The sequence below is a fragment of the Girardinichthys multiradiatus genome, chromosome 10, assembly GCF_021462225.1.
Source record: "Girardinichthys multiradiatus isolate DD_20200921_A chromosome 10, DD_fGirMul_XY1, whole genome shotgun sequence".
In the NCBI taxonomy this organism is placed as follows: Eukaryota; Metazoa; Chordata; class Actinopteri; order Cyprinodontiformes; family Goodeidae; genus Girardinichthys; species Girardinichthys multiradiatus.
Window position 1 is genome coordinate 35,746,654 of NC_061803.1, and position 114,198 is coordinate 35,860,851.

At 42.8% G+C, this 114,198-nt stretch overlaps 2 protein-coding genes across 5 annotated transcripts; both read right to left on the reverse strand.

Annotated features, from left to right (window-relative positions):
- Positions 1–24,595: 24,595 nt before the first annotated feature.
- Positions 24,596–77,293, reverse strand: llgl2 (LLGL scribble cell polarity complex component 2). 4 transcript variants are annotated; one of them, XM_047377842.1, is made up of 27 exons: positions 77,161–77,293; positions 66,602–66,722; positions 65,973–66,070; positions 64,565–64,646; positions 64,373–64,488; positions 63,999–64,157; positions 63,455–63,617; positions 63,246–63,378; positions 63,106–63,160; positions 62,818–62,972; positions 61,581–61,792; positions 61,242–61,309; positions 60,996–61,149; positions 60,626–60,730; positions 49,394–49,489; positions 48,758–48,954; positions 46,714–46,861; positions 46,481–46,628; positions 44,712–44,828; positions 44,461–44,627; positions 32,848–33,112; positions 27,947–28,097; positions 27,832–27,857; positions 27,551–27,598; positions 27,263–27,305; positions 25,872–25,933; positions 24,596–25,786 (listed from the first exon to the last, which is right to left on the reverse strand). In XM_047377842.1, exons 2-26 carry the CDS (start codon positions 66,674–66,676, stop codon positions 25,894–25,896), a joined length of 3,021 nt encoding a protein of 1,006 aa, XP_047233798.1. In that variant the 5' UTR covers positions 66,677–66,722; positions 77,161–77,293; the 3' UTR covers positions 24,596–25,786; positions 25,872–25,893. The 4 variants fall into 4 exon arrangements, with proteins under 4 accessions (XP_047233798.1, XP_047233796.1, XP_047233797.1 ...); XM_047377840.1 differs by having other exon boundaries at positions 77,039–77,239; XM_047377841.1 differs by lacking the exon at positions 77,161–77,293 and adding an exon at positions 76,254–76,397.
- A 2,240-nt stretch (positions 77,294–79,533) lies between these two features.
- On the reverse strand, positions 79,534–102,915 carry galk1 (galactokinase 1). Its single transcript, XM_047376499.1, has 8 exons — positions 102,639–102,915; positions 102,224–102,413; positions 98,915–99,034; positions 97,986–98,121; positions 97,693–97,874; positions 96,709–96,859; positions 94,871–95,033; positions 79,534–79,942 (listed from the first exon to the last, which is right to left on the reverse strand). The coding sequence occupies exons 1-8, from the start codon at positions 102,801–102,803 to the stop codon at positions 79,868–79,870; spliced, it is 1,182 nt and encodes a 393-aa protein (XP_047232455.1). The 5' UTR covers positions 102,804–102,915; the 3' UTR covers positions 79,534–79,867.
- Positions 102,916–114,198: the final 11,283 nt, after the last annotated feature.

Consider the following 114,198-nt stretch of genomic DNA (forward strand, 5'->3'; position numbering starts at 1 on the left):
CTCTTTTTGCCTCCTCTCCAGGTTTTCACACCATTCCCTAAGGCCCTCTACTGCACTCTTATCACTCTTTCTCTTCCTTTTAGGAGGGGGACTTGCTGAACTTTCTGGTGAGCTGATCTCTGAGTTCACTGATCCTACTGCTGACAGAGTGGCTGTGTGCTCCTCCTCCTTATCATCTTTTGTCTTGCTGGGGTTGACCACTACACTGCTTGGCCCTGAAGAGTATAGGCTGACTGGATTTACTGATGGCTTCTGGCCTATAGCTTCATGCATGGCTGCATAAAATATCCATGTTGCTGCAGTTACTTCTCCCTCGTCTGTCCCTGACCCAGTTTTTGGAAGTGACAAGTCCTTAACATAGTAATACACTCATACTACACAATCACAGAGGCACTTTAAATTATCAAGCAACATACCTTGTACTTTTTAAGATTTTCCCAATTTGTTTTGCATTGTTGTGGTGTCACTTTTCCCTCCAATCCCATTGTTTTTATTATTTCATTGCAAGAGACATATATATACTTAACACTTATTGCTTTATACTTACGTATTATGTTTCTATTGTTTACATCTATAAACTTATAGCCTTGGGTGGAGGCATTTCTGTGCCCAGTAAAGAGATGGTTATTTTCAGATCTAAATTGGATAAAATTAAAAGTCATTTCATCCGTCCCTGTAAAAGAAAAAAAAAAGTACAATTATTATAAGTAAAAATAAGTACCGTATGCATTTTAATGTGGCAGTACACTTTTAAATGCAGATCTTTCACACTCAAAACTAATTGCACGACACATTCGGCTGTTAAAATATGTAGTTTCATGACTTGTTGAATACAGAACAAAATTCAGTTGTATTCACACACATAAAGTTTAGTAAAACATAAATTATTTTGATACTTACATTTTAAAATAAATTTTTTCGACACAGGCGCAGGAGCTGAATTACTTGACGTAGCCATATTCCAACTCTTTGCACAAAACGTCACATGCAGCAATAAATTGTGGGTAATATACTTCGACGAAGTCCGCTTAGATGCAGGCTTCGCCGAAGGGCGGATGTGGGGCACAAATGGGGCGACTCTGGAGAATAGGGACACTGCCTTGTGGAGTTTTCGGCCCTGTCCCAATACCCACACTACACCCTACGCCCCTCTATGAAGTGTTTACTTTGTACAAGTGCATGTAAGGGTTGAAGTGCGCAGGTTACAAGCGTGCAAAATTGGAGAATTGGGACAGTAGGGGTTACGTCATCGACTTGCACCTCTGCACCGTAATTGCAACATCAAAAAGGGCGGGAACCAGCGCTGTTTTCACAGTCTTGCTGCTAAAAAAACTATTTAAAACTGCAACAAGGAATTGTTTTGAGGAGAAGAAAGTGCAGGAAGTGAAGCAGGCCTTTACACCGGACTCTCACCGCGCCAGTGTTTGTTTGAAAGGTAACTTTAGTGTTATGGCCTACTGACTGCCCAGACTCACTCTGAACCCAGTGGTTTCTTACTATGTTGAGCCTGTGTAGTAAAAAAATATATTGCCTTCTAAAGTTTACGCAGTTGTTATTATTCTGATTTGATGGCTGGTTACGTTGACGGTTGTGATTGGTTTTTGCTCAGAACGTCACCTGCAGCAGTGAATTGTGGGTAATATACTTCGGCGAAGGGCGGATGTGGGGCACAAAGGGGGCGGGGCTAAGGACCACTCTGGAGAATTGGGACACACTGCGCACTCGAACCCATCAACGGGAACGCCCAATTCAGGGACACAAGGGTGGAAGTGCGGGTATTGGGACAGGGCCCCAATCCTTCCAAGTCCGTACTTGTGGGCCGATTACGTCACAGCGCCGGGCGTAATGTCTGTCAAATGCTGCCGACAAATGTGTCCTTCTTTTGCCCGATTTGAAGGATGAGTTGTGTGTATCCTTCGCGGTCCATCTTTTCCCATGATTCAGTCGAAGCTGTTTGGTCAAACAGCGGCAGCCATGGCGGACCACTGTGGCAAAAGCTGTGAGTAAACTGTGAAAAATTACACTTTCTGTGACAGAAATGAACTTTTACAATGTTTTTAGTGGGGTAATATAACTGTGTAGACGTGAAAAATCTGCTTGATTCATCAAGACATTGCTTAGTTTCAAACGTGCTCCGACGTGTTCGGAGTTTTCCAATCTCACCGTAGTAACTGCTGGCTTGCTTCGCCAACCCTACCGGCGGTGGGGCGAGCTAGACCCGATAGAGATCTGATCGGACTATCGGCACTGAGCTCCTGCTGCCAGTTATCACAGTGAACGTTTAACACAAGTGATTTCCAACAGGTTATGTTAGTATTATTTTAATGTATTGTGTCATTTGTTCATGTAAGTCGATTTGACATTACAGGTGATATTAAAGTTAACCTGAATAAATGGAAAATTTTATGTAATACCGTATCGCTGGAGAGTGTGATTGAGAATAAATAAGCTTTTAAATATTCATTTTTGATGAAGAAATGTGCTATATGTGTTTTTAAAAGTGTCTTTATAATTCAGCTAGCATTATAATTCGTGATTCCAGGAACAGCTGAAGAGAAATAGGAAGGAGGAGGAAGGAGGAAGCTCAGGGGTGAGAATGACCACCTTTTTACTGGAGCTAAAAACTCAGCCACCGTGGCTTGGAGGTACAATAACAACATTCTTTGCAGTCAGTTTCTGTCCAGTTTCAAAAACTCCTATCTTTCTAACTTTCATAAATATCCATCCAGTGATTAACAAACTTCTTTTGGTTTTCCCTCTTTCCTTTTGCTTGTTTAGGACAATCCTGGAGAAGATGGGCCAACAGGTGTCTTTATGCAGCTAACGACCTCAAACAGGTGCTTCTAATTTAGAGTAATAAGTGGAGTGGAGGTGGACTTTTTAGAGGTGGACTAACAGGTCTTTGAGGGCCAGAACTTTTGCTGATTGGCAGGTGTTCAAATACTTATTTGCAGCAGTAAAACATGAATAAATTATAAAAAAATCATTGTTTTTTTTTTAGATTATGTCTCTCACAGTGGACATGCATCAAAGATGAAAGTTTCAGACCCCTCCATGATTTCTAATATATACACACATATACACATATAGATATATATATATACATATACACATATAGATATACATATACACATATAGATATATATATATATACATATACACATAGATATATATATATATATATACATAGATATATATATATATATATATATACACATACATACAGTGGTTGGACAATGAAACTGAAACACCTGGTTTTAGACCACAATAATTTATTAGTATGGTGTAGGGCCTCCTTTTGCAGCCAATACAGCATCAATTCGTCTTGGGAATGACATATACAAGTCCTGCACAGTGGTCAGAGGGATTTTAAGCCATTCTTCTTGCAGGATAGTGGCCAGGTCACTACATGATACTGGTGGAGGAAAACGTTTCCTGACTTGCTCCTCCAAAACACCCTAAAGTGGCTCAATAATATTTAGATCTGGTGACTGTGCAGGCCATGGGAGATGTTCAACTTCACTTTCATGTTCATCAAACCAATCTTTCACCAGTCTTGCTGTGTGTATTGGTGCATTGTCATCCTGATACACGGCACCACCTTCAGGATACAATGTTTGAACCATTGGATGCACATGGTCCTCAAGAATGGTTCGGTAGTCCTTGGCAGTGATGCGCCCATCTAGCACAAGTATTGGGCCAAGGGAATGCCATGATATGGCAGCCCAAACCATCACTGATCCACCCCCATGCTTCACTCTGGGCATGCAACAGTCTGGGTGGTACGCTTCTTTGGGGATTCTCCACACCGTAACTCTCCTGGATGTGAGGAAAACAGTAAAGGTGGACTCATCAGAGAACAATACATGTTTCACATTGTCCACAGCCCAAGATTTGCGTTCCTTGCACCATTGAAACCGACGTTTGGCATTGGCATGAGTGACCAAAGGTTTGGCTATAGCAGCCCGGCCGTGTACAGGTCCTTCTCAAAATATTAGCATATTGTGATAAAGTTAATTATTTTCCATAATGTCATGATGAAAATTTAACATTCATATATTTTAGATTCATTGCACACTAACTGAAATATTTCAGGTCTTTTAGTGTCTTAATACGGATGATTTTGGCATACAGCTCATGAAAACCCAAAATTCCTATCTCACAAAATTAGCATATCATTAAAAGGGTCTCTAAACGAGCTATGAACCTAATCATCTGAATCAACGAGTTAACTCTAAACACCTGCAAAAGATTCCTGAGGCCTTTAAAACTCCCAGCCTGGTTCATCACTCAAAACCCCAATCATGGGTAAGACTGCCGACCTGACTGCTGTCCAGAAGGCCACTATTGACACCCTCAAGCAAGAGGGTAAGACACAGAAAGACATTTCTGAACGAATAGGCTGTTCCCAGAGTGCTGTATCAAGGCACCTCAGTGGGAAGTCTGTGGGAAGGAAAAAGTGTGGCAGAAAACGCTGCACAACGAGAAGAGGTGACCGGACCCTGAGGAAGATTGTGGAGAAGGGCCGATTCCAGACCTTGGGGGACCTGTGGAAGCAGTGGACTGAGTCTGGAGTAGAAACATCCAGAGCCACCGTGCACAGGCGTGTGCAGGAAATGGGCTACAGGTGCCGCATTCCCCAGGTCAAGCCACTTTTGAACCAGAAACAGCGGCAGAAGCGCCTGACCTGGGCTACAGAGAAGCAGCACTGGACTGTTGCTCAGTGGTCCAAAGTACTTTTTTCAGATGAAAGCAAATTCTGCATGTCATTCGGAAATCAAGGTGCCAGAGTCTGGAGGAAGACTGGGGAGAAGGAAATGCCAAAATGCCAGAAGTCCAGTGTCAAGTACCCACAGTCAGTGATGGTCTGGGGTGCCGTGTCAGCTGCTGGTGTTGGTCCACTGTGTTTTATCAAGGGCAGGGTCAATGCAGCTAGCTATCAGGAGATTTTGGAGAACTTCATGCTTCCATCTGCTGAAAAGCTTTATGGAGATGAAGATTTCATTTTTCAGCACGACCTGGCACCTGCTCACAGTGCCAAAACCACTGGTAAATGGTTTACTGACCATGGTATCACTGTGCTCAATTGGCCTGCCAACTCTCCTGACCTGAACCGCATAGAGAATCTGTGGGATATTGTGAAGAGAACGTTGAGAGACTCAAGACCCAACACTCTGGATGAGCTAAAGGCCGCTATCGAAGCATCCTGGGCCTCCATAAGACCTCAGCAGTGCCACAGGCTGATTGCCTCCATGCCACGCCGCATTGAAGCAGTCATTTCTGCAAAAGGATTCCCGACCAAGTATTGAGTGCATAACTGTACATGATTATTTGAAGGTTGACGTTTTTTGTATTAAAAACACTTTTCTTTTATTGGTCGGATGAAATATGCTAATTTTGTGAGATAGGAATTTTGGGTTTTCATGAGCTGTATGCCAAAATCATCCGTATTAAGACAATAAAAGACCTGAAATATTTCAGTTAGTGTGCAATGAATCTAAAATATATGAATGTTAAATTTTCATCATGACATTATGGAAAATAATGAACTTTATCACAATATGCTAATATTTTGAGAAGGACCTGTATATTGACCCTGTGGAGCTCCCGATGGAGTTCTGGTGGAAACAGGAGAGTTGAGGTGCACATTTAATTCTGCCGTGATTTGGGCAGCCGTGGTTTTATGTTTTTTGGATACAATCCGGGTTAGCACCCGAACATCCCTTTCAGACAGCTTCCTCTTGCGTCCACAGTTAATCCTGTTGGATGTGGTTCGTCCTTCTTGGTGGTATGCTGACATTACCCTGGATACCGTGGCTCTTGATACATCACAAAGACTTGCTGTCTTGGTCACAGATGCGCCAGCAAGATGTGCACCAACAATTTGTCCTCTTTTGAACTCTGGTATGTCACCCATAATGTTGTGTGCATTTCAATATTTTGAGCAAAACTGTGCTCTTACCCTGCTAATTGAACCTTCACACTCTGCTCTTACTGGTGCAATGTGCAATCAATGAAGACTGGCTACCAGGCTGGTCCAATTTAGCCATGAAACCTCCCACACTAAAATGACAGGTGTTTCAGTTTCATTGTCCAACCTCTGTATGTGTATATATATATATATATATATACACACCACCAGAACATGACTACTGTATGCAGGCAGGTATAATATCATAGATGTAATTAATGTTTGAGGTGTATAACTAATTGTCATATTTTGTGAGCACTATCTTCTAATTCTGCATATTTCTGATTACATCTTAGTGATGCAGGCCCTTTAAACTTGATGGATGAAAGAGGAATCACAAACATCTGCAGACCACCTGTGTGATGCTTCGCTCACCATCCAGAAAGACTAACCAAAGGTCTCAGTTGCAGCATCCCATCCAAGTCTCTGACCTTGTGAGAGATTTAGCCACACTGCCAGAGACTTTCTGTTCAGAAAGACATCTGCCTCTTTGTTCTGTTGAAGAGTTGTTCCAGGAACCGGTCACTCAAGTTGATCCTGCTGTCGCTATTGTAAATACTTGTACATAGTTTTATTTTATGTCTTTTGTGTCTTGTAATCTTGATCTGTTTGAATGTTCTTTTTTTCCACATTCTGTTTAAAATGCTATTTGTAATTTTCAAAATAAACTGTGTTTAGAAATTTAAATGAAGTTGATGTATTGTTAGGTCAAATGGAAATAAAATACATTGGTGACAAAAACAATTTAGAAATGTATTAGAACAGCTTAAAACTTTAAGAAACTATCTGAACAAAACATATTTATTTATTTCTTATATAGCACCTTATTTCAGTACCATTCTTTCTACGAAGGAAAACAGTCTGTCCATTCTCTGTGTCCTCATGTCCTCCCTGATCAACTCCATCATATCTGTCTCTCTTTCTTTTCTGACCCCTTCCTGCTGGCTCACTGTCTTCCTTCTCCATCTGGTTGCCCACCGCTCCACTTGGCCCTGGAGTGTCCTCAGGGATGGAGGAAATTAGGACAGGAGGTGTTGTGGAAGACCTCTGTCCCAACACCTCATCCATAAAGACAAACCAGGGCCAAGTAGCAGCAGTGGGCTTTTCACTGACTCCCTCTCCTGACCCTGGATACTTACAATCCTAAAGTTAGAAGGAAGAAAAAAAGAGTTGATTAAACAGAGAAACCAATAAGACTTTTAGAAATATTTGTTTTATTTGTGTGTGACATGAGAACTTCTGAACATACTTTATATTTCTTTTTCATATTGTCCCACTTTTTTTGGGCCTGCAAGGGGGTGACCTTCCCCTGTTGGCCCATCTTCTCCAGGATTGTCCTAAACTAGCAAAAGGAAAGAGGGAAAACCAAAAGAAGTTTGTTAATCACTGGATGGATATTTATGAAAGTTAGAAAGATAGGAGTTTTTGAAACTGGACAGAAACTGAGTGCAAAGAATGTTGTTATTGTACCTCCAAGCCACGGTGGCTGAGTTTTTAGCTCCAGTAAAAAGGTGGTCATTCTCACCCCAAATTTGTTTTCTGAAATGTAAATTTGTTTTCTGAAATGTAAATGTGTTTTCTGAAATGTAAATTTGTTTTCTGAAATGTAAATGTGTTTTCTGAAATGTAAATTTGTTTCGCATCTTGTTAAATAGTTTTCTGAAATGTAAATTTGTTTTCTGAAATGTAAATTTGTTTTCTGAAATGTAAATTTGTTTTCTGAAATGTAAATTTGTTTTCTGAAATGTAAGTGTGTTTCGCATCTTGTTAAATTGTTTTCTGAAATGTAAATTTGTTTTCTGAAATGTAAATTTGTTTTCTGAAATGTAAATTTGTTTTCTGAAATGTAAATTTGTTTTCTGAAATGTAAGTGTGTTTCACATCTTGTTAAATTGTTTTCTGAAATGTAAATTTGTTTTCTGAAATGTAAATTTGTTTTCTGAAATGTAAATTTGTTTTCTGAAATGCAAATTTGTTTTCTGAAATGTAAATTTGTTTTCTAAAATGTAAATTTGTTTTCTGAAATGTAAATTTGTTTTCTGAAATGTAAATTTGTTTTCTGAAATGCAAATTTGTTTTCTGAAATGTAAATTTGTTTTCTAAAATGTAAATTTGTTTTCTGAAATGTAAATTTGTTTTCTGAAATGTAAATTTGTTTTCTGAAATGTACATTTGTTTTCTGAAATGTAAATTTGTTTTCTGAAATGTAAATTTGTTTTCTAAAATGTAAATTTGTTTTCTGAAATGTAAATTTGTTTTCTAAAATGTAAATTTGTTTTCTGAAATGTAAATTTGTTTTCTAAAATGTAAATTTGTTTTCTGAAATGTAAATTTGTTTTCTGAAATGCAAATTTGTTTTCTGAAATGTAAATTTGTTTTCTAAAATGTAAATTTGTTTTCTGAAATGTACATTTGTTTTCTGAAATGTAAATTTGTTTTCTGAAATGTAAATTTGTTTTCTGAAATGTAAATTTGTTTTCTGAAATGTAAATTTGTTTCGCATCTTGTTAAATTGTTTTCTGAAATGTACATTTGTTTTCTGAAATGTAAAAGTGTTTTCTGAAATGTAAAAGTGTTTTCTGAAATGTAAATTTGTTTTCTAAAATGTAAATTTGTTTTCTGAAATGTAAATTTGTTTTCTGAGATGTAAATTTGTTTTCTAAAATGTAAATTTGTTTTCTGAAATGTAAGTGTTTTCTGAAATGTAAAAGTGTTTTCTGAAATGTAAATTTGTTTTCTGAAATGTAAATTTGTTTCGCATCTTGTTAAATTGTTTTCTGAAATGTACATTTGTTTTCTGAAATGTAAAAGTGTTTTCTGAAATGTAAAAGTGTTTTCTGAAATGTAAATTTTTTTCGCATCTTGTTAAATTGTTTTCTGAAATGTACATTTGTTTTCTGAAATGTAAAAGTGTTTTCTGAAATGTAAAAGTGTTTTCTGAAATGTAAATTTGTTTTCCGAAATGTAAATTTGTTTCGGTACTTGTAAAAGTGTTTTGCACCCCACGGCCACCGTAGATAGTCCGATCAGATCTCTACCGGGTCTAGCTCGCCCCACCGCCGGTAGGGTTGGCGAAGCAAGCCAGCAGTTACTACGGTGGGATTGGAAAACTCCGAACACGTCGGAGCACGTTTGAAACTAAGCAATGTCTTGATGAATCAAGCAGATTTTTCACGTCTACACAGTTATATTACCCCACTAAAAACATTGTAAAAGTTCATTTCTGTCACAGAAAGTGTCATTTTTCAGTTTACTCACAGCTTTTGCCACTGTGGTCCGCCATGGCTGCCGCTGTTTGACCAAACAGCTTCGACTGAATCATGGGAAAAGATGGACCGCGAAGGATACACACAACTCATCCTTCAAATCGGGCAAAAGAAGGACACATTTGTCGGCAGCATTTGACAGACATTCCGCCCGGCGCTGTGACGTAATCGGCCCACAAGTATGGACTTGGAAGGATTGGGGCCCTGAATTGGGACACACCCTCGGCCTGCACATGGATCCTCCTCCTTCCTGTTTATTGACCAATAGTAGAGGAGCTGGAGAGAAGAAGGCAGCCCTCCTCATTTGCATAATGAAGCAGAAATGCATACGGTAAAAGAAAAAGAGAGACGAGGAAATGTAAAAAGAACAAAGGCATGTTTAAGAAAAAGGAAATATTTACATTTCTTGATGAAAATGCATGTCTAAGGAAAAGGAGGCATCCTGGTGACATTCCCAAAGAATCTAAAAATTACTCCTCTTGATGCGTAGGACTAAAGGAGCAGCTAGGACTGAGTCAGGACACTTCCTGCTCCATGTTACCATCACTCGTAAAGAAAAAAGATAGGCAGAGACTGACCCCAACACAGAGGAAGAAGTCCACAATTTTATGGTTGGCCAAGCGCCTGCTGGAGGTCATGACCTGCAAATTCCAAGAGAACAACATCATCCCAAAAAAGCAAAGATTGACCATGAGTTTTCCCAAAACCAGACAACCTTGCCTTGAGATCCTGTCCATAAACACCACAAACAGGATTGAGGACAAGGGGAAACAAGCTTGACTTTGTGCTGAGAATGCAGACCCAGGTGTTGCTCTGTTCTACAAGAACCAGACAAGCCCATACACCTGTGGCACACCCCCACTGATACTGAGGGCAACAGTATCGTAAGGCTTCTTCAGATGTACTGTTAAGCCCAGCCTTAATCATGCTCATGCTGGTTTCAGTGGTAAGTAATCTTTTAATTTTACCAACATGTTTCTTCTGACTAGAAGTAATATTCTGGAAAGCCTGGCCAGGGTTCCAACTTTTACATCATTTATTATCTTTTGAGATTCCTCTCTTATCTCCTATCAGCAACAAACCTTTTGCTTTAATGAAAATAATTATATATCTAAATCTGACAGGGGTATGAATCATTTTGGACTCAGCTGTACAAAGCACACGTAGACCTGACAACTAAACAACCCACAACCCTCTAAGGAATTTCACAAGGGTGAAGACCTGGTCCACGGCCATAATGCTTAGGGGTAAATACCTTTCACATTTGAACCGATACCCGGTAACTGGGAATAGGTACCGGTACTTAACTGTACAAGTTTTCGGTACTTTTTGTGTGTGTTTATGTAACGTAGTAATAAATGTTACTTCATTTAATAAATGAAATCCCTAAAACTTTCTATTTAACATATTTATTTCTCAAAATAAAAACTTGAATGAATGTAAACAACATCCAACCGTTTGTATTGTAACATCTGAGTTGTTTCAGACATTTCTTCAACATAATAACCCTAAACTGACTTTGCAGTGTTTTTTCTTTATAATACACGGATTAAAACCCAGCCATGTTTCTGGCAGCAGACGACGAGTCGCTAACAGATGGAGCCGTTCTAACGGTGCTCAATGCAGGAGTGGTGGCCGTAGATCTAAGGCTAACGAGAAAAATCTTGTTCTTAGCCGAGTGCTGCTGGCCTTGCACCTCATGTCACAAATATTGCAGCGAGCGTAATCTGCATCACATTTTGAAAAGTGGAGCCATACTTTCGAGCACTTTCTATCAGACTGTATTCTTGCTTTGTTGACGGTACCAGCGGCCACTGACGTCATTACGTTCTTGTGCGTGCAATGCAGTGTTCAATTCAATTCAATTCAAAAATACTTTATTAATCCCAAAGGGAAATTAAATGTTGTTATAGCTCATATTATGAAGGTTTCTTCAAAGAGCCGTTGTAGATGCTGATGGCTGTGGGCAGGAAGGATCTCCTTTAGCGTCCGTCTTACAGCAGATCTGGAGAAGCCTCTGACTGAAGATACTCTGTTGTTGTAGGACAGTCTCATGAAGAGGATGCTCAGGGTTCTCCATAATGTTCTCCATTTTATGAAGAATCCTTCTTTGCACAATGATCTCCAGAAGTTCCAGAGGAGTCCCCAGAACAGAGCCAGCCTTCTTTATCAGCTTGTTGAGCTTTTTTAAGTCCCTGGTTCTGATGCTGCTTCCCCAGCAGATGATGGCAAAAGAGATCACACTTTCCACAACAGACTTATAGAAGATATGCAGCATCTTGCTGCAAACACCAAAGAACCTAAGCTTCCTCAAGAAGTACAGTCTGCTCTGTCCCTTCTTGTAGATGGCTTCACAGTTGCATCTCCACTCTAGTCTGTTGTCCAGGTGAACACCGAGGTATTTATACTCCTCCATCACCTCCACTTCTTCTCCCATGATGGAAATAGTTTTTGACTTATTCCTGTTTCTCTTAAAACCTACAATCATCTCCTTTGTTTTAGTCACGTTCAAAATGAGATGATTGTTTCCACAGCATGCCACAAAGCGGTCCACCACCTTCCTGTACTCAGCTTCTTGTCCATCTCTGATCCACCCCACGACTGCAGAATCATCCGAGTATTTCTGCAGATGACAGGAGTCTGTCTTGTACTGGAAGTCTGAGGTATACAGAGTGAAAAGGAATGGTGAGAGTACAGTCCCCTGTGGTGCTCCTGTGCTGCTGACTACCTGGTTAGACTCACAACCCTTCAGTCTCTCAAACTGTGGTCTGTTTGTCAGGTAGTCTTTGATCCAGGAGATTGTTGAGGCCTCCACCTGAGTCTTCTGGAGTTTCTGACAAAGCAAATCAGGTTGAATTGTGTTAAATGTTCTGGAGAAATCAAAGAACATGATCCTCACAGTGCTACTGGCTTTGTCCAGATGACGGTGGGTTTGTTGAAGCAGGTGTATGATGGCATCTTCAACTCCAACTCCACAGTGATAAGCAAACTGAAGGAGGTCCTGATGGTTTACTGTTTGCTTACTCAGGTGGGCCAACAGGAGTCTCTCTAGGACCTTCATGATGTGAGATGTCAGGGCAATGGGTCTATAGTCATTGAGGACTGATGGGTGAGTTTTCTTTGGTACCGGAACAAGACAGGAGGTCTTCCACAACACTGGAACCTTCTTCTGGGTCAGGCTAAGGTTGAAGAGGTGCTGCAGAATCCCACAGAGATGCTCTGCACAGGCCTTCAGGACTCTAGGGCTGACATGATCTGGACCTGCAGCCTTATTCCGATTCAGTCTCTCCAGTTGCATCTTCTCTTGACTTCTTGAGACACACAGGTGGAAGGGGGAAGCAAAGGAAGTATCAGCATCTTCTGATATGGTTGAAGGCAAACATGTAGAAGGGTCTAGGGCTGAGGTGGAAGATAAAAAATGTGAGGTGTTACTGGACAGCTGTGGGTCAAAGGAAGGTGGAATGTCTGTTTGGCTGTGAGCAGGAGAAGAGGATGCGAAGCTTGTTTCTGAACTGAACCTATTGAAGAATGTGTTCAGTTCATTGGCTCTGTCCAGACCTCCATCGGTCTGATCATCCTTCTGCTTGAAGCCTGTGATCTTCTTCATCCCTGTCCACACATCTCTGATATTGTTTTGCTGGAGCTTGCTCTCCAGCTTCTTCTTGTACACCTCCTTGCTGTCTCTTATCTTGACTTTAAGTTGCTTCTGTATACTCCTCAATAATTCTCTGTCTCCCTCTCTGAAGGCTCTTTTTTTCTTGTTAAGCAGGTCCTTCAGGTCACTGGTGATCCAAGGTTTGTTATTGGGGAAGCATCTCACGGTTCTGGTGGGGATGATGTTATCCACACAGAAGTTTATATAGTCGGTTACACACTCAGTCATGGCATTGATGTCCTCTCCATGTGGCTGGCACAGTGCGTCCCAGTCTGTAGCCTCAAAGCAACCTTGCAGAGCTTCTTCAGCTTCCTGTGACCATTTTCTCACAGTTCTCTTTATTACAGGTTGCCTCTGAACAAGGGGCTTATATAGCAGAGAAAAACAAGATTGTGATCTGATTTGCCTAGAGGAGGTCTTGCTGTAGAGATGTATGAGTCCTTGACATTTGCATAAAACAAATCCAACATTTTGTTTTCTCTGGTAGAGCAGCTAATAAACTGTTGAAATGTTGGAAGTGTAGCAGAGAGTGAAGCATGGTTAAAATCACCAGAAATTGCCACAAAAGCATTGAGGTTTTGTGTCTGTAGCTTAGCAACAACTGTGCTGATGGCATCACATGCAGTGTCGGCAACAGCGGAAGGTGGAACATAAACTGTTGCCAAAATAACACTGGTGAACTCTCTGGGTAAATAATATGGACGAAAACTTACTGCCAACAGTTCAATATCTGGACTGCAGAGATGACACTTCACAGTAACATGTCCTGGATTACACCATCTGTTGTTCACAAGTACTGCTGGAGTCGGGGATATGATCCTGTAGCCATGTCTCAATAAAACACATGATACTGCATGCCCGGCACTCTGGCTGGGTCCTCTATACGGCTTGGAGTTCATCCAACTTGTTTCCCAACGATCTCACATTGCTCATCAAAATCGACGGAAGAGATGGTTTGAACTTCCTCCTTCTCTCTCTTCTCTTAGCTCCTGCTCTGAATCCACGGCGTCTCCTTTTCAACTCATCAGGGATTTGGGGTTGTAGCTGAAGTATTATTTGAGCTTTTGAGATATTAATCAGCTGCTCCCGGTTGTAAGAAATAACCCCGTTGCCATGGCAATGCATCATAACAAATGTCCAAAAATAGAAAGTATTAGGAAAAATCCTCCAAGCTGCACAGCATCCGACACTGGAGTGGACAGTCATCCAAAAAAAATCAACTGTATCCACCACAAGAGGAATAGTTCCCAAAAAAGAATAAATCAGAATCAAAAGCAACAGATCTACTCCAACCTGCTGCCACTTTGAGCGGCGCAATTCTAGAATCAATATCTCACCTACCCTAGAGGATAGGTGAGATATATCCGGGAGACGATTGGGTGAATCCAGGTGATCCATGTGTGAAAACGTTTTCAGAGTATCTTAACTCTGTAACTTTTTCAGAGTTAAAGTCCGGCGTGGAAAATCGCCCACTCTCCCACTCGCAATGATGCGTTTAAGTACCAAAACATAGTACTTTTTGATTTTACGTTTAATTGTACCTGGTAGTACCGACGGAATTTGTTCGGTACCTGTAAAAGTACCGAATTTGGTACCCATCCCTAATACTGCTCCTCTTGGGGCCAAGGGTCGCAGATTGTTTGTTGGCCCTCCTTCCTACACCACAGGCTTTCCCAGGGAGGCTGAGATGTGTGATCTTTTTACAGTTGGAAGACACCCTCTGGTCCTCTTCCTTAAACAGGAAGGGGACCAGTTCTTGAGAAGCTTTTACAGCGTAAACCACATGTGTCCAAATCCAGTCCTCAGGGGCCAGTGGTCCGCATGTTTTAGATGTGTTTCTGGTTCAACAAAGCCCATTCAAATTAGTTTCTCAGGAGTACATCAAGTTCTGCAGGAACATGCTGAAGACTCATTCATTCATTTGATTCAGGTATGATGAACCAGGCAAAACCATGTAGGATGTCAGCCCTAGAGGATAGGTGAGATATATCCGGGAGACAATTGGGTGAATCCAGGTGATCCATGTGTGAAAACCTTTTCAGAGTATCTTAGTCAGCCAGAGAATTTAAAGCTGGTTTTTACTGTTTTACAAATTGGACCAGTTCACTAGTTTTGTGTCATTTAAAATCTTTATTTTGATGTGAAAACCAGAAGGACAAAAAAGCATCACTACAAACATTCAGCAGGGGAATGTCAAGTTTAAAGAATACATTGAGCTTTAAGAATAAAATGTTGAAAATAGAAACAACCATAAAATATTTTATAATTACAGCATTCTGGCCAAAACGGAGTCAATAGTGTCATTCTACAGGAGGAATGTGTACTACACAAGTATTGAGACCTTGACTGCAGAGCAGGAGATTCCAGGGGGGCATCACTGGAAGTTCAATTGGGACAATCCTACATTTCTTCCACTCTCTAACAGTGTGTCCCAAATCCAGAAGCAGAGGAAGCCATCCATATTCTTTGTGATTTCTATGAGGAACATAAGGATCAGCTGAAGACACAGCTAAAGGAACTCCATTCCAGCTTGTCCTCAAAGAACCTGCAAGAAATCATTGACTTTGTGGTGGAACATACAGGCCAGCTCATCCCTCCAACATCTGTGAAGATGGTAAGAATTTATGCAACACTGACAATGATAGCTTTCAAAACTAAAGCTCACAAAGATCAGGCTCAGGACTCTCTGACTAGATCTCAAATTCAGTGTTCTTATGGCCCCATCTGGTGGACAACAATGACAACACCTCGTATAAAACAATATGAATTAAAGCTGCAGCAGCATTGAAGGACCTCACTGCCAAGCACTGCTCGACCTGTGTAGCGACCGCAGGAGCCTGGCACTGCCTCCTCCGCGGCACCGAGGAGCCCGCCGCTCGATTCCACACGTTCCCACTAGGTGGCGCTACGAGTCACCTTTCATACATACTTTGGTCATGTTAAGTTCTGCTCTGACAAGAAATATTCCAAATTTGGCCAAAATACAACCTTCCCGATTGAAGCTGCACTCACTTGTTAGTTAGTGGGTGGGGCTAAAATAATGTCGTCAATTGATTGTGTCAACATGTCCAGCATTGATCCATGATGATGTACACTAAATTTCAAATGGTTCTGATGATGTATGAAGAAGATAGAGCACTTGTAATGTCCTAGGCGGCGCTGTTGGTCCAAACTCCAATGTAGTCCAACAGAGCTGTTTAGGGGCTGACAAAGATCAACCATATTCAGTTTGGAGTAAATCGGACAATGCATGTGTAATTTAGAGCCAAACGTTTGGCAGTGGCGTGACATCAGAATTTGCCATGCCATCATAGCCACACCCTCCAGCCAAACCAGTCAGTACTAGACACTAACTTAGACGATCATGTTATCTGTCACTTGAGACAGTTTCATGTTGATTAGGTGGAGGGGATCAAACATGGACCACACTAAGTGAAACATTAGACTTCCTGTTCTCAGGGGGCGGGGCTTTGATGATGTCAGCATCTAATCAGTGAATATTGTTCAGGCCTAGAGGCAGATCAATCCCAGAAGGTTTCATGTGTCTGTGACTTTCCTTGTAGGAGCTATATCAATTTTGTCTTTTATGGCGAGAAGTCATATTTTGAGGCGTGGTCACGCCCACACGCTTTTATATATCAAAAAGCTTTTGATAACTTTTGATCCCCAGTGCCATAAGAGTATACTGAGTGATATTCATGTCTCTAAATCAAAAGCTGTAGGAGGAGTTGGCTCAGATATGCGGGCTAGAAACGGTCAAAACAGGGTCAAAATGGCAAATTCAATCCAAAATAGCCGACTTCCTGTTGGGTTTGGATCAATGCTCCAAAAGACTTTTTTGTAGGGCCTGACAAGTTACATACGTGTACCAAATTTCAGATTCCTCGGTCAAAGCATGGCTTGGGGCTGATATTTTCAAATTTTCTAGGGGGCAGTGAGGACGAATTAGGCCACACCCACCAAATGTGTCATCAGATCTCTGTTGCGGACTCGACTAGGATCCATCATATTGAATTTGGTGCAGATTAGATGATGCGGAAATTAAAGCCAAATGTATGGCCATGGCGTGACGTCTCACTTTGCCTCGCCACCACGGCCACGCCCTTTTATGAAAAGTCACTGTGCTTCAAACGAAGTTAGACCCTGTAGTTATCAGTCACTTGACACAGTTTGAAGCAGATTGAGTGTAGACACGCAGATAGCGACCTTTCCAAGTAAAAAAGTGACTTCCTGTTCCCAGGGGCTGTGGCTTTGATGATGTCTGCATATGACCCCATAGGATCGTCGGGAACCCAAAGGTACTCCTTCATGCCAACGTTGGTGTGATTTGGCGCTTCTTTGGGAAAGTTATTGTATTTAGTCAGTTTAGGCGCGAATGCCAAGTTCGTGCCACGCCCCCTAAACATGGCTGAAAACTCACAATTTTGGTAACTTTTAATTCCCCATGCCTTAAACTGCATATTGACCAAATATGAAGCCGATAGCTCAAAATCCCTAGGAGGAGTTCGTTAAAGTTCGAGGTGAGTAAAAGTGAAAAACGGCCAAAAATTGGCCTTTGACCCAAAATGGCCAACTTACTGTGCGTTTTACGGCATACACCAAGATACTTTTTTTCTTGGTTTGAGGAGCCCTACCTGTGTGCCAATTTGATCTCTAAGACTTGCGGTTCGGCCTATCTCAGTGGGCGTGGCTACGTGGTTTGGCCACGCCCACTGACAACAACATTAAGGAACTAGAATTTCCTGCGCGGGACAATTTTGGGTAAAATCTTGTGAGTTTGGCAAAGTCCCCAAACTGCCCTGCCAAAAGTCCCCGGAATAATAATAAGAAATCCTACAATTATACGATTACAATAGGCCCTTGCAGTTTTCCTGCTCGGGCCTAATTAAATGGACAGATAACCGCACCTAGTACATGATTAAAGTAATGCAATTATAATCAGAGTAATTGGTATCTTTCAATATATATTGATAACAATGTAACATCGTAATAACAACAAATGACAAATATAAACATATATAAAAACAAATAATCAAAAACATGGAGCAGATAAGAGTGAGAATATTAAAAGTAAGATTTTATTTCTATAGCACCTTTCAGACAAATTATATCACAAAGTGCTTCACAAGGGCAACAATATTAAACACAAAAGATATTAAGCAAAGGGATTTCTGAATAAAAAATATTTATTAGGTTCTTAAAAGAGTCTGTGGAGTCTGTGCACCGTAGGGACAGCGTTGGTGCCACCAACTAAAAAGCGGGTTTTAAGATGGGTTTGTGGTACCACCACCAACATCTAAAAGATCCAGAGAGTGTCTTTTTGGCCTGGCCATGGATTTCCCTCAAGCTTGAAACCAAAATGAATCTTGAAGTGAACAGGGAGGCCAGAACAGGAATTATGTGTGCTCTTCTGTTAGTTTTTGTAAACAGTCTTGCTGCAACGTTCTGCACAGACTGAAGGTGAGCCAAGCAGGTTTTATTCAAACAAGTAAAAGACTATTACAGTAGTCTAAACGGGAGAAAATAAAAGCATGATCAACCAATTTTAGTTCAGTCTGTGACACAAATGGTCTTAGCTTAGAAATGTTCCTTCAATGGAAAAAGCATTTACAAACTAAGATTTTACAATGATTGTCAAAAGACAAATAATTGTCAAAGATGACATGCAGATTTCTGAGACAACTTTCAAAAGTAGCTTCACCTCACAGTTGGAGCTAAGGAAGTAAGCTGCTGCCTGATTAAAGGAATTTTATCATCAGGGGAAATTATAAGAGTTTTGCTTGCATTTAACTGCAGTTAATTGCTATACAGCCATGATTTGATTTTTGACAGTTACTGAGTTCAGACCATTTGTACATCTTGGATGCTCAAAAAGAGCAATACAGTTTTAAATCATCAGGATACAGATGGTGTAACACATTATATAGCGTTTTAGGATGTCCCCCAAAGGATATGGATACAATAAAGAGGACCAGGCCCCAAAACTGAACGTTGAGGTACCCCACGGTAAATGCTGCTATGAGGGTTCCTGCAGCCACTGAGTGAAACCACCATAGTAGCCCCAAGTTAACTGTGAAGCGCAGCTAAGCTTTCAGAAACTGCTGGGATTTTACAAACAAGTCGTTGCTTAACTAAAGCAATTAAAAGTGCATCCAATGATGACACGTTCAATGTTGTAGAGTTAAATAAGTCAAATATCTCCAGTTTGCATTAGGTGATATCTAAGGTCATTTCAAAACATTTAACAGGATTTAATGAACATCTATATTTGTTATTTTATTTGTTTATTTGATCTGTATTTCTTCCATGTTTTATTTCTACATTTTATTTTATTTTTATCATTTCTTCCTGGGAAGTGACAGATATTGCTTTTAATGGATTTATTTTGTTATTTTGATTTTTTTTTTGTTACTTTATTGATTTATTTAGTTATTTTATTTTGATTTGTGGGTCCATTTCTATGTGTTATGTATTTTGGGTTGGTTTAGTTATTTTGGTCTCTGGAAAGCAGTAGTCTGAAGCAGTGGGCAGCAGATAGCTGGAGGTGAAAACTAAGTCACTGATCAGTTGAAGTACGCCATTGCAAACCTGATGTCAAGAAGGGCTTTTGGAGTGAACCCCAAAATGCAGACAGGCAGGTAGAAGCTGCAGCTCAGTGAGTAAAAAAAATTGATTTTGACAAAGGAGAAAACTTACAGCTTGGCATGAGGCAATATGCAGGCGTGGACATGGGTAGGCTTGGCATGAACAAACAGTATAAACCATTGAGGAGCAAACAGAACAGAAAAGTAGATATAGTGCATGGTGCTTGTGGACTGAATGGGAGTGGAAACTAAAACATGACGAGCTGAAGATACAAGACAATTATCGAACAAAAGGAAAATCTTACAGATGTAACAGAACAAAAATGCACCATGAATAGAAATACAAGAATAAGTAAGAATCTAAAGGAATGAATTATAACGCACCACCTGGATAGCATAACCAACATCATAACAGTATAGCATCTGCAAATCATGACACTAGATGCCATCAGGAAGAACTAGTATAATGTACTTGTGAAATTATAGAGGTTTAAAAGAATTGCAACTAGACCAGAGGAAATAAAGGAGGATTAAAGAATTACAATTGCACCAGAATCATTGCTATCTCTAAATATATAATAATAATAATATAATAATTGATACTTTATTGATCCCCAAGGGGAAATTAGACCCTCTGCATTTAAGCCATCCCTTATAGGGAGCAGTGGGCTGCCATTGTGCGGGAGCATTCTGGGGCTAAGGGTCTTGCTCAGGGACACAGAGTGGCAATCTGTTGGATACAAACCTGGCCCCTTGTGTCCCTTCCGTAACGCAAACCTCCTGCTCTAACCACTAGGCCACCACTCCCACAAATATATAGAACTATACTAAAATACTATTAAAATATCAATGAAAATGATTTATTGTATTTACTGTATAATGTATTTTACATTTTAAAATCTCAAAATGCTACAGAAAAGAAAAACAAACTGCAAGATTAAATGAATATGTAAATGCTGTAGCATAAAAAAGGAAAGGTCTTCAGTTCTTTCTTAAAGATAGAAAAATATCTTATTTGAGTTAATTCATTAACCAAATATTTACAAGTAAATAACCATAACTCTTTTTAATACATAACAGACTGCATCCTGCTGTTCTACAGGTCCTGACAACCACTATGGAGGGAATAAAATAATTATAGTAATAATAATCATTATAATAGGGGTGCCAATGATAGAGCTGACATTAAAAGTCACTTGATCCTGGAATTAATTTTTCCTTCCAACATTGGAGATCTAAAAGCATAGATACTCCAGCAATTAAAGGCCGAAGTCTACAGTGGTTCCAAGGGTTTAGGTAAAAAACAAATCCTGAAGATGTGGCAGAAATGGGAAAACTAAGGGTTCCTCTCTGAAAACCCTCAAGGCTCCCTGCCGGACCCTCAAATTGTACAAGGGATTGTCTCAGTTATTCAGGGAGCCTTCACGGAGGCCAGGAATGGGACGCAGGGGCAGCAAACTCAATAGAGACACCCAGACACCTTCGGAGGGAGCCCAAGGCATTCCCAGGCCAGCCGGGAGACATAGTCCCTCCAGCGTGTCCTGGGCCTCCTTCCGTGGGGCGTGCCTGGAACACCCCCCGAGGAAGGCGTCCAGGAGGCATCCGGTATAGATGCCCGAGCCACCTTAACTGGTTCCTCTCAATGTGGAGGAGCAGTGGCTCTACTCCAAGCTCCTCCCGGATGGCCAAGCTCCTCAACCTATCTCTAAGGAAGTGCCCGGTGGAAGGCAGCTCATTTCAGCTGCTGGTATCCGGGATCTTGTTCTTTCGATTATGACCCAAAGTTCATGGCCATAGGTGAGGGTAGGAACGTAGACAATAAATCGAGAGCTTCGCTTTTTGGCTCAGCTCCCTCTTCACCACAACGGACCGGCACAGCGTCCCCATTACTGCAGGAGCCACACCGATCTGTCTGTCGATCTCCCGCTCCATTCTCCCCTCACTTGTGAACAAGATCCCAAGATACTCCAACTCCTCCACCTGCGGCAGGAACTCCCCTCCAACCTGAAGAGGACAAGCCACCCTTTTCCGGTTGAGAACCATGCCCTCGGACTTGGAGGAGCTGATCTTTATCCCAGCTGCTTCACACTCGGCTGCAAACCGCCCCAGCGCATGCTGTAATTTTTGGCTAGAGGGGGCCAACAGGACCACGTCATCTGCACAAAGAAGAGACAAAATCCCCTGGTCCCCAAACCAGACCCCATCCGGCCCTTGGCTGCGCCTAGAAATCCTGTGGACTGGTTGGGCAAACTCCCATGAAGCCACGAGTACCCTGTAGAGAGTGTAGAGCTGGTCCAGTGTTACATAGCGGGGATGAAAACCACACTGCTCCTCCTGAAGCCCTAGGTTCGACTATCGGCCTGACTCTCCTCTCCAATACCCTTACCAGGAAGGCTGAGGAGTGTGATCCCCCTATAGTTGGAACACACCCTCCGGTCACCCTTCTTTGAAGGGGGACCACCACCCCAGCCTGCTGGTCCATAGGCACTGTCCCCGACCGCCACACAATGTTGAAGAGACATGTCAACCATGACAGCCCCACAACATCAAGAGACTTGATGTACTCAGGGTGGGTCTCATCCAAACCCTGCCACCGTGGAGCTTTTTAACCACCTCGGTGACTCCGGCCTGGGTGATGAAAGAGTCCAACCTTGAGTCCAGCCTCTGATTCCACCAGGAAATACATGATGGCAGGATTGAGGAGATCCTTGAAGCACTTCTTCCACAACCCGATAATGTCCCCAGTTGAGGTCAGCAGCTCCCCACACCCACTGTAAAGTGTTGGCTGCTTCCCCCTCCTGAGGCACCGGACAGTTCGCCAGTCACCAACCTGTAGTCTTTCTCCATGGCCTAACCAAACAGGCCTCTGCCACAGCCCGCGCAGCGGGACGCTTGGCCTCACGGTACACGTCAGCCGCCTCAGGAGTCCCACAAGCCAACCACAGCCGATAGGACTCCTTCTTCAGCTTAACAGCATCCCTTACTGCCGGTGTCCACCACCGGGTTCTGGGATTGCCGCCACGACAAGCACTGCAGACCTTAAGCCAGAGCTACGGGCAGCAGCATCGACAATAGATGTGGAGAACATGGTCCACTCGGCCTCTATGTCTCCAACATCCCCCGGAATCTGGTCAAAGCTCTCCTGGAGGTGGGAGTTGAATACATCCCTGGCCAAGGGCTCAGCCAGACGTTCCCAGCAGACCCTCACTATGCGCTTGGGCCTGCCAAGTCTGTCCGGCTTTCTCTTCCTCCAGCGGACCCAACTCACCACCAGGTGGTGATCAGTGGACAGTTCAGCCCCGCTCTTCATCAGAGTGTCCAAAACATGCAGTTGAAGGTCTGATGACATGACAACAAAGTCGATCATGGACCTCCTGCCTATGGTGTCCTGGTGCCAAGTGCACTGATGAACACCCTTATGCTTGAACATGGTGTTCATTATGGACAATCCGTGACTAGCACAGAAGTCAAATAACGAAACACCACTCAGATTCAGGTTGGGGAGGCCATTCCTCCCGATCACGTCTCTCCAAATGTCAGTCGTTTCCCATGTGGGCGTTGAAGTCCCCCAGCAGAATAATGGAGTCCCCGGGAGGGGCACTATGCAGCACCCCTGACAGGGACACCAAGAAGGCCGGGTACTCCGCACTACCGCTCAGCCCCTAGACCGTAGTCAGAGACCTGTCCCCAACCCGAAGGCGCAGGGATGCGATCCTCTCATCCACTGGGGTAAACCCCAACACAACACAGAGGAGCAGGGGGACCTAGAACCTGTTTGCCATGGGAGACCATGCCATGGGCATTTAACCCCCAGACAACATAGCCTCTAGGATCATTTGAAACCAGACCATGAAAAGAAAATTAATACAAACAGTTGCCGTGATAACCAGAAATTGAAATGGCTCATTGCTTGCCAATTGAAGCCCCTGGTGGATCCCTAAAGCAGACCAGAGGATCTGAGAGGCCCACAGGACGAATAAACCAAACCAACACTATGGTGGGGGAAAAAAAAAAACACTGAGATACCAAGAAACAACCCTCAACCCACTGCAGGTAAAATAGCTGAAGACACTGTACAAAGTGTGTATGTACTGTATGCGTCTGTGTGTATCTAACCAGCTTAGCTGTAGTTCATAGCAGGACAGAGAGGCAGCTGCTGAGCATATATACTACATTTTTGGCTTTTTATGATTTTTCTTGTTCCATCTAAAATAACAAAAGAAAAACTGATCTAAAGATATTCTTTACTGTTGATTTTATTTTCTCATCAAACTTTGATCTATCAACATTTGGAGATGCATGCTGCACTTTCATTTCCATCAACGAAGCTCCAGATGGAACGATCAGGGAGAACTTCAGGGCCTCAGGATGCTCTCAGAACAGCTCTCTTTCCATGACCTCAACAGAACTCTGACAGATGACGAGATATGTGGAGAGTTGCCTCTTCTGAGCATTGGGACTGGGGAAAATTGATCTTTCCAAATGAATTATAGGTGAACAACAATCAGTACATAAACTAATGGTTGGAAGCCCTGGAAGGTTTTTCCGTTTCCACACACCAAGTCTCAGACGTCTGGAAGGACAATGATTTATGATAAAAATACTGCATTTAATCAGGTTATCTTGGTCACTTTTATATGAACCTCACTGTCAAAATGTAAGGTACCTACTGAGTATGAGAAATCTGAAGATGTACAACAATTATATTGATAGCTTGCATGCTGAACTTAAACGTTGCTCTATTGATTATACATTTTCACTGTGCTGGCTAGCAAGCTTAACTCAAGCTTAAGATAGTCAGACTGAATGGAAAGATATCAGCCGTTCTTAATTTGTCTAGAGTGGAAAAACTGAGTTTATGGAGAGACAGATTTGTAACCCACCTTTCTAAAAGGTGTCCATGCTGGCAGTGCTTGTGGAGACATTTCTATCCAGCTAGTCCCTTATTGGCTAGAACATTTGGATCTTGTCCAACAAGGCAAAGACCTTAAAACTGAAAGGTGCGACCTCAACCCGCCTAGGCTAAAATGAGTCCGAATACCGCACTTACTCACAGGTTTCAGCTGTAAGTTGGTTTACTTCGTCCAGGATGAACCACAGAAATAAAACCAGACAAATGTTCTTAAGAAAAACATGTACTTGCTTACAGGAAAACTACAGTGTAAAATTTCATACAACTGAAAAATTATTAGGTTTTATGATCAGTTTGCTACAAAAATATATTCCAAGCTGATGCTAAAATACCAAGGATTCAAACACATAGTACCAAAACATTTCCTTGTGTGATCTAAATAGCAGCCAATCCCAGTTAAAGAAGGCACAACAATCATATACATAATACAGTATATAACAATTAGCTATCATTGCTTACAATTACATTCCAAAAATCACATCAATCATTTCTAGTTTATGAAACAATAGTAAAATTCATAAAAATAAACCCTAAACAAAGCTTCCCCCCAGAAAAAAGAACAGTGTGCTGAGCTGTAGTGCACAAGTACCTCTGGGTCAGGTTACCTTGCAGTTAAAAAGGTAGGGCTGGGACTGTGCATGTAGTGTGAATCTATATTAATTTAACAATATATTTTTCTTTTAAAAAAAGTAACAGTTTAAAAAAAAAAAAACAGCATTTAATTCCCCATCTCTCTTATGATTACAGAAAAGGGTTTATTCCAATAACGGGGAAAGCATAAGACAAAAAAGCCACTTAGATCAAAATTTTAAAAAGCATAATTAAAATTATGACCTGAGTAAAACTGACAACAGTGAATTAAAAACTGCTTTAGTTTCATTAGTTGTACACTGGAAAAGGTCTCCGTATAAAATTAGTGTTACGTTAAAAACGGGTGAAAGTATAAAGAATTTGGGGAAAAAACTTTATATATCTATAACCCATTCATAATATATCTGTACTGATGTGCATGCAGACAAATACTGGCAAAAAAACCCAACTATTTAAAATAACTCAAAATGTAGTTTTTTTCCCCAAACTCTTTACCAACATCCAGGTATCTATAAGACATCTATTAGAACTGATTGACTCAGTGTGGGTTGTATATATGTAGCTTTCAGCTGCTAATGAGTCACCAGCCAAGGAGACTGTAAGGCAGAGTCTTCTGGTTTACCATCCATCTGCTGAGCTCTTCTGCATCCTTGTGGAGCTCCAGCTGCTGCAGTAGGAGCCTTTAGGGGTCTTTTTGATGCGGGTTTTAGGGGGAGCAGGGGTCAGTAGTGGTTGTGTTTGCAAAGCGGGAGGTTAGAGAAGCTGCAGGACTGCAGTACACTTCATACATTTTAATGTGTTCATTCTCTAAGAAGACAAAAAAAATACATTAAAAACAGGAAATGACCTAAAAAAGGCAAAAACAAAACCAATGTGTTTTTCCCAGTCCTACCTGAGCAGTTGAGAACCAGATCTCAGGCAACAGCACTCTTCACATTATTCTCTGGGAAGGACCTTCAAACAAACCAGGAAGAGTTTCAACCTTCACACCAAAAGGCTCAGACAATTCAGTATTTTGGTAAAGTTCACATAATAATGTAGTTAAATAACTTTTCTAATCTATAAAACATTATTAATATAATTAGAGCAACAATTATCCACCTGGTAGATGACATGTAACAAGGTTAGTTATGACTTGTGCTTCATTATATTCTGATCTTTTTTTTGGAAAGATTTTGGTACCCTTTGTTTAGTTGTCTGTGTGCACCTGTCCTGCAACATTGAGGTGGATCCTTGTTCAAATACACCTGAATGCCATTAATGGGTCAATACCAGGGTTAAATCAGCAAAGCCACAAGAGAAGGGTGCCAACAAAACCCTGGGTTCCATTAAAATGTAAAGCTGTAACCAGGGTGGAGTCCATCTGAGACAGGGTTGGTTTCCCCAAGAACTTCAGTGTTTTCACCCGCTTTAATAACATTAAAGAAAGCAGTTGGAGACAGACTGTTGACTGTATGCATTATGTGACCTGCTCTGTTGGGTTTCAGGCCTCCACTAAATAGACAGACACTTTTAAAGCATCCAGCTAAAACAATCGCAGTCTATAATATTTAATGCAAAGGACCCATTTTATGAAGGAGGAAAACAACCGTTCCCCAAAGGAAGAAATTAGTTTACTGAAAGCTTTGTACCCATATGTGAGGAATTACAACATAACACTCCACCTGGACATGATGGTAGTTTCTGTCTAACCAGCGAAACCGCATGTTTGAGTTAGCCTGGGGAAAAAGGTTTAGTTGAAAGACTCCAATGACCTGAAGACCACCACTGACAAGCTAGCATAGTAGACAGCCATAATACTAATGAAGCTCATGTAATATGTATAAAATATGTTTTACTCTATATTTCAAGGAGCTATACAATCATGGAAAACACTCACAGTGCTAGATTTTATAAAAAGTGTGGCATTTTATGTGTGTATATAACTTCCAAGTAGATCATCGATGACTAAAGACACACTTGATGTTGTATTAAACCAGTTTTGCTGTGATTCTATTCAGATTCTATAAAACTCATGTAATTTTGGATATTTATCAGCTAATTTGTAGAACTGCTATTCATCAACCATGAAACAAAAGGCACCAAATAAAACCCTCAGTGTTGGATTTTTCAGATAATTCACGGAATCTATCCTGAACTTCATTTGCCACATTGGACCATCAGCTGGTACCACCAGCTGATGTGATGCTTATATCCCCTAGCACTACACAGGTTTATAGAAGAAAATTAAATTGATTATCTGATTCTGAAAAAAGGTCAAATGGATGCAGGGCAGATACTTACATCTGGTCGCCCTCTAGAGACTTCTGGATCTCCTGTAGGACTTCTGCAAGAAGCCATTAGAAAAGTTAAATACTTTGCATCAGACCTACAACAGCAGCTTAGTCAGAACAGAGGGAACCTGCTCACAATAATTGAGGTAAATGACAGCATTCATGGGGAAATGTCTAATCTTGGTCTGAATACGACAGAACTATTAATACCTAAAGAAAAGCTAGAGAGAAAACTGATTCTGCTTTAAGGAATTGGAAGTTCCATGTTTTAACAGGTTCTTTGCTTTCAGGTACTCACTTTCATCATTCAGCAAAGCGTGCTCCATAACACATCTAGCTGCACTTTCTGGAAACACAGCAGACAAGCAGACAGAGGATCCTTCACATCAGTACAGGCAGTCACAAGCATGGTGTGTGTATGAGTATAAACCAAACAAATACATTATTCAACAGCAAAATTTGACAACACTACACCAAGACACACAGCCATTATATAGGATATGAAGCCAAATGCATATACAGATTAAGATAAGATGCTGCTACTGCTTTCTTCCCTCCAAGGTGTGTGAAATTATTTACCTGCATCCTTGGTGTCTAGTGAACTTCTAGATGAGCAGAGAAGACAAATATAAATGAGGTATTCCCTGAATCGTTGATCCAGAATCAAATGAGAAAATAAGGAGAGGGCCTGTACCTGTAGGCTGATGAGTCTCCTTTGGGTTTAGTTTGATGCTGGTTGGAGGAGCCTGGATGAAGAGGAGCTTCAACCAGACAACGAGGCTCCACCAGACAGCGAGTAGACAAAGAGAAGCGTTCAAACTCAGATGGAGAGATCAAGTAGAAGCCTGCGAAAGGACAGATTCATAGTGATTGGTAGGCACCAACTGCAGCTTTCATGGCTGTTTCAGATACCACACCTTTGTGTACGTTTGTCATGTGTACATTTTTGGCCAATACCAATTTTCCCCCAAGAACTCTAATTACAGAAAACTCGAGAATTTCATTGATTATAATTACGTGTGTAAATGTCACAGTTCTACTAAAGAACCACTAGGTGTAAGAGCTCGTCATTGGATCTACATTGTTATCCTAATTAGGGGGATAGGATCTGACAGAACTGGTTTTCTGTTGTGTATCTACTAGCCTAAAGCAAAAATTCAACTCAAATCAATTAAGTTTTTTTATATAGCACCAATTCACAACACATGTCATTTCAAGGCATTTTATAAAGTCAATTCAATCCAGTCATACAGATTTCAAGTCAGGTTTATACATTCCAATTAATCCTAACTATCAAACAATGCAATCAGATTCAGTTTGTTCAAATTAGTTAAAAAGTTTTTCTATTTGAGGAAACCCAGCAGATTGTAGCATTAGACAGTTGACAGTCACTGGCGTTGACTTTGCAGCAATCCCTCATACTGAGCATGCATGTAGCGACAGTGGAGAGGAAAAACTCCCTTTTAACAGGAAGAAACCTCCAGCAGAACCAGAACCAGGCTCAGTATGAGCAGCCATCTGCCACGACCGACTGGGGGTTAGAGAGAACAGAGCAGAGACACAAAGAGAACAAAGAAGCACTGATCCAGGAGTACTTTCTATGGGAAGGAAAAGTAAATGTTAATGGATGTAGCTCCTTTAGTCGTTTCATCTAGGAAGAAAAAACAGATTAAACTTGAAAACTGGCTCAGAGTTTGAGTATGAGAGAAAGCTCAGTCAGTAGCTATGTCTAGGAGAGACAGAGTTAAACACTGAAAGGGCCAAGTGTATCATCTGTATAAAGTGAGCATTAAGTTGTTGGCAGCAGAAGCTTGGACGATGCCCCCCTCCAGGACTGTGTCACAGCTAAACACAGAGCCAGATCAGATGTAGCTTCTAGGAAGAGAAAAAACAGAGAGAACATAAAAAAGCTGAAATAACAGCAAATAATGCAAAATTGGAGAGTAGTTTGAGAATGTAGCAGAGAGAGTGAAAGTGGTCATTATGTCCTCCAGCAGCCTAAGCCTATAGCAGCATAACTACAGAGATAGTTCAGGATAAACTAAGCCACTCTAACTATAAGCTTTATCAAAAAGGAAAGTGTTAAGCCTAGCCTTAAAAGTAGACAGGGTGTCTGCCTCACGGACTAAAACTGGGAGCTGGTTCCACAGGAGAGGAGCCTGATGACTAAAGGATCCTGCCTCCCATTCTACTTCTAGAGACTCTAGGAACCACTAGTAAACCTGCAGTCTGAGAACAAAATGCTCTGTTAGGAACATATGGAACAATCAGATCTCTGATGTATGATGGAACTAAATCACTAAGGGCTTTATATATGAGGAGGAGAATTTTAAATTCTATTCTAAATTTAACAGGGAGCCAATGAAGGGAAGCTAAAATGGAAGAAATATGATCTCTCTTTTTAATTTTCATCAGAACTCTTGCTGCAGCATTTTGAATCAGCTGAAGGCTTTTAACTGCATTTTGTGGACATCCTGATAGTAAAGAATTACAATAGTCCAGCCTTGAAGTAACAAATGCATGGACTAGTTTTTCAGCGTCACTCCTAGATAGGATATTTCTAATTTTGGCAATGTTCCAGAGGTGAAAGAAGGAAACCCTAGAAACCTGTTTAATATAGGATTTAAATGACATGTCATGGTCAAAAATAACACCAAGGTTTTTTACTTTATTACCGGAGGTCAATTTAATGCCATCCAGGTTAAGTGATTGACTAAGTAGTTTATTTTTTAAAGACTCCGGTCCAAAGACAACAACTTCTGTCTTGTCTGAATTTAGAAGCAGAAAATTTAAAGTCATCCAAGTTTTTATATCTTCAAGACATGCTTGTAGTCCATCTAACTGGTTGGGGTAATCAGGATTCATGGATAAGTAAAGCTGAGTATCATCAGCATAACAGTGAAAATGTATCCTATGCTGCCTGATAATTTGACCTATTGGAAGCATATATATAGTAAAGAGAATTGGCCCAAGTACTGAACCCTGTGGTACTCCACAATTAATCCTGGAGTTTAAAGATGATTTATCATTTACATGAACAAACTGGAATCTGTCACAGATAAGATTTAAACCAGCCTAGCGCTGTTTCCCTGATCCCTACAGCATATTCCAGCCTTTTTAAGAGAATATTATGGTCGACTGTATCAAATGCAGCACTGAGATCTAACAGAACCAGTACAGACACAAGTCCATTATCTGAGGCCATAAGAATATCATTAGTGACTTTCAGCAGAGCTGTTTCAGTGCTATGATGAGCTCTGAAGCCTGACTGAAACTCTTCAAACAGGTAATTGCTGTATAAATGTTCACACATTTGATTAGCAACTATTTTCTCAAGAATTTTAGATAAAAATGGAAGATTGGATATAGGTCTGTAATTTATTAAGTCATCTCGATCAAGCGAAGGTTTCTTAAGTAAAGGTTTAATTACAGCTACCTTAAAAGCTTGTGGTACATATCCATTTATTAAAGATAGATTAATCATATCTAAAATGTGGCTGGTAATCAGAGGGAACACTTCCTTAAATAATTTGGTTGAGATTGGGTCTAACATACAAGTTGAAGGTTTAGATGAAGCTAATATTTTTGATAACTCAGGAAGCTTCACCAGATCAGGTTCTACAGTTATTTCCAATGTTGTCTCACTTGCTGAGGATGAAGTAATCATCTTCGGGAGTATGTCAAAGATTTTCTTTTTAATAGAATCAATTTTATTTAAGAAGAATCCCATAAAGTCGTGACTGCTGAGAGCTAAGGGAATGGATGACTCAACAGAGCTATGACTCTGTAAGTTTAGCAACTGTACTAAAGAGAAACATAGGATTATTCTTGTTCTCTTCTATTAATGATGAGAAATAAGCTGTTCTAGCTTGGTGAAATGTCTTTTTATACAACAGTAGGCTATTTTTCCAGATTAAGTAGGAATCCTCTAGGTGTGTAGAGCGCCATTTTGTCTCCAATTTTCTAACATTGTGGTTTAAAGTATGCAGCTCTGAATTAAACCAAGGAGCTAGCCTCCTATATAATGACCTTCTTTTTCAAGGGGGCTGCATTGTCTAATGCACCACAGAATGATGAAGAAACACTATGAACAAGAGAATCAATTTGTGAAGGGGCAGAAAGAAAATTATTGCCCTCCACTGTGTTTTTCTGTGGTAATGAGGAAATTAAAAGTGGAACAGATTCTTTGAAGGTTGTTACAGCATTGTCTGATAATAATCTACAATAATGAAATTTTCTTTCAGGTGTGGAGTACTTGGTTAAATTAAACTCAAAGGTTAATAAAAAAAAAAGACAGCATACTCCTGGATCTTCAAATGAAAGAACAATACAGCAAAGCATTATAAGTCCAAAATGTGCAATATGTAAGTATGCATTTCCTAACAGCAGTTTAGTAGTTTAACAGCCTGTGCAAGAAAGCTTGAATTCCTTGATGCATTTATCTGGTTACAGGGGTAGTTCTATATTTTTTCAGCATAGGTGCATTGTCTCTCCACTCTGCAGGCCTTGCAGAGTGGGCAGCAGTTGTAGCTTATGCAGCTCTGCATTCTCAGGTTTTTAGTTACTGTATGCAGTAGAGATCCTGACTGCAATTCAATCTTCTGTGCACCTTTCAATTTGGCCCTTTGCTGCTTCAACATCATCATTAAAGTTGGTGTGATCTCCCTGGTAGCTGCTGTCTCAAGGCCATGTGTTTATTTTTTGGTTTTGGCATGTGACCTTGATGCAGCGCAGGATTGTGGGTTGTCATTGACGCATGTCAGCTTTTTTTCCCCCATACGGATGAGCTCTACTCTGGATAACATGGATCTCATCAGCTGCTGCTGAAACTCCAAGTTGTCATGCCATCTCCAGCAATGATAAGGAATCTTTAAAAAAAAAACAAGTCCTGCCGGATCCAGATGGTGCTGCAGCAAAATCCAGTCATCTGTTACTTGTCCTCATTCACCTTGTCTATAAGCTTTTCCAAATCCGTTCATAACTTTTTGACGCATTTTGCAAACAGACAAATGGTGACAAAAACATAACCTCCTTGGTAGAGGTAATAACTGTAAATATTGGCTATCAGCCATAACAACAATATTGATATCGGAGATCGATTACTGCCCACACTTCCATATTGATGCATCCCTAGTTAGATTGTCAACTTGTTCATGTTCTGGTAACTAAACACAGAGAAAATGACTAAGTTAGAATCATAGCATTAAGCTCAACAGATTACTAAATCAGCTTAGTCAGTCAGTACTGAAATAAATCAAAAGTCAAGAGAAAATCTAAGTGCATCAAACCCAGATGTTTGAAAAAATCTAAAACATAAACAATGGTGATCACATAAGTTACAGACTAGTTACAGAAAGCGCATCTTTCTATGAGGTGGATAAAAAGGCTGGGAGGCCTGTCCATGCCACTGCACACACTGATATGAATCTACAATAACGCAGTAGTAATAAGCTCTCCTGCATCCAACATTTTTCAGGAGAACGTGACACGTTTTTACACAAAGAAAATATTGGGTATATATGTAAATTAAGAAAAGAAACAGCATCTCAGCAGAATTTCTGATCAGACAATAAGTAGAGAGTGAAGAGTGCTTACCCTGCCCTTGTTTGGTGAAAACACAGGAGGCGATGCCACTGACATCCTCCCTTCGGATGCAAGGGTACCGAACCTGCATTTTAACATGCGGCAGTGACAATACATGCACATCGCCCTGATTGGTCAGAAAGACCAATCCGCTCTCGCCATAGTCCTCTGTTCTGCTGCTGCCAAACCAGGCCACCCCCACCCTCCGCACTCTGGATCCATCCACCGCAGTCACCTTCAGCTTCATCTTACTGCTCACCTTTGGCAGCGTGAAAACCTGAACACACAAACAGACTGATCACACTTTAAGGCAACAATGTTCCAAACAGATTAAGTTAAATATCCTTTTAGAGTGGCAAGCACATTTATTATATAATTGTTTGGTGCATAATGCAAAATGTAGTTTTATTTAGGGTACAGTGATGAGTTTTGAGTACTTGCGACATTTATTGATTTCTATTTAAGATCATTTAGAGCAGAAAGAGAGACAGAAAATATGCACTTGATGAATGTTTAACTAAATCAGAGTTGCAAAGTTAGTTTACCACTGTGGTGTAAGCACACGTACCATGGAGAAGGAACAATTGTTCCTCATGAGGAACAAACTTTTTCAATGTTCTGCTCTCAAAAGAGTGCTAATGAAGGCTTAGATAAATGAACTGTCTCATTCATGCATGCAGGTCTGGCGCCCTGAGGAGGTTGGCGAGGAATGTTGCTCATGATGCACAGAATAGAATAGAAATATCCTATATTGTCCCACAGTGGGAATCGCAGCTGTGCCACAGCAAAGCAAAACGCAAACAGATGCAAACATCGCTATAAAACTTAAATTCTAAATTAAAAACAGGAATCACAATAAGAAAAGACTCCAGTAAAGAAAATAAAAACACATCACAAGAGAAATACTGTAAAGTTACCAAAGTGGCTTACTCAGATTAGGTCAATTAAATGAAATGTGCAACATAGTCGGGCGACCGGAAACCCACTGAATACATTTTATTTTACCGTGTCCTGTCCGGCAGAGTAGCGCTCAGAATTGTTGTCTGAGTGCCAAGAAGAAGCCCAACAGATTTACTTTCACAAGCAGAGCATCACAGCTAACGCTTTAAAGCTCTGCTAAATATTTATAAAAGAAACTTCATTAAAAACTGCTCGGGGATTATTTCAATTGTTGTGGAAACAAAATGGAACAAAAGAAGCAAGAAAGAGAGAGGTGGGGCAAAAAGGAAAAAGGGAGAGAAGAAAAAAAAGAATAGAGGAGAGAAAGAAGGATGAAGAGAATAGAAGATAACACCATAGAAGACTGCTTCTACACCTGCGGAAACATACAGGTCCTTCTCAAAATATTAGCATATTGTGATAAAGTTCATTATTTTCCATAATGTCATGATGAAAATTTAACATTCATATATTTTAGAGTCATTGCACACTAACTGAAATATTTCAGGTTTTTTATTGTCTTAATACGGATGATTTTGGCATACAGCTCATGAAAACCCAAAATTCCTATCTCACAAAATTAGCATATTTCATCCGACCAATAAAAAAAAAAAGTGATTTTAATACAAAAAACGTCAACCTTCAAATAATCATGTACAGTTATGCACTCAATACTTGGTCAGGAATCCTTTTGCAGAAATGACTGCTTCAATGCGGCGTGGCATGGAGGCAATCAGCCTGTGGCACTGCTGAGGTCTTATGGAGGCCCAGGATGCTTCGATAGCGGCCTTTAGTTCATCCAGAGTGTTGGTTCTTGAGTCTCTCAACGTTCTCTTCACAATATCCCACAAATTCTCTATGGGGTTCAGGTCAGGAGAGTTTGCAGGCCAATTGAGCACAGTGATACCATGGTCAGTAAACCATTTACCAGTGGTTTTGGCACTGTGAGCAGGTGCCAGGTCGTGCTGAAAAATGAAATCTTCATCTCCATAAAGCTTTTCAACAGATAGAAGCATGAAGTGCTCCAAAATCTCCTGATAGCTAGCTGCATTGACCCTGCCCTTGATAAAACACAGTGGACCAACACCAGCAGCTGACACGGCACCCCAGACCATCACTGACTGTGGGTACTTGACACTGGACTTCTGGCATTTTGGCATTTCCTTCTCCCCAGTCTTCCTCCAGACTCTGGCACCTTGATTTCCGAATGACATGCAGAATTTGTTTTCATCTGCAAAAAGTACTTTGGACCACTGAGCAACAGTCCAGTGCTGCTTCTCTGTAGCCCAGGTCAGGCGCTTCTGCCGCTGTTTCTGGTTCAAAAGTGGCTTGACCTGGGGAATGCGGCACCTGTAGCCCATTTCCTGCACACGCCTGTGCACGGTGGCTCTGGATGTTTCTACTCCAGACTCAGTCCACTGCTTCCGCAGGTCCCCCAAGGTCTGGAATCGGCCCTTCTCCACAATCTTCCTCAGGGTCCGGTCACCTCTTCTCGTTGTGCAGCGTTTTCTGCCACACTTTTTCCTTCCCACAGACTTCCCACTGAGGTGCCTTGATACAGCACTCTGGGAACAGCCTATTTCGTTCAGAAATGTCTTTCTGTGTCTTACCCTCTTGCTTGAGGGTGTCAATAGTGGCCTTCTGGACAGCAGTCAGGTCAGCAGTCTTACCCATGATTGGGGTTTTGAGTGATGAACCAGGCTGGGAGTTTTAAAGGCCCCAGGAATCTTTTGCAGGTGTTTAGAGTTAACTCGTTGATTCAGATGATTAGGTTCATAGCTCGTTTAGAGACCCTTTTAATGATATGCTAATTTTGTGAGATAGGAATTTTGGGTTTTCATGAGCTGTATGCCAAAATCATCCGTATTAAGACAATAAAAGACCTGAAATATTTCAGTTAGTGTGCCATGAATCTAAAATATATGAATGTTAAATTTTCATCATGACATTAAGGAAAATAATGAACTTTATCACAATATGCTAATATTTTGAGAAGGACCTGTATATAACAACAACATTGTTACCAAACAGTGCATGGTACTGATGAATGCAAGATGTATTTAGTGATAAATGTGGATCAATATATACCATCTGTGTATCTGTTAACACTTAAATCTAAACACTTGTGGGTTTGAGTGTGAGCATGCTTGTGTATACAAAGTTTCTCTATATAAATATGCAATATTGAGTGTGAGAAGCCACAGACCTGCCCCCCTGGACCTGAGACAGACACAGAGGAGATCTGAGCCACAGATATCCAAAGGCTGTCCCAGAGTGAATAGAAAATATAGTTTTTCTAGTTTATTGTTAATGTACTCAAACAGATTGGAGTCAACCTTAAACGTAGAGCATATTATAGTTTTCCAGCAGCATTTGCTCTCATACAGATGACACCGATTTCAGGTAAGGCCTTTCAATTTTTAATAAACAACTGCAATAGTTAGAGCAGCAGTTTGTGCAGACCTTTCACCAACTCCTGGAAGAAACTACAAGTGAGCTGCAACCAAGCCTTATTTCACCAGGTGCAATGCAAAGCACCAGATGCAGTGAGGTGTAAAGCACGCCACCACTGGACTCAGACATTATTGATTCAATTGCTCCAAGTAAAGTGAAGGTCGTTTCTGGGAAGAAAATGTCTCCGTGGAGAAGTGCTCCACCAGTCAGAAGTGAAAAAAACACAGGTGGTGAAAGACTGGACTCCAGGTTCACTATAACATTTATAAAGAGAGTCTCCACGATGTAATTTACAACTGAAAAATGCGAGAGAATCTTTCTTCTCTGATCATCAGCAAAAACATGAATAATGCTCGTACATTATTTGCCACGGTCAACAGGTTAACAAACCCTCCTGTAACTGTAGCATCTGAACTCCACTCTACCAGGGCCTGCAATGAATTTCCTAATTTCTTCACTGGAAAAACCCAAAAGATTAGAGAGGCAGTCACACATCTATATCAAGTCCAGTACCAAATATGTCTCGAACTAGAACTGATTTTGACAAAATTTCCCAATTTCACCAAATAACCTAGAAGAAATCGTACAGCAACTAAGCTCTTCTTCCTGCTGTCTCGATCTTTTACCCACAGCTTTCCTTAAGAAAGCTTTGCCTGTAATAACATCTGATTTAACACAAATAATAAACACTTCCCTTTTGTCAGATGTTTTCCCCCAGACCCTGAAAACAGCAATTATCAAACCTCTATTGAAAAAGAGCAACTTGGACAAGCTGCTACTACAGAACTACAGGCCTATATCAAACCTCCCCTTCATCAGTAAGATTATTGAAAAAGCTGTGTTTCAGCAGTTAAACAACTTCCTAACAACGACCAACCGCTTCGATGTCTTCCAGTCAGGCTTCCTGCTCACCACAGTACAGAGACTGTTCTTGTCAAGGTGTTCAATGACATCCGTATAAATGCAGACTGTGGAAGAACCAAAGTGCTGGTATTATTGGACCTTAGTGCAGCATTCAACACTGTTGATCACTCCATTTTATTAGAGTGCCTGGAAAACTGGGTCGGCCTTTCTGGTACAGCACTCAACTGGTTTAAATCCTACTTGAAGGACCGGGACTTTTTTGTGTCAGTAGGTAACTTTACATCATAGAGCACAAAAACCACATGTGGCGTTCCCCAATGGTCCATCTTAGGACCCCTCCTATTCAGTATCTACATGCTCCCCCTAACTCAGATTTTAATAAGCAACAATGTAAGTTATCATAACTATGCAGACGACACACAGCTTTACGTTACGATGTCACCAGGTGATCATGAACCCATTCAAGCGCTGGGTAAATGCTTAGAAGAAATCAATGGATGGATGGGCCTAAATTTTCTTCAGTTGAATCAAAACAAAACTGAAGTAATAATCTTTGGTCCAAAGGAAGAGTGTTTAAAAGTTAGCACACAGCTTCAGTTAATACAGCTAGAAACCACCAGTCAGGCTCAAAACCTGGGTGTAATGATGGACTCAGACCTGAACCTTCAGAGGAACATAAAGACAGTAACAAGGTCGGCCTTCTATCACCTAAAGAACATCTCCAGGATTATAGGACTAATGTCTCAGTAGGACCTTGAAAAACTAATTCATGTGTTCATTTGAAATCAGCTCAAATCTACTCTGCATACCCAGAACCAAAACCAAACACGGAGAAGCAGCTTTTAGTTCTTATGCTCTGCTAATCTGGAATAAAATCCCAGAAAACTGTAAAAGCACTGAAACCCTAAATTGCTTTAAATTTAGATTAAAAACTTATTTGTTTAGAGTCTTTTGACTGTACCATCTAAACATTAAGTTTTCAGTCCAACTTTCTTTTAATTTTCTTATTGATCAATTTATAAATTTTTCATTTATCTTTTTATTATCATCTTATTTTATTTATTAATTTTTATTCTCTTTAATTATTTGTGTTCATTAATTATTTAATAACCTTTATGCCACTGTAATGTACTTTTCCTACTCTACGCTTTGAATTGTCCTGCTACTGAAATGTGCTTGCCTTGCCTACAGCACTGGGATGTGTTCTTTGGTGAAACTAATCGTGCCTCTGCCTGAACATCCAATGAATGACTCTTGGTTCGGCCGCTTCCAGAAGATCAGCATTTACCGGACAGCATTGTGTCAAACTTTACGTTTGGTAGAGGGGATACATTTATCCGCTGGTTTATTGTAGCAGCAGATAAACAGAAAAGCATCTTCTCAAAAAATTTTATGATAGGCCCAGATAATCCAGCTAGTACTCAAGGTCAGAACATCTTGATGATGCTTTTACCTGATGCTGCATTGAAGTGACGAGCTGTTAAACTCTCTGTCCCAAATACTGAATGTTAAAATGACAGTTCCCTTTCAGTCGATTCACTCAGTACAACACATGAGTATGGGATATCACGCCCTGCGTGTCCTGGCTGAAGCCACCTCTAATCACGCCTCCTAGGCAAATGATGTGATGACGACAGGTGACAGGCCCCGCCTGCACTATATACCTGTCCGTCCACATCGTCATTACTCAGTTCTTACGCTCTTCACCTCGCTAAGAACACCTCTTTGAGTCAGGCTAGCTAGCTGCTGCTGGTTAGCTCTGTGTCTCTTTTCAAAAGGCTACTTGGAATTAGTTCAACTGCTTTTGTTGGAGTTAGTCACTGCTGCCTGCTGGTGAGCGTGTCTGCCCGCGAAGCGTTGATTTCAAGCAGTTCGGTCTGGCTTTGTGGTTCGGGATGAGCACAAAGCCAACACAAGCGAAGCAGAAGTCATCTATTCGTCCCTGTCCTCAGGGGTGCGGCTTCTCGCTTCATGAGAAGGACCAGCATGAGGCTTGTCCCGTCTGTCTCGGGATCGTTCACGCTCGCAGAGCGTTGGCGGAGCCCGAAGCATGTGCGTTCTGTAGCCAGCTTCGTCGCTCGACCCTGGAGAGGCGGGTTAAATTCCTCGAAAAGGTGCTGGGAGAGGCTGCTGTCTCACGGCGAGACTCACTGCTCTCCGAGGCGGGAAACCCAGTTTCGTCCGATTCTGACGAGGACGACTTTTCGGTCGAAGTCCCCGCTTCCAGCTGGGCAGACCATATGGAGTATATTGATGGGTTAGCCGATAATGCAGGTGCTCGGTCTCAGCTTCAGCTAGAACCCCTTCAGGGAGAAGAGGACGTACTGGACATCGGTTTGGATGTTCATGGTCTGTCCGATGATGAGGATGAGTCTCTGCCGAGTCAGGCTGCCGCTGCTGTGCCAGCAGACCCGGGCGACACGTCTTTCTTCTCTCTTTGCCGCCGTGCAGCTGACATCCTGGACGTGGAATGGCCATCCCCACCTCCTGCGGAGAAGCCATCGCGATTCGCGGGGTTTTATCTCCCCTCGGAGCCGGCCGCAGTCAAGCATCATCTACCCATATTCCCAAACTTTATCTCTGAGTTGACGTCTTCATGGAACAAACCACTGTCCACCCGCGTCACGGTACCGGGTTATGGACAGTATCTGGACCTGGAAGGCGCCGAAAAAGCCGGACTGGTGAATCTTCCGCCTATGGAACCGTCTTTGGCAGCATATCTGGCCCCATCCCAAAATCACGGTGTGGGTGGTCCAACATCGCTTCCGTCTAAGCACTGTAGGTTCTCCGCTGCTCAATTGGAGAAAATCTACAAGGCTCAAGCGACCACCGCTCGTGCCTTGAGCTCCATTACCATGCTGCAAACATACCAAGCTATGCGCTTGGTGGAGCTTGGAGCCACAACACCGCCGGAGAGCCCTGTGATGCCACTCTTGAATGAGGTGAGAATCACCGCTGACTACATCCTCCGTGTATCCCGCTGTGCAGCGCTATCACTGGGCAGAGGGATGGCATCGACGGTGGTTGCCCAAAGGCACCTGTGACTGACACTCTCTGACATCCCGGATAGGGATAGAGCCGTCTACCTGGATGAACCGCTGGTAGCCGACGGGCTGTTTGGACAATCTCTCGACGCCATACAGGCGAAATTCGAACAGAGGAAAAAGCAGACCGAAGCACGGCGCAGTATCATCCCCAGGCGAGATGTGAGACCCAAATCCAGCTCGGGCACTCGCAAACCAGCTGTACCGCCACCCCCAGCGAAGAGGATGACGCAACCCGTGAGCTTGAACCCTCAGACGGCACAGCCACAAAACCACGGCCAAGCTCCCCGAAAGACGGCCTGGAGCAGGGGTCCTCCTCCGGGGCTCCAGAGGGACTCGACGTCCCGAAAGAAGAAAACACAGTCCTCCTAGCTGTGGGACTCGGGAGTTTCGGGAGCAGGGAGACATGTTTGCCAGTTGTCGGCGGGTGCCGTCCAAAATTGGTTTTGCTGGTGTTGTTCGGGATCCCAGTCCCAAGAGGTGCTGCGTTTCCCCCACACAGTCTCCCAAGCACAATTTCCCAACAAATATATTTGCACTAAAAGCCCCCAGTTTGGGTGCGTTGAATGTGTTTCTGAGCACTGCAGTTGTTCCAAATGTTTGTATGGATGCTCCAAATGTTTCAATAAAGACAGTTTTTTCTATGAAAAAAAGTCAAAATCAAAGAGCTGCAGGCAACAGCCAAATGAGGCTGCACCTCTCTCGCATGTCGGGAAAGGGCAGCACCGTTCCACCAACAGTACCGCAGGCCAGTCGCCTGGCTGCACGTCTCCATATGTGGCGCGCATGCGCACTCCATCCTTGGGTGGAGAGGACCGTTGCTATGGGTTACCGTTTACAGTTTCGCCGGAGACCACCCCACTTTGTTGGCGTGGTAAACACGGCAGTAATGGCCCAAGCAGCAGAGGTTCTGAGAGAGGAGATAAATACACTGTTGGCAAAAGGAGCTATCCGTGCGGTTCCCGAGTCGGACATGAACAGAGGTTGGTACAGCCGTTATTTTGTTGTTCCGAAAAAAGGGGGCGGGCTTCGTCCAATCCTGGACTTGAGAGTTCTGAACAAATACCTCTGAACATACAAGTTCAAGATGTTAACACTCAAGCAGCTTCTGAGTGCTATCAGCCCGGGCGATTGGTTCGCCACGATCGACCTGACAGACGCTTACTTTCACGTAGCGATACACCCGGACCACAGACAGTTTCTGAGATTCGCCTTCGAGGGCAAGGCGTACGAGTACCTCGTACTGCCTTTCGGTCTGTCTCTAGCGCCTCGCACATTTACAAAATGTGTAGAGGCAGCGCTAGCACCTCTCAGAGAGACAGGGGTCCGCATTTTAACTTATCTGGACGACTGGGCTTTAATAGCCAGTTCCAGAGAGCAGGCGACAGTGCAGCTGTCTCGGGTTCTGTCGCACATTCAAGCCCTAGGATTTTTGGTAAACTCTCAGAAAAGCTCGCTGATCCCAAGTCAGCAATTTTCATTTCTCGGTCTGGAAATATGCTCCCTTACAAGCAGGGCACGTCTTTCCGACCACAGAGTGGCTGCGTTTCACCGCTGCCTAGCTCAGTTTCAGTTGGGACACAAACTGCGTTTCCAGACCATCTTACAACTGATGGGTATGATGGCATCTATGATTGCAGTAGTACCACTCGGTCTACTGAAGATGCGCCCGTTCCAGTGGTGGACCCACTCTCACCGGTTGTGTGCATGGCGTCACCGCAGCAGAAAGCTAACGATAACCACTGCCTGTACGTCGGCTCTCAGCCCTTGGCGGGAACCAGGACTGTTGTGCCGAGGTTCGCCAATAGGGAGAGTAACCTTTCGCAAGGTGGTATCCACGGATGCCTCCCTGAGGGGGTGGGGCGCATTGTGCGATGGCATGGCCGTGAAGGGGGTTTGGACACCAGTACAATCCAAACTCCACATAAACTACCTGGAGCTCTTAGCAGTTCTGCTGGCTCTGCAACATTTCTGCCAGGTTCTGTTAAACCAACATGTTCTGGTCAGGACAGACAACACCACTGTGATTTCATAAATAAAACAGACAGGGAGGGACTCGTTCACTTCCTCTCCTGAAATTATCTCACACCCTCTTACAGTGGTGCAGCATACATTTTCTGTCTATCAGAGCTACTCACGTCCCGGGACGTCTGAATCTGGGTGCAGATTTGCTCTCCAGAGGCGGACCTGGGTGAGAGAGTGGAGGCTTCACCCTTCCGTGGTGGCACAAATATGGTGTCTGTTTGGGACAGCAGCAGTAGATCTTTTTGCCACCAGAGCCAACACCCACTGTCCTCTGTTCTTTTCCATAACAGATCAGGATGCTCCGCTGGGAGTGAATGCCCTGGCCCATCCATGGCCCAATGTACTCCTGTATGCATTCCCCCCAGTGGAAATGATACTACCTGTACTAGAGAGGGTGCGCAAACAGGGTCTGTCCCTAATTTTGGTAGCACCCCGTTGGCCTGCAAAGTCATGGTATTCCGAGATAATCAGCCTGCTGGCAGCAGAGCCGTGGCAACTCCCCGTTTGCCGGGATCTCCTCACTCAGGCAGGGGGGGGAGATATTTCATCCACAACCAGAGATGTGGAAGCTGCATGCTTACCTGCTGAGAAGTCCAGCTTGTTAGCCAAAGGCCTCCCCCCTGATGTGGTGGCAACAATCCAGAATGCAAGAGCATCCTTCACTAGAGGCTTATACGCTTATAAATGGAGAGCTTTTGAGCAGTGGTGTGAGGACAAGCACATTGTTCCATTTCAGTGCTCTATGGTGGAAGTTTTAACGTTTTTACAGGATCTGCTGGATAAAGGTCTTTCCTTTTCCACAATTAAGGTCTACTTGGCTGCCATTTCTGCCTGCCATATTGGTTTTAATGGAGTCACACCAGGTGCTCATCCTCTGGCTGTACGCTTCTTAAAGGGGGTTCGTAGACTCAGACCTGTGATTAAACCCAGTTTTCCTTCCTGGGATCTCACATTGGTACTAGAAGCTCTTTGTGACCCTCCATTTGAACCTTTGGAGTCAGTAGATGTGAAGTTCCTTTCATATAAGCTTGCTCTGCTTCTTGCTCTGACAACTGCAAAGCGAGTTGGAGACCTCCATGCTTTGTCTGTAAATCCTACCTGCATACACTTTTCACCTGATGGTTCCAAGGTCACCTTGCGACCCAATGCAGCTTATCTTCCTAAGGTTATACCTTCGGACTACAGCTCCATGACTATGGAGCTTTCGAGTTTTTGTCCACCTCCTTTTGCATCTGAGGAACAAAGGAGGTTACACTTCCTGTGCCCTTTACGTGCACTGCGTAGTTACATTGACCGTACTCAGTCTGTGAGGTTATGTGATCAACTGTTTGTGTGTATTGCTAACCCAGCAAGGGGGAAAGCTCTGTCCAGACAAAGACTCTCCCACTGGATTGTGGAGGCTATTTCTCTGGCTTACAGCAACAGGGGTCTCCCAATGCCACGTGGTGTGAGGGCTCACTCCACTAGGGGCATAGCGACCTCCTGGGCCCTATTTAGAGGGGTGCCCATGAGTGACATTTGTGCTGCAGCCAGCTGGTCTTTGCCGCACACATTTGTAAAGTTTTATCGTTTGGATGTGACAACCCCTTCTGTGGCTCACTCTGTTCTTTCTGCTGGGTCTGAAGTGCTGCACTAGTATGCAGTGTATGAACCAGGTTTGATGGCTGCTCTGCGGGGCGTTTATATATGTCCCATACTCATGTGTTGTACTGAGTGAATCGACTGAAAGGGAACGTAAAGTTATGCATATAACTACTGTTCCCTGAAGGAGAGTAACGAAGTACAACACATTGCTGCCCCGCTGGGCTCGGTGAATAGCGGCTATCGAACTGACGATGTGGACGGACAGGTATATAGTGCAGGCGGGGCCTGTCACCTGTCGTCATCACATCATTTGCCTAGGAGGCGTGATTAGAGGTGGCTTCAGCCAGGACACCCAGGGCGTGATATCCCATACTCATGTGTTGTACTTCGTTACTCTCCTTCAGGGAACAGTAGTTATATGCATAACTTTAAGTTTTTAAGCTAGTAATATTAGGACACATTCAAGATGTTGTTTTGGCAAAAGGTTGGAGAAAAGCACTCTGTGGAGAAACCTGCCCGTGGCTTATCTCAAGGTTTCTGGCTCTGCACACACTGAATGATAATGTTCTCCTTCACTCTAAAATCAGACATGATTTTACTGTGTCACATCTTAAAGGTAGCATAGTTACACAGCTTTCCATTTCCCTTCTCTTCACATGGTCTAATTAAAAAACACTGCACAGTTTTAAGTGTGTGCGCTGTGCTCGCCTCTGACCTTAAACTGCTCCTCAGAGATGACCAACACATGGTGTGAGCCATGCATGTCAGGTGAGCGAGCCAGGTCATGAGCCATCTCTAGCGGCTCAGGGAGAGGAGCCCCATGACCATCCAGAACCACGATCCCAACCACAGGGGCACGGTGCATCAGCTGGATTTCCTTGGCTGAAATTAACCAGATAATGATTACACAGACAGAGGAAAGAGAACAGAGTTCTCATGGTTCTGTAAAAACACTCTCGGACTCACCGGGCTGTGCAGTGACTGGTTCATCTGCTCTGCGTTCTACAGGAGGGAGGTAGAGAATGTATGCAAACACACATCCACCGTTAGTCCCCGCCCACAGGGAGGGGGTATTGTGTGAACCTACAAGAAAATAAACACATCTTAAAACATACTTAAAAAAACCCTACTGCATCTAATTCCTGCCAATCCATTCTCCTCAATCATTCAATTCAATTCAATTCAAATTCAAAGATACTTTATTGATCCCCGAGGGGAAACTAGAAATTCTCCTCCCCAGGACTTCTCTTCAGTAGCAAGACAGATGCAGCCTGCATTCAAATATCAGACTAAAAAAAATGTACTTCCTACAGTCTCCCTCCTTGAACCGCCACCTTAACATGATGGAGGGGTGTGAGTGCTCGAATGATCCTAAAGGCTATGTTGTCTGGTCTGGGATCGGGACTCGTCAGAGAGCAGCTGGTGGCCGGGTTGCTCCTTGTGAGACCCGGCCGGGCCAAGGAGGTCGTTTCTGGGAAGAAACGACGTCATTCCCCAGTGGGCCCACCACTTGCAGGGGGAACCATGAGGGACCGGTGCATAGAGGATTGGGCAGCAGACAAAGGGGGAGTCCTCGACTGCCCGTTCTCTGGATGCTTAAGCTGGATCTAGGGACGTGGAATGTCACCTCACTAGGGGGAAGGAGCCTGAGCTTGTGCAGGAGGTTGAGAGATATCGACTACAAATAGTCGGGCTCGCCTCCACGCACACTGTGGGCCTTGGAACCCGAGAGAGGCTGGACTATCTACTACTTTGGAGTGGCCCGTGGGGAGAGAGGGGAGAGCTGGGAGTGGGTTTGCTAGTTCCCCTCCAGCTCAGCTGTCTCGTGTTGGGGTTTACCCCAGTGGATGAGAGGGTTGCATCCCTGCGCCTTCGGGTCTGGGACAAGTCTCTGTCTACGGGGCAAGCGGAGCTGCAGAGTACCCAGCCTCCTTGGCACCCTCTGTTATTCTGGTGGGGGACTTCAATGCCCATGTGGGAAATGACTGACATTTGGAGAGGCGTGATCGGGAGGAATGGCCTCCCCAATCTGAATCCGAGTGGTGTTTCGTTATTGGACTTCTGTGCTAGTCACGGATTGTCCATAATGAACACCATGTTCAAGCATAAGGGTGTTCCTCAGTGCACTTGACACCCCAGGCAGGAAGTCAATGATCAACTTTGTTGTTGTGTCTTCAGACCTTCGGCCGCATGTTTTGGACACTCGGGTGAAGAGAGCGGCTGTGCTCTCCACTGATCACCACCTGGTGGTGAGTTGGATCCGCTGGAAGAGGAGAAAGCCTTCACATCGAGAGGAGCCAGTTGAGGTGGCTCGGGCATCTATAGCGGATCCCTCCTGGAGATGTTCCAGGCACATCCCACCGGGAGGAGGTCCAGGGGACCGCCCAGGACATGCTGGAGGGACTATGACTCTTGGCTGGCCTGGGAATGCCTTGGGCTCCCCCCCAGACAAGCTGGAGCAGGTATTTGGGGAGAGGGAAGTCTAAATGTCTCTACTGAGTCTGCTGCCCCCGGGACCCGGATGCAGTGGAAGACGACGAGTACGAGTCTCCCGATGCTAGACTAGTGACTTTCTGACCAATCACATGTGTTGTCACAGAGTTTTGTTTAGCGCACTAACCTCTCCATCCCATCTTCTCTGAACAGGATTACAGAGAAACAGATGCAGAAGCAGCAATTTTTTAAATAAATAAATAAGTGAGTTTAATTTAAGCGTGTCTGGCCTTAAGACTTACTGTCTGAAAGGAAGGTGTCAGCAAAGTATAGAGTTCGTACAAGGCCAGTGAAGGAGTCGTCTGAGGAGCGAGCTTCGATCTTTCTCTGGACAGGAGCCAGCTCCATCTCAGCCAGTTCAGCCTCCAAACGAGCATTTGCCTCCTGAATCTGTTGAGGAACAAATCCCGGTCATGAGCAAAAAAACAAATAAACGCAGAATAAAGTAAAATAGTGTTGGCATGCATGACGCTACCTTGGCAGTACTGCTGATGTGATGTTTTCTCAGAGAAACTCTGCTGCGTCGGATTCTTCTGAAAGACTGTCGCAGGGACTTCTTTATGCTCTTCACCCTTGACAGAGGACCCTCCATTGCCAGCTGGTCACTGGGGTTTAATGTGCATCTGTAATTACATTAACGAACAATAAGAGAAGCAATAACCAAAAGGAATACACTGAACATAACACTGCTAATAATATGAAAACAATTAATAAATTAATATAAAGGTCAGCAGCTACACTCTTGACTAGTGAAAAGTCCACCACAGGAAAATGGAGGAACTTAATGAACAAAGAACCACAATCACACTTGAGGGCGATATAGAGAACCCCCAGTCGGTCGTGGCAGATGGCCGCTCACACTGAGCCTGGTTCTGGTTCTGCTGGAGGTTTCGTCCTGTTAAAAGGGAGTTTTTCCTCTCCACTGTCGCTACATGCATGCTCAGTATGAGGGATTGCTGCAAAGTCAACACTAGTGACTGTCCACAGTCTCTACATGTTCATCCAGGAGGAGTGAATGCTGCAAGTCACTGACTGGATGCAATCTGCTGGGTTTCCTTAGATAGAAAAACTTTTTATCCAATTTGAATAAATAACTGAATCTGACTGCACTGTTCAATGGTTACGATTAATTGGAATGTATGAACCTGACTGTTGTGAAATGCCTTGAGACAACATGTGTTGTGAATTGGCGCTATATAAATAAAACTGAATTGAATTAGAGAGACGGATAAATCTAACCCGTATGTTTTCCAACTATTTGACGGGGTTCCTGCACATTCTTTATTTCATAACTACATACTGGGTACAAAGCAAAAGACTCCCCTTGAACCAAATTATTGGTAGTATAATTTATAGGTTATTTGCACTAACAGCAGAGCACCATTCCACTCCTTTTTGAGCTTCCGGGTCAACTTAGGCCAGGTCTATTTGACCTAAGTTTTCTTTAATAAGTGCAAATGATTTATAACAACTACATCTGCTTTAAGAACATTGGTATCTTCATTTGATTTGTAAAACTGGCAAAAAAGATGGGAAAAAAGCAAATACAAAATGTAAAATTCAAATAAGAGCAAATATGAGAAAGAGAAAAAAATCATTTGGTTTCATTTTTTTTTATTTAGAATATTAAAAAAAGCAATATCCAGCTTAAAGAAACAAAAGACATTTTACAATTAAAGCAACCACCCTATTCTGTGCACATCATAATTGACTGTAGGGGGCGCCGTTCATCTACACCTCGACTTTCCTGCTTAGAGGTTCTTGAATGAGGTAAATGAAGGATAGATGGAGAGGGTCAATGAAGTGTGCCCAGAAAAACAAACAGAACCATTCTGAGCACATAAACTGTAGCTGAAGTGTTCCTACAATGAAAATGACAAACCTCTTCATTCTTTATCAACCTGCTAAATTCGGTTGTGTGTCTAACACGCATTTCCCCCTCTAATCCTTTTAAACAAACCAGCCCTTTACATACTAGATGCTTTCCAAAAAGATCTGACATGGGCTCATTGTCCCATTAAAAGACCCAAGTTCACATTTCAACCATCTGACTCAAATTGTCACCCTTAGAAGGAATCAAATTAAGCGGCCACAGCCCCGTAAGGATAATCTTGTCCAAAGCTCAACTGGCCTATGCGACCAGCTGGCAGATACATTTGAGGCAAAAATAAATAAATAAATAATAAATAAATAAAAACTGCTGTTTTGGCAGCTTGTAGCTTCACTGAGAATATCTGATATTACATTATAAAGTCCAGCAGTATCCATCTTTAACAACAATGGAAATCTGATCTCTTCAAGCCCTGAACCCTGAGGAGGGGACTTTGTGTTCTGCTTTCTGTGGGTCAGGGGGTCAGAAAGAGGGAAATCTTCCCATAACAGTCTGAGGAGGGCTAGAACCAAGTAGCGAAAAGAAGACTGGCTGCCCCCAAAAATATCCTGTCCAAGTTGATGTCTGGAAAAAAGACGCAACTAATGGAGATCCAATATCCTCCTTCACCCATCTTTCTTGAACTTACTTGACAAGAACATTGTTCTTCTGTAGGTAATCATACACGCCAAAGCCATGGCTGGTCCCAAACGCTACCAGCTTCCACTCCGAGTGCAGAGTGAGGGCGGTGACCACGGCAGGAGGATGGCACTGGACCACAGTGAAAGGCTGGAATCCTGCAGGGAAAAGCACCGACTCTACACGAACATCCAGCTGAGTGTGGCCCTGGAAGACAAGAGGCAGTAAACTGATGTAACACACCTTGGGTTTAAGAACAGTAAAGCAGCCCAGCGAAGATGGCAACTGTTCCTCAATTGATTCTATTAAAAAACATTTCTGACTCAGTTTATTACATGTTTATATTGCTCAGCAGTCATTGTTTCAGAGGGACACTTATTGCAGTTGCACAACATGCTCTTGTTTACATTAAGTTTGATGGAGAAAATGGAAGAGGAAAATCTGAGAAAAAGGCCCAGATTGTCGTACATTTGGGACTAAATTAAATAAAAAGATGTAAACTGAGTCAGCTTAGCATAACACGACCAACAGGAGGAGGCAATTTAGCAAATAGAAATACTTAACAGAGTCCTAACTGACATAAAACATCATTATCAGACGGTGAGAAATCACTTCAATGTGTAAATGGTTGGTGTGACTGTTTTACCTTCCAGCGGAATCCCTCTTGTCCCTGCAACAAATCCACAACTTTAGCCTCCACTGTCTGCTCTGCTGCCTCATCGTTCAGCTCCAGCATCAGAATCTAAAACCACAAAAGACACAGAAAATGTGTTTATTTAAATATCACTGGTGTACATGATAAGAAATAGATCCAGTCGACCCTGGTTGGGCACCCTTAGTTCCTTATGCAGGTGTTTCAAATACCTCAAACATTTTTATTAGCCTCAGATTAAATCAAGTTGACCCCACTTCCTGCAACAGGTCATCTCGAGCCACTATACAGGATAAAATATGACATATTTATACACAACTATCTACAGGATATTTTTTGTCAAAATCAGTCAAAATCATGGTGACACAACTCAACCAAACACTGGAAGATTCAAAATCAAATTACACACAGTTCCTTTCCATTCAATTAGAGTACAGTAGAGGCAGGTGCAGCAGATCACAGAACACCAATTAGTAAAAAGGTTTCCATGGTAACCAGAAGACTGCATTTAATCTGGACTCTGATGCAATCTCCCCTGATGAACTTTAAAGACCAGAATACCGGAATAAATCAAAAAAGTAGATTTTTAAATGATGATTTCATTAAACCCCTCCTTGAACCGTCACCTTAACGTGGTGGAGGGGTTTGAGTGCTCAAATGATCCTAGAGGCTATGTTGTCTGGGGCCTAAATGCCCCTGGTAGGGTCTCCCATGGCAAACAGGTTCTAGGTGATGGGTCAGACAAAGAATGGTTCAAGAACCCCTCATAAAGAACACAATATCGAGGCACGTGATGTCGCCCGGTACGGCGGAGCCGGGGTCCCACCCTGGAGCCAGGCCTGGGGTCGGGACTCGTCGGAGAGCGCCTGGTGGCCGGGTTGCTCCTCGCGGGACCCGGCCGGGCCAAGCCCGAACGAGAGACGCGAGGCCATCCCCCAGTGGGCCCACCACTTGCAGGGGGAACCGTGAGGGACCGGTGCAAAGAGGATTGGGTGGCGGACGAAGGTGGAGACCTCAACGGCCCGATCCCCGGATTTTTAGGCTGGCTCTAGGGACATGGAATGTCACCTCGCTAGGGGGGAAGGAGCCTGAGCTTGTGCGGGAGGTCGAGAGATATCGACTAGAAATAGTCGGGCTCGCCTCCACGCACAGCGTGGGCTCTGGAACCCATCTCCTTGAGAGGGGTTGGACTCTCTTCTACTCTGGAGTGGCCCACGGGGAGAGGCGGCGGGCTGGTGTGGGTTTGCTTGTTGCCCCCAAGCTCAGCCGTCTCGTGTTGGGGTTTACCCCAGTGGATGAGAGGGTTGTATCCCTGCGCCTTCGGGTTGGGGAGAGGTCTCTGACTATCATTTCAGCCTACGGGCCGAGTGGTAGTGCAGAGTACCCTGCCTTCTTGGCGTCCCTGTCGGGGGTGCTGGATAGTGCCCCTCCCGGGGACTCCATTATTCTGCTGGGGGACTTCAACGCCCACGTGGGGAATGACAGTGACACCTGGAGAGGCGTGATCGGGAGGAATGGCCTCCCCGATCTGAATCCGAGTGGTGTTTTGTTATTGGACTTCTGTGTTAGTCACGGATTGTCCATAACGAACACCATGTTCAAACATAAGGGTGTCCATCAGTGCACTTGGCACCAGGACACCCTAGGCAGGAGGTCGATGATCGACTTTGTTGTCGTATCATCAGACCTTCGGCCGCATGTTTTGGACACTCGGGTGAAGAGAGGGGCTGAGCTGTCCACTGATCATCACCTGGTGGTGAGTTGGATCTGCTGGAGGAGGAGAAAGCCAGACAGACTTGGCAGGCCCAAGCGCATAGTGAGGGTCTGCTGGGAACGCCTGGCGGAGCCCTCGGCCAGGGATGTATTCAACTCCCACCTCCGGGAGAGCTTCGACCAGATCCCGGGGGATGTTGGAGACATAGAGTCCGAGTGGACCATGTTCTCCGCATCTATTGCCGATGCTGCTGCCCATAGCTGCGGCCGTAAGGTCTGCGGTGCCTGTCGTGGCGGCAATCCCAGAACCCGGTGGTGGACACCGGCAGTAAGGGATGCTGTTAAGCTGAAGAAGGAGTCCTATCGGCTGTGGTTGGCTTGTGGGACTCCTGAGGCGGCTGACAGGTACCGTGAGGCCAAGCGTGCTGCGGCCCGGGCTGTGGCAGAGGCACAAACGCGGGCCCGGGAAGAGTTCGGTGAGGCCATGGAGAAGGACTACCGGTTGGCCTCGAAGCGATTCTGGCAAACCGTCCGGCGCCTCAGGAGGGGGAAGCAGTGCTTTGCCAACACTGTTTATAGTGGGGGCGGGAGACTGCTGACCTCGACTGAGGACATTATCGGGCGGTGGAAGGAGTACTTCGAGGATCTCCTCAATCCTGCCATCACGCATTCCGTGGTGGAAACAGAGGCTGGGGACTCGGGGTTGGACTCTTTCATCACCTACAGCATGCGCTGTGGCGGTTCGCAGCCGAGTGTGAAGCGGCTGGGATGAGGATCAGCTCCTCCAAGTCCGAGGCCATGGTACTCGACCGGAAAAGGGTGGCTTGTCCTCTTCAGGTTGGAGGGGAGTTCCTGCCTCAAGTGGAGGAGTTTAAGTATCTCGGGGTCTTGTTCACGAGTGAGGGAAGAATGGAGCGGGATATCGACAGACGGATCGGTGCGGCTGCCACAGTAATAGGGGCGCTGTGCCGGTCCATTGTGGTGAAGAGAGAGCTGAGCCGAAAAGCAAAGCTCTCAATTTACTGGTCGGTCTACGTTCCTACCCTCACCTATGGCCATGAACTTTGGGTCATGACCAAAAGAACGAGATCACGGATACAAGCGGCTGAAATGAGCTTCCTCCGTAGGGTGGCCCACTCCCTTAGAGATAGGGTGAGGAGCTCGGCCATCCGGGAGGAGCTCGGAGTAGAGCCGCTGCTCCTCCACATTGAGAGGAGCCAGTTGAGGTGGCTCGGGCATCTATACCGGATGCCTCCTGGACGCCTTCCTCGGGAGGTGTTCCAGGCACGTCCCACCGGGAGGAGGCCCAGGACACGCTGGAGGGACTATGTCTCTCGGCTGGCCTGGGAACGCCTTGGGTTCCCCCTGGAGGAGCTGGAGGAGGTGTCTGGAGAGAGGGACGTCTGGGCGTCTCTGCTGAGTCTGCTGCCCCTGCGACCCGGTCCTGGATAAGCGGAAGACGACGAACGAACGAACGATTTCATTAAATAAAGAAAAAAACCTAACCCTACCAACCTGGTTCTATGTGAAAAAATAATAGCACCCTAAACCTGATTCATAGTTGTGCCACCCTTGGCAGCATTAACAGTAAGAGTTTGTGATACTTTTCAACGAGTCTTCAACATCACCACTGTGGAATTTCTTCCTATTCTCCTTGGTAGAAATGTTTCAACTCAGCAGACTCCTGGAGGGTTTAATACCACAGGATCTGTGTTGGATTTAAGACTAGACTTTGGCTAGGCCACTCCAAAACTTCATTTTGGTTTTTTGAGTCATTCAGAGGTGGCCTTGCTACTGTGCTTGTCCAGTGTCCTGCTTCAGAACCAAGGTCCTGAACTCAACTCGACCTTCTCCTGCAGGATTCTCTGGAAGATTTAGTAAATTATGGCAAGTCGTCCACCATGTTTGACTGTCAGAATGACATCAGATGCAACAGGACACACCTTCCAAAAGGTTCCAACATTGTCTCCTCAGTCCACTAAATATTTGCCCAAAGTCTTGGTGATCATCAAGATGTATTTTGGTTAATGTGCCCTTATGTTCTTTTTGGTTAGCAGTGTTTTGGACCTGAAACTCACAAGCAGAATCAGGTTCATTGGCCAAGTTTAAGCCCTCACTGTTCAAACTAGGGTGGTAATTAATTATTATTTTGATAACCGATTAATCTGTTGACTATTTTTTCAATTAAGCAATTAATAAATCGATAAAAAAAGTGCTTAATAGGAGATTTTTTTTTTTTTTTTACAGAATATGAACCAGGTGAATCTAAAGCTAGGCCACTTGAGGAGTTCTGGATAGAGCATATTTACAGACAAAGAAGGTTTTACATCTAAAATGCAAAATGGATATTTATTTTGGACAATTTTATTAATTACTGCTCTGAGTGAGTTGCTCTTTCAGCAAATGGCATGTTTTAGAGTCTGTATACTTCACTTAATGATTATTTGATTACTAAATTAGTTGAAGATTATTTCAATAACCGATTAATCACAAATAATCTGATTAATTGTTTCAGCTCTAGTATAGAGATTTTAAATATATTTTACAAAACATTGTTTTTCCTAGTAAATATGTATATATAGTGTTTTTCTGGGACTGTTGGGTTTTCAGAATGACAACCTGGTTGAGGAAATGGTCTCTTGCAGCTCGTTCTGCAATGGAAGCTATTTTTGTCTCTTTTATTGTTGAATCTTGAACTCTGACCTTACTGAGTGATGTGAGGACTTCAGTGCTTTAGATGCTTGTTGTTTCGTGACCTCCTGGTTGAATCGTCAATGATCTTTTAGAGTAATTTTGGTTGACCGGCCTCCCCTGGGAAGGTTCAACACTGCTGCATGTTTTCTCCAGTGGTGGATCGTGGTTCTCACTTTGATGTGATGGCCTTAGAAATGGCTTTGTAACGGTTACCAGGGTGATAAATGTAAATTCAATTTGTTTTTCTAGTCTAAGCGATCTAGTGAAATTTTTAGAGGATATGTTGCTTTTTGAGAAGTTTTAGCTTCAGAGAGTTTCTATTTAAATTATTTATTATAGGTGCAGGTCAGGTAATAATCAGGATTGGGTTCGGCTTAAGAATTTAAGCTCAGGCTTTCTAGAAAAAGTTTAATTACAGCTAACTTATGTTTTACCAAGGGGGCATGGGGCACTAGTTTTTTCCCTTAATGAACAAAATCATCATTCAAAAAATGCATTTTGTATTTGATCAGGTTATCTTTATCAAGCATTTAAATTTGTTTGATCATCTGAAATATTTAAGTCTGACAAAAAAAGCAAAAAACAGAAGCATTCTGTAAGGGAGCAAACAGTTTTTCACAGAACTGTATGATCACTTTGCTTTCCCTCAGATTTTATTGCGTCAGTTTGCAGATCAGATGAAACTGCAAAGGTAGCGAAGTTAAAAAACAATAAAACCAGTAACACAACAGAAGTTTCAGCCCTGCCAGCAACAAGGTCAGAGCAGAGCAGCTGATGTCCTTCTGATAATATCAGAGACAGAGAGGTGCCTTTAGGCAACTGCATTTATTTCTATTCTTTAGTTGACAGAGGCTACCTCCAAGGAAACATGAGATGTCATCACTTTGAATCAACACAGTTTCATAGTCAGATAAAATCAACCAGTCAGTCATTTTCTACCGCTTATTCCATAGTGGGTCGCGGGGAAGCTGGTGCCTATCTCCAGCAGTCTATGGGCGAGAGGCAGGGTACACCCTGGACAGGTCGCCAGTCCATCGCAGGGCAACAATAAAATCAACCATTTAAACAAAACCAAGAATTTTAAGAAGACTGGTTCTGTCCGAGTGGAGAAAGCTTTATGGCACCTAAGAACATCTAGCAAGTGCTAGGACCACCAGTGCAGAGTTAAGGAAAGACAGCAGGAAGGTGTTAGTGTTCTGTACATGAGGTGAGGTGTGGACCTTTCAATGACAGGGTGTCCAAAGATTACATCAAGGACAAAGGAATATCCTGCGTCAAGTATCAGGACTTGTCTGCAGAAGACTGATATATATAGCGAGGGTGGGTGGAAAAAATGAACCTGAAAAGACCTGAGAAAAGCTAGCAGGGAACAGTTACTGATGACTGGAAATGACTGGAAAAATGTAGCAAAGGTTAGGAAGTAAACTGCCAGGAACATGTTTTGTGAATCAACTTGATAGAGGAAAAAAAACAAGCACACTTGGTGATTGATGGACGGTGCAGGAGAGATGTGCAGCAGATGAGTGTTTAAGGCTAAGAAAAATGAGAAAGGAGGACAGATGGACACTGTGAATTTGTAAGAAGGAAAAGATGGAAGCTATGAAGTATAAAAAACATAGTTTGTCTAAATGGCATACCTGTGAAGGTCTGAAAAGTTTGATTAAAGTGTTTTGGTAAATCTGAAACCATTACTTTCTAAATCTATGGTTAACCCAAATACCAGTGACCTGCCCAAGCCTAGTTAAGAAGAGTTGGATCAGTGACCAGCAGTATGGTTTCCAGCTGAGAAAGATCTACAGATCAGAGTTTGGCTTTAGGAGTTGTGATGGAGAAGTAAATAGAAGGTCAGATGAGCTGCTATATATCTCTTTGTGGATCTTGTGAAAGCATGTGAAGACAATGTGTGGTACTGTGTGATAAAGTCACGAGAGGCAGGGAACAGGGTCGAGCAGGACACATACAAGGACAGTGAGACAGTGGTGAGGTGTGAAGTGACAGATTTGTTCTAGATGCTGTTGTGATGAATCCCAGGATCTGCTCCAAGACCTTTCTTCATTGTGATGGACCAAAATGGACAGAATTAGACATAATTGTATTTAAGTGGCAGGTTAGTTTGAGCAGTTTGGAGATAATGCTGGAGAGGCATGGCTGAGATGGATTAGATAGTCAGAAATGTGGCACTAGAGACACCAGTGACCATAGTCAAATGTCTGCCAGGGGCCAGAAAGGGCAACATCAAATCCTACCTGAAACTGCTGACTAAGGATCAGCGTTAATACAGTAAGATTGTTATTCACGCTGGCGGTAATGACACCCGGTTACGTCAATCGGAGGTCACAAAAGTTAGTGTTGCTTCGGTGTGTAAGTTTGCTAAAACAATGTCGGACTCCGTAATTTTCTCTGGTCCCCTCCCCAATCTGACCAGTGACGACATGTTTAGCCGCATGCTGTCATTCAACTGCTGGTTGTCTAGGTGGTGTCCAGAAAACGATGTGGGCTACATTGATAATTGGCGAACATTTTGGGGAAAACCTGGTCTGGTCCGGAGAGACGGCATCCATCCCACTTTGGATGGAGCAGCTGTTCTTTCAAGGAATTTGGCCGAATTTATTAGTTCTCCAAACTTCTGACAACCCAAGGTTCAGACCAGGAAGCAGGGTCGTAGTTTAACACTCCTCTCTGCAGCTTCTGTACTGCTACCCACCGATTACCCTATTAAGACAGTGTCTCGCCCACGGCCAAAATTGAATAGATTAAAAAATAATCTAAAGGGAGGAAATCAGGAAAATCTAATAAAAATAAACAACTCAGACCTAAAAGAAAAATAAAACAATTAAATCTGGCTTACTGAACATAAGATCTCTCTCTTTAAAGACATTGCTAGTTAGTGACCTGATTTGTGACAATCAGATTGATTTATTTTGCCTCACAGAAACCTGGCTGCAGCAAGAGGATTATGTTACTATAAATGAGTCAACTCCTACTAATTATTTAAATTTTCACATTCCTTGAAATCCTGGGCGAGGAGGAGGAATAGCAACCATCTTTCAGTCGGATTTATTGATTAGTCCCAGAACAATTAATAGCTACAACTCTTTTGAATATTTAATCCTTAGTTTTCCTCATCCAAATTGCAAAGCACTAAAACCACTTCTGTTTGTTGTTTTGTACCGTCCACCAGACCCTTATTCTCAATTTTTAGATCAGTTTTCAGACCTTTTATCTGATTTAGTGTTAAATACAGATAAATTTATTATAGTGGGGGATTTTAACATTTATGTTGACGCTGAAAGTGATAGCCTAAATATAGCGTTTAATGCTATCTTAGACTCAATTGGCTTTGCTCAAAACATTAACAAACCTACCCACCTTTGTCTTCATTCTGTGGACCTTGTGCTGACATATGGCATCGAGTGTAAAGACATAACAATATTCTCTCATAACCCTGAAAATGGCGCTCTACACACCTAGAGGATTCCTACTTAATCTGGAAAAATAGCTTACTGTTGTATAAAAAGACACTACAAGCTAGAACAGCTTATTTCTCATCATTAATAGAAGATAACAAGAATAATCCTAGGTTTCTCTTTAGTACAGTTGCTAAACTTACACAGAGTCATAGCTCTGTTGAGCCATCCATTCCCTTAGCTCTTAGCAGTCATGACTTTATGGGATTCTTCTTAAATAAAATTGATTCTATTAAAAATACAATCATTGACATACTCCCAAAGATGATTACTTCATCCTCAGCAAGTGAGACAACATTGGAAATAACTGTAGAACCTGATTTGTGTTTGGACTGTTTTGATCCTGTGGATCTTCCTGAGTTATCAGAAATATTAGCTTCATCTAAACCTTCAACTTGTATGTTAGACCCAATCCCAACCAAATTATTTAAGGAAGTGTTCCCTCTGATTACCAGCCCCATTTTAGATATGACTAATTTATCCTTAGTAAATGGATATGTACCACAAGCTTTTAAGGTAGCTGTAATTAAACCTTTACTTAAGAAACCTTCGCTTGATCAAGATGACTTAATAAATTACAGACCTATATCCAATCTTCCATTTTTATCTAAAATTCTTGAGAAAATAGTTGCTAATCAAATGTGTGAACATTTATACAGCAATGACCTGTTTGAAGAGTTTCAGTCAGGCTTCAGAGCTCATCATAGCACTGAAACAGCTCTGCTGAAAGTCACTAACGATATTCTTATGGCCTCAGATAATGGACTTGTGTCTGTACTGGTTCTGTTAGATCTCAGTGCTGCATTTGATACAGTCGACCATAATATTCTCTTAGAAAGGCTGGAATATGCTGTAGGGATCAGGGGAACAGCGCTAGGCTGGTTTAAATCTTATCTGTCTGACAGATTCCAGTTTGTTCATGTAAATGATAAATCATCTTTAAATAGACTAGATGGACTACAAGCATGTCTTGAAGATATAAAAACTTGGATGACTTTAAATTTTCTGCTTCTAAATTCAGACAAGACAGAAGTTGTTGTCTTTGGACCGGAGTCTTTAAAAAAGAAACTGCTTAGTCAATCACTTAAACTGGAGGGCATTAAATTGACCTCTGATAATAAAGTAAAAAACCTTGGTGTTATTTTTGACCAGGACATGTCATTTAAATCCTATATTAAACAGGTTTCTAGGATTTCCTTCTTTCATCTCCAGAACATTGCCAAATTTAGAAATATCCTATCCAGGAGTGACGCTGAAAAACTAGTCCATGCATTTGTTACTTCAAGGCTGGACTATTGTAATTCTTTACTATCAGGATGTCCACAAAATGCAGTTAAAAGCCTTCAGCTGATTCAAAATGCTGCAGCAAGAGTTCTGGTGAAAATTAAAAAGATAGATCATATTTCTCCTATTTTAGCTTCCCTTCATTGGCTCCCTGTTAAATTTAGAATAGAATTTCAAATTCTCCTCCTCACATATAAAGCCCTTAATGGTCTAGCTCCATCATACATCAGAGATCTGATTGGTCCATATGTTCCTAACAGAGCACTTCGTTCTCAGACTGCAGGTTTACTGGTGGTTCCTAGAGTCTCTAGAAGTAGAATGGGAGGCAGATCCTTTAGTTATCGAGCTCCTCTCCTGTGGAACCACCTCCCAGTTTTAGTCCATGAGGCAGACACCCTGTCTACTTTTAAGGCTAGGTTTAAAACTTTCCTTTTTGATAAAGCTTATAGTTAGAGTGGCTTAGTTTATCCTGAACTATCTCTGTTTACCAGGGAGCCTTCCTCCCTCCCTGTTGGGAGAGTCAGGTTTAGCCTAAACCGGCTCAGTTATGGTTGAGGTGAAAACACACCCTCCATTTCTGCTACCTGTGTGACCCCCTCTTTTCCAATGGTTATAATCAGTCTGACAGAGAGAGGTATCCCAATCCTTGTGGTTTTTAGTATAACAATGACCATCAGTGGGACCCTTTGTGGGGTTCCTTGAGACGACATTGTTGTAAATAAGCGCCGTTTAACTAAATAATCTGAACTGAAACTATCTGTGTAGTTATGCTGCTATAGGCTTAGGCTGCTGGAGGACAAAATGACCACTTTCACCCTCTTCGCTACATTCTCACACTACTTTCCAATTTTGCATTATTAGCTGTTATTTCAGCTTTTAACCTTGTTCTCTCTTTTCTCTTCCTAGAAGCTACACCTGGCCTGACTCTGTGTCTACCTGTGACACCTTTCTGGAGAGGGGCATCGTCCGAGCTTCTGCTGGCAACAACTTAATGCTCACCCTCTACCAATGATCCACATAGCCCTGTCTTTTAGTGTTTAACCCTTTCTCTCTCCTAGACATGGCGATTGACTGAGCCTTTACTGTGACTAACTCTATGTGCTCTCTTCCAGACTCTAACATTGAAAACTGGCTCAGAGTTTATCTGTTCTTTCTTTCTAGATGAAACGACTAAAGGAGCTACATCCATTAACATTTACTTTTCCTTCCCATAGAAAGTACTCCTGGATCAGTGCTTCTGTGTTCTTTTTGTGTCTCTGCTCTGTTCTCTCTAACCCCCAGTCAGTCGTGGCAGATGGCCGCTCACACTGAGCCTGGTTCTGCTGGAGGTTTCTTCCTGTTAAAAGGGAGTTTTTCCTCTCCACTGTCGCTACATGCATGCTCAGTATGAGGGATTGCTGCAAAGTCAACACCAGTGACTGTCCACTGTCTCTACATGTTCATCCGGGAGGAGTGAATGCTGCAAGTCACTGACTGGATGCAATCAGCTGGGTTTCCTTATATAGAAAAACTTTTTATCCAATTTGGATAAATAACTGAATCTGACTGAACTGTTCAATGGTTACGATTAATTGGAATGTATGAACCTGACTTTTGTGAAGTGCCTTGAGACAACATGTGTTGTGAATTGGCGCTATATAAATAAAACTGAATTGAATTGAATATAAGCATGAGAGGGATGGAAAAAAAGAATGCTGGATATGGAGGATGCTATAGAGGAAGAAAAGATGATGACTATAAAGAATGTAAATTGATGTAGTGAACAAAAATATGGGGAGGGTTCACATGGCAGAGGAGGTTGGTAGAGACTGGGTCAGAAGGATGAACAGATGTGGCGACTCCAAACGGAAGAAAAAGAAAAGAAGAGGTCCAGCGTAATCATGTACATAAACCCTGACAGATGTGTCATCCAACATAGAAGGGTAGGTGGATGTTCCTCAGCACCCTTGGCCTTTGATGAACACACTGCAGTGCCTTAAATGACTGCAGCTTTACAGCAATAATCTAAAATATGACAGGAGCATGTTACATATTTAATACATTACAACAATGTCGGGTACAAAATCACCTGTCCTGCAGTGCCAGCAACAGTAAGGTAGCCACTGTATTTGCACAGATGGATCTTCTGGATTCCAAGCCTTGGGTCATCACTGTAGGGGTCAAAGCAGCCAACCTGTAAAGAGATGACACGTCATGATGCTCTAAAAAAATTACTGCTCAAAATGCATTAAAGTATCTAAATGAACTTGATAAACTGATCCTGTAGAGCGGCTGTACAGGAGTAGAATGTAAACCAACTCTTTAAACACAACATGGAAGCCCTTTCATTGAAGGTGTCCATATAAAAACCCTGTCCAGCAGTGGAGTTGAGCCTTAGACTGGATTTAAACTCCATTATGATACCAAAGACGGAAAATGTAGATTGCAGAGCACACAACCTTTCTGAAAGGTGGCCACTCTCCTTCTGCGCTTTGGCTCATGTTGTCGTTGGGATCAGCATCTGCGTGGAAAACTGCAGCAGTGGACAGCTTGTAGAGAGGATACAGGCAAATTCCCGATGCATCCCAGAAACGTACAGTTCCATCCTCATGTCTACATGCACCAATAGAGAACATACTGTTAAAATGACGTGGAGTAGTTTAAGGTGGACTTGTGGAACAGGTGTAAGGGGTATAAATACCGACCCTGTGAGCAACAGGTCCCTTTGTGGAGGATCGGGAGCCAGGTTGTGACCTCCGGTTATTGGCCAAGGCTAACAGGAATACAAATGACCTCAATCGTGTTAAAGCAGAAATTATGTGATTACATGTAGAATACAGCATGCAAATCAAGTTTTTATCAGAAAATAGAGATCTATTGCTTAATAGGCTTTAAAAGATTACATAAAAGTCTAGGTTAGGAAAAAATTTGAAGAAATTATTGATGCGACAGGATTTTAGCACAATGCTGTATGAAATTATACATAAATAAAACACAATACGTTCAAATGCATGAAAGAATAAAAATTACTGTAGCATGAGAACCTTTTTTGAATAGTGAGTATTCTGCAGCTCTCCAGCAGCAATGATCCTTTCCCACAGTTTAAGGGGAATGGCAGACACATGGTGGGAGCAGGTGATGGCTGAACTGTGGAGCGAAACCAGGTAAGGTGTTTGAATAACTGGCCAGCCTTCTGTCTGCAGGTCAATGACAACCAGCTCCTCCTCCACCAGGACCACCAGGGCACTTGGCTCTCCTGCAGAGAGATGCGGCAGCACGGTTCAGACGGAGAACTTCTCAGAACCATGCCAGGAATCAAGCTGGGGGAACATTTGCTGCTGTGTAAATTTAGCACCATCAGGAGAAATCAGCACTTTTTAAACAAACTGAAGAGATTTGACCATATCAGTGCTACTGGTCTGTTTCACCAGATGATTCCCAAAGTTCAGAAAATAAGTGCATTCAAAAAGGTGATATATCTAACATACCATGCCTTGCAAAAGCATACAACCCTCTTGGCTTTTTACCCATTTTGTTACATTACAACCTGTAATTTAAATCTTTTAATGTCTTATTTTATGCAATTTATCTGCACAAAACAGTGAGAAAAATACATATAAAAGATGCTGAGACAGAGGTTCACCTTCCAGCAGGATAATGACCTGAAGCATACTGCTAAAGCAACAGTCCAGTTGTTTAAGGGTAAAAATTTAAATGTGTTGGAATGGCCAAGTCAAAGTCCAGACCTAATCTAATTAAGAATCTGGGGTTAGACTTAAAGATCACTGTTCACAAGTAAAAACCATCCAACATGAAGAAGCTGGAGCAGTTTAGCCTTGAGGAATGGGCAGAAATCCTAGTAGGAAGATGTGGTGAGCTCCTAGAGACAGATCCAAAGCAACCTGCTGCAAAATTTGGCTTTACAAAGTACTGACTTTAGGTGGGTGACCACTTAACAGAAACGCTAACGTTTTCTTTTATTTCGTCCTATTTGTTGTTTGATTCACAATACAAAAAATGATACTTCAAAGTTGTAGGAATGTTTTGTTAATGTAATGATTGAAACTCTTAAAAAATCCACAATTCCAAGGGGGCTGAATACTTTTGCAAGGCACTGTATGTTGCCATCTGGCTACGTGGTCTGCAGTGTTTAAAAGGAACTCATACAAAAACAGGTGACTATGCTGAAACAGCACCACACTCCTGCAGCGTTCTACAAGCTCTTTGCTCTAACGAGGAGCAACGTTCAATGCTGAGAGGACTCTGAGGTTTTCTGCCTGCCTGTGTGCTGGGGGCCGTCCCTGATGACGAAGAAGTCGATGATCCTGGAGGTAAAGTCGAAGGCCACTTGTGTTTTACTGTGGATCACCGTGATGCAGTGTCTATCCCCGTAGCTGGCCCGGGGCATGCCACCACTGAACAGCAGGAATGGAGGCCTACACATACAGGTTCAAGTTCACTTCAGTTTACACACAGGTTAATGTGTAACACATCCAGTGGAGAAGGTTCAACATTAGCACAGATTCAGTGAGGACACTGTCCAACTACATGAATCCACAGGGAACTTACCCTCCAGCTGTTGGAAGCTGAATTATGTTAGTGATGGCCTTGCAAGGGAAATGTCCTGTAACAATAAAAGAAATGATCAGCACCAAACAACATGATGTGGTAGGAAGTTCAACATAGAAAAGAAAGGTTTTCCTTCTCACCATATGGAGTGTCGGACTTCTCCTCTGCCTCATTTTCATCCTCACCCCTCAACGGCCAGCAGCAGTAGCTTCCATCACTGTGCGAGCTAAGAAGGGAGCTTCCATCCTCGGTCCACCACATGCTCTCTAATTGCTGTGGGTGTATTACATTCCAAAGGTTAGGGATGTTGGTTGAGAGCAGAGTTGGCACGGTCCAAATTCTCAGTTACCTGTGTGGCCGGGATGTGGCGGATGGCGTGGCGCTGCTCCAAATCCCAGATGACTATGAGGCCCCGTCCATAGCCAATAGCAACCTGATTTGAGTTAATCGGGTTCTCCTGCAGGGCCTCAACATGTTCCAGATTCCTACGACCGATGTAGTCATCTGGAACACTGAAATGAGAGGAAAAATAGGAAAACTGCAAAGGAAGCTAAGACAAAGGCTGGGTAAAGGCTCTGATAAAGGCAAAAACGTTCTTTTGCTTTCAGCCACCGTAGGCTGTAGCAGTCAGCTTTATGATGGGATGGCAGTCAGTCAGAAGCAACATTGGCTCCAAACAGCTGACTGCAATAGAGTGCCTGCAGCCTTTATAACATTACAAGGTTCAGCATAAAAATGGGCTGTAAACATGAGCTCTGCTTCACCACGTTCAGCTGTTATCACGCTCTGCCTTCAGATGACAACACACACTTCACATGCAGACACCAACATATGCATCATGGTCAGATCAACAGTAGCTCAATGGGACATAAATGAGATCGCTTTTTACCCACCTGCTGGTCACTTGGTCAAGGCTGATGTTCCTCTCTTCCAACTCTCTGAACCCTGGGACTTCAACAATGAACACATGTCCACCTTCTGTTCCCAACAGCAGCAGCTCCCCTGAGGAGTGGGCCAGAACTGCAGTCACTCTGGTCACACTGGGTGGGGCCCTGAGACACACACAAACAGGGAGGTCACATGACTGTCAATCTTTCCACAAAGAAATGACCTCTGACAGGGAGCAACACAGTTCGATGCTCCATGCAAATAAAAACCACCTCCAAGGAGATCAGCATGGGATGGAGGAGTCATTGAGATAGAAAAATTATGGCCTGCAGTCAACAGGAGCATTTCTACACTGGTTTCTGTCAGCATGTCTGTATACCCAGGTGGTCCGGTCAGCATGAAACGTCCGATCTCAAGAAGCTCCGAAGGTCCCTTGTGGCCTCGTAGAGTCCACATGTGCAGACTGTTGTCATCCAGCAAAGTCACCAGCTCAACCTAGAGGGAGACAACAAAGGTTGGAGGTAGTTTGTGACAGTTCTGAGCGCTGTGTAATGTGTTTTGCTTACTGTACCTGATGAGGCATGAAGAACACCTGTGTGACAGCAGCATTTTCATCATGGAGACCCATGAACTCCACGCCAGGAGCCCCATACCTGAGCTCGAGTTAAGGACACACTGGATTTATAAGAAATGCAGTCAACAAGTCGTTTCAAAAATGAAGTTTAGTTTCAGGTTCTCTCATGCAATAATAAAGGAATAAATAATATATTTTAAAAAAAATAGAATTTTATGTGATAAAAATCTATGCTGCGTTATACAGAAGCAACCAGTGGCAGCAGCAACGGCTTAATCTGATGGGGAAGCTCTAATCATCAAACCTTGCATCAGTTTCCTCCCAAAGGACCTATTATACCAAAAATGCAGATGCTGAGGAAAAAAAAAATGGTGCATGGTCATTTTGACTCTGATTTCAAGATACACCAATCATGACATGAGTGTAGGATCCCAGAGCACAGCAGAACGCAAGTTTAGAAAAGTGTGGACTTGCAGTGGATTATTCAAACTAGTGCAAAATGTTGATTAGCAGCACCAGATTTTAAAAATATGTTTGTTCAACTTACTTTGAAGATTATGGAGGGAAAAAAGGAAATATTTTTAGAAAACTGAGGATTTCCAGGAATGACTGTTGCACTTCTGGAATGTGTGAGTGAGTAATCACTGACAGACGGACCATTTCTTGTGCACAATTGCCCATAGAAGGTAAGGGTTTATGATCATAGACCAGTATGTTAATTTTTTCTCCCAAGGTATATTATTATGGAGATACATCAAAACCTGAAAAAGCATTTAACAGAAGGAAACCAGGAGCTCCAAAGCAGGTGCTCTTCAAGCTGGTCTCATTGTCAGCAAGCTGTTTCAGCAGGATATCTGGGAAGGGCACAGTTGCATCACGGGTTCCTGTGGAGCGCTGCATTGACTTACTAAGCTAGAGATGGATCTGTCTGGGTATCAGCTGAAGAAATATCCTAGAAAATATGAAATCATTTTGTCTGAAGGATCTGAGACAGAGACAGGACCACGTCCATCACTTCTAAAATCTAACTGATGAACACTTTTTTCTTGCTCGTCCGCATTTAAAATAAGACAAAGAGCAGCGGTTTTAGGTTGTGTAATTTACTATTTTTCAGATTTGGTTTGCATCTTTTAACATGCCATTAATAATGTGGCACTGTCATTTGATGTGTTTCTCAATTTTTACCATCTTTTGCTCCTTCGTGTTGTGCATCGTTCTGTGGGCGAAACGATGAACAAGTACAGATCTGGCCTTTTATTTACCTTTTGATTAATGAGGGCCAATGAGCTTATAGCTGGGAAGGCTGTGCCACCACAAACAGCACAGCTACAACGCATAGAGTTTAGTCCTAAGCACCATGTTGCTCACATTCAAACACAACAATCAGATTTTCTGAGAGGGATACAGCTTGATGGCTCCAGAGCGGGTTCCAATGGCCATGAGCTGGAGAGAAGCGCTGTAGCCCAGAGCGCTGGGCTGGTGGGGGAATCCATGCTCCACAGTCTGCACAGGACAGCAAACAGACAATTACAGGCAAATACGGAGACAACTGCAGGGCCATGGATTCCTAGCAGCTGTGCTTCTTCTCTGCAATTCCTTCAGAAAGATTTGCTTTAGTTCCATTTCTTTCATGGAACGAGAACTTTTATCTGTCTCCTGTTGCTATCACTGCTGCCTCACATTTATCCTATTACTGATGTTAAACACTCCCTCTCCGCGTCTCTCCCTGTCTACTAACAAGCTGGTGGACATCAGCTAGAGCAGGTCCGTAAGGAATGGCATCTGCTGAAAACCCTGATCAGGACCACGTGAAGGATAAGTCCTACCTAGAGCTGCGCTGGACACTTCACACAGGAGGCTTGGAGGTGTGTGGTCAGCGTATAACATCTTCAGGATTTACAAAATCATGTCTACGTTTATAATGAAGAATTTACTCTTTATATAGTTCAGAACTTCCTGCACCTGGCTGACATACTTGTTGCACCACCTGCCACCAGTGATTCTGAGCTTGGTGCCGAGTAGGACTGAACTTGCCTTGGTGAAGTGGAAGAGTTCCTGTTTGAGGCGATCCCTCTGGGACTCCTGGCCATGTCGCCTGAACCTTTTCATAATCCCTCAGCCGTAGCGTGGAGCTTGCAGGACCCAACGATGGACACTGTAAGGAGAATTAAAGGGGAGCTTTTCAGAAAAAATCAAGAATTTTTCATGTATATGTAAGTGTTTTGTGCAACTCTAAGTTGAAAGTTGTTTTTTTGTGAAAGTGCCGATTTTTGGCATAAATAATTGTTTCTTCCTGGTGAGAGATATCATTTATTTACTTCTCAGTGTAGTTTGTGTATGAGGGTGGGGTTAGGTGAAGGAGGCCAGGGAGTAAGAGCACAAAGTAAACAACAGGACAGATTGGTGGAATATGAGAACGACGCCTGCAGCCGGATTCTTCTGTCAGAGGGTGGCGATCAACACAAACAGGACTGCATGGACTATTTGTTGGGTATTGTTCCCGTCACCATAGTGCTGATTAAATGCTGATTTGTTGCCTGGATAATGTGGAAACAAGTCAGAGTTGCAATAATAAACATTTATTTAAGTGGCTCAAATGGATGACCTCACAGTGAGGAGGTTTCTCCACCAAACTGAACCCAGTAGGCACCTCTGCAGGTCCCTCTGCAGGTCCCTCTGCAGGCACAGGAGAAAATAGTACTACCTCAGCTCAGCACCAACGCTTTGCTCAGGCAGAAGAAAGAATCTCTTTCATCAGAAGCTGGAGGACAGCTCATGGCCACCAACAATCAATGAAAATGTCACGTTCAACACTCGATTTTCCTCATTTTAGGCAAAGCCAGCAAAAACTGCGAGCTCTGGAAAACTTGATCTAAGTGTCTTACCTTTTATTTTATTACGAGTGGTAAGTTTCAGGAAGTCACTGAGCTGCATTGACAGCCACCACTGTCCACTGAATCCATAAACGCCATTTATAACTCATGTACAGTTAGAAATCCTTCTGTAAAGGCGATGTTTAACACCCGTTTGCAGCGTGCTAGCATTCATCACAGACCACCTGGTTAGGTTTAAAGGTTCCCACATTCTGATGGCGTTCTGACATGTGTTTGCAGGAATACTGCGATGAATAATGTGGTGGTGTTGAACCGTCTCCCTGCACCATGAACCTCTGCAGAAACTCTGAACACAACAGAGGGAGGATCAGATAACAGGGCTGATAATGGTTCTCTGTCTGTAAAAACCCAAATAGGTTCTTCTCTAGAACCGGTACAGAACTTGCTCAAACACCAGCAATTGTTAAGCACTTTCCTAGGAAATCTGAGTCAACCATCAAGTATCCAGGAATAGTCTAATCTGAACAACAGGATAAGGATAGACATTTTCTAAGACAGCTTCCTCATTTACTGAGCTAGAGAGGAACAACAACATTGTACACAGAGGAAAGCACCGTGCAGGTCCTGAACACAGTGGCCTATTAGTATAGAGAAGTTCAAGAAGATTTTAGTGACAAGGCTTGCAAGGAGGAAAGAAACCTATATTTAAAGCACTTTGGAGCAAAACAGCAGCATCACTGCATGCATTATATCACCAGAGGTAGACTCTTAGCAATCTGAAGAAATAGCATTATTCAGCAGACTTTACAAAGACTAAAAGGTAGGTCTCTGGTGGACACATGTGCATCCATGCAATTAGATTCATCTCAGTAGGGTTTTCAGCACAGGTGGGGTCAATGCAGATAGTCTTCAGCTCAGAGTTTCTATTGTTACAGAAAAGTGTCCCACTGACAAACCTTTCAGCTTAAGACCCGAGCTGAAGGTCTACTTGTAGAGCAGGAAAAGCAATATATTTTCGCCGGATCTGAATTACATCATTATTATCATATCTAAAAGGCTCTGCCATTTCTTCATTTATGTTCTGAATATCTCTCCAACCACAGGTTATGTGCATTGATGCGAACAGCAACTTCTACATTCTCAGATTTTCTATGAATGTCACGCTCTGCTTTAATACAGCAGGGCAGCTGGTTGGTAGGCTGGGCAATATTAAGTTTTATCAGAATATTTTGTGGTACTATTGTGATAAAAGTGATGATAAAAACAGTTTCTAACTTCTTTTCAGTCTTTTTTTAGGTAACCGTGGCTGTGACATGCAGTCACAGTACTCATAGCCGTATGACGGCTCACAACCATTTAAAATAAGCCTCTTCATGACACCAGTTACATAAAGTGTGATATTCATCACCAAACTGCACACAGTAACTGCATTTAATAATTTTTTTGAATTTATTGATATTCATCAATGCTCTCATGGAACAAACAGTGGAGAAAGTAGCAAAATAAAAATTCTGATAATAGAGCCAGTTTTTGAGGTTTTCAATCATCATTAATTGGAGTTTTTCACCATTCTGTGCATAATTATTAAGCCAAAATAAAATGTTACATGGCTTTTAAAATGTTTTACTAATAAAAATAGTGCAGCATGAATTCATATTTAGTCCCCCTTATTGAATACAACCAGGTTTCACTGCAGTTACCGCTGCAAGTCTTTGCTGAGGGCAGATCAGGTGTGATTTTAGGTTTCTGAAATAAGCAACAGTGACATCCTTATAACCAACGTACCAGTCTTTCCATCCCTGACCACACTCCTCCCACAACAGGAAATTAGAAACTTAAAAATAGTCAAATACACAGCAGAAGGCACAGAAAACACCTGAACAAAACCAAATTAAATTTGATTTTATCTCCATATTTGTCTGCATGTAATCAGTGAATTTCTTCCGTCCATCACGGGGAAACAGAGACACACAGGACAGATACCCATGCATGCATGAACACGTAGTGTCTCCCTATCCTTACAGTGACCTTGCATCGACATCCTAACCTAAACTCAATTCATACCTCAGTACTAAACCTAACCATTAACCCCACACCATGTTGGTGTTTGATCCACACAAGGTTAGACACACATGTGTACACACACACACATTCCAAAGGGCAGTTTAGAGAGATCAATTAATCCAACATGCATAGTTCTGAGCTGTGGGAAGAAGCCAAGGTAGTCCACAAGAAGCCATGCATGCACTGGTTAGAATAACTCCACGCATAAAGGTCAGGATTCAAACCCAGGACCTGGTAGCAGTGCTAACACTGCATCACTGGGAATCCTCAATACTGAGAAACTGTGGTTCGGTTTTGCTTTTGGACATTGGACTGTTCTGCTGAATGTGTGGACAGCAGAAGAACTTAAGAAGGAAGGAAGGGGTGTCCATGTCCTTCTGTCAACCCGCGACTCCATACAAACAAAAATGCTAATTAAGAGGAAACTACCCTACTTTAGCTTCCCTTCCACATTAAATTACAAAAAGACGTACAATGAGTTCTGGTGTTCAGTTTTTGGATGCTTTTCAGAACAGCAAATTCAGCACTTTGTTCTGACTCGAGTTGTTAGCACTGAATATCCTTTCTGAATCGCCCTCTGACTTCCTAGATGTTTAATCTTTGTTATGCATTATTCCAGGATTGAGAGATGTCACCATATCCCCAACATTTTCCCAACCAAATGCTTCTCAAAATAACTTACAAGCTTTTTGCATGTCTACACTGGTATCTGACTGTTGTTACTGATCAGGTCGGAAGGCCTCTTTGCCTTCACCCCAATCTTTAGCTCCCCACACAGAGTATCAGATTCAAGTAGTGACTCTGGCTAGGCTGCCACACAACATGAATGTGTGCTTTGGGTCTTACCCATGCTGGCCCAGGACCAGAAACAGAAGGGATGACCGACCAGTCCAAGCCTAACCGATGTGAGAATGTAAGCCTTTTGCTAAATTAATAAATATGATTGTTACAAATGTTTAGAGAACATCTCCTTGCGGCAGCTCATTGACAAAGCTTTAGAGTAACTGTTTGCACTGATGCAATGCAGCAGCTTCATCACCATCACAAAACAACGTTAGAACTCACATCTTTGGTATTTCCTGTACAGATGAACAGTATTGTGAATTGGATGTAATGACAGGAAACATTTGTATCCTCATTATTGTTTAGAAATTCATTTCAGTTTTATAAAAATGTTAAAGTACAAAGAGTAGAAATAATATTATAGCATTTCTTAACATTTTATTTGGATCAGATTAACTCTCCTACCACGACAAATTAAATGTTTGATATCCAGAATTGGTATAAATTGAAACCTCATGTTCCACCTAGATTATCTGTATAAAACATACACGTATCTGTTAAGACCTTTACTGCACATTAAACCAAAACATTTAATTAGGTTCAAAAATATTCATACTCCAGACAGATTACTGTAATGCCAATAAAAGTTTTTTGACCAAATGTAAAAAAGGGGTGTGTTAAACACACACACACACACACAAAACACAGACCACTCTGCACAAATATACAGTTAAAAGTTGATTGACTTAATTGGCCTTTTTCACAAAATGAAGACACCCACCAGACAAAGGAAAAAACAATGTCTAGATTCTGCTCCCCATCAGAAAAGTGTGATGGGTGAAAGATTCAGGGATGCAGGATAGTTCTGGTTCCGGTCCGAACCTGATATTTAGATTTAAATATCTGCTGATACCCATATTTTCCTATCAGGAATGTTGTTCTGCTGGTGCAAGCAAATATGGAAAGAGATCCGGGCACCATCAGCTATGATCCGTGTCAAATGTTCACAAAAGGGACAATCGTTTGTTTTCATCATTTAATGGGTTTCCAGCTGTTAAAAACTAGAAAAGATGGATTTTGCTCACAAGGACAAATTTTTAGAGCAGCTTTATGGGACCAGAACACTGAACAGATTAACAGGATCAAATTTGCACACCTGTAGAGCTCAATTAGGGGACCACTGAAAAGGTGACCCTTTTCTTTAGCATGTTACTGCAATAACATGGGCCAGATCCTGCAAATAACACCAGACACAAACAGCCAAAAGAAGTCTTTATAGAGAAGAACTTTATTTGGCTTGGAGAAAGCAGAGGTTATCCATTTTACATTGCATGGAGATGCGAACATGGACGGCTCTGACTCGATTAAAAACAGACATAGGAGGAATGAAGTTCATGGTCAACATATTAGGTTGCTTACACTGATGCCGCATCTGCATCACAGCAAAAATGACTTGAACAAGACTCCAACCATATTAATTGTGTTAAATTAAAAGGAAATATTCTAAAACAGGTACTATATTACATGGTTCCACCTGGAGGTGGGAGTAAAACAGCAGATCTTACCTGCTGCTGTAAACCTGAAGACCATCGAGCTAGTTGTGTCTAACTCAGGTGAGGCTTCTTACAACCGTTACTAGGGAGGATCTGCGACCATCTAGAGTGATTGGGATTCAGGGTGTTTATGGAGTACTCTTTAGATACAACATCCAACTTTAAAGATATTTCACTAAAACAGCGACCAGCATACACTACAACAGCACCAACATTAAGGGATAACCAGGTACCAATCAGGTAAGCCAGCGTGTTGGGTGCACCAAACACTAGAGCAATGAGGGAATGTCCCACAGCTCCAAGTATGGATGGACTTTAGGAGAATGCAGTAGAGAAATGACAGGTCACCAAGAAAGATTTAGTTTTAGTTCCAGCTAAAGACGGAGATTTTAAAATCATTAAAGCTAGATGATTTTCCCCAGATCTAGTGGTACAGATTAACTTATGTCTTCATTTGTCTAAAGATTTTTCATATTTGTTCTTGTTGAACTAAAAGGTCTTGCCCACAGATATAGTTGTGGTGGTATGGGTGGGTTATGTTATGCCGTCGCCTTCTGGAAGGTAACTGAACCAAATCCTAGAGTCACTTAAGATTCTCACCCTGACATTTAAATCAGTTTATTCTTCTAAATCTTAAGAATCATTGTCTTTGCAATATTTAAAACTGCATGAAGTATGCTGCTAAGGTCAAAGTGGTGCTACTCAGGATGCAGTGTTTTAGTCCTAGAGTTCTTCTGGCTACAACAAATGAAACTAGCAGAAAGGTACTAAATATGGCGGGTGGTACATTCTAAGAACCACCTCCAGGTTAAATATACCTCGACACGTTTAGTTCTACAAACCTATAACATCTGGAGGTGGTTCTCTAAAATATCAGCCATACTGGAATGTGTGCATTTAAAGTCAGGGTTGGGGGTTTTTGAGAGCTTAACCTAAGAAGAGCCAGAGCTTCATTTAGGATAAGCAGCTTTTATTCTGGCATTTTACCAAAATAATCTGAAACCATCTGTAGATTTGATGTCACACATCCCGGTTTACACAAAGTTTAGCCAGGCACTTCTCTATTCAACATAAATAATATGTAAGCCACCTTACAGTGATCTGGTGTTTTATGTTTCCAAGCATATTGTTCCAGGACAGCCGTGGATAAGCAATTCCTCTGTCTAAGGGAATGCCAGCAGCTACTCCTACAGCTGCCTGAGGAGGAGGAGGAAGCTGGCTGTTCAGTTCAGCTGGGTTTCCAGAGTAACCAGATCGTCATAGTCAGCAACTCGCTGAAGCCCATGGCTGCTAATGAGCTTTTTCCATTCACGTGCAAATGGAGAAAAGTCATCTTGAGGGTTGAGCCTGTCCTCAGGGATAAGGAGAGGTATCTGCTGCAGGAACTGCTCTCAGGTTCTTAGAGTCCTGTTTTGTCTTACAATAGTATAGAGAGTCAGCAGCTATATACTTTGGTGATCTAGAAGGAGGTTTGTCCAAGCCTGTAAATCATGGACAATCGGTAGCTGCAGCGCCACCTACAGTAAAAGGAAGTATCCCATACTGAGACTCTTTAGGCACAGCACAGCCACCAGTACCATAATTATGATGTGCTCTGGTTGTTTTAACATTGTATAATGTCCGACCAGCAGGTCCATCAAGCATGTGCGCTCATAACTTTAAAACATGATCCAGTTAAAAAAGGGACAAGCATAAGCAGAGTTTTATAGAATCCAAGAAGTCTGCAGCAAGTCAACCAAAAAACCAGCAGGCCCTTTTCATTGGTTCAGTGAAGATAACGGGATGTAATGATGGTCAACAAGGCACAGGTAGTTCTTTTCTACTCTGATTACAGGACATACTTGTAAAGACTGGATGTAATGGTACAGTCTGATACTATTCAAGTACAAACTGGGATATTTTGTTGTTGAAATAAATTAAAGAGTAAAATAATTCCACTGACTTGAATAATCTGTAGCTGTACACATCTCTTGATCCACAATTGCTACCTGAACATGATTCATTGAAGACAGTAAAACTCTTCTGCAGTTCCTTAAAGACACTTTTAGCCAAGTCAGAGAGGCTCAGTGAACTAGTCTCATGCATCTCAGTTACAACTTTGGTAGTTCAAGCTACTGATAAGTTACAAATAGAAAAGAGAATATTCAAAGACTGTAATCATACAAGCTAACCAGAATAGCATCAGCTGCTAAGAGATTAATAGCTACTGGAGCCAGGGGACTACAATCATTTCCTACTGCAGGAGCATGACGGATTTACAAAAGTCAGCAGTCTGTTGGAAGACTTTGTAACGAGGTAGGAATGTTCACAAACTAGAACTAACACGGATGCTGCAGTCAAAGTTAGCGATATTACCGAGGCCAACATCTAAGAAAATCGGTTAAAAACAGCCGCCATAGTCATATTCTTTGCTTCTTTACATTAAAATGCGTAAAAGTGCTATTTTACTGAGCAGTTAGGTGCAACTTCTGTTAATTTCTAGTCCAAACACCTGGTTAAACTCCACTTTTGAACGATCATCTTTCACAGCAGAAACACTTGTTATGGACGGCTTTAGCTGCTGCATGTTGCAGCTTTTCAACCATTTCACCAACATTTACACCCTTATTTTGAGGCATTTTTATTAGAACTATAAATACAGTTTAACGGGCTGTATACGGATTATAGCTGACAGTGCCCGTGTCTCTTTCCATATTTGCTTACACCAGCAGAACCAAAACAACATTCCCAATAGGAAAATATGGGTATCAGCAGATATTTAAATCTAGATATCAGGTTCGGACAGCAACAAGAACTATCCTGCATCTCTGAGTCTTTTACAGTGTAATTTGTCACACTGCTCACCACTACTGCTGGGTAATTTAGGTGATTAAATACTATCTTTGCACCCATTTTATTGACAGGACTTTCCTTTGGATAAAGATTTTAAACTCCCTGTTGGGATTTTATATTCAGAGGGTTACAGAACATGCTTAGAGACCGTGACTTTTCTCTGTGAGGCAAGGAAAGCTTATTTATGTAGCACCATTCAGACTCAATGCAATCCAAGGGGTTTACAAGAGATCAAAGGAACAACTGAAAGAAAGGATCAAAGCATAAAAGCATTGAATAAAAGGAAAATGATGTTAAGATGATGCTGCTTTAAACAAAAATGTTTTCAGTCCTGATTTAAAGGGAGCAACAGTTTCTGCACATCTCAAGTTTTCGGGGAGTTTCCTTAAGAGCTGAGGAGCATAGAACCTAAATGCTACCTCACATCGTCTAGTTCCAGTCCCAGAAACACAGAGTAAGCAGGTCTCTGAAGATCTAAGGGGTCTACATGGTTCATACTCAAATGTATACTACTGGAGTGGCTGGATCGCTTTCACTGGTGTTGGTCAGGACTCTGGCATCAGCATTTTGGATGAGCTCCAGCTGCTCGATTGTTTTTACCAGACCAGTAAAGACACTGTTGCACCAACCTAACCTACTATAAAAGCAGTTTTGCTGTGTCCTATTTTGACATGAAGCTTTTATTCTGGCAATTTTTTAAGATGATACTAAGCTGATTTAGTTACAGACTTTATGTGGTTGTCATAATTTAAATCCGAGTCCAAAACTACACCCTGCTCTGTGGCATTTACCTCCACTGAGTCTAGTTGACTGCTCGATCCTCTGTTGCATTAGCAGCTGATTAACGGCCACTCTTAAAGTTAACATCTTTAGTGCCTTTGCGATGACACAGAACTCTGTAAATTTGCATAATTTATTCTTATACTTCTCCCATCTTAAGCCACTTCAGTTCGGAAAGAGCTCTAAAGTCGAAAGAAGATCCACAAAATTGCTGTTGGGTTAATCTGAAAGCCAAAAATGCCTTAACACCTTATATTAGGTGACTGAATGGATCAGAGGTGACTGTTTTCAACATTAGGCTAACATGACACTGGAACCATCAAGAATAAGATTTTATTTTTACATCCAATACCTAATCATTAGCAAGCTACAAGTCAGTTTCTCTTCTTGTTGAATAATCTGCTGAATATTGACAGAAATGAAGCAGATTCTCTCAAGTTAGGGGCCTTTTATCACATAAAGGTCAGACTCTACTACACAGGTCTCCTGGACTTTTCCCTGCCTATTTAATGAAAATGAACATCGCTGTCCAAAGTTTTAATAAAAAGCCTGGCTTGTTCCCTCATCTCTTCCCCAGCCCATAAGATCATTTCAGAAGGATCTTACAATGAAGCTGAAGCAGCACTCAGTTTACGGCAGCCAACAAAGCCTCTTTGTTTAGCTGCCGCAGGTGAAACAGGAAGGACAAACCTGCCAAGACCGCCAGCTGAATCTATCATTCCAGATTATTAATGACAAACTTATTTATACAGAACATTTAAAGAAAACAACAGCTAACCAAACAACCATGCCATAGCAAATCCAATAAGACTATACTAAAGTGAAAGACAGTTTATTTACCCTCAATTAACCTTTATGAGGATGAGGTCCGTCTCATGAGTGTGATTGACCTGAATGCAGATGCTTAACGTGAAGTTTTCTGAGATGTTGACCAAACAAAGCTTCTTCCTGATTCATAACTCCACCCCAAACTGTGTGAAACTACTGGTAATAACACCTGCTGGAGAGACAAGACACACCTTACTCGGGTTAGACGTTTCCGTCATTATGCAACAATAGTGGGAACTCTTACTCAGCCGGTAATAAGCTGCGGGTTTCTTCTGCAGGTCAAAGTGAACAAACTTTTATCCTCGTCTAAGTTTCCAGAAAGCGCTCGGACTGACTGCAAAGAATGGCAGTTCAGACTGGATGAAAAACAGCGTCTGTGTGCCGCAACAAATCTGCCAAAAATGTTGTCTAATGTAATTAAATAAAGCAGATTTTCTCCCATGTCCACAACCCGCAATGTCTATAGCTGAACAGGTTCTCAAAAAGCAGCTGTAGGAGAGTTTAACACCTTTCTACGGCTTCGCTCTCTGTCTGGAAGACATATTAAGCAGGTGAAACTTGTTGCTGCTGCTACTGGAACTTTGGCCTCAGACCTGAAGAGGGAACTAACCCTAAACTCAGCAGGCTCCCAGCTTTAGCTCTGGAAACTTTAACACCTGTGCGAATAGCAGCCATGTCCTCCACCTCCCCCTCCTTCTAGCACACCTGAGTTCTCGGCTTTTACAGCCACAGCACGACTTTATCTCGGCAGGAAGCAGAGCGAGATTCCCCACAATCTAAGGAAAAACGTCACTCACCGGGAGAAGTCTAACTGTTGTCAAACTAAGGCGGGAGTTGAGGCTCTTTGTCTCCGCCGCCCTGTCCTGCCAGGCTAAACTTCACTTCTCCAAAATCGGCCCTAAAACCCACATAAACACACCTCAGCTCAACATTCACTCGCCAGATCCTGTTTCCGCCTTGCAATCCAGCTCCACAGCAAGAGTTTAAGTGGCGGAGCTCCGCCGTCAGCCGGAAATAGCTCCACAGGTAGGCGGAAATACGTAAATTACAAGGGGTACGCTCCATTTCTCAGCCGGCGAGGCAATTGCTGAGCCGTGTGGGTGTTCTTTTCACATAATCTTAAACGGCGAGTCACAACCCCACCCTTTATAGATGACGATTAAGTAACTAGTAAAAGCCTGTCAGAGCTGGGTGCCAAAAAACACTGAAATACATAATTAATAGTAAATCTTGAGGATACGATAGCTTACAGGCTGTATTGCACCCAGATGGTGGTCTGTGGTAAATTATATATCTTTTTATTTTCTCGTTTACGTCGTAGGCGGCAAATGATTTAAACATACCTTAGCTTGCTCTGACACCCCGCCTGGCCCCCATTTAAAATGAAAACCCCTAACACTCTTTTTTTTTATCCACTTCTGCCCGGGTTACCCGTCGTGGACCCAGTGTTTCCAGGCAGTCCCGCCTGGCCAGAAATTCTGACAGATAAACTACGTTGTCAGTATGAACTCTAGTCCATGAATGAGCGGATCAAATGGCGATAGATGCCACAAAAAGAGCTCGTTGATAATAAAATGTCCCAATCTAAAGGTAAAAGGATAGAATGGAAGGAAACCGTAAAACGGTAGCAACTATAATGGGATAGTTAAGAGTTTTGCTTTCTCTGTGTACTGTTTCATAGTACACCCTGCACCACCTTGATCACCCAGGAACATACAACAGGATCCTGTTTGTGGACTTCATCTTAGCCTTCAACACCATCAACCCAGACATTCTCCACCAAAGGCTCACCCAGCTCACAATGCCAGCCTCCACCTGTCAGTAGATCACCAGCTTCCTGACTGACCAGCAGTACCAGGTAAGACTGGGAAGCATCTTCTACCTCACAAAAACCATTAGCACCCCCCAGGGGTGTGTTCTCTCCCCACTCCTCTTCTCCCTGTACACAAAAGAAACTCACACCCACACACCCAACGTAAAGACACACAATGGGCCATACACTCACTCGCACTCCCCATACATACTCTATACTCTCAGGTCCAGGTACCGATACCCCAGAGGGGCAACAAGGCCCTGGACCCAGGAGGTGGTCCCCTTGATTCTGGGGTGGAGACAGACAGACTGCCCGAGCCACCATTCCAGACTAGTGACGGCACTGCCCAAACCTGAACAACCCCGGCCCCCAAGGCCCCCGTCCCCATCCAGAGAGGGTGAATTCCCCCACAGGGCCACCCCCAACCAAGACACAGAAATCAAACACATGCACCCGGACCCAAATGGTACAAGTCCCCACCCAACAGGGGCACAACCCTGCTTTTCCTGGCTGGCAGCATGCACCCGGGGCCGACCGGCCCCCAGCATGCCCCCCCCCAACCACACAAATGCGATGTTGATGCGTGTTCTTTACGAGATAGAAGAAGCAAATGCTAGAAGTATGTACTTGATTTGCATTATTTTATGTTTCAACTAAAACATATTTGAACTCCTAAACAGTACTGCTAATGCATTTTGTGCAAAATGTATTTCTAGCTTAAAATGTGTTTTTACTTGTAATCCATAATGTCCCAAAAGGCTTAAAAGGAATAGTATGATTAGTTCACGGAGAATGTGTTTTAAATGTTTACAAACCAGATGAGAATGAGAAGAACATATGAAATCGAATCCGAAAGCATTTGAAAATGTCTCGTGGGGCTCCGTGGAGTAGTGAAGAGGTGCAGTTGAATAACTACAATGGAACACCAAAGTAGCAACAGAAAACCCGATGAGATAGATATTCTTCCTCATTCTTTTTCTCTTCTCCATTACAGGAATACTGCCCCTAAAATAATCTGGTGCAACGGCATGACTTTGTTTGTTCCGGCCTAATAATCGGTGTGAAAGCAAACCAGGCCACAAAGGTGTGAATTTTCTCACTTTTACCTGGACCGGACCAACATTGTGAATGCGCCTGTAAAACTCATTCATGTTTGGACATTTTCATCTATATATGTTCATTTTCCAGGCATTAATATTTATATTTATTCATTTACACATTCATTTTTAATAATTCAATATTTAACACTCAAATTTCTAGTCATAATGTTCTCTAACGAACCGTTGAGGCCTTCACAGAACATCTGATTTTATTACACACAGGTGGACTCTATTTCCCAATTAGGTGATTTCTAAAGGAAGGTGGTTGCAGTGGATCGTATTTGGGGGTTGAAAACAATTTCACACAGTTTTCAAAATTTCACCTGTAAAAAATGCTGAAAGCCTTGAATTGTTGACCTACTTAAGAATTATGCGCTGCTTTGTGTTTTGGTTTATTTCATAAAAGCTTTAAGCAGTGTAGAGTTTAATTCACATGTGATCACATCATGAATAGTTTCATAAAAAATGAAAAGATGATTGTATTTTAAAGTAGGAGTTATTTCTAAGCATAAAAGTACAATCACTCTATCTTTACATCTCATGATTAAACAGTTGCTACAAGTATTCGTGTAGCATATGACAAAACATAGCATCAGTGTGGTAAAAAGTTTTTATTGTAGTCTGTCTTCATGTTAATGGGATGATTCCAAATGCCTCTCAGTCTGGGCCAAAGAACAAGGTAGGTGCTCACACAGCAGGGATGAGACCTGAGGTCAAGTCAGAATGAGAGCTTGTGCTCCTTCTGAAGGAGTTGTGATGTAGAAAGTTGGAGTTCCACTGTAGCATTTCTATGGAAAAAAAGATGCACAATAAGATCATAAACAGAAGTCCAGGCAGTTACAGGAATGATCATAGAATAATATTAGTCTTAGCCATTTATTTCCTGTACTCAGAGAATAACGGAGCTCAGGAGGTCAACAGAAAAGTAAATGTTTTGTTTTCTCAACTAGATACCCATGATACAGCTTTTCAACCTTGAATCTCCATTCACAATACAGGTACATCGCCACAAATGTACAGGTCCTTCTCAAAAAATTAGCATATTGTGATAAAGTTCATTATTTTCCATAATGTCATGATGAAAATTTAACATTCATATATTTTAGATTCATTGCACACTAACTGAAATATTTCAGGTCTTTTATTGTCTTAATACGGATGATTTTGGCATACAGCTCATGAAAACCCAAAATTCCTATCTCACAAAATTAGCATATCATTAAAAGGGTCTCTAAACGAGCTATGAACCTAATCATCTGAATCAACGAGTTAACTCTAAACACCTGCAAAAGATTCCTGAGGCCTTTAAAATTCTCAGCCTGGTTCATCACTCAAAACCCCAATCATGGATAAGACTGCCGACCTGACTGCTGTCCAGAAGGCCACTATTGACACCCTCAAGCAAGAGGGTAAGACACAGAAAGAAATTTCTGAACAAATAGGCTGTTCCTAGAGTGCTGTATCAAGGCACCTCAGTGGGAAGTCTGTGGGAAGGAAAAAGTGTGGCAGAAAGCGCTGCACAACGAGAAGAGGTGACCGGACCCTGAGGAAGATTGTGGAGAAGGGCCGATTCCAGACCTTGGGGGACCTGCGGAAGCAGTGGACTGAGTCTGGAGTAGAAACATCCAGAGCCACCGTGCACAGGCGTGTGCAGGAAATGGGCTACAGGTGCCACATTCCCCAGGTCAAGCCACTTTTGAACCAGAAACAGCGGCAGAAGCGCCTGACCTGGGCTACAGAGAAGCAGCACTGGACTGTTGCTCAGTGGTCCAAACTACTTTTTTCGGATGAAAGCAAATTCTGCATGTCATTCGGAAATCAAGGTGCCAGAGTCTGGAGGAAGACTGGGGAGAAGGAAATGCCAAAATGCCAGAAGTCCAGTGTCAAGTACCCACAGTCAGTGGTGGTCTGGGGTGCCGTGTCAGCTGCTGGTGTTGGTCCACTGTGTTTTATCAAGGGCAGGGTCAATGCAGCTAGCTATCAGGAGATTTTGGAGCACTTCATGCTTCCATCTGCTGAAAAGCTTTATGGAGATGAAGATTTCATTTTTCAGCACGACCCGGCACCAGCTCACAGTGCCAAAACCACTGGTAAATGGTTTACTGACCATGGTATCACTGTGCTCAATTGGCCTGCCAACTCTCCTGACCTGAACCCCATAGAGAATCTGTGGGATATTGTGAAGAGAACGTTGAGAGACTCAAGACCCAACACTCTGGATGAGCTAAAGGCCGCTATCGAAGCATCCTGGGCCTCCATAAGACCTCAGCAGTGCCACAGGCTGATTGCCTCCATGCCACGCCGCATTGAAGCAGTCATTTCTGCAAAAGGATTCCCGACCAAGTATTGAGTGCATAACTGTACATGATTATTTGAAGGTTGACGTTTTTTGTATTAAAAACACTTTTTTTTTTATTGGTCGGATGAAATATGCTAATTTTGTGAGATAGGAATTTTGGGTTTTCATGAGCTGTATGTCAAAATCATCCGTATTAAGACAATAAAAGACCTGAAATATTTCAGTTAGTGTGCAATGAATCTAAAATATATAAATGTTAAATTTTTGTCATTACATTATAGAAAATAATGAACTTTATCACAATATGCTAATTTTTTGAGAATGACCTGTATATATTATGAAGGAGTTCAAGATTTTTTGTTGCTCGTTTCAGGAAGGGAAACTCATATATAGATTAATTACAGACTGAAATATTTTTGTGCTTTATTTATTTATTAGTGTCTTAGAATATTAGAAAATTGCGAAAAAGGGAAATATTGGAAAATCATGGTGTCACAACCTAACCAGTTAATGATAAAGAATCCTTTTATCTTTAGTGCAGGCCAATCTGTGCAATCGAGGCACTTGTATAACATCTGCTTCGACACTTCATTTCAGTTTATTTATATAGCGCCAATTCACAACACATGTCGTCTCAAGGCACTTCACAAAGTCAGGTACATACATTCCAAATAATCCTAACGATTGAACAGTGCAGTCAGATTCAGTTATTTATTCAAACTAAATAAAAAGTTTTTCTATCAAAGGAAACCCAGCAGATTGCATCGAGTCGGAGACTTGTAGCATTCCCTCCTCCTGGATGAGCATGTAGAGACAGTGGACAGTCACTGGCGTTGACTTTGCAGCAATCCCTCATACTGAGCATGCATGTAGCGACAGTGAATAGGAAAAACTCCCTTTTAACAGGAAGAAACCTCCAGCAGAACCAGGCTCAGTGTGAGCGGCCATCTGCCACGACCGACTGGGGATTTGAGAAAACAGAGCAGAGACGCAAAAAGAACACAGAAGCACTGATCCAGGAGTACTTTCTATGGGAAGGAAAAGTAAATGTTAATGGATGTAGCTCCTTTAGTCGTTTCACCTAGAAAGAAAGAACAGATAAACTCTGAGCCAGTTTTCAAGGTTAGAGTCTGAAAGAGAGCACATATAATTAGTTACAGTAATAGCTCAGTCAATTGCTATATCTAGGAGAGAAAAAGGGTTAAACACTGAAAGACAGGGCCATGAGGATCATCGGTAGAGGGTGAGCATTCAGTTGTAGCCAGCAGAAGCTTGGACAGTGTCACAGGTAGACACAAGGTCAGGCCAGGTGTAAGGCAAAAGTTGGAAAGTAGTATGAGAATGTAGCAGAGAGAGTGAAAGTGGTCATTATGTCCTCCAGTAGCCTAAGCCTATAGCAGCATAACTACAGAGATAGCTCAGGATAACCTAAACCACTCTATGTCAGGGCTTGCGAAATGGAGGACCACAGAATGCAGACTAGCAGGCAGCATGACGGTAAGTGAAGAAAGGATTTAATGAGCAAAAAACAAAAACTCACTCACAGGAGGAGGCAGGAACAAAACAATGGGCAGGCAAGACAGGCATAGCATGATCCGTAAAAAAACAAGACGTTAGCATGACTGAGAGAACTAGACAAGAGCATGATTGAAAATGTTTCCGCAAGGAATAAACAGAACGGAGGTGTATATATGGAACGTGAACCAGGTGAACAAACGAGGGAGATTAGTTTGGAGTAGGTGAACTGAAGTTAAATTAACTAAAGTTAATTGACAGGAGAAAACAAAACGTGGCTGGAGCAAAACAGAGACCCTTGAATACAAACTAGTACACTATGAAATCAAAGCATAACCAGATACAAAAAACATAAGTTGATAAGACATGAACAAAAACTACAGCATGATTAGGAAAATAATAAACAGAAGCATGATTCAAAATCTAATAATAATAATAATAATAATAAACAGAAGAACGATTCAAAACCTTAACTGTCAAAAACATATAAAGAAAAAACCCGAAACCAAAAACCAAACAACCCCAAATCATAACACTCTAACTATAAGCTTTATCAAAAAGAAAAGTTTTAAGCCTAGCCTTAAAAGTAGACAGGGTGTCTGCCTCACAGACCAAAACTGGGAGCTGGTTCCACAGGAGAGGAGCCTGATAACTAAAGGATCTGAATCCCATTCTACTTCTAGAGACTCTAGGAACCACCAGTAAACCTGCAGTCTGAGAACGAAGTGCTCTGTTAGGAACATATGGAACCAATCAGATCTCTGATGTATGATGGAGCTAAATCACTAAGGGCTTTATATGTGAAGAGGAGAATTTTAAATTCTATTCTGGATTTAACAGGGAGTCAATGAAGGGAAGCTAAAATAGGAGAAATATGATCTATCTTTTTAATTTTCATCAGAACTCTTGCTGCAGCATTTTGAATCAGCTGAAGGCTTTTAACTGCATTTTGTGGACATCCCGATAGTAAAGAATTACAATAGTCCAGCCTTGAAGTAACAAATGCATGGACTAGTTTTTCAGCATCACTCCTGGACAGGATATTTCTAATTTTGGCAATGTTCCAGATGTGAAAGAAGGAAATCCTAGAGACATGTTTAATATGGGATTTAAATGACATGTCCTGGTCAACAATAACACCAAGGTTTTTTACATTATTACCGGAGGTCAATTTAATGCCATCCAGGTTAAGTGCCTAAATGCTGCCTGATAATTTGACCTATTGGAAGCATATATATAGTAAAGAGAATTGGCCCAAGTACTTAACCCTGTGGTACTCCACAATTAACCCAGGAGTTTAAAGATGATTTATCATTTACATGAACAAACTGGAATCTGTCAGACAGATAAGATTTAAACCAGCCTAGCGCTGTTCCCCTGATCCCTACAGCATATTCCAGCCTTTCTAAGAGAATATTGTGGTCGACTGTATCAAATGCAGCACTGAGATCTAAGAGGACAAGTACAGACACAAGTCCATTATCTGAGGCCATAAAAATATCATTAGTGACTTTCAGCAGAGCTGTTTCAGTGCTATGATGAGCTCTGAAGCCTGACTGAAACTCTTCAAACAGGTCATTGCTGTGTAAATGCTCACACATTTGATTAGCAACTATTTTCTCAAGAATTTTAGATAAAAATGGAAGATTGGATATAGGTCTGTAATTTATTAAGTCATCTCGATCAAGCGAAGGTTTCTTAAGTAAAGGTTTAATTACAGCTACCTTAAAAACTTGTGGTACATATCCATTTACTAAGGATAAATTAATCATATCTAAAATGGGGCTGGTAATCAGAGGGAACACTTCCTTAAATAATTTGGTTGGGATTGGGTCTAACATACAAGTTGAAGGTTTAGATGAAGCTAATATTTCTGATAACTCAGGAAGATCCACAGGATCAAAGCAGTCCAAACACAAATCAGGTTCTGCAGTTATTTCCAATGTTGTCTCACTTGCTGAGGATGAAGTAATCATCTTTGGGAGTATGTCAATGATTGTATTTTTAATAGAATCAGTTTTTTTTTAAGAAGAATCCCATAAAGTCATGATTGCTGAGAGCTAAGGGAATGGATGGCTCAACAGAGCTATGACTCTGTGTAAGTTGAGCAACTGTACTAAAGAGAAACCTAGGATTATTCTTGTTCTCTTCTATTAATAATGAGAAATAAGCTGTTCTAGCTTGGTGAAATGTCTTTTTATACAACAGTCAGCTATTTTTCCAGATTAAGTAGGAATCCTCTAGGTGTGTAGAGCGCCATTTTCTCTACAATTTTCTAACACTGTGCTTTAAAGTACGCAGCTCTGAATTAAACCAAGGAGCTAGCCTCCTATGAATAATGACCTTCTTTTTCAAGGGAGCTGCATTGTCTAATGCTCCACGCAATGAGGAAGTAACACTATGAACAAGAGAATCAATTTGTGAAGGGGAAGAAACTAAATTATTGTCCTTCACTGTGTTTTTCAGTGATAATGAGGAAATTAAAAGTGGAACAGATTCTTTAAAGGTTGTTACAGCATTGTCTGATAATGATCTACTATAATGAAATTTTCTTTCAGGTGTGGAGTACTCGGTTAAATTAAACTCAAAGGTTATTGAGGAAATGGTCAGACAGGACAGGGTTATGAGAAAATATTGTTATGTCTTAACACTCAATGCCATATGTCAGCACAAGGTGCAGAGAATGAAGACAAAGGTGGGTAGGTTTGTTAATGTTTTGAGCAAAGCCAACTGAGTCTAAGATAGCATTAAAGGCTACATTTAGGCTATCACTTTCAGCATCAACATGAATGTTAAAATCCCCCACTACAATAACCTTATCTGTATTTAACACTAAATCAGATAAAAGGTCTGAAAACTGATCTAAAAATTGAGAATAAGGGTCTGGTGGACGGTACAAAACAACAAACAGAAGTGGTTTTAGTGCTTTGCAATTTGGATGAGGAAAACTAAGGATTAAATATTCAAAAGAGTTGTAGCTATTGATTGGTCTGGGACTAGTCAATAAATCGGACTGAAAGATGGTTGCTACTCCTCCTCCTCGCCCAGTATTTTGAGGAATGTGAAAATTTAAATAATTAGTAGGAGTTGACCCATTTATAGTAACATAATCCTCTTGCTGCAGCCAGGTTTCTGTGAGGCAAAATAAATCAATCTGATTGTCACAAATCAGGTCACTAACTAGCAATGTCTTTAAAGAAAGAGATCTTATGTTCAGTAAGCCACATTTAATTGTTTTATTTTTATTTTTAGTCTGAGCTGTGTTTATTTTTATGAGATTTTCCTGATTTCCTCATTTTAGATTATTTTTTTATCTATTAAATTTTTGACCTGGACGAGACACTGTCTTAATAGGGAAATGGGTGGGTAGCAGTACACAAACTGCAGAGAGGAGTGTTAAACTACGACCCTGCTTCCTGGTCTGAACCCTAGGTTGTCAGGGTTTTGGAGAATTAATAAATTTGGCCAGATTCCTTGAAAGAACAGCTGCTCCATCCAAAGTTGGATGGATGCTGTCTCTCCGGATCAGACCAGGTTTTCCCCAAAATGTTCGCCAATTATCAATGTATATGCGCACCCACAGGAAAACCAGTCCATTTCCTGATAGTGCAACCCACAAACTTAGAGGTTTTCAGTTTCTGCCGGTAAGTTAGTATGAGATAAAGCAGGCAGTGGTCAGAGTCCCAATCGGGGAGTTGCAGTATCTTTTACAGCTGTGCAACAGTGGTCCAGTGTGTTCTTTTCTCTGGTTGGGCGATTAACATGCTGTCTGTATCCAGGTCGGTCATTAGACAGATATGCACTGTTAAAATCCCCAAGAACAAAGATGAGAGTCTGGTTGTTTTGTCGCCAGATCAGTTATCAGGTCAGCAAGCTCTCTTCCTGCCTCTGAGGTGCAGGATGGAGGGATGTAAACACTGACCAGAGTGAACGAGGACATTCTTCTTGGTGAATACAAGGGTTTACAGTTTATAAAAACTGACTCTAGTTGAGGACTGCATGTCTTCTGTAGAAATGTGACAACAGTGCAACAGCCTCCGTTTATATAAAAGCAGAACCCACCACCTTTGTTTTTCCCCATGACCTCCATGCTGCGGTCCACATGAAGCGTCTGGAAGCACGGTAAAAGAGGTGTGCTGTCTGGGATGTCTTCACCAGGCCAGGTTTCAGTGAAGCATAGTGCTGCAGATCAGCGGAAATCCGAGTTATTTGTGCAGAAAAGGAGCAGTTTGTCCATTTTGTTAACAAGGGAGAGGACGTTCGCCATGTGGATGGATAGGAACTGAGTGCGCAGTCCCTCTGGCGGGACTTGATAACCTTTCCTACCCTTTTACCTCGCCTTCATCTTCGGTAGATCCCATAGACAGCTGCCACGCTTCCAACCAGGATCTCAGAAAAACTCTGTGGTTAGATGAAGACCAGGGAGAGACTGCTCTGAGGGTGGAGTCTCTAATACTTAGGAGTTGCTATCTTGTAATAGTGGCTGCAGTACAGCAGCAGGATACAACAGAAAAACAACAATACACAAAACACGAGCAAGCGAAGGACTGAAGCAACCATCCGATGGGCCACCTTAATGTTAATCACTGCTGAGTTCTCACCTTTGGATTGGGAGATGTCTTCACCCCTATAGTAGGTTGACTTTGGTCCGAATCAAGTCTTGAGGTTGTAAACCTGTGACTTTTTCTGGTGGTTCAGATTCCAAGAAAACCAAAACTTGTCACTACAAAATAGGCAACAACATTCTCATGCTCCAAGTTAACACATTTTTTGAATAATATATTTTAGGTACTTCAAAAGCCTATAAAAGTCCCACATATCCCCACCCACTTTTGGTTCTCTTTGGCACAGCGTCCGACTATTCTTCGTCATTCTATGGCTTTCGGTGCTCTACCGGCCAGAGAACTAATCTTTAGGTTGGAGACGTGGAATCTTACGTGGTCTTAAAGTGGAGACCATGAACGTCTCCACTGTAGATGTGGCTTCCAGGACCTAAGGCCTGATTTTCATTGGTACCTGTCAGGACATGTCTCTGGACATGTTTGGGCTGTCCCTTGCCTGTCATCACAGATTCAATTAACAATGTTCATTGACAGGATCCTAACCGCCTTGGAGAGGATGATATCTGGTTTGAGAGAGTCAAAATCTTCTGTTTACTTAGTTTACATGATGTGGTTATGTTGGCATATTCAAGCCAACACCTCTAGTGTCCACATAAGTGGTTCACAGTCAACTGTGAAGAAGCCTGGATGAGAGTCAGCTCAGCTAAATCAGAGGTCCTAGTTCTTGAGCTGCAGCGCTCCCTCTATTCAATCTAGTCCAGCTTTATTTGTAGGTCACTTTAAAATACCACAGCGGACCAGAGTGCTGTTAGAGTAGAAAAAAAACACAGCTCACACCGAAGAAAAAAAAAAAAAAAACACAAGGGGATTAAAAACAAGAAACCATAGAAAGGCACATAAAATCAGATAAAATAATAAAATAGGGACCGGTGCAAAGAGGATTGGGTGGCGGACGAAGGTGGAGACCTCAGCGGCCCGATCCCCGGATGCTTAGGCTGGCTCTAGGGATGTGGAATGTCACCTCGCTGGGGGGGAAGGAGCCTGAGCTTGTGCGGGAGGTCGAGAGATATCGACTAGAAATAGTCGGGCTCGCCTCCACGCACAGCGTGGGCTCTGGAACCCATCTCCTTGAGAGGGGTTGGACTCTCTTCTACTCTGGAGTGGCCCACGGGGAGAGGCGGCGGGCTGGTGTGGGTTTGCTTGTTGCCCCCCAGCTCAGCCGTCTCGTGTTGGGGTTTACCCCAGTGGATGAGAGGGTCGAATCCCTGCGCCTTCGGGTTGGGGAGAGGTCTCTGACTATCATTTCAGCCTACGGGCCGAGTGGTAGTGCAGAGTACCCGGCCTTCTTGGCGTCCCTGTCGGGGGTGCTGGATAGTGCCCCTCCCGGGGACTCCATTATTCTGCTGGGGGACTTCAACGCCCACGTGGGGAATGACAGTGACACCTGGAGAGGCGTGATCGGGAGGAATGGCCTCCCCGATCTGAATCCGAGTGGTGTTTTGTTATTGGACTTCTGTGCTAGTCACGGATTGTCCATAACGAACACCATGTTCAAACATAAGGGTGTCCATCAGTGCACTTGGCACCAGGACACCCTAGGCAGGAGGTCGATGATCGACTTTGTTGTCGTATCATCAGACCTTCGGCCGCATGTTTTGGACACTCGGGTGAAGAGAGGGGCTGAGCTGTCCACTGATCATCACCTGGTGGTGAGTTGGATCTGCTGGAGGAGGAGAAAGCCAGACAGACTTGGCAGGCCCAAGCGCATAGTGAGGGTCTGCTGGGAACGCCTGGCGGAGCCCTCGGCCAGGGATGTATTCAACTCCCACCTCCGGGAGAGCTTCGACCAGATCCCGGGGGATGTTGGAGACATAGAGTCCGAGTGGACCATGTTCTCCGCATCTATTGCCGATGCTGCTGCCCATAGCTGCGGCCGTAAGGTCTGCGGTGCCTGTCGTGGCGGCAATCCCAGAACCCGGTGGTGGACACCGGCAGTAAGGGATGCTGTTAAGCTGAAGAAGGAGTCCTATCGGCTGTGGTTGGCTTGTGGGACTCCTGAGGCGGCTGACAGGTACCGTGAGGCCAAGCGTGCTGCGGCCCGGGCTGTGGCAGAGGCACAAACGCGGGCCCGGGAAGAGTTCGGTGAGGCCATGGAGAAGGACTAGCGGTTGGCCTCGAAGCGATTCTGGCAAACCGTCCGGCGCCTCAGGAGGGGGAAGCAGTGCTTTGCCAACACTGTTTATAGTGGGGGCGGGAGACTGCTGACCTCGACTGAGGACATTATCGGGCGGTGGAAGGAGTACTTCGAGGATCTCCTCAATCCTGCCATCACGCATTCCGTGGTGGAAACAGAGGCTGGGGACTCGGGGTTGGACTCTTTCATCACCCAGGCTGAAGTCACCGAGGTGGTTAAAAAGCTCCGCGGTGGCAAGGCTTCGGGGGTGGATGAAATCCGCCCTGAGTACCTCAAGTCTCTGGATGTTGTAGGGCTGTCATGGTTGACACGCCTCTTCAACATTGCGTGGCGGTCGGGGACAGTGCCTCTGGACTGGCAGACTGGGGTGGTGGTCCCCCTTTATAAGAAGGGGGACCGGAGGGTGTGTTCCAACTACAGGGGGATCACACTCCTCAGCCTCCCTGGTAAGGCCTACGCCAGGGTATTGGAGAGGAGAGTCCGACCGATAGTCGAACCCCGGCTTCAGGAGGAGCAGTGTGGTTTTCGTCCCAGCCGTGGAACACTGGACCAGCTCTATACCCTCTACAGGGTGCTCGAGGGTTCGTGGGAGTTTGCCCAACCGGTTCACATGTGTTTTGTGGACCTGGAGAAGGCATTCGACTGTGTCCCTCGTGATGCCCTGTGGGGGGTGCTCCAGGAGTATGGAATCGGGGGCCCTTTATTAGGGGCCATCCGGTCCCTGTACGAGCGGAGCAGGAGTTTGGTCCGCAATGCCGGCACTAAGTCGGACCTGTTCCCAGTGCATGTTGGACTCCGGCATGGCTGCCCTTTGTCACTGGTCCTGTTCATAACTTTTATGGACAGGATTTCTAGACGCAGCCAAGGGCCGGAGGGGGTCTGGTTTGGGGACCAGTGGATTTCGTCTCTTCTTTTTGCGGATGACGTGGTCCTGCTGGCCCCCTCTAGCCAAGACCTACAGCATGCGCTGTGGCGGTTCGCAGCCGAGTGTGAAGCGGCTGGGATGAGGATCAGCTCCTCCAAGTCCGAGGCCATGGTACTCGACCGGAAAAGGGTGGCTTGTCCTCTTCAGGTTGGAGGGGAGTTCCTGCCTCAAGTGGAGGAGTTTAAGTATCTCGGGGTCTTGTTCACGAGTGAGGGAAGAATGGAGCGGGAGATCGACAGACGGATCGGTGTGGCTGCCACAGTAATGGGGGCGCTGTGCCGGTCCATTGTGGTGAAGAGAGAGCTGAGCCGAAAAGCAAAGCTCTCAATTTACTGGTCGGTCTACGTTCCTACCCTCACCTATGGCCATGAACTTTGGGTCATGACCGAAAGAACGAGATCACGGATACAAGCGGCTGAAATGAGCTTCCTCCGTAGGGTGGCCGGGCACTCCCTTAGAGATAGGGTGAGGAGCTCGGCCATCCGGGAGGGGCTCGGAGTAGAGCCGCTGCTCCTCCACATCGAGAGGAGCCAGTTGAGGTGGCTCGGGCATCTATACCGGATGCCTCCTGGACGCCTTCCTCGGGAGGTGTTCCAGGCACGTCCCACCGGGAGGAGGCCCAGGGGACGGCCCAGGACACGCTGGAGGGACTATGTCTCTCCGCTGGCCTGGGAACGCCTTGGGCTCCCCCTGGAGGAACTGGAGGAGGTGTCTGGAGAGAGGGACGTCTGGGCGTCACTGCTGAGTCTGCTGCCCCCGCGACCCGGTCCCGGATAAAGCGGAAGACGACGAACGAAAATAATAAAATATATAGAATTAAAAAACAACAAGGAAAATAAAATAAACTCTTTATAAAGTGTTAATCACTAAGGAGAATAGGTGGGTTTTAAGAAGAGATTTAAAAGCAGGCAATAAAGAGGTGGAAGACAGTTTGCTCCACAGTTTAGGAGCAGCGGCACTAAAACCACGAGTTCAAGCCTAGTAGCTGGTCAGCTGATCTGATACAGCGGGTTGGTGTGTTGGGAAAGGTAGGGTCGTTTGGAGGACCAATCCTGCCATAATTAAGAATAAATAAACAAATGACTCCATAAAATAATTACTGGGCCAAAAAGTAGCCAGAAACATAAATTAGTGCGACATTAAATGCAAAAAAAAAAAATAGAAGATATTTTTTCAAGTATTTATTCAATAATTAATCAATACATCAGATATAAATATATATATTTATATTTTTATTTAAACCACTAATTTTCAACTCAAATATTTTTTTCTTGAACTCTATTTTTTCCTTTGTTTATTTAATACGAGTGAATTTCTTGGTGTTTTTATTTTTTCCTGCCCCTTTCATTTCCTTCATATTTATTACCACTCAAATATATTTAAAACATGTTTTTTTCCCCTCAAAAATATATTATTTTTCAAACTATTTCACTGTCCTTTTGTTTCTCAAGCACTCATATATTTCTTCTCTAATATATCCCTGTTGTATTTTTGTACCCAACAGATTTCCCTGAGCCCATTTATTTCCATCTTTCTTTTTTACATTACTGTGTCTCTGTATCGTCTTTTCCTCCTTAACATGCTCTTGAAAATGTAAATATGAACGAGGCGGAACTGAGACAGAGGGGGCGGTTACTGCCTCAGCTTCTCTTCTACTGGCTGAGGTCAAGCCTCTAGGAAGTAGCTGCTGAGCCTCTGCCTGCTTCTGAAAAGGAGCTAGCATAAACGGCTAACTTAACTTCTCTCATGTTGTTGCTAAAGAAGTCAGGAGCGTTGGTGGTGATAGCACTGTTAGTCAGGATAGTTTACTGTATCCTGTTGACTCTAACTGCGAGAATACTTCAGTTTGCCAAGCTGAAAATAAAACTGGAGAAATTAAAATTAAATGTTTTGCAGCAACATTTCAGACCCTCTACAGTTGGTCGATGGAGGACGCACTAACTCCCATATAAAGTGCATTATAGTAATTCAGCTGGGTGGTGACAAAGGCATGGACAACTGATTCAAAGTGCCTCCTTGGAAGAATGGATTTTATTTTGGCCAGCTGCCTCAATTGATAACAACCGTTCTTAATGACTGCCCTGATTTAGCTCTCTAATTTGAGCTCAGAATCCAGTTTGACCCTTAAATTCCTGACAGACTGCTTGCTGTTCTGGGCCAAAGAACCTAAATTCATAGGAGAGCCGAGTAGTGCTCACTTCAGTCTTGTTTTCCATAAAATCCAAAAAATATAAGTGCCATCTAGGCCTCAAGACACCTAAGAAGCAAATTGATAGATGATGCATTTGACTTTTTAGTAAATAAAACTGAGAGGATTGCAACGGAATGAAATACATTGTTTTCTTAGAATGGAACCAAGTGGGAGCAGATATAGGGAAAAAAGAAGAGGTCCTGAAACTGAGCCTCATGGGACCCCACAAGAAAGAGGAGCAGATGAGATGTAAAAAACAGATTTAAAAACCACAAGAATGCTATGCTCCTCAAAAAATAAGATTAACTGACTGTGCATCTTCTCAAGGGCTTTGGAGATAAAAGAAAGTTTAGAAATTAGCCTAAATTAAGCAAACTTTGTGGAGTCCAGTCCACGTTATTCAAGTAGAGGTTGTGCCACTGCATGTTTAAAATGAAGAGGGACCACACCAGGCAGCCTGTGGTAAGTTCAAGTGCAAGTGGTCCTAGAGTAGGGAAAGGCTCGATGAGTGACAGGATCAGGAGAAGCTGATGGCTTTAGATGACTAATAATTTCCTGAAGAAAAGACAAAGTCGCAGGTTCAATCCTGTCAAAGACTGCACAACGAGGAACACACAGTGAGGGATCACAGGCAGGATTCTGCTGACCAGGTTACCTCCTTGGCACCTTCTTTCCTACGTTTTCAAAGGATGTCCAACTAGAAAGACACGCCGTTGTAGACCTAGAACTCAATAGGACAGTAATCCTTTCTGACCTAGCAACTCAGGATCTCAAAAAATAAGCAGATCATTACTGGGAAATGAATGTCCACATTTTGATACTGGACCTGTTACTAGCCGAACCTGGTCTCTGATGAGAGGAAGACCAAGGAATAAAAGATTAATTATTTTTGTTCTGGTTTTACCTCTGGCTAGTGTTGACTTTTCTAATAATGCTTTAAAGTTACTTACTTTTTCTCAACAACACAATTCCTAGTGTTAAGATTGCTGCTGTTTGATGAATCTTTTTGTTTTGAAGACAATCATTAATTCTTGTCTCAGGCTCAAACTCACCATATTTAAGAATGATGCTGTCACCAGGTCACTTATCTGGATCCTGTTACTAATGAATGTATTTCAGTTTTGTGAGGCAGTGTGATTTTTTATAAATTTATGGTGTCAAAAATAATAAAAACAAAAAGCATCTAGATATTCATGCAGAAAACATTCTTTTGTCAGCACATTGCTGGAAATGTCCTTAGAAGATACATCTAAAGAATTGGGAAATCTCACAAGCCCAATTTTAAACACCGGCAAGAAGAAACTATTTACACATTGACATTTTAATGTGCCTAATCTGTAGTGTACATCACACTTTAGTTGCCACATAAAGATTCAGGATTAAAACAGTCTCTTGAAAACATGTGTTTAGCTGGTTGCACTCATGTTCTGCATCCCTGAAAAACAAAGTGCTACATTACAAAATAAATGCTGCAAAAACACTAATGCTGATGGTGTTTGAAGTGATGGGCCTGGTGAGTTTTAAAGGCTTAAAAGTGTTCAGGGTACAGTGTTAGAAACTAGCCATGAATTAGAAGCTACAAGGAAATACGATTCAATGCAATTCAATTTTATACCCCTTTAATCTTAAAGGGAAATTAAATGTTATAGAAACTCTCAGTTTACAAGTTTCGTGGAGTCATTGTAGAGGGTGATGGCTGTATTACTTCTGTATTACAGCAGATCTGAAGGGCGTCTAACTGAAGACATTCTGTTGTTGTATTACAGACTCGTGAAGAAGATGTTCTGGTTGTCCGGCTGATTTAGTCACAAGTCTGACACTAAGAAAATAAATCCACTATTCCCTCTTCTTTTAGCTCTTATATTTTAAGGCTAGAAAAAACAATAATCCAACTTTGTGAAGATAAATTACCACAATTCTACAATCTAACAGCAATCAGAACAGTAATATAAAGAGAGTAAGCCAGACACAGAACAACAGTTAAAACTCCTTACAACTTATAGCTTCGTCCAACAGGGTCTTGTGTTTACCTGTATGTGTTGTATGGCCTTGTCAATGGCCTGAGCCTGTAGCAAAGTCACAGTGCATCCCCCAAACCCTCCGCCAGTCATTCTACTGCCAAAGACCCCCTCCACCTCCATGGCTGCCGAAACCAGTTCATCCAGTTCTCTGCAGCTCACCTCATACAGGTCCCTGACACAAGAATATCACGTTACTGTCTGTCCACAATCATCACACAAATACAGGTCCTTCTCAAAATATTAGCATATTGTGATAAAGTTCATTATTTTCCATAATGTAATGATGAAAATTTAACATTCATATATTTTAGATTCATTGCACACTAACTGAAATATTTCAGGTCTTTCATTGTCTTAATACGGATGATTTTGGCATACAGCTCATGAAAACCCAAAATTCCTATCTCACAAAATTAGCATATCATTAAAAGGGTCTCTAAACGAGCTATGAACCTAATCATCTGAATCAACGAGTTAACTCTAAACACCTGCAAAAGATTCCTGAGGCCTTTAAAACTCCCAGCCTGGTTCATCACTCAAAACCCCAATCATGGGTAAGACTGCCGACCTGACTGCTGTCCAGAAGGCCACTATTGACACCCTCAAGCAAGAGGGTAAGACACAGAAAGACATTTCTGAACGAATAGGCTGTTCCCAGAGTGCTGTATCAAGGCACCTCAGTGGGAAGTCTGTGGGAAGGAAAAAGTGTGGCAGAAAACGCTGCACAACGAGAAGAGGTGACCGGACCCTGAGGAAGATTGTGGAGAAGGGCCGATTCCAGACCTTGGGGGACCTGCGGAAGCAGTGGACTGAGTCTGGAGTAGAAACATCCAGAGCCACCGTGCACAGGCGTGTGCAGGAAATGGGCTACAGGTGCCAGCATTCCCCAGGTCAAGCCACTTTTGAACCAGAAACAGCGGCAGAAGCGCCTGACCTGGGCTACAGAGAAGCAGCACTGGACTGTTGCTCAGTGGTCCAAAGTACTTTTTTCGGATGAAAGCAAATTCTGCATGTCATTCGGAAATCAAGGTGCCAGAGTCTGGAGGAAGACTGGGGAGAAGGAAATGCCAAAATGCCAGAAGTCCAGTGTCAAGTACCCACAGTCAGTGATGGTCTGGGGTGCCGTGTTAGCTGCTGGTGTTGGTCCACTGTGTTTTATCAAGGGCAGGGTCAATGCAGCTAGCTATCAGGAGATTTTGGAGCACTTCATGCTTCCATCTGCTGAAAAGCTTTATGGAGATGAAGATTTCATTTTTCAGCACGACCTGGCACCTGCTCACAGTGCCAAAACCACTGGTAAATGGTTTACTGACCATGGTATCACTGTGCTCAATTGGCCTGCCAACTCTCCTGACCTGAACCCCATAGAGAATCTGTGGGATATTGTGAAGAGAACGTTGAGAGACTCAAGACCCAACACTCTGGATGAGCTAAAGGCCGCTATCGAAGCATCCTGGGCCTCCATAAGACCTCAGCAGTGCCACAGGCTGATTGCCTCCATGCCACGCTGCATTGAAGCAGTCATTTCTGCAAAAGGATTCCTGACCAAGTATTGAGTGCATAACTGTACATGATTATTTGAAGGTTGACGTTTTTTGTATTAAAAACACTTTTCTTTTTTTGGTCGGATAAAATATGCTAATTTTGTGAGATAGGAATTTTGGGTTTTCATGAGCTGTATGCCAAAATCATCCGTATTAAGACAATAAAAGACCTGAAATATTTCAGTTAGTGTGCAATGAATCTAAAATATATGAATGTTCAATTTTCATCATGACATTATGGAAAATAATGAACTTTATCACAATATGGTAATATTTTGAGAAGGACCTGTAATTGGCCTTTACCTCAGAGAATTGTGGCTTTCCACCATGAGCTGGCCAAACTCCTTGTAGGACCCTCTCTTGAGGGCTTCAGCAGCCTGGACAGTTCTCTCTATTTCCTTGATGACATGACAAGCTCTTCGATATGTTACGTCATCCAGCCTCTCCATGGCCTCTGAGATGTTGAGAAAGATGAAAGTTTTTAAGGACCTTGGTCATTAAGAGATTGTTAGAACATGGTATGATTAAATACAATGAGTAAAAATAAATCACCATTTTGAAAAAGTTGGCTAAATTAGTTGATGAAAACAGGTTTAGGACAACCTGCAGCTCTGGAGCCACATTTGACTCTCAAGCTGCTTAGTAAGTTTTAACAAACACCAAGACATTTAATAACATTTATATTTAATTTGCAATATGAAAAAGTATTTTCACTGTACAATTTCAACAGTAAATGAATAGAGTTCCCACAACTGAAAGCCACTCATAATACAAAAAGACCTGCAGACATGTAAACTACTATAAATACAGATTTCTCACAAATTTCCATTATTTTATTAGCAGAAATTTCTCCTCAATTTAAGAATTTTCCATTTTTTACTTAAAACGATTAATTTGGCTTCTGTGCTTATAGGCACTGCACACCACTCCCAACCCATCCTTGTGTATGTGTTGCTCGACAGCTGAGCCGTGTTGCAGTCTGCAGCGCCGAGTCTAATGCACTGACGAGCATGGACCTTACACCACAGTTAAAAATATTTTGACCTTTTCCACACCTCAACTTATTTTAAACAACTAAAACAAATAAAAGACTGCAATAAATGACTGGTTGCAAAAGAATGAATTACAACCTCTTTTAAATAACAACAAACCACCTCACAGAGACAAATCCAAACAATTAAAATCTAGAAAATAGACTTGATTTCTGACAAGAAAAAAAGAAAGAAATCATTGAAAAAAGTTTTCGGTAAAAGTGAACTGGCTCTTATAAATTGAACAACTCCATACCTTCTAGTTCTTTCATTGTAACATCCCTCAGACTGTCTTTCCCCAGTGCAGAGGCAGCCTGTTCACACTGTCTACGTCTCATTGGATACTCACTGCCAGTCAGCGAGTGTTTTACGTTAGAGTTGGTGATGAGGATGACCAAGCTTGGATCTGCCAGAGGTACCGGTGTGGCCTCCAGAGACCTGACTCAGAACATAAAACTAAATTACACAAGATCAAGAGAAGGATTTTATTTGTTTCTTTTCTCCAGATGAAGAGAACCTGGAATAGTCTAAGAAGAACGATTGAAGTACCTGCAGTCAATGAGTAAAGCGTGTCGTTCCCTGCCGAAAACAGACACAAACTGGTCCATAATACCACATGGTACAGCAGCATGGGTGTGTTCAGCCTGCTGACATGCCAGGACTTTTGGCAGTTTTTCTCCATCATCTGTGGGTGTGGGGGAGAGGACAAACCTGCTTCAACAAATCTACAGTCATTGTGTTCTTTGATTTCTCTATATTAAATTGATTTATTTATATTTACCACAAACCCCCCCTGTTTTGGTATGGGTACCACAGCAGACTGTACTCTCACCGTGCCCTCTCACTCTATACCTCAGACTTCCAGTCAGGTTTGAGAACAATTATCTCAGCTTCAATGTAAGCTAGACAAAGGAGGTGATTGTCGTTTTCAGGAGAAACTGAAATTAAATACTTCTGAATTAAATCACCTTAAAACCAGCAGCCAGATGGTTAAAACCTGGACACAGATGAGTGTCTCAACAGGACAATGATTCCAAACTCACACCCCAACAGCTGGCTAAAAAGCTTCTTGAAAGGCCTTGCCAAAGCTCCAGCCTCAGAGCTGAAAAGGTGCACTATGCTTAAAAGCCAGGTCAGTACCAGAACACCAACTAATTTAAATTGAGTCTACAAACTCAGTTCTGTGAAGACTGGCAGAAAGTTGTTTGTACAAAAATGATGTGGGTCACCAATAACACATTTAACTCTTAGTGACAATATGGACATATCTGATCTCCATCCTTCCACATGCTTCAATGTTTCTGAGCAGTATGTACGTATGTTAGCTTCTCACCAAAACTGCGCAATCTGGCAGTCACTTTGGTTCGCAGAATGAAAAATAATGACTCTATTAGTGCCTTTCAGTGTTTTGGTGAAATTTTGTTCTAAATATATGAGTCACTCTGCTGCAAATAGGCTGGGACTCTACTTAGACTCACCTGGCTTGAGTTTCTGCAGGAAGGTGTAGAAGGCCACCTCCAGAGAGGCAGAGCTGGACAGTCCTCCACCCAGAGGGACACTGCTAGTTACCACCGCTCTGAAATTTGGGAGAGCAGGAGCTGCAGCAAATAAAACCAAGAGATGGTGCATTTTTAAGCTGTGGTGCTTGATAAGATACCAGCTGTGACATCCACAAAAAGCTGATGCAAATCTGTTCCCACTTGAGTCAACATAACTGTCTTCATGGAAGAAATCCTACATAATACAGATTCTGTTGGCAGACATTTGATGCAACAGATAAGTACACCTCTTCCAATGTTTAGGAAAAGTAGAAAAATATATACAGGTGAAAAAAGAACCTCAGAAGCATTATATATACTATGTCAATCTTTAGTAAACCAATAAGTTACCAAACAGAGATAAGGTGTTTGAAAAGTTAAATGTCTGTCAGGAAAGGAATTAAATAGATAAATAGAACCAGGTGCTGCCCATCATTGCATTGTCCATTTATCATATGATCATTTGCTAAAAGGAGTTTTCTAAAAGTACAACGGTTGACAGTTTGCTGCAGTGGACCATTCACGTGGACTGACACAATAACAAGATGAAAGACAAAGCAATCATCTTAGAGAGACTGATGTTGCTGTCCATTAATCTGGGAAGGAAGGAAACACAGTGGGCGGGCTAATGCCAATTCTGTGAAATCCATTACTTTAGTCTGATGTCACCCGTGATGGAAATAACAACGCTAAATAAAACGGCGTTAATAACGGCGCTACTTTTTTCAGTAACAAGTAATCAAACTAATTACTTTTTCCATCATTACAATGCCGTTACCCACAATTAAATGTTGCGCGTTATAAACTAAAGCTCTTGTCATCTGTTGTGGCTCACAGCCACAGGAGTTAAGCTTTTTTTGTTTGGTGAACGGAGTGAGAGGCGAAACAATCGCATAAGTTATGATGATTGGCTAACATAGAGTAAGCTTTTATGGTAAGCCAATCAGAAGCAGTGTTCAGTTCATAGACAAACCACTAACGCACTCAGAAAAACTAGCAGATGTAAGCTGCAACAACGACGGGTCTGTACTTCCACTTTGCGTTTTCAAAGTGGAAGTACAGAGACTACTTTATTCTCCTTGAGGTAAAAGGCGAGAACTTACAGGGGTTGGACAAAGAAACTGAAACTCTTGTCATTTTAGTGTGGGAGATTTCATGGCTAAATTGGACCAGCCTGGTAGCCAGTCTTCATTGATTGCACATTGCACCAGTAAGAGCAGAGTGTGAAGGTTCAATTAGCAGGGTAAGAGCACAGTTTTAATATTGAAATGCACACAACATTATGGGTGACATACCAGAGTTTAAAAGAGAACAAATTGTTGGTGCACGTCTTGCTGGCGCATCTGTGACCAAGACAGCAAGTCTTTGTGATGTATCAAGAGCCACGGTATCCAGGGTAATGTCAGCATACCACCAAGAAGGACGAACCACATCCAACAGGATTAACTGTGGACGCAAGAGGAAGCTGTCTGAAAGGGATGTTCGGGTGCCAACCCGGATTGTATCCAAAAAACATAAAACCACGGCTGCCCAAATCACGGCAGAATTAAATGTGCACCTCAACTCTCCTGTTTCCACCAGAACTGTCCATCGGGAGCTCCACAGGGTCAATATACATGGCCAGGCTGCTATAGCCAAACCTTTGGTCACTCATGCCAATGCCAAACATCGGTTTCAAAGGTGCAAGGAGCGCAAATCTTGGGCTGTGGACAATGTGAAACATGTATTGTTCTCTGATGAGTCCACCTTTACTGTTTTCCCCACATCCGGGAGAGTTACGGTGTGGAGAAGCCCCAAAGAAGCGTACCACCCAGACTGTTGCATGCCCAGAGTGAAGCATGGGGGTGGATCAGTGATGGTTTGGGCTGCCATATCATGGCATTCCCTTGGCCCAATACTTGTGCTAGATGGGTGCGTCACTGCCAAGGACTACCGAACCATTCTTGAGGACCATGTGCATCCAATGGTTCAAACATTGTATCCTGAAGGTGGTGCCGTGTATCAGGATGACAATGCACCAATACACACAGCAAGACTGGTGAAAGATTGGTTTGATGAACATGAAAGTGAAGTTGAACATCTCCCATGGCCTGCACCGTCACCAGATCTAAATATTATTGAGCCACTTTGGGGTGTTTTGGAGGAGCGAGTCAGGAAACGTTTTCCTCTACCAGTATCACGTAGTGACCTGGCCACTATCCTGCAAGAAGAATGGCTTAAAAATCCCTCTGACCTCTGTGGCAGGACTTGTATATTGTCATTCCAAGACGAATTGCCGCTGTATTGGCCGCAAAAGGAGGCCCTACACCATACCAATAAATTATTGTGGTCTAAAACCAGGTGTTTCAGTTTCATTGTCCAACCCCTGTACATGTGAAGTAAATATTAAAAGTTTGATGTAGGTAGGCAACTTGTCTATGTAATTCCACTTTATGCAACTGGCTTGTGAAATCTTAGAAATAAATCTAAATTGGTACACATATTCAAACTTTAAAAAAGTAACGCAATAGTTACTTTCCCTGTTAACTAGTTACTTTTATAGTGGAGTAACTCAGTTACTGACTCGGTTACTTTTTGGGAGAAGTAACTCTTACTAATTACTTTTTTAAAGTAACATGCCCAACACTGGATGTCAGCACAGCTTTCTCCATGCAGGATCTCAATGAACTCTCTCCTGAGATCAATCTTAGACTAAGTCAGGGATATAGAAGATTCACAGCAAACTTGTAAGAAGTTGTGTTGACTTGTGTGAAGCAGCCAATCTGTCTGTTGAGGAGCCACCGTAATCCTGCCCACTGAGTTCCATGGGTCAAGTTGTTGGTTTCAATAATTTTATGATGTCACTGCTGCATGGGAGCCATAGAATAAATAGATATGTAGTAAAATATTTATATGTTATTTTAAATTAATTTATTATAAAAAATCACATTTATTTATTTAATTTCATAATTTTAAGAGTTATATTTAATTAATTAATGGGACATTTATTAATTTTGCTGTGCATTTCATAATTTTATTATATATTTGAATATTTAATGATGTATTAAAGAAATAAAGGGTCAATTTAATTATTTAAATGGACATTTAATGGTACATGTATTTATTACATGGGATATTCACATTAAGTCAAATTTCTTGTTTGAATGTACGAACTTGATAATAAAGCAGATTCTGAGTAATTTTGTCCCCTTTGGCCCTCCATAATAAACATCATTTCCCTTGCATTTTTACCAGATTGTGCATGTTTACCTCTGTAGTGCTGTATAACACCCTTCACATAGTTTGCCCAGCGAGGTAACCCTGGCGACAGAGATGATCCATCCCCTGTCAAGGCGAAGTCGACTCTCCGCGGCTCATCAGCATCCTTGGCTGCTGTTACCACAGTAACTTCCTGGGCTGAGGTTGGACCTCCTACCACCACGGTCACAAGGGGAAGCGCCTGGTTCAACACACAAAGTTATATATACGTTAGTAATTAAGGAAAAAGCTCACTTATTTAAAGCCAAAAATCACCCCAGGTTCTTATTTCTTCCTTGTTAGTCCCCGTTGTTAATTTCTTCCTGAAGTTTGTGTTAGACCACTTCCTGGTCCTAAATTACATTAAATAGTCCAACCAAACAACACACCAACAAATAAGGACAACAGTCGCAGCTTTGTGTTTTACCATTGGAAGAACGAAGCCCTGGTTGTAGTCAGTGTGCTCCCCAATCAGGTTGACTCTTCCGGGAGCACACACCGCCACCTGGGGGGGCTCCTCCGCGAACAGCTCGCCGTACAGGCGGCAAGCGTCTGACAGCAGGGCCGCCACGTCAGGGAAATTAGAACCCATGGATAGGAAAATACTGAAAACCGAGCTTTAAATCCCAGTGGCGAGAACTCTTCAGCTTTCTGCAATCAACTAGCGTGCCTATAGAGGACTACAAGCAACTTCCCTGTGGCTGTGGTTGGTTGAAACACGTCACATGACGCCATGGTGCAGTTTATACAGTTCATTGAACCTGTTAAACAGATACAACTAACCCAGCCTATCAATACGTATGAACATCTTTTAGGTTTAAGTGTAGATCAGCACCTTTTAACCTGAAATCGTGCCATTTATCCCAGTTTTCCTCAAAAATCTGAATCCCCTGAATTCTTTTCTACAATCCACTCATTAGTGGAACCCTGTTCCTTAATAAATATTTTTTTAAATATTCTTCTTTCTCTACTGTTGATATTTAAAACATGCTGAAAATACACGACCTACTGTTACTTCCTGTCCACAGTAATTACAACAGTCTACATGCTTTTTAACTGTCTTTAAGGTCCTGTAATTTCAACTTCCAACTTCATTGGATTAAATTGGCTGGCATCCTCCTGATTCCTTCATTCCTTGGACCACCTCCAGCGAACCCTGTCCACCCTCCTTCGTCCACAGCACCTTCACCAGAAACTCCTGATCCACTGACATCCCTTGCATTCCAGTATTCACCATCTCCAGTCACACAGGTACACAACCTCTTGGTCTCTCCACCCCCTCTGGTGGATCTCACCTTCATCCCAGTGAGATAAAATCATTGTTTACAACATTAATCTTGAATTTTCCCCTGCTTACCATTCTACTTATTTTACAGTTGCATCCCGGTTCCAGTCCCCTGCATTCCTCAGTATTATTGTAAATAAAATCCTTGCCGTCAAACTCTGTCTCCTGATTGTTTTCTGCATGTGGGTCAAAGCTGTTAAAAACAATATGACAGAACACTCGGGCCAACCTGACCCAGCAGAAGCTTTCAGGAGAACCCTTTCAGAACAACATCACCAAATTCAAACCCATGACTCCTCTCTCCGTTCCCTCGTTGAACAGCAGAGACAAACTAATCAACAAATCGAGCAACTAGCTTCCTTAGTACAGCATACCCTAAGCAATTTCACCTCCCCGGCTTCAGCTTCTCCTGCTTCTCAGCAGCTTCCGCACTCACGTGATGTCACTTCCCCTAATCCTGAGAAGTTTTCCGGAGAAAAGGGAGACTGTAAGGTTTTCCTTCTGCAATGTATGCTCGTTTTCAACCGCTCCCCGCAGTCCTTCCCACATGACTATGTAAAGATTTCCTATGTTCTGGGGTTGCTTACTGGTAAAGCCCTGAAATGGGCTGAGGCGCGTTTTTCTGACTGTTCCAATTTTGGTTGCACATTCTCAGAATTTGAGAAAGAGTTGAGACAGGTGTGAAATAGATCAGACCGCCACAGCTCGAACATTGTGGTCTTTAAACAGAGGAACCAGTCAGTTGCTGAGTTCTCAATTGATTTTCGTACCCTTGCAGCAGCCTCTGGGTGGGACGATTGTGCACTTAGAGCTGCCTTTTTTCAGGCTTTAAGTGAGCCGTTAAAAGACGAGTTGGCCTTAATTGATGAGCCTAAGACATTAAATGAGTTAATCAATTTAACCACTAGACTAGATACTTGGATGAGGGAGAGAAAGAGATCCCGACTTGAACAAAGCTTTGTTAGGACCCAACTCCCTAGTCAAACTTCGCAGACTGTTCGCCCCACATCTGTTTCTCAGAGTTCTGAGGTTGAACCCCTGCAGGTCGGGCGTACTCGGCTTTCCCCCGAGGAGAGACTGAGACGTCGCCAGACAAACCGGTGTTTTTACTGTGGATCTTCTGAGCAGTTTCTTGCTGACTGCACAGTCTGCCCCACGGGACCAAAAGGCCAGGTCCGTCAGTAAGTGAGGGGAAACTGGCGGACCGTTCACTAGCCCCCAGACTTAGTTTACCAGCCTCATTAATTTCTCACCATCCTATTCAGAACCTGTCCGCTCTGATTGACTCAGGAAGCGACCAAAACCTTCTATAGGTCCTTCTCAAAATATTAGCATATTGTGATAAAGTTCATTATTTTCCATAATGTCATGATGAAAATTTAACATTCATATATTTTAGATTCATTGCACACTAACTGAAATATTTCAGGTCTTTTATTGTCTTAATACGGATTATTTTGGCATACAGCTCATGAAAACCCAAAATTCGTATCTCACAAAATTAGCATATTTCATCCGACCAATAAAAGAAAAGTGTTTTTAATACAAAAAAGGTCAACCTTCAAATAATCATGTACAGTTATGCACTCAATACTTGGTCGGGCCAGGCGCTTCTGCCGCTGTTTCTGGTTCAAAAGTGGCTTGACCTGGGGAATGCGGCACCTGTAGCCCATTTCCTGCACACGCCTGTGCACGGTGGCTCTGGATGTTTCTACTCCAGACTCAGTCACTGCTTCCGCATGGTCCCCCAAGGTCTGGAATCGGCCCTTCTCTACAATCTTCCTCAGGGTCCGGTCACCTCTTCTCGTTGTGCAGTGTTTTCTGCCACACTTTTTCCTTCCCACAGACTTCCCACTGAGGTGCCTTGATACAGCACTCTGGGAACAGCCTATTCAGTTCAGAAATTTCTTTCTGTGTCTTACCCTCTTGCTTGAGGGTGTCAATAGTGGCCTTCTGGACAGCAGTCAGGTCGGCAGTCTTACCCATGATTGGGGTTTTGAGTGATGAACCAGGCTGGGAGTTTTAAAGGCCTCAGGAATCTTTTGCAGGTGTTTAGAGTTAACTCGTTGATTCAGATGATTAGGTTCATAGCTCGTTTAGAGACCCTTTTAATGATATGCTAATTTTGTGAGATAGGAATTTTGGGTTTTCATGAGCTGTATGCCAAAATCATCCATATTAAGACAATAAAAGACCTGAAATATTTCAGTTAGTGTGCAATGAATCTAAAATATATGAATGTTAAATTTTCATCATGAAATTATGGAAAATAATTAACTTTATCACAATATGCTAATATTTTGAGAAGGACCTGTAGATCAGAGGTTAGTTAGTGAGGCACAGATAGAGACTGAGCTGCTTCCCGCAACTGTTATTTTCAGCGTTAGATGGGCAAAAATTACAACATATTACCCATCGAACCAAACCTCTGACGCTAATACTTTCTGGTAATCATAGGGAGGAGATTTATTTTTTTGTTTTTCCTATTACATTGAAGTCCATTGTTTTAGGTTTCCCTTGGCTTAAGAAGCACAATCCACATATTAATTGGGCTGAAAGCCGAGTTGAGTCCTGGTCTACTAACTGTCTTTCCTCTTGCCTGCAGTCAGCTGTCGCCTCTCTCCCCACTGATTCAGCTCCAGCAGAAAATGAAATTACCAATCTCTCTAGCATTTCTTCAGAGTACCATGATCTAAGGTTGGTTTTTAGCAAATCCAAGGCATTATCGTTGCCTCTGCATAGACCTTATGACTGTGCAATAGATTTGCTTCCCGGTGCCCCCCCCTACCTTCTAGTAGGCTATATAACATCTCAGGACCTGAACGAAAAGTCATGGAGAATGATATCAATGAGTTCTTGGTAACTGGTTTAATTCGCGCCTCTTCATCTCCACTCGGTGCAGGTTTTTTCTTTGTCGGGGAAAAAAGATGGTTCTCTCCGCCCATGTATCGACTATAGAAGGCTAAACCAAATCACAATAAAAAAAGAAATATCCTCTCCCACTCATGTCCTCGGCTTTTGAACCAGATCATGGTTCTACTGTTTTCACCAAATTAGATCTCCGTAACGCGGAGGTTAGGATCGGCCAGGGGGATGAGTGGAAGACCGCCTTCAAAACCCCGTTAGGAAACTTTGAATACCTGGTGATGCCTTTTGGACTGAGTAACGCTCCAGCAGTTTTTCAGTCACTCATAAATGATGTTCTTAGAGACTTTTTGAATGTTTTTGTTTTTGTCTACCTTGATGACATTTTGATCTATTCCAAGGACATTGAGGAGCATCACTGTCACGTCCGTTTAGTGTTCCAGAGACTGTTAGAAAATCGACTGTTTGTGAAAGCTGAAAAATGTGAGTTCCATAAGACATCGATCATTTTTCTGGGATATATTCTGGAGGGTGGACAGGTTTGTTCGGACACTGAGAAGATCAAGACAGTACTGGATTGGCCTGTCCTGGACTCCCGCAAGCAGCTTCAATGGTTTCTAGGTTTCGCAAACTTCTATCGCAGGTTCATCAAGAACTTTAGTCTTATAGCCGCCCTACTCACAGCCCTGACCTCTACAAACATTGTGTTCACCTGGACACCTGAGGCGGATAAGGCATTTCGGACACTAAAAGAGAGGTTTTCTCAGACCCCCATACTAGTTCATCCAGATTCCTCCAAGCAGCTTATTTTGGAGGTTGACGCCTCAGAAACAGGAGTTGGAGCTGTGTTATCTCAGCAGTCTTCCACAGATGGAAAACTCCATCCATGTGCTTTTTTTTTCTCATCGACTAACCAGCACAGGGAGGAACTATGATGTGGGAAACAGAGAGTTACTTGCTATAAAGTTAGCTCTTGAGGAATGGAGACATTGGCTGGAGGGTGCTAAACACCCCATTTTAGTATGGACCGATCACAGAAATCTGGCCTACTTGCAATCAGCCAAAAGACTGAACCCACCCCAATCACGTTGGTCACTTTTCTTCTCCCAGTTCAACCTCTCCATCTCATATAGGCCGGGTTCCAAGAATGTTAAACTGGATGCTTTGTCGCGGCTTCACTCACCAGAGAGGGAGGCAGAACCTATCGTACCACCTCATTGGACTTTTGGGGCTCTAGTTTGGGAGGTTGAGGATCTTGTGAATCAGGCCAAGCAAAACGAACCTGACCCAGGCACTGGACCTCCTAACAGGGTATTTGTTCCTACATCTGTTAGGTTTAGACTAATCCGTTGGTTTCATACCGCTAAGGTTTCAGGTCATCCAGAGGTTAGCCATACTACTTCACTCATTTCCAGGCGTTTTTGGTGGTCATCCCTCCATAAAGATGTCAGGGAATATGTACAAGCGTACTCAGTCTGTGCCAGGCAAAAATTGGGTAACCAGCCACCATATGGGTTACTCCAACCTCTCAACACCCTCAAACGCCCCTGGTCACACATAGCTCTTAATTTTGTGACCGAGTTGCCCATCTCTAAACGTATGACGGTCATCCTCACAATAGTGGACCGTTTTTCTAAGTCCTGCCACCTTGTACCTTTAAAGAAACTTCCATCTGCTTTTCAGACTGCTCAGCTGTTAGTACAACATGTTTTTTGCTTACATGGCATTCCTCAGGACATTCTGTCTGATCGTGGCCCTCGGTTTGTTTCTCGTGTTTGGAAACAGTTTTGTTTAGCTCTGGGAGACCTCCATGACCTCTGGGTATCACCCCCAATCTAATGGACAGACCGAATGTATGAACCAGCAGGTAGAGTCCATTCTCAGGTGCATGACTGCCACAGAACCCTTAGATTGGAGTATTTATCTCCCCTGGGTAGAATATGCCATAAATTCACAGATTTCTTCAGCTACTGGCCTTTCACCATTTGAGGTCTCCATCAGCTACCAACCACCACTATTTCCTACTGATGAGAAGGACATAGCTGTTGCCTCCGTTGGCCACCACATTCGCCGCTGTAAGCGGATCTGGGGAACAGCTTCCAAAGCTCTTCTTTGCACTGTGAACCAAAACAAGAAGTATGCTGACCGAAGACTGCGGCCTGCTCCGGTGTACCGTCCAGGCCAGAAGGTTTGGTTGTCCTCTCGGGACATACCGTTAAAGGCTATGTCCAAGAAACTGTCTCCTCGCTTCATTGGTCCCTACACTATTGACTCTGTCATCAGTCCCTCTGCTCTTCGTCTTTGTCTGCCTTCTAGCCTACATATTCATCCTGTGTTTCACGTCTCTCAGATCAAGCCCTTCATTTCCAGTGCTTCTATATCTCAAGCCACAATTATCCTTGCCCTGACTTTGCTTTGTCTTTGCCTTCTTTCTACCTTGCAGGATATTGCCTGAACCTGACTTCATCCTCAGCATCAAACACTGTTTTGGTTGTTGACTTCTGGAGAAAAACTCTCCAGCTTCATGAACAAAGACTCAAGCCTCCTGTTACTTCATTGGATTAAATCGGCTGGCAGCCTCCTGATTCCTTCGTTCCTTGGACCACCTCCAGCGAACCCTGTCCACCCTCCTTCATCCACAGCACCTTCACCAGAAACTCCTGATCCACTGACGTCCCTTGCATTCCAGTATTCACCATCTCCATCACCATCTCCAGTCACACGGGTACACAACCTCTTGGTCTCTCCACCCCCTCTGGTGGATCTCTCCTTCATCCCAGTGAGGTAAAATCATTGTTTACAACATTAATCTTGAATTTTCCCCTGCTTACCATTCTACTTATTTTACAGTTGCATCCCGGTTCCAGTCCCCTGCATTCCTCAGTATTATTGTAAATAAAATCCTTGCCGTCAAACTCTGTCTCCTGATTGCTTTCTGCATGTGGGTCAAAGCTGTTAAAAACAATATGACAGTTTAAAACTCTACTGCTCCTCCTTAGCTCTCCAATTGTCCTCTGTATTTTATAGCATCTCCCCTTTTACTTATTTATCCTTAATATTTATTTTAACTGCACAAAATTCTTGATTAGAGAGAGTTGTAACAGCTTCAGTTCCACCATTTAGAGAACAGACATTGGTCCTGAAAGCTGGTGAGTTTTTATTGAGGAAAAAAAGATTCAGAGGAAAGAAAGGTTTTTTTTTGGGGGGTTTTTTTGACCAAAGGTAAACTTTGTTTTGTACTTGTACAATTACTGCTAGAATCATGCGACTAATGTCGGATATAAATGTAGCTTTTCAAGAAAAATGTGGTGCATTTTTGCTCAACCAATGTCAAAGCACCATGCTAATACAGCTAGCGATGCAATGGCTGACATAAGATGTAGTATGTTACAACCCGCCCCAGAAACGTCTAAGTGATACAACCCTTCCCTTAAATATAAAAATGCAAAAAAGGATTTTAGCACTATAAGCAGTGGAAAACAAATACAGAGAGAAATGTGCCTGCTGATTTTATTTTTGACACGTGGTCTCTGTAATGCACCTGCAATATTCCAGCACATGATGGAGCTGTTGCTCAGAGGACATCCATTGAGAGTGTGCACGGTGTATCGTGATGATGTATAGCCCCACCTTTGATGACCATCTTTCCTTTTTTTAAAAAAGTCCTGTCGTGGCGTTTCAAGACAATATCCTAATTGCATGATAAACTTTATTAATTCCAGAATAAATCCAGCGTCAAAATAGGCAGGCCACATTGATGTTAGTAATCTGTGTTTATATGACCTTGAACCATTTTGAGCAATCCGTGTGTTAGTGTGGTAGTGTTTGAATGTGTGTGTGTGTGTGTGTGTGTGTGTGTGTGTGTGTGTGTGTGTGAGAGAGTGTGTGTGTGTGACTGGGACATTTTTCACATAGAACTGTACATTTATAAGGGTGGCAAAAATAGTAGAAGGCGTGCAATCCACAGCACCTAAGAGCAGCAGGTAGACCTGGCTCCGGAAGGCCACAGCAGTCCAGGCAGCCAGACATAAAGCATCACCACAGAAGTAGGCCACCAGCAAGGCACAGGAGCAGCAGCCCCTAACCAAAGAGGCACATATTGAGATGCAGGGCACCGAATGCGCCCGACCCAGTCACACCGCCACTCCCAGCTGTGCAGGCCAAGCCTTAGAACCAGTCCCCTTGGTGGCCCAGGGCCCTCACCAACCCCCAGTAGCAAAACCAAGCATCATGCAAGGGAGACCCTGAAGAGCCCCCAAACGGTCAGGCAAGCACCAGCTCACAGCAGTAGTCGGAACCTGGAGGGACCAAGGTAGAAAGAACACAATGTATTTCACCTTGGGGTGCCAGTCCCCAAGAGGTCTAGAGGGAGGGACACCCACCCATCGGAGCTTATCACAGCCCCTGTGGCCCTCGACCAGTCTCTGGGAGCCATAATCCACCAGGCGGGGCCCACCACTCTGGGATGTGGCCCAAGCACCCATACAGACAACAGCTTACAGCTGGATCCCTGGACCACAGAAAAGGTCAGAACCTGGTCCACCCCACAGAATCCAACAGAAGTGAGACCATTTGTGGGCCTATGTTCCTACTACTGGCGCTTTGTTAAGGACTTTGCCCAGCGTGCAGCCCCACTGCATCACCTCACTAGCAAAGACATACTTTTTACACTCTTAAAAGGAGTCCTGTGGTCTGTACCTAAAGGGAATGACTTTAACTTTTCTTTTAAGGTGTAAACTGATGCTTCCAATGAAGCAGTGAGGAATGTCTTGGTTCAAGACTGGGAAGGACTAGAGAGAGTGGTAGCATCTGCTAGCCAAATGCTTACTGTTAGTTAAATAGCTGATCATTACAGATCAGTGCAAAATAAGACACAAGATGAACCAAGTAAGTTTGACTTGCAAGGGTGAGAGCCAGTCCTCTGCTAAACAGTGACTTCCTTCTGACACATGTTGAGAAGTCCTTTCACCAGTCTTTTATTTACAACTCACATTCTTACAAGTAAAAAGTGGGAATTGGTTGAGCCAATTCCTACAGAGATTTCAACATAAAAAGTAGTCATTCCCATATATGGTATGAGCATGTCATGTCCAGAGTGTGATCCACTCCAGACCGCATCCCTTAACTTTCCACTCCCTTTTACACACTAAAAAACAATCACAGGAATCATCTTAGAGTAGAACTTAAAACATAAACCTTGTTTAAACTAAACAATGATAATTTTTATAAATTTTTCCAACACTTACCTTCTCAGAAAGGCGGTGGTCCACATCTGACCGAGAGCTTTGGGCTGTAATGTGGGCCATACATCAATTTAGACACTGCGTTGGATCAGCTGCCTTCGCCATTATAATTGATTACAAGCCTCTGTGTCTATTGATAAGGATCCCACTAGACACAGAACAAGATGGATATTGGAATTACAACTTGACAATACGACACAAAGATGGACAACAGCATACTTATGCTGATTCGCTCTCATGGCGCCCTCAGAACCCAGAGCCTAGTGTGATAGGTATTACCACACAGGATGCAACCATACAAGGGAATGTCATCAACTTGAACAGAGAGCCAAGTGTTCCCACAGTTAACCCTTAGACCTCTGAACACCAAAAGATTCCTCAGGCCTTTAAAACTCCCAGCCTGGTTCATCACTCAAAACCCCAATCATGGGTAAGACTGCCGACCTGACTGCTGTCCAGAAGGCCACTATTGACACCCTCAAGCAAGAGGGTAAGACACAGAAAGAAATTTCTGAACAAATAGGCTGTTCCCAGAGTGCTGTATCAAGGCACCTCAGTGGGAAGTCTGTGGGAAGGAAAAAGTGTGGTAGAAAACGCTGCACAACGAGAAGAGGTGACCGGACCCTGAGGAAGATTGTGGAGAAGGGCTGATTCCAGACCTTGGGGGACCTGCGGAAGCAGTGGACTGAGTCTGGAGTAGAAACATCCAGAGCCACCGTGCACAGGCGTGTGCAGGAAATGGGCTACAGGTGCCGCATTTCCCAGACCTGGGCTACAGAGAAGCAGCACTGGACTGTTGCTCAGTGGTCCAAAGTACTTTTTTCGGATGAAAGCAAATTCTGCATGTCATTCAGAAATCAAGGTGCCAGAGTCTGGAGGAAGACTGGGGAGAAGGAAATGCCAAAATGCCAGACGTCCAGTGTCAAGTACCCACAGTCAGTGATGGTCTGGGGTGCCGTGTCAGCTGCTGGTGTTGGTCCACTGTGTTTTATCAAGGGCAGGGTCAATGCAGCTAGCAATCAGGAGATTTTGGAGCACTTCATGCTTCCATCTGCTGAAAAGCTTTATGGAGATGAAGATTTCATTTTTCAGCACGACCTGGCACCTGCTCACAGTGCCAAAACCACTGGTAAATGGTTTACTGACCATGGTATCACTGTGCTCAATTGGCCTGCCAACTCTCCTGACCTGAACCCCATAGAGAATCTGTGGGATATTGTGAAGAGAACGTTGAGAGACTCAAGACCCAACACTCTGGATGAGCTAAAGGCCGCTATCGAAGCATCCTGGGCCTCCATAAGACCTCAGCAGTGCCACAGGCTGATTGCCTCCATGCCACGCCGCATTGAAGCAGTCATTTCTGCAAAAGAACCCATAGAGGAGCATTGCATGGAGGCTGTCAGTGAGGCATGTGATTCATCCTTAATACATGTTCTCTCACTGGATTGAATGGAGTTGAGGGAGCGGCAGCATGCCAGTCCTGACATTAATCAGGTGTTAGACTGGATTGAGAGGAGCAGTTATCAACCATCTAAGCATGGGACGAGAGGCAGTTCCTGATGGCTTTGAAAATTATGGACTGATTATCCCCACATCTCTGTTACCATTGGACTACTCTGCAGGGCAGTGAACTCTCCCCTCACCGAGGATGCCCTCTGTTAGGATGTCATTCCCTCCTCACCTGTCTCTGATGTTCTGCAGCATCTGCTTGTTCTCAGTGAACAAGTATGGGAATGTGCAAGGAAAACTTGCTATAGGCCCTTAATGTCGAAAGATATTCATCGGTGTTGTGAGCAGTGCATCCCATGTCAAGCCAGTCAGCCATTGCCAATGAATGGCCACTGACATTGTGAGTTAGTCCAAAGGTTATGTCAGAGGAGCCATGTGACGCCTACCACTAGAGACACAAGGACTGTTTGCATTACAGGCACGGCAGACTGGCTCTCGTTCTGGAAGGAGAGTGAAACAACCAGTTCATTTTAAGGACTGTTACATTTCGTTAGTTAAACAAAAAGAATATAAAATATTAGATTCAATTTATCTCAGTGCAAAATATTGTGACCTCAGAGTCATTCATGATTGGTGAGGATACACTTGAGAGTTTTGTCCTCATTGATTCTGAAATTTCTCAATGAAACAACCTCCAATATAAAGGATCAGAACAAACTTTCTGTACTGGTATTACTTTGATAATGTTGACAACGCCATCCAACGAGACTCAGAGAGGTTGGACCTTCTGGAACTGCCCTGACGTGGTTCAACTGAGAAACAGAAGATTCTTTGTAAATATAGGAAACTGTCCGTCAGAATGTTAGGATCTAAGCTAGTGTTCCACAATGCTCAATTTAAAGTCCTGCTGTTTTTGTGCTTTATATACTGCCAAAAGCATGATGTTTTTTTATGTAAATTTCTTTCCTTTTTGTCAAATAAAATTACAAATAAATAGGATTGAATCGGATTGGTAATTTCTGAATTTTGCACATCCTTCTAAGGATGAGCATTAAAAGTTGACAAAATGTGAGTCTCATCTGGACAGGGTCCTGAACAAGGGCATGGCTCCTGCACCAACCAATGACTGGATAAGTTAACTGTCA

Coding starts and splice junctions, on each gene's coding strand:
- llgl2 (XM_047377842.1), bottom strand. CDS start 66,676: ATGAAAAGGTTCAGGCGACATGGCCAGGAGTCCCAGAGGGATCGCCTC. Junction 64,647..65,972: donor CGCTCTGGAGCCATCAAGCT/GTATCCCTCTCA, acceptor ACTCGAGCTCAG/GTATGGGGCTCCTGGCGTGG. Junction 48,955..49,393: donor AAGAGGGATTCCGCTGGAAG/GTAAAACAGTCA, acceptor CTTGTCTTCCAG/GGCCACACTCAGCTGGATGT.
- galk1 (XM_047376499.1), bottom strand. CDS start 102,803: ATGGGTTCTAATTTCCCTGACGTGGCGGCCCTGCTGTCAGACGCTTGC. Junction 96,860..97,692: donor TACAATGAAAGAACTAGAAG/GTATGGAGTTGT, acceptor TCAACATCTCAG/AGGCCATGGAGAGGCTGGAT. Junction 79,943..94,870: donor AGGCCATACAACACATACAG/GTAAACACAAGA, acceptor TTTTTTCCATAG/AAATGCTACAGTGGAACTCC.